At 46.1% G+C, this 143,433-nt stretch overlaps 2 protein-coding genes across 7 annotated transcripts; one reads left to right on the plus strand and one right to left on the minus strand.

Annotated features, from left to right (window-relative positions):
* The first annotated feature begins 17,914 nt into the window (after positions 1–17,914).
* On the plus strand, positions 17,915–27,119 carry HNRNPH1 (heterogeneous nuclear ribonucleoprotein H1). 5 transcript variants are annotated; one of them, XM_028092624.2, is made up of 14 exons: positions 17,915–17,991; positions 18,475–18,603; positions 19,904–20,059; positions 20,271–20,414; positions 21,967–22,105; positions 23,046–23,224; positions 23,309–23,380; positions 23,437–23,570; positions 23,724–23,859; positions 24,271–24,330; positions 24,422–24,511; positions 25,181–25,273; positions 25,735–25,784; positions 26,379–26,466. In XM_028092624.2, the coding sequence occupies exons 2-13, from the start codon at positions 18,507–18,509 to the stop codon at positions 25,782–25,784; spliced, it is 1,350 nt and encodes a 449-aa protein (XP_027948425.1). In that variant the 5' UTR covers positions 17,915–17,991; positions 18,475–18,506; the 3' UTR covers positions 26,379–26,466. The 5 variants fall into 5 exon arrangements, with proteins under 5 accessions (XP_027948425.1, XP_027948421.1, XP_027948427.1 ...); XM_028092620.1 differs by lacking the exon at positions 25,735–25,784 and having other exon boundaries at positions 26,379–27,119; XM_028092626.2 differs by lacking the exon at positions 24,422–24,511 and having other exon boundaries at positions 24,271–24,360.
* Positions 27,120–29,690: 2,571 nt separating this feature from the next.
* Positions 29,691–89,713, minus strand: RUFY1 (RUN and FYVE domain containing 1). 2 transcript variants are annotated; one of them, XM_028092617.2, is made up of 18 exons: positions 89,431–89,713; positions 79,696–79,869; positions 78,243–78,360; positions 74,509–74,610; positions 72,836–72,959; positions 65,665–65,726; positions 62,365–62,430; positions 59,256–59,325; positions 56,787–56,888; positions 55,711–55,827; positions 53,782–53,949; positions 38,476–38,573; positions 36,773–36,892; positions 36,070–36,199; positions 34,666–34,760; positions 32,485–32,533; positions 31,067–31,144; positions 29,691–30,085 (listed from the first exon to the last, which is right to left on the minus strand). In XM_028092617.2, the coding sequence occupies exons 1-18, from the start codon at positions 89,702–89,704 to the stop codon at positions 29,942–29,944; spliced, it is 2,091 nt and encodes a 696-aa protein (XP_027948418.1). In that variant the 5' UTR covers positions 89,705–89,713; the 3' UTR covers positions 29,691–29,941. The 2 variants fall into 2 exon arrangements, with proteins under 2 accessions (XP_027948418.1, XP_027948420.1); XM_028092619.2 differs by lacking the exon at positions 36,773–36,892.
* Positions 89,714–143,433: the final 53,720 nt, after the last annotated feature.

Below are 143,433 nucleotides of genomic sequence, written 5' to 3' on the forward strand. Positions count from 1 at the left end.
GGGGTTATAAGTTTGAGCCCCACGTTGGGTGTAAAGATTACTTAAAAATAAAATCTTAATGGGGTGCCTGGGTGGCGCAGTTGGTTAACTGTCTGACTCTTGGTTTCGGCTCAGGTCATGATCTCATGAGATCAAGCTCTGCATCAGGCTCTGCAATCAGCGTGGAGTCTGCTTGAGATTCTTTTTTTTTTTTTTTAAAGATTTTATTTATTTGACAGAGAGATACACAGCCAAAGAGGGAACACAAGCAGGGGGAGTGGGAGAGGGAGAAGCAGACTCCCTGCCGAGCAGGGAGCCCGATGCGGGGCTCGATCCCAGGATCATGAGATCATGACCTGAGCCGAAGGGAGACGCTTAACGACTGAGCCACCCAGGCGCCCGAGTCTGCCTGAGATTCTTGCTCCCTCTGCCCCTCCCCTCCCCTCCCTCTCTCTCTCAAATAAATAAATAAACCTTTAAAAAAAAAATCACTAGCCCTTCTAAGGCTATGCTTATGGAGATTGCAGAGAAATCAATCCAACAAACTCTATACTAATTAAAGTTTTCAAAAAATTGTGTACACATTTATACATTTCTGAATGCAGAAGTACGAAACAAGAGGTAGGGAGATGGGGCTCAGTGTGTTAAGCGTCGGCCTTCGGCTCAGATCATGATCCCCAGGTCCTGGGATTGAGCCCCACGTCACTGGGCTCCCTGCTCAGCAGGGAGTCTGCTTCTCCCTCTCCCTCTGCCTCTCCCCCCCGCTTGTGCGTGCTCTCTCTCTCTCTCTCAAATGAATAAATAAAATCTTAAAAAGAGAAGAAGGTAAGTATGGAGAGGTCCAGCTGCACCCTTGTCCCTTCTAGCCTGATCCTCCCCGCTAGGTAAATGTTTGCATTGATTTATTTATCCTTCCACTGTTTCTGTTTGAAAATACAAGCATCTATATCTGTATTTCCTCCTTTTCTTGGATGCTGTAGCATACTGTGAAATCTGTAAAACCCCTTGCTGTCTTCACTTAGCGACATATTCCAGAAGTCACACCTCAGCAGGACCTAGAGATGTCCCTCGTTCTTTATTTTTTATTACAGATTTTACTTATTTTTGCAAGAGAACCTGTGAACAAGCGGGGGCGGGGGGCGGGGGGGTAGGGAGGGACAGGGAGAAGCAGACTCCCCACTGAGTAGGGAGCCCTATGTGGGACTTAATCCCAGGACCCCAGGATCATGACCTGATTCGAAGGCAGACGCTTAACCGACTGAGCCACCCAGGCGCCCCTACACCACATTTTGTTTATCCACTCATCTGTCAATGGACATGTGAGTTGCTTCCATCTTTTGGTTGTTGTGAATGGTGTGGATAGGCACATGGGTGTACAATGACCCCTTTGAGACCCTGCTTCCAATTCTTCAGGGTATATACCCAATGGGATTGCTGGCTCAGATGGTACTTCCATGTCACACTATTTTAGGAATCCAAACCAAACTTTTCCAAGGTGGCGGCATCATTTTACATTCTCATCGACAGTGCACAAGGGTCCCAGTTTCTCCGCATATTTGCCAACACTTGTTATTTTCTGTTTGGGTTTTTTTTTTTTTTAAGATTTCATTTATTTATTTGACACACAGAGAGAGAAAGCACAAGCAGGGGGAGCAGGAGAGGGAGAGAGAGAAGCAGACTCCCCGCTGAGCAGGGAGCCTGATGCAGGACTCGATCCCAGGATCCTGGGTCACGACCCGAGCCGAAGGCAGACGGTTAACCGAGTGCCACCCAGGTGCCCTGTTTTGTTGTTGTTTTTTTTTTTAACAGCCATTCTGGTGGGCGTGAGGTGGTGATATCTCATTGTGCTTTTGTGTTTCCTGTCTTCTGCTCATATAATTAATACTGCAATAAAAAGCCTTGTGTATAAGGTAGGATGCTTAATCTTGCTCATGATAATAGAAATACAAAATAAAAACGCACTAAGATGTCATGTCTCACCTGTCAGATCAGCACAAACGCAAAGTTTGCAACTTCTCTGCTGGCAAGGCTATGGGGAAGCAGGCGCTCACTAAGTTGTTGGGAAATGCAAAATGGTACAACTGCTTCATACCAGGATCTTACAATATGTAGCAAAATTGCAGGTGCCTTTACCCTTTAACCAAGCAGTCCCACTTCCCAGAATCTATCTCAGACACACACCCTGGTAGAAACAACCCTGAGATGAAGAGTTTGGGTAGTTACTGTGGATGACTTCCTTAGGGTCCCCTTGTCCCCTTTGGGTCCCTTTCTCAGGCGGGGTTCTGAGATCACATGCGCCTCTTCAGCCTATTCATCCTGAGTCGAGCACCTGCAGGGAGAGCATCCTGAGGAGGCTTTGCACCCTTGCAACTGGACAGAATCTCCTGCAAGCCTGTGCTGGAGGAGGGGGGTCTCAGGAGGCAATGGGTAAATCCTTTTCTCCTCCTCGGGAGGATGGTTCTGAGACACAGTCCGTCTGTAAAGTGGCCCAGAATGTCCTGGGAGACGGAACCGGGAAGGACCACCTTGGTAATGCGGAGTGGTGTTAGCCTCTCTCTCCTCTCCTGGCCACACTCCTTACCCTGTCATCTCCTAAAGCCACTCCCCACAGGCTCTGCTTTCTGGGGAACCCAGGCCAAATCAGCTGTAGAACATGCACTCTCAATCAAATTAATACAAGCTTGCAGATGCGTCCAGCAGTATGTTTAGTGTTTAAAGAGCAGGGTTTAAAACGAAAAACAAATGTCCTTACCCCGCCCCAGTGCAATTCCACAGAGGGAACCGGTGAAAATAGTTTCCAAGCTCTTTTTCAACGCACAAGCCAGCAGAGGACCTCGGCCTGAATCACCTCCCCAGGTGCTGCCCGCCCGCCCGCGTTCTCCGGGTTTCGGGGGGGGAATCGGGCGCCCCCTGCTGGTCACGCGAAGCCGGAGCCGGTGGTGTCTCCTAGAAAGGGCAACACCTTCCTTGACAAGGCTGGGGCGCGGGCGTGCTTTGCACGTTTCCCGCTCGCGAGGCTGCCTTGAGGTTCTCGGCAGCCCCCTCCCTGGAGTGGCTCACCAGCCAGGACCCCAAGCCCTCCCCCCCCAGCTGCCCCCCGTCCGTGAAGTACGCCTTCCACTGCCTTCCCAGGAGCTTGCAACTCTAGCGTTCCGTTTGGCCAGGTGCCCTCGGCTTCCTGACCGGCTGGAGCGCTGGAAGCACTTGGCGCTGGATTTGGACGTGGCCCAGAGTCCAGGTCCGCTCTGCCCACTTGCTGGATCTCTGTGTATCTCTCTGCGCCTGTTCCTTGGAGATTTGGGACTGCTGAGGGTCCCCAGCGGACAGAGATGGTGAAGCAACCAGGAAGGGGAGGAAGGGGGTTCTGACTCGGAAACCGTCCTTGAACCCAGCTGCCTGAACTTGTGTGTGCTCCCCATTCTCTTCCCGAAACCCAGGCCCCCAGCTCCTGAGCGTCCCTCCCCACTGTGGTTCTTTCTAATCAGCTGGAAAGTTCCCCCAGTGCCCTCCCTCCCACTGAGAGAGCCTGTCCTGCCCTTGGGCTTGACCATGGCCCGGGCTTTATCTTCCATGCTAGCCCAGGGCCACAGCGATGTCTTACCTTACTCAGACTCATTTGACTCAGTAATCACGCAACTCTACAATAATTATCTGTCAAATGCCAGGACCCAACAACTACGTCTTTTTTTTTTTTTTTGAGAGAGCAGTTGGGGGGAGGAGGGGCAGAGGGAGAGGGAGAAGCAGACTCCCAGCTGAGCGTGGAGCATGGGGCTCCATCCCAGGACCCTGAGATCATGACCCGAGCTGAAATCAGATGCTTAACAGACTGAGCCACCCAGGCGCCCCGCCAACAACGATGTCTTATCAGTTGGCAGAGTCAGCCCTGACTGGGGAAAACCCAGAGGAAGGATGTGGAAGGCGAGAAGGAAAGGGCTTTGGTGCAGAGTAGGCATTACCAGTGGGGCCAGTCTTTCTGGGGATGCTGCTGCCAGTCCCCTGGCTGACCGATTGATTGATTGGGCAGGTCCTGACCGAGATGAAGCCTTCAAAGGCTAAGTAGAAGGTATCGATGCTACCAAGCAGGTGCCCTATTTTTACTGCAAGAGGCATTTCCTCTTCGATGTGTGTATATAAACACAGACACCCCCTCCCCCCATCTAGGGTGGTCATTCCTATCGTTCATGGCAATTTCCAGGTCTTTTTCCAGGATGTTGGGAAAGTTTCATTCCCTGGCCTCTTGAAGAAAGGTTTCTTTTCCTGGCCTCTTGACTTACTTGGTGAATGAGCTATGTGGTCTGAGCAGTGAGAAATCAACTTTGTGAAACCCCTGAGATGTGGGGTTGTTACTGTAGCATCACCTAGCCCATTCTGACTAATGGCATCCTAACTCCTTTCTGGAATAAAACAGAATACAAGCAAACTAGCAAACAGGCAGGCAGGTTATTTCCTTTGAGACCATGCGTCCTGAGAATCTAGAATTTATTCTTGAACAACGATTGGCAGGGCAAGGTGTCCTCAAACCGAGGCTGGTCCTCCATGCATTCAGATGGAGCTGACCATGGTGTGAGCTTGTCTGCTATGGCCTGGAGGCCAAGGTCACAACCCTGCCGTTAGGACTGGGCTGTTCATTGTGCACACCTGCACTGCAGCCCTGGGAGTGGTAGGCTGGAAATGGACTCTCTGAGCCTTCAGGGCATCTCACACCACTCCGGGGAGAGCCTGCCCCTCCCTGTGGAGCTCTCCCTGCCTCCAGCCCCGTTAGTCAGCCTCTTCCCTATCCTGCGTGGTCTTCTGTCTCCTTTTCCCAAGGGGATGGTCAAGAGTCATCTCAGCCTTCGTGAACACTGCCATCTGCACCAACATGTGTGTAAGGGGAGAGGGGTAATGGGATGTGGGGGTAATATGCACACACTTCATAGGACTCAAAAGGGAAGAAAGTAACTTGTGTTTTTGACCCCCTGCTCTGAGCCCTATTTCTATTTTTTTTAAAGATTTTATTTATTTGACAGGAGAGAGAGAGAGAGCAGCAGAGGCAGAGGGAGAAGCAGACTCCCCGCTGAGCAGGGAGCCCGACGTGGGGGGCTCCATCCCAGGACCTACGATCATGACCTGAGCCGATGAAGGCAGACGCTTAATTGACTGAGCCACCCAGGCGCCCCTGAGCCCTGTTTCTACTGATGGCAAATAGCAAACTTGCTCTGTAATGGTGATGATCTCTGGATTTATTTTAGTCTCTTCTGGGTCTTCCATCTTTCAAATGTCCTTCCTTTCCCCCTGCCTCATCCTGCATCATCCCTGTTCCCGGCTTCTCTGCCACCAGAACCCTGAGTGTTTGGGTCCCACCCTTGCGGAGGGAGCCCCTTGCCCAGGTTCAGGGATCAATCCCAACTTGTTTAAGCCAATCCCAGCAGAGCCATCTCCCTGCCCTTGGTTGGCTGGGACTGAGCCCGAGACACAAATTCTGACCTCGAGTCAGAGGGGCGCTGTGGCATGCTGGAAAAAAGAAGCATAGGCAAAGAAATGGAATTTGTTATCCAAACCTTCCCCGAAAGAAAAATCCAGGTCCAGACAATGTCTCATATGAACACAGAGAATAGAAGAGAGGGAGGAACACTGACCATTCAATTCCTTTTCTGAGGCCAGCATAACCCAGGACAGAAAGCTGGCAAAGAGATTACAAAAGAAAGTCCGAGACCACTAGGCCAGGTGAATATGGACTTAAGCATCCTTGTCAAGTATTATTAGCAAATCAAACCCAATGTTATATGAAAAGATAACACGTCGTGACAAAGCAGGATTGATTTATTCCGGGAATGCAAGTTTGTTTTAATATTTGAAAATCGGCCAATGCATGCTTCTCTCACTCCGCATCTCTGCAGATTATAGAGCTGTAAGCACTTACTCAAAATCCTTACATGTATTTCACAAGGCAGTACTTTTTGGACTTTAGGAAATTATATGACACCCCCAGCAGGCTCTGAGGCAGCCCCTCCTAATCAAATGCATTAGTTAATGCTTTGCAGAAGAATAATAAAAATATTCTCTCAAAAACTAATGGTGTGGGGCACCTGGGTGGTGTATGGTGATTAACATAACATAACATAATAATAATAATAATAATAAAACAATTTGAAAAAAAAATTCTCACCAAGCAAGATGAGCCAAGACTGCAAATAGCCTCGGGGCACCTGGGTGGCTCAGATGGTTGAGCATCTGCCTTCAGCTCAGGTCATGACCCCAGGGTCCTGGGATCGAGCCCTACATCGGGCTCTCTCTCCCTCTCCCTCTACTGTTCCCCCTGCTTGGGCTCTCTCGCTCTCTCTGTCAAATAAATAAATAAAATCTTAAAAAAAAAAGACTATAAATAGCCTCATATTAGCTCAGGCTAAAGTCCTACTGCTGAATGAATTGGCCTCAGATTTAACAAAGCCAAAACATCTGGTTTTCAAGACTTCGTGAAGTTGGGGTTGAAGATCAGGGATTCTGGATATGAACGGCTCTTTAATTTTAGCCAGCCCTTCTACTACTTTAATTTGCATTTCTCTGACTACTTGTGAGAGCTTTGGGCCGTTTATGTGTCTTGTTTTCTTACTGGTCTGTTAAAACTTACATGTTAGGGTTTTTGACTCTTTTTCTTTCACATTTTTTTTTTTTTAAGTAGGCTCCACACCCAGCATGGAGCCCAACATGGGGCTTGAAGTCATGACCCTGAGATCAAGACCTGTGCTGATGGGGAACCTGGGTGGCTCAGTCAGTTAAGCATCTTCTTTTGGCTCAGGTCATGATCCCAGGGTCCTGGGATCGAGTCCCACATGGAGCCCCATATGGAACCCTACATTGGGCTCCCTGCTCAGCATGGAGTCTGCTTCTCCCTCTGCCCCTCCCCCTGCTTGTGTGCCATCTCTCTGATAAATAAATAAAAGCTTTAAAAAAAATCTTTCTTTTTTGTTCATCTCTTTTTTTCTTTGTTTCTTCTTTGTTTCTTAAATTCCACGTATGAGTGAAATCATATGGTGTTTGTCTTCCTCTGTCTGGTTTATTTCACTTGGTGTTATGCCCTTTAGGTCCATCCATGTGTTCACAAGTGGCAAGATTTCATCACTTCATACAGCTGAGTAAAATTCCATTATATAGATATATATCTATATATCATGTATAGATAGATAAATAGGTAGGTAGGCATATCTATATATACATCACTCGTCTTTACCCATTTATCTATTGAGAGATGGCTGGGTTGCTTCCATATCTTGGGCTATTGCAAATAAAGCTGCACTAAACATAGAGGAGCACATACCTTATTGAACTAGTGTTTTCGTTTTCCTTGGGATAATACCAAGTAGTGGACTTACTGGGTCATAGGGCAGTTCTATTTTTAACTTTTTGAGGAACCTCCATACTCTCTTCCAGAGGGGCTGCACCAGCTTGCATTCCCACCGACTGTGCACGAGGGTTCCTTTTTCTTCACATCCTCACCAACACTTATTTGTTGTCCTTTTTATTCTGACGGGTGTGAGGTGATAGCTCACTGTGGTTTTGATTTGTATTTCCCTGATGATGAGTGATATTGAGTTCGTGTGTCTTTTGGCCATTTTTATGTCCTCTTTGGAAAAGTGTCTATTCAGGTCCTCTGCCCAGTTTTTAATTGGATGATGAGATGATGAGGATGATTATTATTACTGGTGTTGGGTTGTATAAATTCTTTATAAATTTTGGATATTGACCCTTTATTGGATATATCGTTTGCAAATATCTTCTTCCATTCAGTAGGTTGCCTTATCATTTTGTTGGTGGTTTCTCTCACTGTGCAGAAGCTTTTTTTTTAAGATCTTTATTTATTTATTTTAAGATTTTATTTTTTTAAAAGATTTTATTTATTTATTTGACAGAGAGAGACAGACACAGAGAGAGCACAAGCAGGGGGAGCTGCAGAGGGAGAGGAAGAAGCAGACTTCCCTCCCCCAGCAGGGAGCCCGACATGGGGTTCAATCCCAAGACCCTGGGATCATGACCTGAGCCGAGGGCACATGCTCAACGACTGAGCCACCCAGGCGCCCCTATTTTTTTTTTAAAGAAAACTCTACACCCAACATGGGGCTTGATCTCACAACCCCGAGATGAAGAGTCGCATGTGCCACCAACTGAGCCAGCCAGGCACCCCAGCAAAAGCTTTATATTTGGGTGTAGTTCCAATAATTTAATTTTGCTTTTGTTTCCCTTGCCTGAGGAGACATATCTAGAAAAATGTTTCTCTGGCCAATGTCAAAGAAATTATCATCTATGTTTTCTTGTAAGAATTTTATGGTTTCAGGTCATAATTGCATATTAGGGCTGTTGACTCTTGGTCTTTCACACATTTTATAAATATTTTCTAAGCTTATCATTTGCTTTATATATTTTCTTATTATCTTTTTTTTAGGAAAATTTAAAATTTGTGTGCAGTCAAATATATCTTTTCCTTTGGCTTTCTGGTTTCTGGACTTACTTAGCAGGTTTTTTTCCACCCTAAAGTAAGGGAAATATTATTTTTTTCTACTAATTTTTTTTTATTTAAATATTTATAATGAAATATTTAATGCATCAGAAAAGTATTTTGGTGTTTTGTGTTATTTTAAAGATTTTTATTTATGTATTTATTTTAGAGAGAGAGCACAAGCAGGGGGAGGAGCAGAGGGAGAGAGAGAATCTTAGGCAGACTCTGTGCTGAGCAGAGCTTGACGCGGGGCTTGATGCAGGGCTCGATCTCACGACCCCGAGATCATGACCTGAGCCGAAATCAAGAGTTGGACGCTTAACTGACTGAGCCACCTAAGTGCCCCAGGTATTTTGTGTTCTTTTATTTTATTATTTATTTATTTACTCTTATTTTTTTAAAGATTTTATTTATTCATTTGTGAGAGAGACAGAGAGAGAACAAGCAGAGGGAGAGGCAGAGGGAGAGGGAGAAGCAGACTCCCTGCTGAGCAAGGAGCCCGATGCGGGTCTCGATTCCAGGACCCCGGGATCATGACCTGAGCCGAAGGCAGACGCTTAACCATCTGAGCCACCCAGACGCCCACTTTTGTGTTATTTTAGAACATTGATTTCTCAACCACGGCCCAATTGACATTGGGGGACAGATAATTCTTTGCTGTGGGGGCTGTCTTGTGCATTGTTGGATGTTTAGTAGCAGTATCTCTGCCCCTATGCACTAGAGGCCAATAGCACCAACCCCAGTTGTGACAACCAAAATGTCACCAGATATTGCCAAATGTCTAATGGGAGCAAAGTCCCCCTAGTTGAGAACCACTGGGTTGGAGTCCAGCTTTTGGGTTTTTTTCCCCATAAGCATGGCCAATAATGTCAGTACCATCCATCAAATTAATCATCGGGGCTCCTGGGTGGCCTAGTAGGTTAAGCATCTGAGTCTTGGTTTCAGCTCAGGTCATGATCTTGGGGTCGTGAGATCAGGTCCTGCGTCCGGCTCCAAGCTTAGTGTGGAGCCTGCTTGAGTTTTTCTCTCCCTCTCCCTCTGCCCCTCCCACTCATGCTCTCCCTAAAATAGATAAATCTTTAAAAAGAATTAATCACCTCTTTTTTTCACCCAACAGATATGCCATCTTAGCCATATATTAATTTCCCATATATATTTGCAGGCTATTTCTGAGTTCTTGTCTATCTCGTGGCCTGTCCCACTCTACCACCATTCTTCCATTCTGAAAATTCTGGGATGTACCTAGGCATTTGTTCTTCCAGTTGAACTTTAAAATCACTTAAACCAGTTCTTTTTTTTTTTTTTCAAAGATTTCATTTAGTTATTTGACAGAGAGACAGCGAGAGAGGGAACACAAGCAGGGGGAGTGGGAGAGGGAGAAGCAGATTCCCGCGGAGCAGGGATCCCGACGCGGGCCTCGATCCCAGGACCCTGGGATCATGACCTGAGCCGAGGGCAGACGCTTAACGACTGAGCCACCCAGGCGCCCCTCATTTAAACCAGTTCTAGAGGTGCCTGGCCGGCTCAGACGGTAGAGCACGCAATTCTTGGTCTCAGGGTTGTGAGTTTGAGCCCCACATTGGGTGCAGAAACAACTTAAAAAAAAATCACTTAAGCCAATTCTTTTTTTTTTTTAAAGATTTTATTTATTTATTTGAGAGAGAGAGAGAAACAGCATGAGGGGGAGAAGGTCAGAGGGAGAAGCAGGCTCCCCGCTGAGCTGGGAGCCGGATGTGGGACTCAATCCCAGGACTCCGGGATCATGACCTGAGCCGAAGGCAGTCGCTTAACCAACTGAGCCACCCAGGGGCCCTCACTTAAGCCAGTTCTAACTGCATTGTCTAGCTACACCCTCCAACACAATCTTAAAGAGGAGTGGGAACTCCTGTCTTGATCCAGATTTCAGTAGAAACAGCTTGGATATATCCATTTAGTTTGCTTTATAATTTTGGGTTCCGGTAAATAGTCTTCATCATATTTAAGTATATTCTTCTATTCCTTTTTAGCTTAGGACTTTATTAAGAAGAGATAGAGGATTCTATCAAGTGCTTTTCTCTCTCTTTTTTTTTAAAGATTTTATTTATTTATTTGACAGAGAGAGACAGTGAGAGCAGGAACACAAGCAGGGGGAGTGGGAGAGGGAGAAGCAGGCTTCCCGCTGAGCAGGGAGCCCGATGCGGGACTCAATCCCAGGCCCTTGGGATCATGACCTGAGCCGAAGGCAGACGCCCAACAACCGAGCCACCCAGGCGCCCTTTTCTTTCTTTTTTTAATCAAGTGCTTTTCTGCGTATCCATGGATATAATCACAAGATTTTTCTCCTTGTTTTGCAAGAAAATGAATTATCCTTTTTATTTCCTGGAATACCACCCTGTATGGTTTTCCTGTTACTGCCATAACCGCAAGCAGCAAAATTACCACAAACATAGTGGCTCAAACCAACACACATTTATTATCTTGTGTTCGAAGAAGAGTGTGCCCTCCCTTACTCTCCTCTGCACCGTGCTCTGCTTTCCACCCCTTCTGCTCCACCTAACCTGCTCTTGCTAAAGGCACCCATGAAGTCCGTGTTGCCAAATTCCAGGGTCTCTGTTTCTCTATCTTCTGAGTCCTCTCACTAGAATTTGATGCTGCGGACCACACTCTTCCACCTGAAACCCTGTGCTTCCATCTCTCTGGCCACTCATTTTCAGCCTCCTTTGCTGTCTTCCTTCCGCCTTTCCTTTCCTTTCCTTCCTCCTTCCTTCCCTCCTTTTTCTTTCTTCTTTTCCTTTCATTGACACAACCACCCAATCTTTAGCTTGTGCAATGCCGGGTGTTGGAATGGAATACCATTCTCAAGGGTAAGTCCCTTTATCTATCCCTAAGGTTTTAAATATCATCTATATCCAGTGACATCCAGATTTTTATATCCAGCCTAGATTACTCTTGTTGGCTTTAAGCTCATAAAACTCCAGCTGTTCATATGATATCTCCCCTTGGATATCTGGGAGGCATCTCGTATTGAATGCGTTCAAAATGGAGCTCCTGACATGGCCGCTCCTTTCTGCCTGCCTCCAGGCCTCCTCATCTCTGCGAATGGCGCCTTCATCCACTCCCGGGCACTGACCTTCACATGTCCTTCTCCCTCTTCTTAACCTGTCTGTCCTGCAACACTGACTTGTTGATGCCTCTTACGGGCCAGGCACTCTGTCCCAGTGCTAGTGACGGAACCAACATTCTAGTGTGGGGAGCAGCCAAGGAAGAGTCATCACGTAAACAAACAAGATGATCACAGGGTGTAGAAGAATAGGAATGGTTCAAAGAGAGGAATTCGATGGAGAGAGTCCCAAAGAAGGAGCTGGTGATGGCGGTATCTGGGGGAGAGTGCTCTGGGCAGAGGAATCCCCGTGTGCAAAGGCCTGCCATGGAAAAGAGCAGAAAGGAGGTCAGTGCGGCTGGAGGGTAGGGAAGTGGGTGAAGAGGTCCTGCAAAGATGGGAGGTACGCAGGAGTCCCATCAAAGACACGACTTAACTTGAAAGGCGTGAGAACCCCTGAAGGATTCAAAGCAGGGGAAGTTCCGTGATCCGATTTGCAGTTTTGGGTGAAAGATGACTCTGGACTGATAATGGGTAAGGGGTTCCTTTTCATGGGCGAGGACAATGTTCTAAACTTAGAAGGTGGTGATGGGGGCAGAACTTTGTGACTACACTAAAAAAATTGTGTGGTATGTGAATTATATCTCAGTAAAGCTGTTAGCAGGGAAAAAAAAATCACTCTGCGTTGAGAGTGACTAAGCAAAGGACAGGAGAATAGCACAGGAGATCAACTGCCCTCATCAGATGACAGAGGGATGACAGAGACTGGGCCAGAGGGTGCCTGCCTATGGGTGCAAGGCAGGATGTGGTGAATGTCAGGTGGGGTGGGGGAGGAAGGAGGATTCCTTTATCAAACTATTGGCAGCCCAGCAGCAAGACAAATCTTTGAGGACATAAACTGGATCATGCTGCTGTGCAGCATGAGCCTTGAACCACGTCTGGCCTCAGGACTCTCAGGCTCAAAGCTGGGTTGTCTCTGCCAAATCACTCTGCCCTTAAGCAGACCCTCTCATCTGTCAAATCCCAATTTAAGTGCCACTCTCTCAGCAACTTGCTCTAACCCCAAATTACGTCGGGGACTCTTGCTGTCCTGCACAGCATGTGTCAGAATCTATCATCATGGACTGACTTGTGGACTTATTTTTTTTTAAATATTTTATTTATTTATTTGACAGAGAGAGACACAGCGAGAGAGGGAACGCAAACAGGGGGGAGAGCAAGAGGGAGAAGCAGGCTTCCCGCGGAGCAGGGAGCCCGATGTGGGACTCGATCCCAGGACCCTGGGATCATGACCTGAGCCGAAGGCAGATGCTTAACGACTGAGGCACCCAGGCGCTCCTTGTAGACTTATTTTTTTGTTCACCTCCCCCACTCAACTGCAAGCTCCTCCAGGGCAAGGATCTTTTCTCCTGTGATTATGCCTCCAGTGCTCAGCCTGGAGCATGGTGTATGGAATGCGCTGGAACATTTTTTGGGTGAATGAGTGTATGAAATGAATGCATATGTGAGAAGCTAGGGAGCAGTGGGTCAAAGAAACTTCTGAAAAGAGAACGAACATACAAAGACTCAAAAATGTAAGGGACTGGGGTACCCAGGTGGCTCAGTGGTTAAGTGTCTGCCTTCAGTTCAGGTCATGATCTCGGGGTGCTGGGATCGAGTCTCATGTCGGGTTCCCTGCTTGGCAGAGAGTCTGCTTTTCCCTCAACCCCTCTCCCCTCCTCATGCTCTCTCTCTCAAATAAATAAATAAAATCTTTTTTAAAAAATGTAAGAGATGAGGGGCGCCTGGGTGGCTCAGTCGGTGAAGCGACTGCCTTCGGCTCGGGCCATGATCCTGGAGCCCGGGGATCGAGCCCCGCGTCGGGCTCCCGTCTCAGCGGGGAGCTTGCTTCTCCCTCTGACCCTCTCCCCTCTCACGCTGTTTCTCTCTCGCTTGCTCTCTAATAAATAAATAAATAAAATCTTAAAAAAAAAGCGCTTAACATGGTCACTTTTTTGTTATGTATATTTTACCCCATTAAAAAATCTTTTTCAAAGATTTTATGTATTTATTCATTTTTATTTTTTTAAAAGATTTTATTTATTTATTAGAGAGAGAGCACACGAGAGGGGGGAGGGTCAGAGGGTGAAGCAGACTCCCCGCTGAGCGGAGAGCCCGAGGCGGGACTCGATCCCCGGGCTCCAGGATCATGGCCCGAGCCGAAGGCAGTCGCTTAACCAACTGAGCCACCCAGGCGCCCACACAATAAAACATTTTTAAATGTTAGGAAGGACATTAACCATCAGTGCATTTTGAACACCTGGCTTAAGGATTCAGCCACAATGAGTGGCCTTCGGCCTTAAATGAGATGCGCCGAAAGAGCCGAAGGGGGCGTATTAGGATCCCGTTTCCGAGTCAGCGTCCGCGGGGCACCCCTACTCCTCCGGGAGAGCCAGGCCCCTCCCCCGGGACGCTCCGCCTCCGCCTTTGTTTCTGCTGCACCAAATACCCGAATGCTGAGCGGCTGGAGAGGTTCCCGAGCCCTCACGGAGCGTGGGAAGAGCGATCTCATTTAACACAACCGTGATCCCGCGGCTGCAGGGGCCTCGCCACGCGGTGTGGGGCCGGGATGCGCTTGGGAGCCGAGGCCCGGGCTCTAACCATTGGGCCGCCGGGGCGTTCGGTCTCCAGCTCCAAAATGGGGTCCCCGCCCCGGAGCGCGTCCGGGAGGCCGCTGGTGCTGAGGTGCTCCGAGGATGGGGAGAAACTCCTGTCCTGACGTTCTGTCCTACCACTCAGAGGACTGTGAAGTTTTCCATCTACAAATAAGTGCTGAGCATTAAAACGATGGAAAATACCGAGAAACAAAACAAGTCAACTCACCCATATGCTCGCACCATCTAAAGTCCCTGTGAGCATTTTGGATTATACCTTACACACACATTCTTTCTTCCTTCCTTCCTTTTCCTTTCTTCTTTCTTTCTTTCTTTTCTTTCTTTCTTCCTTTCTTTTCTCTTTTCTAAGACTTTATTTGATAGAGAAAGCGAGAGAGCGAACACAAGCAGGGGGAGTGGCAGAGGGGGAGGCAGGCTTCCCGCTGAGCAGGGAGCCCGATGCGGGGCTGGTCCCAGTAGCCTGGGATCATGACCTGAGCAGAAGGCAGACACTCAACCGACTGAGCAACCCGGGCACCCCCACCCACCCACATTCTACACATGTGTGTAATTATACATATTTCAGAAAACTGAGCCATACTATTATTGTTTCATGAATTGGTTTTCACTCAACGAATATTGTAAACAGCTTTTCAAAACTATACCCCCAAATCACCATTTTTATTACTTTAAAAGAAAATTTAAAGATGATGGGGCGCCATTTCATGCTGCGATGAACATTCTTTTAATTTTTTTTTTTTTAAGGTAAAGCTCTATGGTAATGCCTGGGTGGCTCAGACGGTTGAGCGTCTGACTTGGGGTCAGGTCATGATCCCAGGGTTCTGGGATCGAGCCCCACATCGGGCTCCCTGCTCGGCGGGAAGCCTGCTTCTCCCTCTCCCGCTCCCCCTGCTTGTGTTACCTCTCTCACTGTGTCTCTCTCTGTCAAATAAATAAATAAAATCTTAAAAAAAACAAAACAAAAACATAAAATGTCATAAATTTTTAAAAAATATTTTATTTATTTATTTGAGAGCGAGCATGAGCAGGGGGGATGAGCAAGGGGGAGGAAGAAGCAGACTCCCCGCTGAGCAGGGAGCCGGAAGTGGGACTTGATCCCAGGACCCCAGGATCATGACTTGAGCCAAAGGCAGACACCCAACTGACAGAGCCACCCAGGCGCCCCAGGATGTCATCCATTTTAAGACACATTTAGGTACCATTAAGAAAATAAATGCTGCCAATTAAACTATAACATGCCACTGGTTTTTAAGACACGTCCCTATTTTAGAGAGGTTAAACTGTGAAGAAATGTTATTTTAGAATTGATGAAAGAGATAGATGATGAATAAATACAATACATTATAACTGTATAAAATTTATTCTACCTCGCTAGTAATCAAACAGATGCACAAATTAGAGATACGGTTTTTCTCAGCAAGACATTAGCAAAGATTAGTGGAAAGGAAATTTCCAGTGCCAGGAAAACAAAGGATATGGAACCCTCACTCACCACAGAGAGGGTTGTGAAGTGCTATAAACCTTTATTAGTGGCCTTCAAAAGACTCAGATCCTTTTGTTGAATAATTTTACTTCTAGAAATTTATCCTAAGGAGATGATCTAGTCTTTCTATGATGATCGTACAATTACATTTAGTTTTTTAAGGATTTTATTTTTGAGTAATCTCTACACCCAGTGTGAGGCTAGAACCAACAACCCCAAGATCAAGACTCACATGCTCCACCAACTGAGCCAGCCAGGTGCCCCCATTCTCATTATGGAAGAAAATCCCAGGAAACTATAGAAAAAAATTAGGAAAAATAAACATCTTAGGAGTGTGGCCATATTGTTAAAAGGTCAAAACATGATTTTTTAACGCACTATCAAGGAGATTAGGGTTTTTTCCTCATCCGATCATAAACCAGTGTTCCTTGGTCATTTAATAAGACCAGAACTCTCAAGTGCTGTAACCTATTTTATTTTTAAGGATTTTATTTATTTATTTGACAGAAATACAGCGAGTGAGGGAGCACAAGCAGGAGGAGTGGGGGAGGGAGAAGCAGGCTTCCCGCCGAGCAGGGCCCTGGGACCACGACCCGAGCCGAAGGCAGACGCTCAACGACTGAGCCACCCAGGCGCCCCTCAAGTGCTGTAACCTATTAAAAAGACACCTCTGAATGTTAATTATACCTCAATTAAAACAAAAAATTAGAAGAAGAAGAAGCCTCCTGGGAGGTGTCTGTGATATCCTGGAGAGAGCATCCAAAAGCAGTAAGTGTTCTCCTTACTTTTGAATCACCCAGAGATAGACCTACTGTCTGGAAGATTTGGGAGTCCCATATCTTGGTGACTCCAGCCAAAATGCCATTTCGTCTAGCTCTGTTTTCACCTGAGGGCAGGCAGCATTATTAACCCTGCCTGTTCCTTCTGTGTCCTTCTCTCCCTCCCAGCCACTGAATTTTCCTTTACAAAAACAGCTCCTAGCGCTTCCTGTTGAAGACCCGCTACTGTCTTCCCCTTGCACTTGGAGTTAACCCCCTTGCCAAGACCTAAATGGCAGGTCAAGAGCATTTCAAGATCGGGCCCTTCCCTACCTCTGGGATCCTATCTAGGATCACCGTTACTCTTTACTCCATCGGTGTCTTTCTCTAGTTTTCCCAACCCCGTCAAAACTGTTTTCGGACTCCAGACCATTGCACTTCGGCAGGGACACGCTGCGCCCGCATCTTTCCGTGGCTGCATTCGGAGAGGCCTGCACTCACTTTCCCACGCTCCCTTATTGTTAACGTGTTTATGGCCTGTGTCCGTCAGGCTGGAGCCAGAGAGGACAGGCGGGTCGGTTTTCCGCAGTGCTGGTGGGAATCACGAACCTCACTCATCTCGTGCCACAGGCGCACACGGGGAGACCCGGGGTCATTTTCCCAGTGTCTCCACCTGGGAAATGGGTACAACTTGGCTTTGGAAGAATTGAGCCGGTTCAGACGAGAGGAGTCTGGCGCTCACGAGGCTCAGCGGGACGCGGCATCGGGCCACCCCTTCTCGTGCGAGCGCCCCGTGGCGTTCAGGGCCCGCCTACCCCGGGGCGCCGCAGCTGGGGTCGCGCGGGGTGCGAGTTCGTTAGGGCAAAAGCGGGGTACAGGACTGAGGTACGGGCACGGGGACCCCTCGCGGGCCCGGGCCCCAGGCCCGACGGTGGCAGGTAAAGGGAGTGGAGGCATACACGCCTCGGACGTGCTCCTGGTGTTGCAGCCCCCAGGAGAGACCCAGGTGGTCATGGGCTGGCTCTAGAGAGAAAAGGGGTACAGGAGGCGCCAAGGAGGGAAGCGGCTGTCCCTTCAGGTCGGCCCGGGGCGCGGATAATAGGCTAGGGAAGGGGTAGGAACACGGCCACCTCACCACAACCCAGAGCTCGGGACTGCCTTACATACAGTCCCTACGGGGAATTGATTGCCGCCATTCCCCTCCCCCACTCTGGCGGGTAAGGCGACTGAACGGTTTGGAAGGAAGACGCATGCGCATGAAACTAAATCGTAAACCGCGGAGGCTCCAAGTTCAATAAACGCGGGATGGCGCAGGCGCAAAAAAGCCCAAAGGGTCTATAGAGGTGGGAGGGGGAAGGAGCCCCAAACGCATGCGCATAATAGTGCGCTGGCTAGAGTGGGGGCCGGCTCATGAAATTGCGCATGCGTCTGAGCTCTGTGTGACGCAAGGGGGCGGTGCGGGCACCTAGCTGCGCGTGCGCAGAGCTTGTTCAAAGGGCCTTATTTAGGTTGCGCAGGCGCCTGCTGGCCATTTCTTCTCAGCCACGCCGAAGTCGTGTGTTCAGGTGAGTGTTTGTGGCTCTGTGTTTGCCGCCTAGCGGCCCCCGAGGATGCCATTTTCGGGAGGATTGCTTGCCTCGAGACCTCTGTAGAGCCTGGGGGGCCCTGGCAAGGTGCGGGCTGCCACCTGGAGCCAGGAATAGTTCGCCGAGTAGCGGCGGGGCCGCCGAGGCCTGCAGGCCGCGTCGACTCTATTGTGTGAGATGTCGGAGGAGGCGGAGCGGAAGCGGCCGCCGCCATTTCCTTGCCTCCACGCTGGCGCTAGGCCAGGGCTCCCTCGGCTTGGGGCAATAGCACCTGGTGTCCAGAGCGGCTTCGGGGGCCTGGGTGCTGGCCGAAGGGGTGGTGAGTGTTGGAATCGCCGGGGTTCGGGCGTCCGCACGGGCTCGGCTCTTACTCGGGCCCCGCAGGCCGGCGGCCGCCTCGAGGGCGGAGGGCCGTTTAATTTGATCATTTCCTGGGTCTGACGCTCGTCCGCCGCCTTGCAGGCTGTCTCGACGCCAGGACCAACTAGGAGACGATGATGTTGGGCACCGAAGGCGGAGAGGGATTCGTGGTGAAGGTCCGGGGCTTGCCCTGGTCTTGCTCGGCAGACGAAGTGCAGCGTTTTTTTTCTGGTGAGTTTGAGGCGGAGGCGGGAGTTCGCCGTCGGGGACGGCCGGCCGGCCGGCCGAGCCGGGAGGCGGGCGTGCCGGGGCGGGGCGGGCCGGGCCCGGGGCGCCCCCTGGTGGGGCGCGGGCGGAAGCCGTTCCCGCTGGGCTGCTCGCGCCTGGCCGGCCGCTGTTACGCAATGGAAATTGCGAAAGCCCCGCCCGCCCTCCGAGCCCTCGAGAGGGGGAAGGGGGCAGTGCGGCCTCTGGAGGGTTGTTTTATCTTCATTTACTCTAAGCACTAGTCTTTCTAGGGCTGTCTTTTCGAAATGATAAATGGGATTTCGCTCATCTTGAGAAAATTGTCCAGTTAGCTGGGCAAACGATACGTTTTGCAAATCCTTAAAATAAACCGTTTATTTCCAATTTCGGTATGTCCTTGAAGCGGGGCTTTCCACTTCAGAAAGTTAAAATGTCACTTCTTAATTTCAGAAAATTTTCCTAATGAAGATTTGGTAATTGTGAAGAGTTCTTGCTCATCTAGTTCTTGATCTGGCTCACTTTACAGTTGAGGACACTGAAGCCCAGGGAAGTTCACTTGCCTATGTAGATTTTTTTCCAGTATGCAGGTTTCCTGAATAATTCCTACCAAAATGTCCTTGGTCTTAGTGTGAGTTCAGACTGATACAGATATATTTGGGAGAAATTTGCAGGTTTTGGAAGGACACTTGTAGGATTGACCTACTATCTGAATTTAGCATTGGTAACGGAAAACGACCTGTAAAACGAGAACCAAGTACACTGGAAGCCACCTTGCAGTGAGCAAGACTGGGTTTGGCTTCAGCTGTGCAACTTGGAGCATTTTAGCTTGCTAACATTGATCCCCTTTTAGGTGAGTATTGGCCCTGCAATTTGGATTCGCAGGAGAAATTGTATGTGGCTGCCAGTAAGGTAAAGCTATCAAGTGCCTCAGACCGAAACGTGAAACCAGACTCAGAAAATGGCATAAAATCAGAGTCCAGACTCAGTTTATGAGAGGTTACAAAGGATGTTCAATGGAGAGGACCTGGAGATAATTTTGTTAAGAAATTGCTTTGACTATTGGATTTTCTTGATGCAATGGGAAGGTGTCCAGAGAATAAGAAAGTTTGGGGGAAGATAAGTGCTTAAGTACTAGAAAGTGTCCCTGGGAATTGGTACTATGGGTCATTCTAGGCTTTGCAGAAGTTCTGCCTAGTAGTAGGGTAATACACAGGCGTTTCATCTGTATCACCCAGAGGTGGTTTTTTAGTTTTAAATTCTGTATTAACGGTTGTTTTCTTTCCAGACTGCAAAATTCAAAATGGGGCTCAAGGTATTCGTTTCATCTACACCAGAGAAGGCAGACCGAGTGGCGAGGCTTTTGTTGAACTTGAATCAGAAGATGAAGTCAAATTGGCCCTGAAAAAAGACAGAGAAACTATGGGACACAGATATGTTGAAGGTTTGATTTATGTTGCCCTAGTAACAGTAAATAAAATATTAAACACAGAGAGCTCTATCTTACCCCTTCTGAATTTTAGGTATTTGACCGCATGGAAATGGTCATCTAAGGGAGTTTATGGCAGCTCTTCCTAGATTATCTAAAGACCCAGGAAGTCTGAACTTTGTTCTCTAACTTTCCAAAATTGACTAATTCTAAGCACCTCTTTCAGTATTCAAGTCAAACAACGTTGAAATGGATTGGGTGTTGAAGCATACTGGTCCAAATAGTCCTGACACGGCCAATGATGGCTTTGTACGGCTTAGAGGACTCCCCTTTGGATGTAGCAAGGAAGAAATTGTTCAGTTCTTCTCAGGTATGTAGTTGTGTTTGATGCTGAGCAGTGAGTTCTGGCTAGCTTCTGGCAACATGGGATTTAATAGACCTTAAAGTCCAGTAGCTTAGATACTTAAACAGGTGTGAGTATGTGCAGATGAATTAAATGTTTTCTTCTTCCTGGAGACCTTCAAATAATTTAAGCCCATCTTAAAGGTGGAAATTCAGTCCTTCCAAAATGCTAAGTTTGCCTATATTTAGTTGTAGTTCTTCAGAGTAGATCTTTGAGGATTGTCCTCAACAGCTTAACTACTTTCCTCACAATGCTGTTCAGCAAAGTACCAAGTTAAAGGTAAGATTCTTTAATGTCAGATCAGTATCAGTTAGGTGGTTGTAATTGACGGCAAGTGCCTATGTGGTAAGACACCTTGGGTCATGGGCCCAGAAATGTCTCTAATGGTCTAATTCTCTTTGTGGAAAAAGAAAAAACACCACTTTTATGGTTGGTTTAGCCAGGGAATTATATAAACTTACTAAAAGTCGGTCTAATGTAGGAGTAGTTCGAATGTAGTCTCAGTATCTGAAATACAGAAAGTGTTTTGAAATTGTTTTGGGCCTAAAGTATTTGAATGTTTTTATGCTGAAGAGCTGATAAAATTGCATGTTTAGCAGAATGTTAGATAATATGTTTAAGTAACTTCTATAATTCATGATGCGATAAAGTGGAATTAAGAACAAGAAATCCTTTCATGGTTCAGTGTAGTATGTATTAAAATCTTGACTTAGATATGTTATCAAGTCCTAATATTTTGCCAGAATTTTTGAAATCAAGTCTGTTTTGATTGTTTTTGTCTAAATTGGTGAGAATTGAATGCTTTCTGTCAACGTTAAATATGAACATAATTTCATATCTTCTAGGAAAGTGCTTTAAGCCCTTTTTGTAAGCTTGGGAATGTATCCACGGAAAGGATTTTTCATAGACGGAATTTCCAGAAGTGAATCATACTACTGTTAGAGCATAAGAGTGCATGATTGTGCTGTGTAGATCAGTTGTTTGTTGAAAAGCTTAGATTGTATGTTTGTCAATTATATGACTTAAGCAATGTTTCAATTTGTATATAAAATGTTTAAATGTGTAATTTTTTTAAAAAGTTGAAGTTCCACTAACTTAAAACATTGAAATATAAAATGAGGTAAAAGGTGTGTTGTAAGTTTAGTAACTGTTGTATTTAATGCTTGAAACTTTATTAAATTCTTCTGTAATTCTCAACATTAATTTGCATAGATTAGAGTGTTAATTGTTGAATTCTTAATGCATCCTGTGTTCAAGTGTTTTTTGTTTTGTTTTTGTTTTTTTTGTTTTTTTTTTTCTTTTACATAGTATGCCATGGGGTGTGTTAAGAATTGAGTTATGCTTTATAATAATGGAACTTCATATTATTACAATGCATATGTAAAGAGTTACTTGTTGAAAGCATACCGTTCACCTAAAGTTAAAATTCTGGTTTATTTAAAGCTATAAGAAGAATCATTTTTGGGCTTGTGATGTTAATATTGCCCCCCTACTGGGGTTATTTGTCCTTGGGTTGAAGGGTTGGAAATCGTGCCAAATGGGATAACATTGCCGGTGGACTTCCAGGGGAGGAGTACGGGGGAGGCCTTCGTGCAGTTTGCTTCACAGGAAATAGCTGAAAAGGCTCTAAAGAAACACAAGGAAAGAATAGGGCACAGGTGGGGATGGATGGTTGGTTGGATTTGTCACTTTTCTTATGGTAAACAATTAAATCCATATTCTCTCTGCTTAGAAGGAAGAAATCTATTTTCTAGTCCCAATTGATTGATGTTTTGCCACAATTTTCAAATTTCCTGTGTTAAAGTCCCATAATGCATTGAGATGAAAGTTTAGGTTTTAAAATTGTCCCCAGTTAATTTGATCTCCCTGACAATATTGTAAGATTCCTAATTCTAATCACTAGAGTTGAGAGACTATGGCTTTAAAAAAATGTTAATGCAAACCTGGCTTTAGCTGTAATAACACCCACCTAGTAAATTAATATTACCATAAGAAAATGTGATACTTTCTGATCTTGTTTTTAAAGTTGAAATGCAACAAACTTTTTCTTGCTGTATAAATATTCTGCATATGTATTAATAAGCATAGCTTTCAAGAAATTGTCACAAAAGGTTTTATTCTCTTTGCTTGTGACTATTTTTCATTGAAGCATGCGCTTACCTATGCTGATTCCTACTAAAAGCATAGGCCTGGGGTATTATTGGCGAAAGGAAATGTGTAGTGTGGGCTAGACTGTTGGTGGAGGCTGGCTTTTTAGCCCACTTGCTATACATGCTGCCAACGGATTTAAGACATGAAATGTTGAAAGTTGAGTGGAATTCTTTCCCTCCTAAGACATTTATAGTACTCCTCTCTACCCCTAAGGTTGGGCTCTCTGCCTCAGAGGAGTGACTTTTACTCTATAAATTTTACATTAAATCTTACAATTGAGTGAATTTCTGGTCATTGCCTATGCAAATATAAGAAATCTGGCTTTAAATATTAGTCAGTTTCATGGCTATGACTACATTGTTTTCTTGTGTAACTAAATACCTGTATGAAATGGACTAATGTTTTCTCTCCCCTCCCCATCCCCTCCCCTCATGAACAATGCTTTAGGTATATTGAAATCTTTAAGAGCAGTCGTGCTGAAGTTAGAACTCACTATGATCCACCACGAAAGCTGATGGCCATGCAGCGGCCAGGTCCCTATGACAGACCTGGAGCTGGCAGAGGGTACAACAGCATTGGCAGGGGGGCTGGCTTTGAACGGATGAGGCGTGGTGCTTATGGTGGAGGTACGTGAGGCTGTGCAGGCGTCATAAGGTCTGTTCCTCCTGTAACTGTTTTCATTTGGTTGATTGTCCTTAACTGTCTTTCAGGTTACGGAGGCTATGATGATTATAATGGCTATAATGATGGCTATGGATTTGGGTCGGATAGATTTGGAAGAGGTAAGGTAAGAATTGAATTTCTCAGCTGAAGGATACTTACACTCTTGTAAATCTAGACCTCAATTACTGTTTTTCAGGAATGTCTGATCACAGATACGGGGATGGTGGCTCTACTTTCCAGAGCACAACAGGACATTGTGTACACATGCGGGGATTACCTTACAGAGCTACTGAGAATGACATTTATAATGTAAGTGTAGGATAAATTTACGAGTTGTCTGGTTCAGCATAGCAGTAAAAACTTGGTTCTTATTCTAATTAAGTGAAACCAGTGGGTTTAAATTGTGCTTTTTTTGGTAATGGTGGATCTTTGACTTCGTTCTCTGAAATACCTTGTATTTAGTTTTTTTCACCGCTCAATCCTGTGAGAGTACATATTGAAATTGGTCCTGATGGCAGAGTAACTGGTGAAGCAGATGTCGAGTTTGCAACTCATGAAGATGCTGTGGCAGCTATGTCAAAAGACAAAGCAAATATGCGTAAGTGTGGTCTTAAGTATTTTGGGGTCTCTGTAACATATTTTTGAATGACCACCGTTTGTGATAGAGAAATAGTAAGGATGTATGAGAAATTTGTTCTCCCGTAATGGGTTAGTTCCATGGTGTGTGTTTAGAAAGCGTGTGGGTTTTAAAAATTAGTATGATTGAAAAGGGGTTTGTGGTAACGTGGTCTTGAAGTATATCCTTAATTGACAAACTTAGAACAATTTGGATGAATGTTTAAATCAGAAGGCTGGTGGTTGAAACCAGAGTAATTAGCTGAGAAGCAGCTAGAATTTTTTTTACCAAAAGTATTTGAAGTTCACACATCTACTTGTTTAAGAACTTAAAGTGCTTATCTTTTTTCTTTCACCAACAAACACTTTCAAACCTTTTTTTCTCTCATTTCAGAACACAGATATGTAGAACTCTTCTTGAATTCTACAGCGGGAGCAAGCGGTGGTGCTTACGGTAGCCAAATGCTAGGAGGCATGGGTTTGTGTAAATATCACTTTAGTGTCTTTTTTTAAGCTAACCTTGTATGCCTTTTCTCTCATTTCAGAACACAGATATGTAGAACTCTTCTTGAATTCTACAGCAGGAGCAAGCGGTGGTGCTTATGGTAGCCAAATGATGGGAGGCATGGGCTTGTGTAAATATCGTTAGTTTTTTTAAAAACCAAAACATTTATACTTGTATAAGTCGATTATGTAAGTTAAGTTATATTTTAAGGAGTTTAGCATAATTAAGTTAGGCAAAGAGATTGTGATTTGAATTTTGTGTCTGGCTTATTTAAATCATTGTGAGTTAAAATTGTTTAGATAACTAGTTTTTAGTTTTGGGGGAGGGGACTGCAGAAACTAGTTGAATTGTCTTAAGTATGAAGTAGAACTCTAAAATTAATACCTAGTTAGAAGCACGAGGTCAAAGTTTTGGGCATGGTTAGTTGGGCATAATTAGGTGTTCAGTGATAATCTGTGTATGACATAACCTTACTATTTCAAATTATTGGGGGAAAACCCCACTAAATCCAGTTAAGCAATATCCTAAGGTCTTCTCAGAATGCCTCTACTTATGGAATCATGTGGATTTAGTCCTGCTGACGTGCATACTGTTGGCCTTCGGGTTTATAATTGTTTGTGTAGTTCTTAACGATGGATAGAAAGGTAGTTTGGTCACAGGCAATAGGTAGAAGGAGGCAGAGGGTTATAGTGATACGAGATCAAGACTGGAAAATCATAGATTTAGAATTACAAGCCCGGTACCACCAGGTACCACATTACATACGGAACAAGGTCCTAATGTTCTCTTAACTTAACAGCAAACCAGTCCAGTTATGGCGGCCCAGCCAGTCAGCAGCTGAGTGGTGGTTATGGAGGCGGCTATGGCGGCCAGAGCAGCATGAGTGGATATGGTAAGTGTGTTTTTTAATATACTTGAAATAAGTTTTGGGCAGGTTTCTTTAGATGGGGGAATATGCAGGCTCCTTTTTGGTGAAAGTGGGTTAATGTTTGCTTTTGATCCAAACGTAACTTGTTCTTGATAGTTTAATTTTTGGAACCAATCATTGGGAGGGGGAAGTGTTCTGTAAATTAAAACTAGTCATTGCAACTTGGACTAATGTCGAGCCAGAAAACATCTGCCTCCATTTATTAAACAATTAAACTGTTGATTTTTTTTTTTTTCTGTCTTTTGGTAGCATTAAATCCATTTTAGATGGAGGGAGGATTTAAATAGTAGAATGGTGGTTGGGTTTAGGACCGTATTTACTAGTCAGTTTTATCCTAGGATTGTTTTTATTTTTATTTTTTTTCAATTGGTCTAAAGAATGGTGATTTTGGTATTATAGTCTTACCCTACAAAATCCTTTTGCAGACCAAGTTTTACAGGAAAACTCCAGTGATTTTCAATCAAACATTGCATAGGTAAATATTTTCTCAAAAAATATAATTTAAATTCCCGATAGCAAATACTGATATGTTGTAATAACACTATTTCTATAGCAGTCAATGGCTCTGACTTAACTCCATGGAGGCTGCCATTTTGGGCACAGTGAGTTGCCTTTAGTCCCAACTTTTGTCGTCTCACTTCTTGCCCACCATGAATAGGAAAAGCAAGAGACTGCCCCCGTCCTCCCTATTCATACATGCCATTCGATGGACATATTGTGAATGTTTATGGTAAATTTTTTTTTAAAATGCCTTGCTTAGCTTTAAAAACAAGTAATTTTTGCAATTTTTGAAAAACACTAGTTTTCCTTTAAACTTAATTTTCTATGTTGATCCTGAAGCATCCAATTAAATGGTAGCGCAAGAGTCTGGCAAGTTGGTACTGCAGAGAAAAGGGGTTAATTGAGACTTGTTTGGAGTCGGGAGTCCCCTTTCCCAAACATGCTTCTCGCCACTTGGACAGCAGCCATTTGTACTCGTATACTTTTTAAACTTTTTCTTGGAATGCTCTGTTTTATTTGACTGATGATCTGATGATTCTGCTGACTTGTCACATTGCTCTCTCTGCAGGCAGCCAAGGCGCAGTGAACAGCAGCTACTACAGTAGTGGAAGCCGAGCATCTCTGGGCGTGAACGGAATGGGAGGGATGTCTAGCATGTCCAGTATGAGTGGTGGATGGGGGATGTAACTGATCCTGATCACTGACTCTTGGTCAACGTTTTTTTAAAAAAGTTTAACAGTTTTGCAATACAAGCTTGTGATTGATGCTTACTCTTAAGTGGAAATCAGGATTGTTTTAAAGACTTAAGGTTCAGTATTTTTTGAACACAAACATTCATCTAGGATGTAACAATGGAGTAAACTATAACTGTTAAACAATTTTCAGCTTTTCTCTAGTTCTATTGTAGGATGTACTTAAGCAGCAAGTGTATTTAGGTTAAAGCAGTTGAATTATGTTAAATGTTGCTCTTCTACCACATTACATTGAACACTGTTGCGATGCATGTTGAAAGACATGCTTTTTTGTAAAACTCAATATAGGAGCTGTGTCTACAATTAAAAGTGAACACATTTGGCATGTTTGTTAATTCTAGTTTCATTTAATAACCTAAGGCACGTAAGTTGAAGCTTTTTTTTTTTTAAGTTAATGGGGGACTTTGAGACGCAACACCATACGTTAGGATTTTGGTCTTGGTGTTTGTATGAAATTCTGAGGCCTTGATTTAAATCTTCCCTTGTATCGTGATTTCCTTTTAGGTGTATTGCGCTAAGTGAAACTTGTCAAATAAATCTTCCTTTTAAAAACTGCACTTTGTCTTGTCTGTGCTTCAGTGTCATGTGGACTGTTTCTTGGTGCTCTCTTCCTGCCTGGGGCGTAGGTGACAGTGGCCCACGTCTCTGGCTGTGGCAGAGAGGCTCGGCAGCCTCCTCTTCCCTCCGGTGCAACTGAAGGTAAACAGAGCTTTTGGGGGCCCTTCTGGAAGGGCTGCGTGTTTGGCCTGGCTGCACAGGACCTAACCCCAACTGCCCTTGACTTGCTAAGCGCTTGCACAAAACCCAGGGAGAGGTGGCAGTACTCTGCATGTTCTGCATGTCCCCAGAGGCCTGTGGCAGGCATGGCTGTGAAAAGGCAGTGCCGGAGGTGAGGCGCAAGGGGGTACCCACCAGGAGCTGCCCTTCCCACTCTGGTGGCCTCCCTGAAGTTTTGCTTCCATGGGACATGGGGTGGGGGGCTTGTAGAAGGAGCTAGCTTATAAATGGCTTTCAAAGGGAGTCTTTTGGTCTTTGATTCCTAAAGATCAGGTTCACTTAGGGGCAGAATTCATTCCTTAGAGTTTTGGAGGTAGAATTCCAAATTGCATTTCTGAGCAAAAAGGACTAGTTTAATTTGGTTAATTGGAATCCACCTGTCTTGGTAGAACTCAGACAACTCTTGAGTAGCTGGCATTAAGCACTTTTTAAAGGGATCATCTCCAAAGTCCCTTCAGTAGATCCTGATCTGAAGCCATTTTCACTCGCTGTGACCGTGCTGTGCTGAAGATTCTGGTCTTGGTTGAGGTTTGCTTAGACTCCCGATATCTAAGAGTCTATAGATGGCAGCATTGCACAAATGTGCACAGAAGACCCTGCAGACCCTACCCTGCTCCATGCCCTCCGTCAGGACTGGGTGCACGCACCCTGCGGGCCAGTGCTGTTGGCACGTGTGCAGTCGGGCTGGGGTACAGAAGTGTTAGACTTGGCATGTACCCTCTAGCTGGTCTTCTGGTTTAGAGAAAATTGTTTTCGGGGGAGGTCCTGAGCATTTGGTCTCCAGCTGTGTTCTAGACCTAGTCCTGCCCCTAGGATCTTAGCGGAGTCACTCTGGAAGCGACCCGTGTTGAGAAGGCCCCGGGAGGGTGCCTTCCCTGGGTCCTTCAGCTACCTTGTTTAATGTAGGGAACATCTGTGTTGAGAAAAAGCCCGTTGGAAGAAAAAAGACTATAGACATGCGGGGAGGAAGGCTAAGTGGGTGCAGAACCGTTTGCAAAAGCCAAAGCGAGGCCTGGGCCATTCTGGTGCTTTGGAACCTTGCATGAGAACCAGCTGGGCACTTGTTAGCCAGGACCAGAACGTCCAGATGCTGTTGGGAGTGGGCGTTCTAACGTGGGACCCTGCTGTGTCCCTGGGTAACGGACCTGTGCGTGTCAGCTTGAGAAGCACTGTCCTAAGCCATCCGTGGCCCCTGTCACCCAGGTCAGGAGGGTTTGCCAGACCACAGCCTGAGAGTTCCACAGGTTCAGGGGCATGTCTGATGCGTGAGGAGAGAAGTTCTGCCTCACGCAGCTAAATACTTGCTAAGTGGCACAGTGATCCTGTGTGAATAATGCCTGTCGAACATCTGTTGCTTGTGGGTGGGGAAGGGAGGTGGGGAAAAGAATCCGTTATGACACGGGGAAGAGCACTGAGGGCCGCGCGGTGGTGGGAGCTGTCAAAACGGTCTAGGATCAGGTATTCTGCTTCCTTTTGTGTGTGTGCAGATGAGCGCTAAGGCCCAGAGGTGAAGTGACCTGCCTCAGGCTCCCCAGCAAGTTGGAGTCCAAATTGGGTGCATTGAAAACAAGGTACCGATCTCTAATGCTAGACCAAGTTGGCCACGCAGCAGCATGTAAGCATTTTTGGAAAAACTGGGCCCTGGAGATGTAAAAAGCTGCTCAGAGGAGGTGACAGAAGGGGAGGCCCCCTGGCAGCCACTCTCGCTGCCACGTACTTCCTGGAAGGAACGTGGCTTTGGAGCTGGGCCCACAGATCCTGGGACTTAACCTCGCTGAGCCACCCAGGTTCCCGTTCGTAAAGGACGGATGTAAGGGCACGGCAGATGCAGGATCAGAGCCCACGAAGGAAAGGGCCAGGGACTGGACAATGAAGGGGCCGAGGGGCGGGGGACTAGGCAGTGAGCAAGGGGAGTCCACCGAGGGCTTCGCGGATGGACGGGCTAGTCTGGACAGTTACTTCACCTGGATATTCGAGACCACGGACCAGTCGGGTGGGGGTGAGCATGCGCGGAGTCCGTTTTCATAGCCGACAAACAGCACCTGTCCTGGCCCTGCTTGGAAAAGTAAAAACTGGTGGCCTGGCAGGTGCTTCCCACAGGTGTGTCCATCGGAGTGCACTAGATCAAGCTATCATCGTCTGTGTCAACTCCCTGGCATAGAGAACGCCTGAGCTTTGGTGACGGGGGTAAGGTCACTTCCCCCATTGCCCATCCGGGCAGGGCCAGCCTGCGCCCCGGGTCCCCCCTCCCTGAGGGTCGGTAGTCCTGGTCCAGACACGGGGACACGGGGGTGGCTCTGAGGCCTCCCTGAGAGGCTGTCCCTGTGATGCCGGCATTTTCTGCACCAGCCTGAAAAATAAAGGCTTTTATTGCGGGTCTAGAGACATATTCACAAGGGTGTGACACGGCCAATCTCTCGACTCTGAAGCAGGGAAGACAGTGCGGGGGGGAGAGGAACGGGGTGCTCGCGACACTAGTACAACTGTTGTAAAACCGCTTAATTTTGTGAAAAGTGAAAAGTGACAGTAGCAAAATGATGAAGTTCCGTCGGAACCAAAGCCGGTGATGTAGGGCAAGGCGGAAGGCAGCGCCTGGACCCGGTCAGTGGCCGGAGGACGAGCAGCGCTGCAGGAGCAGGGTGTGGCAGCTGTCGCACACGCGCACGGGCCTGGGGTAGGAGGGCAGGGCCAGCTCGTTGCTGGAGCACGTGCTGCAGAAGATGTGGCCGCAGTGGCGGCAGTGGTGCTGGGGGGCACGAGGGGGTGGTAAGGGCGGGCGCCTTCCGACCCGCCGCCCCCCCCCCCCCCGCCCCAGCAGCAGGGGTCCGTTCGGGGGTGGGGGGGGGGCGTGTGCACTTGTAGGACTGAGGCTCTGGAACGCACTGGGGCTGCTGGTCGGCTATGGAACATCCCCGCTTCGCTCCCTGGTGTCACGGCGTCTGTTTGCAGACGCGAGGTTTCCGAAGCCAGTGCCTCCTGCCTTTGCGCGGAGCTTTTGCCTGCCCGCCACCTCCATCACTCTGGGCCATGGCCAGGCTGGTTGGGGGCTGGGGACCGTGAGGCCCCAGCCTCCAGCAGGCCCTGTGCCCAAGCCTGATCTCAAAGGCAGCCTCAGGAGGGCCGTTTCTACCGCTGGACCTACGCGAGGCACTGGCCAGGATTTGGGATTTCTCCTTTCCCACAGGGCCTGATGATACCGGGACCGGGGAGAATGCACAGCCGCAAGGTGGGGGGTGGGGCACTGTTAGTGGGCTGGACAGGCTTCCAGTCTTGCTAGGGATCTGTGTCCCGCCCTTGTGCTGCCCAACTGCTCCATCAAAGCCCCAGCAACCCTGGACCAAAGGCTGGTTGCGGGGACCCCCCCCCCAGTCCTGGAAGCGGAAGGCAGAGTCCCTGGGGCACGGGCCCTGCTCAGCTTCTGGGGCTGTGTGGATGCCTGTCTAACCACGGGTTCCCTATAGATGGTTTTTGCCTAATTTAGCCAGATTTTGGTCCTGTTGCTGACCATGAACTTTGAATGATACACTCACCTAGTGTTCTGTACGTGAGCAGCCCTAACTCCCAAAGAAATCTGCCAATCCTTGAAAGGACAGGTGGGGACAAGCTGGGAAGCCATCTGCGGGGGTCAGCACACCAGCGAGCGCTGTTGCATACGGTGGCCCGGGTCCCACGGGAGTGGGTTGAAGGGGAGCCCCTGTGGGAGCTGCTGGAGGGCCACCCCACGTACCTTCCTCCGGGAGATGGAGAACTCCTTTTCACACTGCTTACAGTGCGTTGCCTCATCATCCTTCAGCCATGTATGGCCCTGAGGGGGAAAGACCACAACAGAACCCCATTTTGTGGCTTGGCTCCTGATGGACCTGTAGCTATGTTCCGACTGCCCAACATCAGGGCCTTTCGAGGGACTCCCTCCTTCCCCCCCGCCCCCAGATGCAGCCACGGCCGGAGCTCAGGTGCTGCTGCCCGCACGCCCTCTGGCTCGGGCCTCCCGGCCCCTGCAGGTCACCCCTGGGCCTCCAGCCAGGTTCCCCGGCTTCCTGTCATCCAGACTCAACTGCCCACTTTCAAAAATGCTCTTGGGCCAAGGTAGCCAGAGCCCGGATCTAGTGCTTCCAAACTGACCCTGGCGGAGACCTGCTCCAGATGGAGAGGGGCCAGTCCCGCCAGGGCGGGCCCTGCAGAGGGACAGAAGGCAATGTGCCGGGGCGGGGGGGGGGAGATGGGAGGCCCCTGTCCCCATGCTAAGCCCCCCAACCCGCAGCACGATGTGGTGAGGCAGGATCTGAGGCTTTAAAGCTGCCTTTCTGGAGATCGTTCTAAAGGAAAACAAGGATGTGCCATTTGTGCAGCCAGAGGAACTGAGCGCTCAGTGGGGCCAAACGCCTGAGGAACTGTTCTGGCTCCTTGGCATCTGGCGGTGACAGAGCCACTTCAGGAGCTGCAGCGCGACGCCCGACAGCCTGTCCCCGTGGTGCTGCTGGCCGTCGCTGGCCGGCACATCTGGGCAGGGCAGGGGTGCCCTTCAAGGAGCTTTCCAGGTACAAGGGAGGGAAGCCAGTGCCGCCAAGTTCACGTCCGGGTTGCTAAGATGGCTGGGACAGTTGGCCGCCCCTGACCTGCCAGGCGCCAGGGTCTCTGAACTGGTGGAGGGCTGACTCGCCTGTCCCAGCTGGGCTGTCCCTCTCTCAACTGCCGCCCTCTCCCCCGTCCGCACCCCAGCTGGCCAGCCTGGCGCCCAGACCAGGTCACCTGGGCCCATGCGTTCCCGCCCGCCCTAGGTGGCGGGCATCCTTCGGCCCTCCCGGAGATGCTCCAGAGACGCGGCCCGGCTCGGGGTGGCCTCGGGCCCCTCGCTTGCTCCCTATTTTAAGAAATCCCTGGATCTCTTTCTGCCACTTGTCGTTCCCTTCATCTGGGCTCCTGTGATCTAGGCCTGCTCTTGAACGTCCAGCTGAGGGGCCGGAATCAGGACGGAGGTTGCGGGCTGGGCCCCACTGCCTGCCAGTGTCTCACGTCCCCAGGTCACAGGCCTCTGGGGCACATCCCTCACCTGACTCGGGAGAACCTGAGTGCCCAGGGCAGGAGCGTGAGCTGACTAAGCCGGGGGCAATGATTCTGAGGCTAATAACGTTAACACTCCAGTACCTTCAGCGCCTTATTTACTTCTTTGATGTCTTCCATCTTTAGCTTTGACCTTAAAAAAGAAAAAAAGATGATTTATAGCTGTGCGAGGCTCTCAAACTCAGCAAGCCCACAGCTACTGTCTGGCTTCAGGAGGGTGACAGCTTAGGAGAGAGCAGCCTCATACAGGAGTTGTTCGAGAACACGCTTTCTGCCTTTTATCATCCCAGTCACCTCATCATGCTGGCTCATGTCTGCTGCGCTCTAGGAGCCTGTGGAACGAACGTGGTCCCAAAACAGACTGTTGAGCCTGCAAGGTTTAAAAAGACTTTGAAGTAGTTGCAACCATTTAAAAATTGGGAGGGCGCCTGGGTGGCCCAGTCGTTAAGTGTCTGCCTTCGGCTCAGGTCACAATCTCAGGGTCCTGGGATCGAGTCCCGCATCGGGCTCCCTGCTCAGTGGGAAGCCTGCTTCTCCCTCTGCTGCTCCCCCTGCTTGTGTTCCCTCTCTCGCTGTCAAATAAATAAAATCAAGAACTGGGAATAATTTCCTAGAAGTCAGGTTCCTGGCTTCTCCCGGCAACCATTCCTGCATGGGACATGCGCCTGAATGGGGGTGTGGGGCCCCCCCACGGTAGGCACCCAAATCCTCATGGCTCCTTTGGCCCCTTTCCTGCTGCCTGCTCCTTCTAGAACAGTCCTGCTCTGAGGACAGGTTCACTTGCTCCACCCTTGTTAGCAGAACAGTTCCTTAGTCGTCCACATAAGAGGACAGGCCTGAATGTGGTCTACACTGGCAGAATTCAACCAGATAAAATGAAACTGTGTATCTGTAATTGCAGGCTGGGGCAGTGGGGGGAGGTCTGAGCCCTTTCTGAAAAGCTGACATTAGCCTAAACTGTCAGTGGATCAACAGAAGGGTCAAAGTGGCAGGGCTCTGAGACATAGACGAGACTTCCAGGGGAGGACTGGGAACTGAGCATCGGGGCCTTCAGTCCCACCTGAGCAGCTCAGAGACAGGCCTGCAGTGTGACAGAACCAGAAGCTGCCCGGGGGGCAGGGGGAACCAGGTCAGGACGGCAGCCTGCACGTGCAAGCATGTCCCCGGGGAACACAACTTGGGAAGGACCTGGAAGTTGCCCAGAGAAAGAAACCGGGCAGCTGTGTCTAGCTGGTGGAGGATCTGAGGAGAACCCTGTCCTCTGTCACCTGGTGTCGGCTTGCAGGATGGAGGGAAGTGGGAGGGAGGGAGGGAGGGAGCACCAAGGATGTTCCTCGGGGATCCCTGCCCACGTCACACGTCCTCGACACAAGCCCAGCGCAGCCTGACTGACACACGTGCTACTACCGTGTGTTTCTAGCTGCTTCTCTGTCGGTCCCCATGTCTGGACCTCTGGTCACAGGCTCCCACGGGGCCCCCATCTCTCTGGTCACTGTGCTTGGGGAAGGAGCCAGAACAGGACCTGGTGGGGACCAGAGCCACTGGTGAGGGAGCAGACAGGACGGCAGACTAGGAGGGAGACACTGATTCCCGATGGCTTTTTGGGCTTGAGATAGTCTGAGCTGGGTTTCTGTCCCTCTGCAACCAGGAGCCCTGACTCCTAAGGAGAATAAAGCTCCCCAGCGGCTCTGCAAACACAATCATCTCACAAATGAACAAATCCTACAATCTGCAGTGTGACCTATCGGACGGGCCAGAGGAACCTGGCGGACGGGGACCCTGCGCGGGAGGGCTGTCAGGTCAAAGGAAGAGACCGAAGTACTAAGGTCTGTGCTCCTTTAGCAGTACCCAGCAGGACAGATAGACAGACAGAGGCTGGTAGATGTGAATGTCCAGAAAGGGAGGTGGTGGTTGGGCTATGCCACAGCAGGTGGAATCCTCAAACCACAGTAGCCCCCTGGTCTGACTGCGGGCCCAGCAAGCACCCCACCCACCGCCCCCGTGGCTTGCTTGGGACGTAGAGGCTGAGCTAGTGAACAGGAGGGCTCACTAGAAGGGATTTCCTAATGCATTAAACCGGCGCTGTGTCTCCAAGTGCTGACTTCCTGGGGGGTCGCCCTTAAACCCCTGGCTGGCCTCCTGCCCGGCCCTCCTCTCCCTGGTTTGGCGCCTGGTGGGCAGGCTGGTGTGACTCCGGAGGAAGGGGGGCAGGCCCAGTTGGGCCACGACACAGGTGGCAGGGGAGGGTGGGGGCGGGCTTCTTACTGGCTGAGGTGCAGGCCCATTTCCTGGAGGGCTTGTTCCTGCTCGTTGCAAACCTTCTGCAACTCCGCCTTCTCGTCTTGGAGCTCCCGCAGCTCCTAAAATGGACCAACCAGAGGCCTGACACACTCATGTAACTACAGCGACAAGCAGGTCAGAATGTTTTTCAAGAGCAAAAAGCAGTTTTGGTGTGTTAATCTCATTTGAGCTGCGGTTATTTCATGGATGACTTCTCACTAGCCCGTTTCTCCAGAACAGGCACCTGCAGTGGGGACAGTGATGCGGGACAGGAAAACAGCTACGTGAAAATCAGTCACCCACACAGGGCGAGCAAGGCCTTGCCCATCTGAGTTGCTATTAAAAGGCCGTTGAAACACAGAGAACTGCCTCAAAACACGCACAGATGAGCCTTATGCAGGAGCGGGGGACACCTGCACAGTGAAGGCTCATTTGAATAAAGTTTTTTGGAAAGGGCTGGTCTCAACTTCCTGAAAATGAATGACCAAGGCTGATGGAGGCCAGGATGTGGGATCTCACACCCAGCCCGAGATCATGTGCGTGTGCGGGGTGAAGCTCACACACTGATAACCACTGTCATCCAGGCCCAGGGCCTCTGGAGGACACAGGTTGGCAAGGGCCCTGACAAAGACCCAGGACAGTGATTTGGGGTTCAGGGCTGATGGAGAGCAGCAGGGCTTAGGCCTGAGTGGTGGGCATGTCCCTCCCAGCTGCCCCTGGGCCTTCTGCCCCAGAGCCTGGTGACACCTGCTCTGACATCAGACATGTTCTGTTTGTGTGTGTACGTAAGTGCAGGTGTGGGGCAAGAGGGTATGCAATTCAAATCTTAGACCAAAGGGAATCCAGGGGGGAAGATGCAGAACCTTCTAGGAGTCCTCTTCTGCGCTCTATTTCTTCCCATCCCCTCTTAGAGCCTGAGAGGCTCTTGCGGAACCTCTCCCTCCCCAGTGGTTCCCACCCCTGGCCCAGTGGGCTTCCCCGGGAGGGCTCTTAGACACTTTCCAACAGAGATCAGAGGACCTTTGTGGGCTCATTCAGACTGTGCAGCAGTACCCATGATCCTGTTCAACACAACGAAATCCCCAAGGATCCTCCGCCAGGGCTGGTGTGTGACCAGTGTGCCCGAGACATCCTTTGCCTGCCTCTGCATGGCTGGCCCTCACTTGTCTTTTGGGTCAGCCTCCCAGGCACACTTCCCGGATCCCGGACTACTGCCGCCACTGCGGGCCGTCTCCCTGTTTTATTTTCCCCACCGCACTGCTCCCCGAGTGGCTGGTGTATGCACCAGCCGCCTGGCGCAGAGGCGCGGCTCTGGCTGTACCAAGGGCTCCGTGGCAGGGGCTCCTGGAGACGGCAGCAGCTCTTCCCCTCCCGGGCCGGCAGCCTTACCTTTTTTAATCCTTCCACTTGCTGTAGCTCTGCTCGGAGTAGAGAGGAAGTGTCCTTCTCCTGTTGTAATTCTCGCTGAAGAGCCTGTCTCTGTTCTTTTTCTGATTTCAACTCTTTCTCTAGACTCGAGCTGTTTTCCCAAAATGAACTTGAGTTAGTCTCAGTGAGAGATGCATGGAAGATGCACAATCTCCAACCCAATTCTCCACAAAGGAAATGGGGAATTCACAGAAATCAGAAGTGCTGCACCTGCACCTAAACCGGTCACCAGAGCAGGGAAGCCGGGCTCCCTCTCCGGCAGGGCCACCTGCCCCTCCAGAGGGAAGACCAGGACCCCGCCGGGGGAAGCGGGCGCATGCACTGACAGCACTCGAGCGGGCAGAAAGGGAAAGAGCCCCGAGAGACACTTAGGACCGCACGAGTAGGATCTTCTACCCAGAGCCGGCTCCCACCGGAGGACACGGGGTCGAGGCGGGAGAAAGCTACCGCACTCCCCCTCTCACCAGCTGAGTGGCTCTGGGACGTTCCCGAACCCCCCGAGCCGGCGCTCTCGCTTGCGAAAGGGGGGACACCGGGCCTGACACACACCCTGATTCCCGCTCCGGGGGCGTAAACGCAGAAGGGACACTGCCTGCACCCCGTCGGGAGCTGCCCGGCCCCGCCCCCTGGCGGCTGGCCCCGCCCCGCCCCCGGCCCCGCCTACCACTGTTCGTGCAGCTGGGAGAGCTGCTGCTGCAGCGCGCACGTCCGGCCCCCCAGCTCCTGCTGCAGCTTGTGGCTCCGCTCCTCTGCCCCCTGCCGCGCCCTCTCCGAGACCTGTAACCTGCGCCCAAAGAACCAGGTCTCCGTGGGAAAGGAGCTATCCTCAAGGCTGAGGGCAGCGTCTTTCACAGTCTTGTGGCTGGGGTTTTAAATACACACCCAGTAAAACTGTTCCCAGAGTTCTCAGCACGCGTACAGACTCGTGTAACCACCGCGGCGACGAGGAGCTCCGTCACCCTGGAAAGCTCCCTAATGCTGCCCTCTGGAGTCACTCCTAAACCTGGCAACCACTGATGTGCTCTGATGCCATGGCTTTGGCTTTTCGAGAATGTCCTAGAAATGCAATTATTCCTCATATAACCTCTTGAAACTGGCTTCTTTCACTCAGCGCGGTATCTGAGATCATTCCAGGTTCGTGTATCAGTGGCTTGTTCCTTCTGATGGCCAAGTATTATTTCATGGTATAGGCAGTTTGTTTCCCCTTCATCAGATGAAAGACCTCTGAGCTGCTTCTAGTTTTGGCAATTATATGCACAGACCTGCTATAAACATTTGTGTACAGGTTTCTGTGTGAACATCAGTCTTCACTTCTCTTGGGCACATACCCAGGAGTGGGATTGTGGGGTCATATGATAAGAGGATGTTTAGCTTTATTTTAAGAGACTGTTCTCCACGGTGGCTGTACCATTTGGCATCCCCATTGGTAAGGCAGGGGAGTTCTAGTCACTTTGGAGTCTTGTCGGCACTCAGTGCTGTCACTAAAAAGATATTTAGCTGTTCTAATACATGCACAGTGACCCCCACTGTGATTGTAACACGCACGTCCCCGCTGGCTAATGATACTGAACGTCTTTTTGTGTGCTGCTCTGCCATCCATATGCCCTCTTTGGTCAAGTGTCTTCAAGCCTTTTGTCCATTTTTAAACTGGGTTGTTTGTTGAGTTTTGACAGTTCTTTATACATTCTGGATGCAAGTACTTTGTCAGTTATATGATCTGCAAATTTTGTCCCATTCTGTAACGTGTCTTTTTATTCTCTTGTGTCTTTCATAGAACAAAGGTTTTATATTTTGATAAAGTCCAATTTATCAAATTTTTCTCCCATGGACTCCAGGCTTTCATGTCACGTCTAAGATCTCTTTGACTAACCCAAAGCCACAAAGATTTTCTCCTATGTTTTCTTCTAAAAGTTAGAAATTTTAAGTTTTCCATTTAGATTTATCCATTTCTAGTCAATTTTTGAATAAGATATGAGATGTAGATTGCAATTCATTTTTCTGATTGTTCAAACATCATTAAAAAGACTCCTCGCTCCACTGAACTGCCTTTGCACCCTTGTAAGAAAATCAGTTGCCATATTCTTGTGAGTCTGTTTTCAGACTCTCTTGTGATCCACTACTGACTGATGTAAAAATGTGACCATGCTGCTGACCTCACTGTACCAGTCTGACCCCCTGGGAAGACAATGTGATACAGGAACCCAAAGGTTGATTAAGGGAATACACACTTAGGGCTGGGAATCGGCCCCCTTCAGCAAGACTAGGATCCCAAAGGCCCATCATCCCAAGTTGTCTGTACTTGTGAGAGAAACTCCAGGTCCAGAGAATGTCCCCATCTCCTAAGGAATATGGGGGGGTTGTGATTACCTTTCTTCCATCTGTTTCATGCTGGACATAACTTGGTTGTTTTTTTCTTCAAAAGATGTGATGGCTTCATTCTTCTGCTGTAAACAGCTCTCGGCATTCTGCCAAGGCAAGGAAAAGGGGTCACACTCTGCCACTCCCTCACTGCCGGGCCTGCTTGGGATTAAGAACAGGTTTGATTGCACCCTCTACTTTCACAGCACTTTCAGGAGCATTTTGTTAATTGCTGCTCTTCCCCACAGCCCTGGAAGACACGTTGGGTTGAAGCGCCCAGTGTTATCAACAGAAAGAAAGGCCCAGAAAGAAGTAAGGAAGTAATGAGCCTTTCCTCTATGAAAGGTCCATGTTCCTTTTCAAAAAGGAACTTCAGAGTGGGATCTGACAATGTTACTGAGCTGTTCCCACGTGCCCAGCACACCTGCGAACTCTCTGGCCCTGGCAAGGGTGGTTAGCCCCCCTTCTCTAGGCAAAGGGAGGCTCAGAGAGAGCGCCGGGGTGGAGACTAGTGCGCATGTGCCAGGACAGCAAGCTTACACCCGTGACTATGTGACTTCTGAATCCAGGCTCTGAACCAGAGCCTGGACCGAGGGCGGCGGGGGTGGGGCGTGGCAAAAACACCATGTTCCTGTGTGTCTACAAGAAACTCTTTTAAAATAAAAGGATACAGAAAGGCTGAAGACAGAAGGAAGTCCTAATAAATTCCCAAGAATAATATACAGACTATATTCTTGGACCTTAATGTGATACAATTAGACTTTAACAACACAAGAATGACTAAAAACGCCTCATATCTTGGAAACAAAACTAAATGGCATTATTACTAAAACTACTGAGCTAAAAATATAAACCAGAGGAAGAATTACGAAATACTCAGAGGTAAAAGCTAGTGAAAACACTATGCAATATTGTATAGTACTGAAGATGCACTGAGTGTAAAATGTGTCTTAATTTTACACGCCACTAAGAAAGAAAAACCTGCTACTTGGAACACTCAGGTCACTGACTGTAAGATGCATCTAGGTTTCAGAGATGCTAAGATGTGAAAAATGTGCCTCGTAGATGATATGCTTTTGTTAAATTTTGAGGGCCACAGCTAAAGCAGCACTTGCGGGTAATTTTTAACCTCAAATAGCATTTTTGTTATTTATTTTTATTTTTTTAAGTAAACTCTGCCCCCCAGCGTGGAGCTTGAACTCATGACCCTGAGATCAGGAGTCACACGCTCTACTGAGTCAGCCAGGCACCCCCAAATGACATTTTTTATGGAAAAAAAAAAAAAGATAAAACAGATAAGCTAAGCATGCATTTCAGCAGCTGAAAATGAACTACAGAGAAAACCCAAAGAAATCAGAAAGAATATAATAAAAGTAAGGGTAGATAGAAGTCAGTGAAAAACATGGGAAGAAAAGACAATGCAGAGTATTAGGGGGAAAAGATGGTTCTTTGAAAAGATTATTAAAGAAGATACACTTCTGTCAAGAAGGAATATAGAAAATAGAAAATGCAAGTAAGAAAATCCTGAATAAAAGAGAATTAAAAACTGTAAAAGAAAGAACATTATAAACAACTATGAGCTAAAACATTTGAGAACCTAAACAAGATACATTTTGGAAAAAATATACCAAAACTGTCCTGAGAAGAAACAGAAAGCACAAATAGGTCAGTAGCATTTAATAACTTGAAATGGTCATCAAAGTCACCCTGCTTCCAAAGCCTCAGACCCAGGTAAATCCTGTAACATAGGTGGATTCTCTAAATTTTCAGAATAGCCACTTGCTATCTTGTATGAATTATTCCAGAAAAAGAGAGCTTCAAGAGAGCAGGAAAGCATATAGTGCCAACCCAATCTTGATTCTGAAGGCAAATAAGGTCAGTAAGAGGAAAGATAACTAGAGGTCCATCTCAAATATAAACACATATATTATATATAAAATATTAGCTAATGGTATCAAGAGTATATATAAATATATCATAATTAAGTAGAATTCCAAGAATGTTAATCAGTATAAATTACAACACAAATAAAGGAAAAAAAAATATGATTATCAAAATAGATAAAACAGGGGGGCGCCTGGGTGGCTCAGTCGCTTAAGCATCTACCTTTGGTTCAGGTCAGAATCTCAGGGTCCTGGGATCCAGCCCTGCACCAGGCTCCCTGCTTAGCAGGGAGTCTGCTTCTCCCTCTCCCTCTGCCACAACTTGTGCTCTAATAAATAAATAAAATCTATAAAAAAAAAAACCAAAACCAACAAAATAGATAAAATATAGGGGAAAAAAGCATTTAATAAATTCAACACATATTCATGGTAAAACTAAGCAAACAAGAAACAGAAGTGAACTTCCTTAACTGAGGATCACATAGCAAACATCTAGCAAGATTATAGCTAATGGAGAAACTTTTAGATGCAATCCTTTTAAAGAGCAGGACCACAAGTTTGCTCACTGTTTCTGCTGTGTAATGTAGTATTGGAAAGCCTGGCCAATGCTCTAAAAAACAAAAATTGAGGGTAAAGAGATTAAACTCTCTCTATTTGCCAATGATGTGATCACTTACACATAAAGCCAACAGGATCAAGCGAGGAACTGTCTGCCCCCTGGCGGTGTGCAAGGCTGCTAACAGGATATCAGGCCTGCAAACACACGAGCTCTTTCCTGTACCAGTAAGACCTAACCAGATGATGTAGCCAAAGTAAGGCACCGGTCACATGGGCAACAAGAAATACAATCCAGGAACTCACCTGGAGAAAATGCAAGACTCTTACCCAGTAAAAAGGACAAAAAAAGAGAAAAAAGAATTATCTGACTAAATGAAAATCTACCCCATGCTCTTGGATGAAATGGCTTTATACACTACAGAGGTCAATTTTTTCTCAAGTTAACCTATAAATCCAATGTAATCCCCATTTATGAAATTCAGTTGGATTTTTTTTTTAAATAAATTTAGCCTGGGACCTCCAACCTCGATCCTGGCTCTGCTCCAGTCCTGCCTGCCCCCACAGCTCATACTGCCCCTGCCTGGCGCCCGATCCCAGCTCAGTTCACCTGGATTTTTATTAAAAAAAATTTTTTTAAAGATTTATTTTAGAGAACGAGAGCTCACGTGTGCAAGTGGGGGAGGAGTGAGGGAGAGAGAGAATCCCAAGCCGACTCCCCGCCCAGCGTGGGGCTTGATCCCACGACCCTGAGATCACAACCTGAGCCGAAACTAAAAGTCAGACGCTCAACCAACTGAGCCACCCAGGTGCCCCTCAGCTGGATTTCTAAAAGGAACTTTATAAATTGTTCTAAATTTTTGGTCAAGAATAAAGGTTTACAAATAGATATGTCAATCTTAAAAAGAGGGGAAAAATTAGGGGGCAAGGAGGGCAGGCTTGACCTCTGTAATGGGTTGCGTTCCATCCCTCCCAAATCCATAGGTGGAAGCCCTGGCCCCTAGTACCACATGATGTGACCTTATTTGGGAAGTGGGCCATTGCTGACATAATTAGTTAAGATGAGGTCAAAGTGGAGTAGGGGGGGCCCTTAATCCAGTATCACTTGTGTCCTTATCAAAGGGGGAAATCTGGACATAGTCATGCACACAGGGAGCACACCAAGTGATGGATCGCCAATGGTGGCCAATAGCCACCAGAAGCCCTTAGGACACAGGGACGCTACAATCTTCCTCACAGCCCTCAGAGGAAAGCAACTGTGCGGACTCCCAATCTCAGACTCCTGGCCTCCAGACTGTGAGACAATGAAGCTCTGTCAAGCCACTCTGTGGTCCTTTGTTACAGCCAACTTAGACATAAAACATACTACAAAGCTATGGTGATTAGGTAACTCAGATAGACACACAGAACAGAGACCTCAGGGACAGTTGCACCTTATGTATGAACTTGATCTATGATCAGGGTGGCACCACATATGGAGGGAGAAAAGACTGGACTAGTTTTTTTTTTTTTTTAAAGATTTTATTTATTTGACAAAGAGAAACATAGCGAGAGAGGGAACACAAGCAGGGGGAGTGGGAGAGGGAGAAGCAGGCTTCCCGCGGAGCAGGGAGCCCGATGTGGGACTCGATCCCAGGACCCCAGGATCATGACCTGAGCCGAAGGCAGACGCCCAATGACTGAGCCACCCAGGCGCCCAAGACTGGACTAGTTTTAAAGTGGCTAACGATATGGAGAAAACCACACCTGGATCCCTCAGTAAGGCTGTAAATGAAAGTCAACTCTAGACATTAAAAACCTGTGTCAGGTTTATAAAACTAGTGTAGAATGTCTTTGACACCTAGGCTTGAGAAAGGGCTTCTTAAAATCCCCAAACTGGGCGCCTGGGTGGCTCAGTTGGTTGGGCGACTGCCTTTGGCTCAGGTCATGATCCTGGAGTCCCGGGATCGAGTCCTGCATCGGGCTCCCTGCTCAGCAGGGAGTCTGCTTCTCCCTCTGACCCTCCCCCCTCTCATGTGCTCTCTCTCCATTCTCTCTCAAATAAATAAAATCTTAAAAAAAAAAAATAAAATCTCCAAACTGCAGCCTATAACGTGAAAAATCAGCACATTTGACTACACCAAAAATAAGGACTTAAGGATACCAGAGAAGAGAGTAGAGGAGATCTACCACAGGTGAACCAATAAAGGACTAATATTCAGACTACACAGAATGACCGCTAATCAACAAGGACAAGACAAGGGGAAGGTCTAAGATGGTGACGTAGGAAGACCCTGAATTCTCCCCCTCCAGACACACCAAACCTATACCTACACCTACGGTGATTCCCCCTAAGAACGGAAGGCAGTTTCCACCCCAACAGAGGGACCACACGGAGAAGGGCAGGAGAGGTGGAGACATAGTTAGGACGGGAACCCACCCCTGATGCTGCCTGTGCAGTGGGGTGGGCTAGCAACTGTGGGTGATCTAAACCCAGAGTGTCTGCCAGGCGCTGGAGGAGTTGCTGGAATGCTCCCCAAGTGGGGAGGTGCCGGTGAGGACCACTGCTGATGGTCCCCCTCCACCCTGACAGCACAGACAGGAGCGTGGCCATTCTAGCCAGCCCGACACCTCAGTGAGCCCCAGTTCCCTCGCTTAGTAGCCCCAGGCAAGCCCCCGAGGCGGCCCTCCCATCTGAGCTCACCCAAGCTCCAGCTGTCCCACCAAGGTGGACCCAGTGCAGCACAACAGGGATACCCTGGATGGTGCCCGCTCCAGCTCCAGCTGTCTTGCCAACACAGTATAGGTGCAAAGCACCTTGGGACACCCCAGGCCCACGCCGGCTTCAGCTCTACACGACTTGCTAGGACACCCACTGCCCAGAGCACCCTAGGACCCCCCCACCCCGAGTCTGTGCCCACTTCAGGTATCCCATCAGGCCCTCTACCCCATGTGGAGCACCTTGGGACCTCCTGGCCTATACCCACGTAAGCTCCGGCCATCCCACCAGGGCCTCGGCTATGCAGAACATCCTGGGACCCCCTAGTCTGCACCTACTTCTCCAGTTGCCCTGCCAGGAACCCCCTGCTTCATGGAGTACATTGGGATCCCCTGGCCCCTGCCCCGCCTCAGCTCCAGACTTCCATGGAGTGCCCTGGGAACTTCAGCGCATGCCTGCCACAGCTCCAGCCAAAGACAACAGGCATATGCAGACTACACAGTCCTACACTCCTTTAAGACTGGCAGACGTAGCTGTTCTGCCTAATACAAGAAACAAGCACAGAAAGTCAAGCAAAATGAGGAAACAAAGGAATATGCTCCAAATGAAAGAACAAGACAAAACATTAGAAAAAGAACTAAATGAAACGAAGGTACGTGATCCACCCCAGAAAGAGTTCAAAGTAATGGTCATAAAGATGTTCACCAGACTTGACAGAAGAGTGGATGAACTCAGTAAGAACTTCAACAAAGAGAAATTATAGAAAAGAAACAATGAGAGTTGAGGAACACAAGAATTGAAATGAAAAATACACTAGAGAGAGTCAACAGCAGATTAGAGGATGCAGAAGATCTGGATCAGCGATCTGGAAAACAGATGGAAAATGGAAAGCACCCAAGCAGAATAGCAAAAAGAAAAAAGAATTGGGCGCCTGGGTGGCTCAGTTGGTTAAGCAACTGCCTTCGGCTCAGGTCATGATCCTGGAGTCCTGGGATCGAGTCCCACATCGGGCTCCCTGCTCAACAGGGAGTCTGCTTCTCCCTCTGACCCTCTTCCCTCTCGTGCTCTGTGTCTCTCATTCTCTCTCTAATAAGTAAATAAAATCTTAAAAAAAAAAAAAAAGAAAAAAGAAAAAAAAAAGAGGCTAGTTTAAGGAACATTTGGGACAGCATTAAGCATGCTAACATCTGCATTGTAGGTATCCCAGAGGGAGAAGAGAGACAGAAGGGGGCAGAAAACTTATTTGAAGAAATAATAGCTGAAAACTTCCCTAACCTAACCTGGGGGAAGGGCACACAGAGAGCCTCAAACACGGTGAAACCATGACACATAATAATTAAAATGGCAAAGATAAAAGAGAAGGAGAGAATCTATTTTTTTTTTTTTGAAGATTTTATTTATTTATTTGACAGAGAGAGAGATAGCAAAAGAGGAAACACAAGCCGGGGGAGTGGGAGAGGGAGAAGCAGACTTAGCGCAGAGCAGGGACCCCGATGCGGGGCTCGATCCCAGGACCCTGGGATCATGACCTGAGCCAAAGGCAGATGCTTAACGACTGAGCCACCCAGGTGCCCTGAGAAAGAATCTTAAAAGCAGCAAGAGAAAGGCAAATAGTTACATACAAGGGAAACCCTGTAAGGCCATCAGCAGATTTTTCAGCAGAAACTTTGCAGGCCAGAAGGGAGTGGTATGATGCATCCAAAGCACTGAAAATTAGAATCCTATGACCAAGAGTACTCTACCTGGCAGGAGAGATAAGGAGTTTCCCAGACAAACAAAAGTGAAAGGAGTTCACATCCCTAAACCAGCCTTACAAGAAATATTAAAGGGGCTTCTTTAGTGGAAAAGCGGAGGCCATAACTATAGTAAGATACTTATGAAAGGGAAAAACTTCACTGGTAAAAGCAAACATAAAATAAAGGTAGGAGATCAATCACTTACAATGCTAGTAAGAAGGGTAAAAGACAAAAACAGTAAAATTAATTCTATCAAAAAGTAGTTAAGGAGTACACAAAATAAAAACATATATGACATTATATACATAAAAAGGGAGTAAAAACCTAGTGCCTTTATTTACTTATTTTTAAATATTTTATTTATTTATTTGACAGAGAAAGAGAGTGAGAGAGAGGGCGCAAGCAGGGGGAGCTGTAGGCAGAGGGAGAGGGAGAAGCAGGCTTCCCACAGAGCAGGGAACCCAAAGTGGGGCTCAATTCCAGGACCCTGGGATCATGACCTGAGCCGAAGGCAGATCCTTAACTGACTGAGCCACCCAGGTGCCCCAAAATGTAGTGTTTTTAGAATGTGTTCAAACTTAAGAGACCCTCAACTTAATATAAACTGTTATATACTCAGAATGTTATATATGAACCTCATGGTAACCATAAATCAAAAACCTACAATGGATACACAAAAAGTAAAGAGAAAGGAACCTAAGCACAACACTACAGAAAGCCATCAATCACAAGGGAAGAGAGCAAGAGAAGGAACAGAGAAGAACTACAAAAACAACCACACAACAATGAACAAAAAGGCAGTAAGTACATACCTGTCAGTAATAGCTTTATTCTTTCTTTCTTTCTTTCTTTCTTTATTTATTTTTAAAAGATTTTATTTGACAGAGAGACAGCGAGAGAGGGAACACAAGCAGGGGGAGTGGGAGAGGGAGAAGCAGGCTTCCTGCTGAGCAGGGAGCCCGATGAGGGGCTCGATCCCAGGACCCTGGGATCATGACCTGAGCCGAAGGCAGACGCTTAACAACTGAGCCACCCAGGCGCCCCTTTTATTTTTAAGTTTTATTTATTTATTAATTTATTTATTAAATAAAAGAGAGCACACACGTGTGCAAGTGTGCAAGTGAGAGGAGGGGCAGAGGGAGAGAAGACTCTGTGCTGAGCAGGGAGAGTGACTTGGGGCTCATTCTCACAACTCTGAGATCATGACCTGAGCTGAAACCAAGAGTCGGATGCTCCACTGACTGAACCACCCAGGCACCCCGTCAGTAGTAACTTTAAATGTAAATGGTCTAAACGTTCCAATCAAAAGACACAGGGTGACAGATAAAAAAACAAGACCCATCTATATGCTGCCTCCAAGAGACTCACTTCAGACCTAAAAACATATAGACTGAAAGTGAAGGAAGGGATAGAAAAACATATTGCATGCAAATGGAGGCAAACAAACAAACAAAAAAAACTGGGGTAGTAGTACCTATGTCAGACAAAATAGCATTATATAATGATAAAGGGATCAATCCAGCAAGAAGATGTAGCAATTGTAAATATCTGTGCAACTGACACCAGAGCACCTGAATACATAAAGAAACTACTAACAAACATTAAGATAGAAACTGACAGTAATACAATAGTAGGGGACTTTAATACCCCACTTACATCAATGGGTAGATCATCCAAGCAGAAAATCTATAAGGAAACAGAGGCTTTGAGTGATACACTGGAGCAGATGGACTTATCCATACAGAACATTCCTTCCTAAAGCAGCAGAATACACATTCTCTTCATGTGCACATGAAACATTCTCTAGCATAGATCACGGTAGGCCATAAAAGGAATCTCAATAAATTTAAGAAGACTCAATAAATTTAAGAAGACGAAAAATCGTATCAAGCATCTTTACCCACCACAACAGTATGTAACTTGAAATCAACTACAGGGAAGAAAAACAATAAAACACAGAAGAAACACAAACACGTGGAAGCTAAACAACATGCTACTAAACAACAAAATGGTCAAACCAAGAAATCAAAGGAGAAATTTAAAAAAGTACCTGGAGACAAATGAAAATGGAAACACAATGGTCCAAAATCTTTGGGATACAGCAAATGCAGTTCTAAGAAGGAAGTTTAAAGTGATACAGGCCTCCCTCCAGAACAAGAAAAATCTCAAAGGAACAATCTAACCTTAAACCTAAAGCAGCTAGAAAAAGAAGAGCAAAAGCCCAAAATCAGTCCTAGGAATGAAATAATAGAGATAAGAGTAGATTAAGGGAAACAGAGACTTAAAAAACAATAGAAAAGATCACATGAAACCAAGAGCTGGTTGTTTGAAAAGATAAACAAAACTTTGATAAACTTTTACCCAAACTCATCAAGAAAGGACTCAAATAAATCAATTCAGAAATGAAAGAGGAAAAGTAATAATTGACACCACAGAAATATGAAGGACTATAAGATACAACTATGAAAAATCATATGCCAACACATTGGACAACCTAAAAGAAATGAGAAACCTATGAAATTCCAAAACTGAATCAGGAAGAAATAACCAGTTCCTAGTGGTGAAACTAAATTTGTAATAAAAAAAACTCCCAATGAACAAAAGTCCAGGACCAGATGGCTTCACAGGGGAATTCTACCAAATATTTATTTAAACAGAGTTAATAATTAATCTTCTCAAACTATTCCAAAAAAAAACTGAAGAGGAAGGAAAACTTCCAAATTCATTCTGTGAGGCCAGCAGTGCCCTGATACCAAAACCAGAACAAAGGCACTACAGAGAAAACTACAGGTGAACATCTCTGATGAAGACCGATGCAAGAATCCTTAATAAAATATTGGTGAACTGAATGCAATGATCCATTAGAAGGATCATTCACCACAGTCAAACAGGATTTATTCCAGGATGCAGAGCTGGCCTAATATCTGCGAATCAATCAACGTGATACAACATATTAACAAAATGAAGGGTAAAAACCATATGATCATCTTAATAGATGCAGAAAAAATATTTGACAAAATATAACATCCATTTGTGATAAGAACTCTCAACAAAGTGGGTTCAGGGCGCCTGGGTGGCTCAGTTGGTTGGGCGACTGCCTTCGGCTCAGGTCATGATCCTGGAGTCCCTGGATCGAGTCCCACATCGGGCTCCCTGCTCAGCAGGGAGTCTGCTTCTCCCTCTGACCCTCCCTCCTCTCATGTGCTCTCTCTCTCTCATTCTCTCCTCAAATAAATAAATAAAATCTTTAAAAAAAAAACAAAACAAAACAAAGTGGGTTCAGAGGGAACATACTTCAACATCATAAAGGCCATATATGATAAACCCACAGCTAGCATCAGACTTGATGGGGAGACACTGAGAGCTTTTCCTCTAAGGTCAGGAACAAGACAAGGATGTCCACTCTCCCCACTTTTATTCAACATAGAACTGGACGTCCTAGCCACAGTAATTAGACAACAAAAGGAAATAAAAGGAATCCAGGTTGGTAAGAATGGTAAAAAGAAGTAAAACTGTCACTATGTGCAAATACATGATACTCTATACAGAAAACCTGAAAGACTCTACCAAAAAAATTTTAGAACAGATAAATGAATTCAGTAAGTTTGCAGATACAAAATTAATATACAGAAGTCTGTCGTATTTCTATACACTAATAAAGTAGCACAAAGAAATTAAGAAAAAAAACCCCATTTATCATTGCATCAAAAATAATAAAATATCTAAGAATAAACTTCACCAAGGGGGTCAAAGACCTATACTATGAAGACTGTAAGACATGGATTGAAAAAAACTGAAGATGATAGAAAGCCAGACCACGCTCACAGGTTGCAAGAATTAATACGGTACTTGTACAGGAACAGATGCCTAGATTGATGGAACAGGACGAGAGAGCCCAGAAGTAAACCCAAGCTCATACTGTCAATCTGCCATAAAGGTGGCAAGAATATACGAATATACGATGTCTTCAACAAATGGTGTTGAGAAAACTGGACAGCTACATAGAAAGGAATGAAACTGGACCACTTTCATACACCACACACAAAAATAAACTCAAAATGGATTAAGGACCTAAATGTGAGAACTGAAACCATAAAAATCCAAAAAGAAAGCATAGTGCAATCTCCTGGGATATTTGGCCTTAGCAACATTTTTCTGGCAAGGGAAACAAAAGTAAAAATAAACTATCGGGACAACATCAAACTAAAAAGTTTTTGCATACTGAAGGAAACCATCAACAAAATGAAATGGTAACCTCCTGAATGGGAGAAGACATTTGTAAATGAGATGTCCGATAAGGGGCTGGTATCCGAAATATACAAAGAACTCCTACAATAAACCACGGCTAAAAATAATCTGATTAAAAATGGAGAGGACCCATATACGTGTTTTCCTACAGAAGACATCCAGATGGCCAACAGACAGGTGACTGGTGCAGCCACTGTGGAAAGCAGACTGGAGGTTCCTCAAAAAAGTAAAAACAGAAGTATTATATGATCCAGTAATTTCACCGAAGAAAATGAAAATACAAATTTGAAAAGATACTTGCACCCGTTTACTGCAGCATTATTTCCAAAGGGCCAAGATATGGAAGCAGCCCAAGTGTCCATCAACGGATGAATGGATAAAGAAGATGTGGTGTGTACACACAATGGAGTATTACTCAGCCATAGAAAAGAATGGGATCTTGCCATTTGCAACAACATGGATGGATCTAGAGGGCATCATGCTAAGTGAAATAAGTCAGAAAGTGAAAGACAAAAACTATATGATTTCACTTATATGTGGAATCCAGAAAACAAACCAGAAAAAGACAAGAAAATACAGAGAACAAACTGGTGGCTTCTAGAGGGGTGGGGGATGAAAGAAATAGGTAAAGGAGATTAAGAGGTAAAATTTCCACTTACAAATTAAAGAAGTCATGGGGATGAAAATATAGGACAGGCAATACAGTCAATAACACTGTAATGATATTGTGTGGTGATAGATGGGGACGGCACTTTTCACGATGAGCTCTGTGTAACAACTTGATTCACTATGTTGTACACCTGCAACTAATGTCAACTAAATTTCAATTTAAAGAAGAAAACAAGGACTGGGGGCCTAGGTGGCTTAGTTGGTGAAGCGTCTGCCTTCAGCTCAGGTCATGATCCCAGGGTCCTGGGATCAGGCCCAGCGTCAGGCTCCTTGCTCAGCGGGGAGTCTCCCTCTCCCCTCCTGCTTGTGCTGTCTCTCTCTAATAAATAAAAATAAATAAAATAAATAAATAAAATAAATAAAATAAATAAAATAAAATAAAATAAAATAAAAAAAGAAAGAAAACCAGGACAAAAAGTATGAACAGACAAGAACGGGAAACAAAAGGCTAAAAAACATACAAAGGGATGCTGCTGACACTCACTAGGCGAACAAATGCATATAAAACAAGCACACAGAATACAGATGTCAGCAGAGCGCGCTGGAGGGGGCGGCGCGTGCTCGTGCAGCCCTTCTGGAAAGCGATGCAGCTGGGCTTCCACAAACCAAGGACCCAAAGCATGGGCCTGAGAGACGCCCCCCCTGCACCCCTCCAGAGCCCCTGGGGGGGACGTATAGACCAGCCACTACAGGGGTGTTCGTGCCGGCGGAGTGGCAGGAAGTGTCCACCACCGCGGGGATGGGCAAGAAGCAGTGACCGCATACACCAGGACTAACCCCTTCAAAGCCCAAACCAGGTGCACCCCCAGCTGCATGTAGCTCTGAGGGGGGAAAAGGAAGAGAGCCATGCACAATATCACCCATGTAAATTAAAATTCACATCCTCAAGATGATGTGCATTTTAGAATGACAACTATCCATACAAAAATAAACACTCTAGAACGTAGGCCCAGAGGAACAAGGATGGGAGTGGGCATGAGGAGAAAAGAAAACAAGGGATGTTTTATGACAGCGGACCCCACACCGAGGGACACTCACGAAGCCCCTGAGCCAGGAAATGTACAGTACGCAGCACTGACTCAGCAGACCAGGGCCGGGCGCTGTCAAAGCAGGGGTGACAAGCCGGGGAGCTGGTGACCCTTGTTAATTGTGGCAAACAATGAGCAAAACTGCCACTTGCCCCAGCCCGGGCGTGGAAGCCATGCCAACCACGCCAGGGCTCCAGAGGCTGTGGCTGTGAAGAGCCGGAGGGCAGCCACGGGGGCCGTGAGCGAGGGGGCTGCGGAGACAGGAGCGGAGTCCAAGGGTAGGGGACGGACGTGTTAGAAAAGCTACCCACTTCTGCGCCTGAAGGAAGTGAGAGAAACTGGCAAGTGAGGCCCGGAGGCCCCACGGCATCCTGCAGCAGGTCAGGGGTGCGGGCTGCTGAGGGGAGGAAGGGAGCGAGGGAGGGAGAGACTGAGGCAGGCACGAGAACTGCGCTTAATAAATGGGCCACTAAACTGTGGGCACTGACACAGGGACTGAGGAGAAACACACACACACAATGACCGAGGGGACTGCACTGTCAAAAACCCATAGTCAGGCCCGAAGAACATCTGTGACTGTTTGATCCTTCAGACAACCTCCAGGCCAGCAAACTGATGCCAGGAACAAGCCGGCTGCAACAGGTGCGCAGCCACTGGGAAGGCCCCGCGCCCCTTGGGAGCCCGCTTCCCATGGGCCATGGAGACGGTGGACGTCTCAGGGACCACGGCGGTCCGCGGACAAGTTCTTCAGCTGACAGAGGGAGGGGAGCCTTCACAGTTCCTGCCCAGAAACACAGCGAGGGCTGCGGCCGGCCGGGGTCTGCTCTGTGTGTCCCTAATTTCCCTTGGCAAATAGGCATTTGGCAATCGTGTTTTGGCCCCACCATTCTATGCTGGGTGGGATGGGTCAACGTGAAAGACAGTTGGTCTTGTGGTTCAAACACAGGCCTGGTGGGATCCGTGCAGAGTGCTGCCCGACACCCAGGGTTTGCGGACAGTGAGGACTCTGGGACTGGACGGGACTTCCAGGAGCTCGTGGGGCCGATGGGGGAGAGCGACAACACATCAATTAATCCCTGTGCTCCCCTTCATCGGGCTGGCAGCCCAGGCACGCCGGCCCCAGGCTCCGCTCGCAGCCATGCCTGGCCGTGCTGCCTCGCCCTTTGCTGTGGAATCCAGTGGAATGACGTGTGCAACTTCTCTCTGTCTGTGAGGAAATCCTGCCTCTGGACTTCTGCTTTTCTCTCCCCTTCTGCCGGCAAGCATGGCAGCTGGAGCCTGGGTCCCTGAGGGACCACTGGTCTGGAATGCTATTTTAGGGTCTGCTAAGTTATTATGGCAGGATGGCTTCCCCTAACGTGCATTAAGATTACCTTTACAGCCGGACCCAAAGCAGAAGAAAACACAAACAAATTAAAACAGAGCATGTACAGGAGGGAAAACAGCAAAACTACTTTCCATTTTCTCCCTATACTTTAATTTCCAACTGCTGCTACTATGTATAATGTCAGTTACATAAGAGTTTAAAAAAGGCAGGACAAAAGAACATACGTGTCTGCCCTCACGCCATCTCTCACACAGATGCATGACAGGGAAGAGGAAGTGGGGCAGTGTGGGCATTAAAAACAGAAAACAGAACTTCAAAAAAAAGTTTTGAGAAGGACAGAGGATGGTCCTAGGCACTGCCGTAGCTTCTGGACAAGAAAGATTTGCAATTTTATTTTTTATTTTAAAGATTTTTTATTTGAGAAAGAGCGAGCGTGAGCAGGGGGAGGGGAAGAGGGAGAAGCAGGCTTCCTGCAGAGAGCCCCACGCAGGGCTCGATCCCAGGACCCTGGATCATGACCTGAGCCAAAGGCAGACACTTAACGACTGAGCCACCCAGGCGCCCAAGCTGTGTGATTTTCGATGCTAGCTTTCAAACCGTGGCACAATCGCCCCTTTCTGGGCCAGCTCCCCTGGACCTCCAGCACGACAGGAGAGACGGGCCGCTAGCTGTGTGGTGGGAAACTCGGCAAGATAAGCGTCTCGGCAAAGCTTGAAAAGACCATCCTAACTTATATTGCTCCTTACTCTGCTTCTCCATCTCCTGGGGGCAGACAACTAGTCACTGAAGCAGAAGGGAACAGACACTAGGGAGACAGTGGAGGGAACAACAGGCTGAGTGCGGGTTTGGATGCAGAAGACACAGCTGCGTTGTCAGCTCTACTTAGGTGCTGGGCCAGCCCAGGCATGTGATGCAGTCACTGGGTTCTGCCCTGTCACTTACGTTCCCCCCACATTATAAACTTTTCTTGGGGACTGCTGGGAGGCCCAAATAAAATAAGCACAGGAACGCGTGATAGGGCCTAAGGACCGGGCCCACCGCATGCGAACGCCTCACAGATGTGTCCTCCCTCTCCTGCAGGAAGAGTGGAGACAGAACAAGAGGCAGTGTGCAACAAGCAGCAGGAAGCCAGGCTGTGGGGCTGTGGGACGGACACAAAGCCAACTCCCACCTGAACTTTGTGGAACATCTGTAAATTAATTGCTTTGACTTCTTCCAGCTGCTGGCGGAGGGCGACCAGGGTGTCCTGCTTCTCGTGGGTGTCCTTTTCTAGAAGCTTCATGGCAATTTCCATTTCTGTCTTCATTCCAATCTGTAACTCCAGTTCTTTTTCTAGTTCCTTAAGAGAGTATTGATAACAAAAGTGTTACTGAAGTAGACACAGAGGTGTGTTTACCTGAGGCTGTATTCTGGGAACTGCCAGAAATAAAAAACCCAAAGTCAGAATAGGTTAGGGAGATTTATGAGAGTCTGTCTGGAGCACTACTAGATTAAGTTTTTCCCTTTTTCTCTTTGTATAACGAATACTGGCTCTGTATGCGGACAACAGAAAGCTGGTAGGTGGCACTCAGCCTCGGGTTCTAGCAACCACGTTCTTTAATTTTTTTTTAAGATTTTATTTATTTGAGAGAGAGAATGAGAGATGGGGAGCACGAGAGGGAAGAGGGTCAGAGGGAGAAGCAGACTCCCTGCTGAGCAGGGAGCCCGATGCGGGACTCGATCCCAGGACTCCAGGATCATGACCTGAGCCGAAGGCAGTCGCTTAACCAACTGAGCCACCCAGGCGCCCGCAACCATGTTCTTTAAACCTGAAGACTAGAATGCACAGCCTGAAAAAATGTCTGCTCAGCAATGTGATGTTGCCATGTCAGAGTTTTTGGAATGGGTTGCTAGATTAAGGCCAACAAGGGTGCAACCATGCTGAACTAGTTCTGTCCTGGGTAACTCAGGACACATGTCTCTACATCGGTGCAAAGAAACAAAGCAGATCCAACAGCTGGGTCTAATAAAAAACACTGGCTGGGGGGCGCCTGGGTGGCTCAGTCGTTAAGTGACTCAGGTCATGAAACCAGGGTCCTGGGACTGAGCCCAGCATCGGGCTCCCCACTCAGCGGGAAGCCTGTTTCTCCCTCTCCCTCTGCCTGCTACTCCCTCTGCTTGTGTGCTCTGTGTCAAATAAATAAATAAAAATCTTAAAAAAAAAAAACAAAAACAAAATAAACACTGGCTGGGGCGCCTGGCTGGCTCAGTTGGTAGCACCTGCAACTCCTGATCAGGGTTGTGAGTTCAAGCCCCATGATGGGTGTGGAGCCTACTAAAATAACATAAAAAACAAAATACTGGTCGCTGGCATGGAGATTAGGTGGAAAGAAACAGACTAGAGGCTGTGACTGAGGGAGCTGTACTGGCAAAGCAACCATGAATCTGGTCTCACGGTAATCCCTGACAAAGGTTTATAAAATTGGAAAAAATGCAGAACTTAGTGGTAAACTAAGTAACCCCTTAAAAAAAATTTTTTTTTAAAAGGGACAATTTCTGCTTCCCCATGAATATATTTTTTCATACTTTAAAAACTTTATATAGGGCGTCTGGGTGGCTCAGATGGTTAAGCGTCTGCTTTTGCCTCAGGTCATGATCCCAGGGTTCTGGGATCGAATCCCGAATCGGGCTCCCTGCTCAGCAGGAAGCCTGCTTCTTCCTCTCCCTCTGCTGCTCCCCCTGCTTGTGCTTTTTCGTTCTCTCTCAAATAAATAGAGTTTTTAAAGAAAAATTAAAAAACAAACTTTATATGAAAAATTATTATTTTTTTAAAGATTTTATTTATTTGAGAGAGTGAGAGAAAGGAGAGCATGAGTTGGGGAGAGGCAGAGGGAGGAGACTGTCCTCTGAGCAGGTAGTCCGACTCCCGGCTGGATCCCACCACCCTGAGATCATGACCCCAGCCAAAGGCAGATGCTTAATGGACTGAACCACCAAGGTGTCCCAAAAAACTCATTTGTTTTTAAAAGCAGATCTAACCACGTGTGTGAAACGTGCATACGAAGAACCTGGCGGGCTACTGGGGAATACCTTCTAAAGACACTCAGTCCTGCACACTCACCAAACGGACTTTCTTCTCTTCTTTTAGCTGCTTCCACACATCACTATACATTTCATCCAGACCTTGCCGAGTTTGCTTGTAAGTCTCCAGCTCAACTTTTGTGTCTTGTTTTGTTATCTGTATCAAACAAGAACACCCAGAGGAATGGTTTGCTTATGGAAACGAACTACAAGTATTTTAAAATATGCCATAGGGATGCCCGGCTGGCTGAGTCGGTAAAGCATGTGACCCTTCATCTCAGGGTCATGAGTTCAAAGCCCCGCCTTGGGCATGGAGCCAATTTAAACTAAGAGAAAAAAAAATTAAAAAAAAAAGCCATAATTTTTAAAGATGTAGGATAATTCCTATTTTTTAAGCATACTAGAGAAAGGTTAAAAGACATCTCAAAAAATTCTTTGAACTTGAAGGATGAAAGCAAGCCAACAGACTTTTGAAAAGTTAGGTTCGGAAAATGATTTGTATTTAGTTTTCTTTAGAGCAGAGCAGTTGTTCCTAGTGGGAAAGGCCCTCATTCAGCGCGGATTCATTCATCCGGCATGTTCTCCAGCACTGGGTGGGTTTCGAGATGAACCAGCTACGGCCTCTCTGTTCTCCGGTCATCAGGTAAGACGGTGCCAGCCAGCAGCTCTGCAGCACAGCAAAGCGGGTCTCTCACGTCGGGAGGCGCAAAGAGCTGGGACAGCAGGGCGGAGGGGAGGGCCCACCGAAGGGCGCCGGGGGTGGCATCACAGAGCCCCCCGGCACCAGAGCCAAGGCTCCGAGTGCGAGGGCCCACAGGTGGGGGAGCAGCGGGCCATGCGGCCCGCGAGCCGGGTAGGATGGCGCAGGGGCACCAAACACGGCAGCCGGGCACTGCGTGCGGCCTGCGTCACCGCCTCACAGGGAGCTTGAGGTCGGCCGGGAACGCGCGCGTGTGTGACGTGTACGTGCGTGCGGCCTGCGTCACCGCCGCACAGGGAGCTTGAGGTCGGCCGGGAACGCGCGCGTGCGTGACGTGCATGTGGGTGCGGCAGGCGCGTGTGTATGACGTGTGCGTCCGTGCGGCGCACCACCCTGCCGTGGGGCCAGCGTCTCACCTCCACGCTCTTCTCACTTCTTTCGCGAATTAACTCGTTTTGTTCTCTTAATTGTTGCTGCTCTTCTTGAAGCGAACAAATCCGGTCTGTTGCAGCTGAAAGCTGATAAAGAAAGATTTTTATGTTTCTTAACGTCAAAATTAATCTTACTGTTCCAAATTTAAAAGCTGACGTCTGGCACCTTCGCAAGTGACGATGGATTTCCACGTATTTGATATTTTGTTTTTTATTTTATTTCTTGGTTTTGAATAGGTAATATATTGACACAGTTTTAAAAAAATGAGAGCCAACTAGTTAATGTAAAAAATTTACGGACACAAATTATGACAGACACTTGAATGTCCAATACTAGAATAAAGGTTTAACGAATGGCAGTGGGAGCATCAGACAAACATGTAGTTATGAGAATGTCTGCAAAGGCTTTTAATGACTTGAGAACATACTTAGGGTGGAATATCAATACGGAAAAAAGGCAGGTTTATAAAGGATGTTCTCATCTCTAATCAAAAAAAAAAATCACCTAGGTTAAAAATGGGTGGGAAAAGTTGGGGACTATGTAAACACCAATGATAACAGTAGCTCTTACTTAGTAAAGGGATTATGGGCTTTTGTTCTGATTCTTCATTCTTTTCAGTTTTTCCAGCCAAGAAGCAAAAGGATATTTTATCCCTAGAGGGAGAGTGAAAGCCTTCTGGGGGAGGAATCACAACCAAACCACTGAAGACAGGCCCTGGAGAGCATCTTCCTGTCCTTGAGTTACCACAGTTTAGGGCAAAATGTATACAAACAGGACACCTTCACAGACCTGCTGAGGGGAGGCTCTCAGGAGAGGCAGGCAGAGGCGTGAGCACACCCACCAACCTCTCCTTATCCAGCCTCCGAACACAGCCTGGAGAGAGAAGCGAAGGCTGGGGAAGGGGAAAGAAGACCGGAACTTGGCTGTGCTCTTGGCGTCACTCACTGAGGGGGGCCCTGAACCACTGAACTCCTTGCTCCTCTTCATCAACAGCATCTAAGTCCAAGGGGACTCAGAACTCACGACTAACCATAAACTGCTGCACCTAAATAAGAAACTTTAAGGCTCTAGGAGGTGCTAGTTGCTACAAGGGAAGAAGCAGGCAAAAGCTGGACGCTAATTCCCATCCGCTCTCTGAAGACGGAGAGAGCACACCCTGAAGAGAGGGACTTTTCTCTAAAGCATGTTTTCTATTACAATTGTTGGCCTTTAAAGGAAAAAATAACCCAGCTGTTTAGTTCCAAAAGCTAAAATTAGACCGTCACTGAAAGTATGCCACCTCGCCAGGGAGAACAAAAGATCAATCTGTTTGATCTAAAATCAGCTAATGTCTCCACGTGCCAAGTGTTGTATTAGGCACATTTATATAACACTTACCTAATTTCTACAACAACATTGTAAGGTATGGGTTATCATCTAATCTGGGGATGAGAACATGAAGCCCAAAGACCTGCCTACCTAAACTGAGGCTCAGAGGCTCAGACCCACCCAAGGGAAACAGGGTCCTCCAATTCTAAGTGTGGTGAAGCTGCTCCCGGGGAGCCCATCTATGAATGCCACCTTTGAATTTCCTTCTCCTCACACAAATCTGAGCTCCTCTCCTTAAAGCTTTTCAGGGCTGGCCCCGTGGGAGAGAGCGGTCAGTTTAAAGGATGCCTTAAACTGGGCCCTCCATACAGAGGCATGCTCTGCGTCTCTCCTTTGGCCATAACCTGCCTCCACACCGAGGTGGGGGTCACGCCCTGGCCCCTGTCACAGCCCTCTTTCTCCCCAGGGAGACCTGGTGGGGAGGCCCGAGTAGCCAGGGACCGCTACCTGTGGAAAGCCTCAGAAAGGCTGAGCAACCCCCCTCCTGCTAACAGGAGACAAGATGTGTCCACCAAGGAGACTGCCGGGCAGCTGGCAGCAAGCTTTCTTCCTCGGCCTCAGCCCTCCTTCTTCCTGTCCTTTCATTCTCTCTCTTCCTAGTGAGAAAGCAGAGAAAGACCACACTGTGGGGAGACTGGTTCCATGCTCCTGAGAGGCCGAAACACGGAAGGGGTGGGCGAGGGTTACTTTTACCTCATAACAGAGTCTGTGCCTTCTGGGCAGCAAGGGGACAGACTACATCAGAGGAAGGTGGGTAAAGAGGAAGAGAGAAGCACATTCACCACAGGAGCTGGGCTTTCCCAAGGACGCCTGGTCTTCCCCGGGTGCACTGTGAGGTGGTAAAACCTAAGTCCCTTAGAACTGGCTCATGATCAGCTGCACTGGCTCACAGGAAGCCCCAGACAGCGCTGAACACGGACATTCTGAGGATGCAGAACTCTGAGAACGCCTGACCCCCCCATGCAGTTTAATCCAAACTTAGCAATTCCCATTCCGACCAGCGAGAAGCTCTGGTCGGATACACCAACCATACCGTCTCTTCACCTTGGGCCATTCTGTTCTAAGAACTTCAGTAAGTTACAAACCTCTTCTTGAAGTTTTGAATTCGTCTTTTCCAAGCCATCTATCTTGCTTTGAAGATCCCCAACTGTGCAGCTAGAGAAAACAACACATTAAGTAACAGTGAGCTTATAAAGGCTGTTTCCCCAGGCTGTGAACAATGAGAACAGATTCCTAGGTTTCCTGTGGGATGGATGGAGAGCCAAGGGTCTCCAACGAACTCAGAGATGAGAATTCTAAATATGTATGTATGGGTGCGTGTGTATACATTTACTACAAAGATTTCAATGTCTTTCCCCCAAAATATGCTATCCATTTCTTTTTTAGCCAACTGGAAAGGAAATAGTTTTTTTCTCCCTAACACGATACATGGGAACCAAAATGTGCTGGCGGCCACGTATACAGATCAATATCTGTAAGAAGATATTGGTACTTTGGGGTTGTAGGAGCAAAGGTGGTTTTTTAATTTTTTTTTTTATACTTTGCCTCATTTTTCAAATACTCTTTAATCCGTACTACTTTTCTACTGAAAAACATGTCAAACGAATGTAAATTTGATAAACAAAAATACAGCAACATTAACAAGCAATAACTTCCTTTTTGGATGATGTGCCAGGCCCTGTTTGTTCTAAGCACTTTCAATGCATCAGCTCATGTGACCCTCCCCACGACACTGTGGGCAAATCTTACTGTTACCTATTTCACAGATGAGGAAACCGTAACTTTACACTAGAAAACTCACTCACGTTCATCCCCCTCTGGAGGGGCGCCAGGATCTGAACCCAGGTGGTCTGGCTCCAGAACCTGTACTTTTAGGCAACAGGCCCTACTGCCGCAAACTGGTGCGTTTTGCCAGTGAGGGGAGGACAAAGAAACAAACCTGGCGAGGCTAATGAATCAAGGTTCGAGCATTGAAGCGGGGAGAAAAATTAAAACACAGTGACACAAAATGAGAAAGGGAACACAAAAGATGTGGAGGGAATTACAGGGTTTTTGCTTTTGTTTTTTTAAGTAGGTGCCAAACTCAGGGTGAAGCCCAACGGGGGGTGGGGTGGGGCCTTGAAGTCATGACTGAGATCGAGCCCTGATCCAAAATCAAGCATCAGATGCTTAACTGACTGAACCACCCAGGCTCCCTGGGAATTACAGATTTTAAAAGTATACAATTTTCAGTTTTTTTTTTTTAAGGATTTTATTTATTTATTTGACAGAGAGAGGCACAGCAAGAGAGGGAACACAAGCAGGGGGAGTGGGAGGAGAAGCAGGCTTCCTGCTGAGCAGGGAGCCCAATGCAGGGCTTGATCCCAGGACCCTGAGATCATGACCTGAGCTGAAGGCAGACGCTTAACGACTGAGCCACCCAGGCGCCCCACAATTTTCAGTTCTATCCCAACTATATAACTTAGAAAATGTCACTAAAATTTATGCTTTTCTTAGAAAATCTAAATGACCAAAAGAGACATATCCTCAGAAGGAAAAAATCCAGATAACCAAACTTAGGAAAAACTGAGAAGTTGACAAAGTACTGCCTCAATAAAGGCTTTGAGCTTCACATTTTCTGTTTTAAGAAAAAATTTTTTAAAGTCATTTCTACACCCAATATGGGGCTCAAACTCACAACCTTGGGATCAAGAGTCGCATGCTCCACCCACTAAGCCAGCCAGGCTCCCCGAGCTTTGTGTTTTCAAGGAGCAAATAATGCTCATGAACCAGAAACTCTTCCTAATTCATTTTGTGAAGCTGCATAAACCTGACACCATGCCAGAGAGGAAAAACTACAGAATAATTAGGTCAGTTTACATATTAAAAATGATTATTAAAACTACTCTAAAGGCATGCCTGAGTGGCTCAGTTGGTTAAGCGTCTGCCTCCCCGTCAGGTCATGATCCCAAGGAGGGTCCTGGGATCGGGCTCTGAGGTAGGCGCCCAGCTCAGAAGGGTATCTGCTTCTCCCTCTCCCTCTGGCTCTCCCCCCACTCATGCTATCTCACAAATGAATAAAATCTTTAAAAAATAAAACTACAATCAAGTAGAATTTATCCCTGTGATACAGAAATGGCTCAGTATGAAGACGTCTACTAATCAAATACAGATTAAGGGATAAAAGTCATGATTATCTTAATGATACGAAAGAGCATTTGCTAAAATCTGACATCTGTTCCTTATAAAAACGCTCCATAAATGAGGGACCTATCAAGAATCTCTCACAATAGCAGCCAACATCATACCTAAGGAGACCGTGGAGCAGCTTTCCCCATTCTGCAACGACGTGCCAGCTCCCTGAGTGGTCTCACGGGTGCTTGGGGCAGCCGGGCTGCTCCTGTGGAGCGGAGCTACCGTGCACCGCACACTCTCGGAGGGGATTCAGAGACATAGTGACAACAGGTCTCCCCACCAATCAGACTGAGCATCTCTGCCCGCTCGCTACCAACACCGCCATCAGCTAGTGCTTCATGAAAGAGAGCAGCAGCTTTCCAATAAAATGAAAAATCAAGGTACAGACGCCTGCTATTTGCTACTGAACTGTTGTCAAAGGTCTAGCCTGGTGGTTTTCCAACCCTTTTATCATCCTGCCCCGGCACCCCAGAGGGATGTGTGCTGATTCCCATCAGGAACAGTGAGTGCTTCCCAACTTCCAACTGGGTGGCTGAGGGGCGAGGGGTGGAGATTCAAGGTGTAATCTGTTTGCTTTCTACATTGTCTCACTGCACAAAACAAAAAACCCAAGAATTCCCAAAGCTCCTTATCAAGAAATCATACTTCTCCAGGGCGCCTGGGTGGCTCAGTTGGTTAAGCGACTGCCTTCGGCTCAGGTCATGATCCTGGAGTCCCAGGATCGAGTCCCGCATCGGGCTCCCTGCTCAGCAGGGAGTCTGCTTCTCCCTCTGACCCTCTTCCCTCTCATGCTCTCTATCTCTCATTCTCTCTCAAATAAATAAATAAAATCTTTAAAAAAAAAAAAAAAAAAAAAGAAATCATACTTCTCCAGTCTGTACACACAAGCATGATAACCTTCTTTCTTGGATTGGGAAAAAAGTCAGTTATGAATATATATGGCGATTCAAAAATGTTCCATGAAACGATTATCAGGTATTGAGAAGGAACTGTAACCCTGGAAAAAGGACCGAGTCCTACCTTAAGTGCCGGTTAAGTTCTTCCACATAATTTTTTTGATCAAGGACATCAGTAATTCTTTCGTGCCTTTTAAAAAGAGCATAAAAAGAGAGAAATTCCATTAATTCGTGGCTAATACTTTGTAACCATCCCCCAATGTGCCGATCACCTTGAAGAAGTACCAGTATCATCAGGAAACCAAGGGACAGTCAGACCTCAGTAATAATGTCTGCCTGGTCCCGGTCCCAGAGTGAACAGAGAGCAAAGCTGGCCAAGGGGTGGGGTGTGGTGGAGACAGCAGCCAGGGCTTTGGGAGATGCAGAAACGTGAGCAGGCCTCGGGCAGACACCCTCCTGCCCTGGCAGGCCAGGCATTTGGGAAGAGGAGAGAAAGCCATCTGGCACGCAAGATGCAAACACCAATGGCCATGGCAAATGGACCTCCCTCGAGGTGGCAAATGGCCCTCCCTTGAGGTGGCAAATGAAGTAGCCCTTGTCGTGCTGAGGGAAAGAGGGTGGCTCAGAAAAGGAGACCAGAGGCTTTCAAAACATAAAGCTGACCGGTCTGGCTAAAAAAAAAGAAAAGGCTTGAACATTTTAAAGTTAGACTCCCCCCCAGCCCCCAATTTCTTTACATACATACATACATACGTATGTTCACACAGGTGCTGCGTTATTCAGCATGGTCGATTTTTTTCTTTTACCTGTTCTGCCCTTCACATAGCTCTGCAGGTAACCCACATGAATAGTCTGTTGAGCCTATATGCATATGATCATAATATCCATCTGTTTTATATAGATAGGATATGTAATTGAAACACAAAAAATATATTAGGGATTTCTTAGGTTTGTTTACAAAAATGATATATGGTTGACCCTTGAATAATGCAAGGGTAGGGGTGCCAACCCCCGCATATAGCTTTTGACTCCTCAAAAACTTTACTAATAGCCTACTATTGACTGGAGGCCTTACCAATTACATAATCAATTAACATGCATTTTGTGTGTTATTGTGCATTATATACTGCAGTCTTACAATGAAATAAGTTAAAGAAAATGTTATTAAGAATATCATAAGGTGGAGGGGGGGTGCCTGGATGGTGCAGTTGGTTAAGTGGCTGACTTTTTTTTTTTTTTTAAGATTTTTATTTATTTATTTGAGGGAGAGAGAGAGAACGAGAGAGAGAGAAAGCACATGGGAGGGGGGAGGGTCAGAGGGAGAAGCAGACTTTCCGCCGAGCAGGGAGCCCGATGCAGGACTCGATCCCGGGACTCCAGGATCATGACCTGAGCCGAAGGCAGTCGCTTAACCGACTGAGCCACCCAGGCGCCCCTAAGTGGCTGACTCTTGATTTCAGCTTAGGTCTGATCTCAGGTTTGCGAGATCGAGTCCCGAGCCAGGCTCCACACTCAGCGCAGCGTCTGCTTGGGATTCTCTGTCCCTCTCCTTCTGCCCCTCCCTCCCCTTCTCTAAAATAAATAAATCTAAAAAAAAAAAATCGTAAGGAAAACACATTTACAGTGCTGTAGTATTTATTGAAAAAAAAATCTGTGTATCTTGCCATTTGCAACGACGTGGATGGAACTGGAGGGTGTTATGCTGAGTGAAATAAGTCAATCAGAGAAAGACATGTATCACATGACCTCACTGATATGAGGAATTCTTAATCTCAGGAAACAAACTGAGTGTTACTGGAGTGGTAGGGGGTGGGAGGGATGGGGTGGCTGGGTGATAGACATTGGGGAGGGTATGTGCTACGGTGAGCACTGTGAATTGTGCAAGACTGTTGAATCACAGTTCTGTACTTCTGAAACAAATAACGCAACACATTTTAAGAAAAAGGAAAAAGAAGAAGATAACAGGAGAGGAAGAAAAGGGGAGTATGTCAGAGGGGGAGACGAACCATGAGAGATGATGGACTCTGAAAAACAAACTGAGGGTTCTAGAGGGGAGGGGGGGTAGGTGGATGGGTTAGCCTGGTGATGGGTATTGAGGAGGGCACGTTCTGCATGGAGCACTGGGTGTTATGAACAAACAATGAATCATGGAACACTGCACCAAAAACTAGTGATGTAATATATGGTGATTAACATAACAATAAAAAAATTAAAAAAAAAATCTGTGTATAAGTAGACTTGTGCAGTTTGCACCTGTGTTGTTCAGGGGGCAACTGTATACACTTCTCAGTATCATACTTTCCTCACTCGATAATACCTTGTGGAAATCCCTGTAAGTCTACCCTACCCTGTCGGTCAAATTTGTTATGTCTGCATAATATATCACAGAGTGGAATATTTTGAATGTTCCATAATTTATTCAATTATCTCCTTATTGATAATCAGTTTATTTCCATTTCTTTACATTAACTATATATAAATTTTATTTTTAAGTAATCTTTACACCCAACATGGGGCTCAAACTTGCAATCCCAAGATCAAGAGTTGCATGCTCTACCGACTGAGCCTGCCAGGCACCCCAAGCATGTATTTTTGTTTAAGTCTCAAGTGGGTGAATCCTTGTACTCAAGATGCCTGAAGCATTAATGGGGTTCCCACTGCCAGATAAGGTGTGCTGCTGGGACAGAGACTGTGAAAATCCTTATGGGAACATGTTGGAAAGACAGGTGGTAAAAGTGTCAAACACAACCCAAGGGTTTACAGTGAAACTACCCCCCATGCCGGCCTCCCGGCCAATTCCTCTCCACGCAGCCAGTGTGAGCAGGTCTATCTGCTCCTCTAGAAGTGGGCCATGCGCATGGAAGTGCAACATATGAATACGGATGTATATTCTTTATCATAATTCAAATGGTAGCATGTTATACACACTGTTTGCTTTGTTTCTCTTTTTTCCCAGAATAGCTCCTTTAAAAGAATGCTCTTGTTAGCAGCATGAAGGAGAGCTACACGTGGCATGAAGAGACACCCAAGACACACCAGGGTCAAAGAACAAGTCAGTCCAAGGGCAACTTATGTCTACATAATAGTACCGTCCCATTTATATTCAAACAAACCACAAGGCAAATTATACTACCAACAAATATATCCCCGCAAGGCATTTAGAAAAGCCGTGGGAGGAGACACGAGCAGCTTCCTCTGAGGGGACTGAGCTGGAGATGGGGGGGCAGTGTGAATGGGGACGTTTCACTTGTCCTCTCTATTCTGCAGAGCTCAATTCCTTGCACATGGGAATATTAATGTATTACTTCTGTAACTAAAAACGCCCAATGAAAATGAAAATGGCCCACAAAGCAAACACAAATGTAGCATTCTTTGCCGAGAATTTCATGAAACATGTGAGCGCAGCATGCAGCATGGTACTTACTCTTTGCCACCATCAAGATCCTGCACATCCTTAAGGTAGAGGGAGAAATCAATCACTCCAACCTGATTGACATAAAATGTACAAGTTTAAGTAAGAGAAACTTGTCCCGTTTTCCACAAACCTTACATCTTTAAAATTCAGGGTATTTACATTCCTGTCTCTTTCCTACAAACATCTAGTTGGGCTAAATAGCTCTATAAAATAGCAATCAACTGAACAAACAAACCAAGAGAAAAATAACCCTACCACCTTCTAGAAGAAAAACGTATTAAAAATCAGAAATTAGGGGGGAGTGCCTGGGTGGCTCAGTCGGTTAAGCAACTGACTCTTGATTTCGGCTCAGGTCATGATCTCAGGGGCGTGAGATCAAGCCCCGCATCGGGCGCCATGTTCAGCAGGGAGTCTGCTTGAGATTCTCTCTCTCTAAATAAATAAATACATCTTAAACAAAAATCAGAATTTAAAGGACTATTCCGAAATTTTACTCCCTTGTCAAGGTTAGTTTTGTGTATTTATTCAACAATCAAGTTGCTGACAAAGATCAACAAAGTTCTTCAGGTACAAAGTATTAAAAAAAAAAAAAAAAGAGGCCTGGATCACTAGACCAAGATGGTACGTAACCTTAACTGACATCTCTGCCTCCTTCCTTCCCTAAATTGTGGGTGAAATGGTCCCATCCCATTTTCCAGGGGACATTCTCTGCTGCTGTGGAGAACGAGGGAGGACCCAAACCTCTCCCATCTGAATGTCAAGGGCTTTGTCCAGAAATAAAGCACTCGGGAGAGAATGAGGGGCTGGTCTGCCACTGTCTACTCCAGTGTGAGTAAATGAAGCCACTCCTATTTGAAAAAAGGGAAAACTGCGTCCATCAATAGAGAGATATTTATCACTCATTTAACAGGTGAATCACAGATACCTATGCAACTGTAACAAAGAATGCTGTGGATGGATGTATAATGACATGAAGAAAGCTCCAGGAGAAAATGTTAAATCCCAGGACGATAGGTATAGCATTAACTCTTTATAGTATCACCATTTTTTTTAAAAAAGATTTATTTATTTGAGAGAGAGAGCATGAGCACGGGGCGGGGGGGGGGGAAGGAGCAGAGCAAGAAGGAGAAAGAGAAATCTCAAGCCGACTCTGTGCTGAGCCCAAGCGGGGCTTGATCCCACGACCCTGATATCATGACTGGAGCTGAAACCAAGGGTCGGATGTTCAACCGACTCAGCCACCCAGGTGTCCCTATAGTAACACCATTTATGTTAAAGCCAGAGCCACGTGTGATGGTTTCTATAACTTCCCTGTCGCACCTCCCACCAATCTACATTCCCGACCCTTGAACCTGGGCAGCCTCACGGTCTGTCTTGAGTAAAAAGCAGCAGAAATGTTGCTGTGATTTCTGCAGCAGCCACGTTAATAAAGGCAACAAAAGCTTTTTCCTGGCTCTCCCTAGAGGCGCATATACCTTTGAAGTTCTGAGCTTCCACGGAGGAATTCTGGCTACCCTGGAGCCAAGAACACGAGGACAGAGGTGCCTAAGAAGCCTTTGCTGTTCCAGTCCCAACTCACTGAGTCCCTTCTCAGCCCCAAGACAGACAAGCAAGACAGGAAGCCTCAGTGATTGCTGCCCCTGCCACCAACCTGCCTGCAATCACAGGGCCCTTAGTCAAGAAGTGCCTGCCTCTCTCAGCCCAGTCAACCCCCAACCGTGAGATACAGTGATGACTACCGGTTACCTGGCTGGTGATTCCTTACCCAGAAATAGGAGTGAGAAAGGATTTAATCTGAAACAAAACCTATGTATACATAAATGCATAGAAAAAGTAGAACTGGTTCTAGAAAGACTTTCCCCTCAGGTTTTACCGTCATCCATGGGGATGAGTGGGATTGACGGGGGAGGGGAGAAGGGGAGTTTCAATTTTACTTTTCACTTGATATGCTTCTGTATAAACTTTTTTCAACAAGGATGCATTTCTTTTGCAATAAATAATAAAAATAAATAAAGGGCGCCTGGCTGGCTCAGTGGGTGGAGCATGAGACTCATGATCTCGAGGTTGTGAGTTCAAGCCCCACGATGGATGTAGAGATTACTCAAAAATAAGATCTTAAAAAAAAAATTAAATAGGGGCGCCTGGGTGGCTCAGTCATTAAGCGTCTGCCTTCAGCTCAGGTCATGATCCCAGGGTCCTGGGATCGAGTCCCACATCAGGCTCTCTGCTCTGCGGGAAGCCTGCTTCTCCCTCTCCCACTCCCCCTGCTTGTGTTCCCTCTCTCGCTGTATCTCTCTCTGTCGAATAAATAAATAAAATCTTTTAAAAAAATTTAAATAATAAAATTTAAAAAAATTAAGTAAAAAAGAAATACATTTTCAACTGCGAAAAAACCCAACAATAGAAAGAAGGAGAGAGGGACGCCTGGGCGGCTCAGTCGGTGGAACATCTGCCTTCGGCTCAGGTCATGGTCCCGGGGTCCTGCGATCTAGTCCCACATCAGGCTCCCTGCTCTGCGGGGAGCCTGTTTCTTGCTCTCTCCTTGCTCCTCCCCCTCACTCATGCTCTGTCAAATAAAATCTTTCAAAAAAAAAAGAAAGAAAAAAGGAGCGTTAGCACTCAAAGTAGACATTAATGGATCAGGAAGCAAATAAAGCCCTTCTCCCAAGGCAGAACTGGTCCGTAAAAGTAAGAACTGGTTCTTCAAATTCAACACAGTAGACAAATTCTATCCAGTACGATCAGTATTTAGTAGCAAGTGCACAGTATGCAAATGTGAAGAGTGAGATTTTAAGAAGCTGTGAGGGAACACTCTCATGTAACTAATAGATCTGAATGAAATAAATGACTTCTGGAAAAATACAAATGACTAAAAAATTGTCCCAAGACAAAGGAAACCCACAAACCGACCAAAAGCTAAGTAAAAAATTAAAGTGGTCAAAAAACTAGGACCAAAAAAAAAAAGCATAAAGCCGAAGAGATCACACCAGGAAGAAACCTTCAGATAGAAAAATAATTCCTGCTCTTATAAACAGTTCCGGAAAACAAGAAAAAAACATTATCCAGCTTATTTTATGAGATTAACACAATTCTGACACCACAAAGGGACAAAGACCTATTAAATCTAGGCACACACTAGAAGAATCACACACGATGGCCACTTTGGGTTTATTTTAGGAATGCAGGGGTGATGATATCACAACAGGAAACCTCTGAATGAATTCACTTAAATTTATGGGTTAAAAGATATGACATTTCAAAAGATGCCAAAAAAGGGTATGTGATGGCCCTGCACGCTCATTTTTAATAAAAACGTAAAATAAATTAGACTGGAATAGTACTTTCTGAACATGAGGAAGAAGACCCCTGAGACATCAGCAGCAAGCATTCACGCATCATGGTGGCATATGAGAGGCACTGAGCTGAAGAACAGACCAGGGAAATGTACAGAGGCCTGGAATCACTATACTGTACACCTGCAACTCATATGATGCTATATGTTTACTAGAATTAAAAAAAAAAATTCTACCGTGAGCACAGACACACATACAGAAATTCTATTTAAAACTAAAAACGAATGAAACAGCTGACTACTGTCATTTCAGAGGACTCTTCAAGGGTTCCCTCAGACTGTCTCTTAAATAATGGTAATAACGATAAATAACAGTACAGGGACGCCTAGGTGGCTCAGTCAAGCTCTGCCTTCGGCTCGGGTCATGATCTCAGGGTCCTGGGATCCAGCCCCGCGTCGGGCTCCCTGCTCTGTGGGGAGCCCTCTCCCTCTCCCTCTGCCCCTCCACCCCCACTTGTGCTCACTCTAATAAATAAAATCTTAAAAAAAAAAAAAAAAGACTGTTGCTGACATAGGATAAAGAGATTCAGAGACTAGGCTTCTGAGTCCAGAAATAAACCTCATTGGATTATGGATATTTCACACATAAAGGTGTGAAATAAAGGTGAAATTTCAAATTAGTAGAAAAATGTACTCGATACATGATATTGAGAAATCGGTTTACTGTTTGTAAATGAAACCTAGACTCCCATTTCACACTATGTCAAAAGAAATGACAGGCATTATTTAAATGTAAAAAATACAGTTGACTTAAAAAATCAGGTTAATTTTTAGATGGGAAAGGACTTTCTAAGCATAATACCTTAGATGGTATAAAGAAAAAGTCCATTAAGCGTGACTGCTGGGGCGCCTGGTTGGCTCAGATCATAGAGCATGTGACTCTTGATCTCAGGGTTGTGAGTTCAAGCCCCACACTGGGCATGGAGCCTACTTTAAAAAATAAATAGGGGTGCCTGGGTGGCTCAGTTAAGTGACTTTTTTTTTAAATTAAATATTTATTTATTTACTTATTTAAAGATTTTTATTTATTCATTTGAGACAGAGAGATACAGAGAGAGAGAAAGCATGAGCAGGGGGAGCGGCAGAGGGAGAAGGAGAAGCACACTTCCTGCTGAGCAGGGAGCCCGACATAGAACTTGGTCCCAGGACCCTGGGATCCTGACCTGAGCCGAAAGCAGACGCTTAACCATCTGAGCCACCCAGGCGCCCTAAAAAAATTTTTTTTTTAAAGATTTTATTTGTCAGAGAGAGAGAGAGAGACAGCGAGAGAGGGAACACAAGCAGGGGGAGTGGGAGAGGGAGAAGCAGGCTTCCCGGTGAGCAGGGAGCCTGACGTGGGGCTTGATCCCAGGACTCTGGGATCATGACCTGAGCCGAAGGCAGTCGCCCAACGGACTGAGCCACCCAGGCATCCCTAATTAAACTTTAAGAAGATTTTATTTATTTATTTGAGAGAGCACACTCGTATGAACAGGGGGAGGGGCAGAGAGAGAAGGAGAAGCAGACTCCCCACTGAGCGGAGAGCCCAACTCAGGGCTCAATCCCAGGACCCTAAGATCATGATTGAAAGAAGATGCTTAAAGCGACTGAGCCACTCAGGCATCCTTCGACTGATTCTTGATTTTGGCTCAAGTCATGATCTCAAGGTTGTGAGATCAAGTCCTGCCTCGGGCTCTGCGCTCAGCGGGGAACCTACTTGAGATTCTCTCCCTCTCCTTTGGTGGTGCATGCTCTAAGATAAATCTTTAAAAAAAACCACATTAAACATGCTTTTAAAAAAATGTAAATCTGAGGAGTTGTTTTGGTCTATGAGATTGAAAAAGATCAAGAATGCACATCATGATGTCGTAATACTAATGTAGAATGTTTACTTTAACACAGAAATCCCAAAATTTATTCTAAGGAAGTCAATGGACAACAGTACGAAGACATATGAGGATGTGGTAATACAGTACTGTGGTAATACAGAATCAACCTTAGTTAAGTAAGGTACTGGTTAAATAAATTACAGTATGCTCATAAAATGAATACAGGCATACATCGTTTTATTGCCCTTTGCTTTACTGCACTTCCCAGATACTGCATTTTTACAAGTTGAAGGTATGTGGCAGCTCCATGTTGGACAAGTCTATCAGCACCGTTTTCCCAACAGCATTTGCTCCCCTCATGTCTCTGTGTCACATTTTGGTAATCACGTATTTCAAACTTTTCCTGTTTCTACCTTTGTTATGATGATCTGTGATCAGTGATTATGACTCACTGAAAGCTCAGAGGATGGTTAGAATTTTTTAGCAAGAAAGTATTTTAAAATTAAGGTATGGGGGCGCCTGGGGGCTCAGTCGGTTAAGCATCTGCCTTCGGCTCCGGTCATGGTCCCAGGGTCCTGGGATCGAGCCCCACATCGGGCTCCCTGCCCTGCGGGAGGCCTTCTTCTCCCTCTCTCTCTGACATTCTACCCTTGCTCGTGCTCGCTCTCTCTAATAAGTAAAATCTTAAAAAAACACAAAACTTTATATTGACTTTTTAATTTACTTAGCTTAATTTTTATTTTTATTATTTATTTACACATTGTTTTTTTAAAGATGTGGTGCTATCCCACACTTGACAGGCTACAGGACAGTGTAAACATAACTTTTACATGCACCGGGAAACCAAAGAGTCATGACTCACTTTATTGAGATATTTGCTTAATTGCAGTGGTCTGGGACCAAATCCACAGTCTCTCTGAGGTAATGTTTCTGCTGTGCAGCCGTTTAAATGGCTCATATCTCTACTGACATTGAGAGCCATGTGGGACATAGTGTCAAATAAAAAAAAAATTACAAAATGGTGTGTGCCTGGAATAATTATATTTTGGTTTGAAAAAAAAAGTCCAAATACCTCTAAAATATAAAAACACACACACACCCTTATTCATGTGTTGAAAGGACAGATATCAAAATGTAGGATTAAATTAATTAGCTCTCTCTGAGTAATGGGATTCAGTGTGAGGTTTTGGTTCTTTTCAAAAATACTTCTCTTTATTTTTTGAAACATCTTCAACATGCAAAAACAACAAAACTATCAGGGGGAAAAAGTGAGGAGAGATTATAACCAAAAGAAAAAAAGAAAAAAGAAAAACCGCTGCCTTGGGTAGGGAGGGACTAGGGGAAGCTTTAGATTCTTTGTACCCAAACTTGCGGTGGGAAGCAGGCCAGGCAGTCGCTCAGCCACAGCCACTCGTGCCCTGACGGGGGTGGAGGTGGGGAGGTGTCTCTCCCCCTCACTCACTTACCGTCCCCACCACCAGGAATTTAGGCCTCAGCCCTGGTCACCTGCTCCCGGGCAGGAAGAAAGGAGGGTGGTCCTGCCCCCCTCAGGGTGCTCTGCTCCTGGCCGCCCGCTTTCATTTCATGCCCCCTGCATCATCTCCCTTCCCCAATCTCTCCCAACTCTTATCTTCCAGTCCCCACCCAACCTTTGGGACTTGTCTGCTCCATGTTTCTGCGGTCTCCACTCTTGGCCGCGTCTAACTCATAACCTCGATGGTTGCTAGATTGATCTTTCTCAAACCCGGGCCTGATTATGCCAGCACACTGCTTAAAAACCTCCAATGGCTTCTCGAAGCTCCACGGACAAAAGCATGGCCGTTAGCATGGTACAGATGGCCTGCAAACTGAGCCCAGCGTCCACCACAGTGTGCCTCCGTGCCCTGGCCCGGACTTCCCTTCCCCAGCATAGCACCTGGCACAGCCCTGGAGCAGATACCCTCTGCCCTTTGCCCATAAGAAGGCCCGGCACATGTCCACAGCCCTGTGCAAAATCCCGGGCCCAAGATTCCCATCCTACCTGAGAATCCAAGTCTTCTCCTTTTAAGCAGAGATTGGCATCAAGAACATTGAGTCCCACCAGCAGACCGACAATCACCATCCCTTCTTCCTCCATCATTAATGCTTCGGGCTCATAGAACTCACTGGAAGAGATTGACACAACAGGTGGCCGGCTGCTCAGGAAGGGATGTTCACCACCTTCTCCCCAACCTGCCCTGTCCTTTCACCTCTCAACAGATGGGCCAGGCTGCCAGCTTCCCCAGGTGCCCAGAAACCCCCTGGTGCCAGTTTCCTTCTGCCTTTCATTTCCCGCCCCCACTTCAAGTGCTGCTGCCTCTTCTCTTCCCGTGGTTGAGGACAGGCTCCTCCTGCCTCCAATCTGAGGCTGACTCCTCTGTGGACCCTGGACCCCAGTCCTTCCCGTCTCCTCTTGGCTTCTGTGTTCCCGACCATCAGTCTGCCCCTCCTGTCCCCATTGGCGCCTTCTTCCGCACTGCTATGCGCTATTTCTACACTCATGCCAACAGGAAGCAGGACCCCATAGCCCCCCACATCCAAGAATAAACCCCCCCTTCCACACTGGCTGCTTTTACTTCCTCACCTCCCAGTCACCTCAGCCATTCACAGGGGGCTCCATCTACTACAGCTCCTGGGCACCAATGATGTGCTCGTTTACGAACTGTGTGTATGTGTGAGTGTGCGTGAGACCTCAGTGTCTTAAGAATTAGGTCATGAGGTCATGGGGATGAAAGGTACAGCACAGGGAACACAGTCAATGGTACTGTCATCACTTTGTATGGCGACAGATAGTAGCTACACTTGTGAACACAACATAATAGTGTAGACTTGTGGAATCACTCTGTTGCATGCCTGAAACTGATGTAACATTATGTATCAACTATATTTCAATTAAAAAAAGAATTAGTTCATTAGAACAAAATCCACACCTCAAAGTTACTCAGTGTGATTGTACTGAAAACACAAAGTAGGTGAAGTATTTGAAAAAGTATTTTGAAATCCCTATTTATCATATAAAGATATGCTCAATAATAAGCCATAACTTGAAAACAATGAAAAATTTTGAGTGGCAGGCCATACTATAAAAGATATTTTTAACTCAATCAGACAAATTAACTCTAGAGAGATTCTTCCCTTATAAATTCCCATGTTCTAGAGAAAATTCCTTTTGTGAGGATTATTTTTGCTTATATGTAAGTATCAAAAATGAACCAGTCATAAATTTCAGGGACAGCTAGTCAGTCATTACGGATGCTAAGAAATATAAACTTTTACAAGATGGATATGGAATCCTAAAATAGGCAATATAGCTATGTTCTCTTATAAAAGGTAGGTTTTTATACTTTAAAATTGTTCACTGCATCTAGTTTTAAAGTCATTTTTTTCCTGTTATCAAGAAATCTAATAAGTGCTATTTTGTTGAAGCCTAATCGAGTAGGTTGTCAGTTACTTAATCTTAGGTATTTTTGAAGAATTATCTTTGAAAGGACTTTTCAAAATGAAAAGCAATATGAATCTTCATTCATAATGACTTTCAGATACCCGTGCTCGAAAAATGAAATACTCTTTAAAGCTGTGTACATCGCACACTCTTGTTTTAATTCCAAACCATCTCTAGAACGATGTTCCAAGTATTTTAGGAGCAAAAGACAGCAAAGATAGGAGGTAAAATACCTTAAGAGATGTTTATTGTCTATGAGCACTTTCAGATAATCTGCCAGTTTCTTTTGCATGAGTGCAAGATACAGCCAGGCTCTGCCTCTTCCCACAGCTGTCCTGGAATTCAGAGAACCAAACTGTTAAGGCATAACACCAAAACCCCCCAAGCCCCCAATTTAGCTAAAGAGATACACATCTTCCTGAACGTACGTGCATGTGAACACAGGGAATGGCAGCTTTGGAGCTTGGGTGGGAAGGCCCAGAAAACCACTCTCTGCAAACCTTTGGGTACTATTTGAATTTTGTATCAAGGACATGTATTTTTTTTTTTAATTTTTTTTTAAGATTTTATTTATTTATTTGAGAGAGAGAGACAGCGAGAGAGGGAACACAGTGGGGGGCGGGGGTTGGAGAGGGAGAAGCAGGCTCCCCGCAGAGCAGGGAGCCCGATGCAGGGCTCGATCCCAGGACCCTGGGACCATGACCTGAGCCGAAGGCAGAAGCCTAACTGACTGAGTCACCCAGGGTCCCCTGGTTTGTTTGTTTTGACAAGAGAAAAAAACTCTTAGGGATGCCTGGGTGGCTTGGTCAGTGAAAGCATCTGCCTTCAGCTCAGGTCATAATCCCAGGGTCCTGGGATCGAGTCCCCCATCGGGCTACTTCCTCAGCGGGGAGTCTCCTTTTCTCTCTCCTTCTGTGTGTGCTCTCTCTCTCTCTAGCTCTCACTCTCTCTCAAATAAATAAAATCTTTTTAAAAAAACAAAAAAAACCTCTTAAGCCACAAAAAAAATCTGATTTCTGGAACAAATACAATTAGATAAAACTTTGCATATATTCATAAAATTTCACAGGGGGCCAGGAAATATCAGGTTAGGTTTGTATACTGGATAAACATTTCTTCAACGGATTAATGTATCTCATTAATAAATCTATTATATATCTAATATATCTATTATATATCTAATATATCTCTATTTCTATTAATATATCCAACACGTTTTGAGGCATTAGCTCAAAGGTGCAATTTTATTTTTAATTGTCGCAAAACACACAGAACATAAAATTTACCTTTTTACGTGTACACTTCGTTAGCGTTTAGTACATTCGTGCTGTTGTGGAACCAATCTCAAAGAGGCAATTTTGAAAAGGCCTGCTCTAAACATCAGAAGAAAACAGAAAGCCTCCCAACTGTAGACCTAACAGTGCTTGAAGAGAAAGATTCTGTTCTAGGCAGAGTGACGGCATTTGTGATCTCTACGAAAGTAGTCGAGGTGCTCCTGCAATCAGTATCGGCACCAAAGGGAGCTGTGGGGGCTGAGTGCTTCCAAGAGCCAGGCCCGTAGGGGTTAATCCAACCCATCAGTACAAAAGGCTTTGAAACCCTCCCTCCCCTAAATAAATGAGGTTAAACCAGAGCACAAAGGAAAGGAAATAAAGTAGAAAAAAAAAATACTGAATACTGGCATGATGTGGCAAAGGGACACGGACATGTGTGGCCTGTCAGGCACATAAACCCGCACTACACTTCCAGCCAGTGATTTGATCGGGTTATCAAAGCTCTAATAATGTGTGGTAAGGAAGTAATTTAGGATGCACATAAAAACATATGTGTGGAGATGGTCTGCCGCACTCTTCGGATAATGAAAAACCGAAGACAAGCACAAAGTCCAAAGGGGAGTTATTTTTTCTGAATGCTCTGTGGCCATTGCAAAAATGATGTTGTGGGGAAGCTTGGGTGGCTCAGTCGGCAAGTGTCTGCCTTCAGCTCAGGTCATGATCTCAGGATCCTGGATTCGAGTCTGGTTCTTCCTCTCCCTCTGCCTTCCCCCTCACCCCCGCAACTTGTGCCCTCTCAAATAAATAAATAAAAATCTTAAAACAACAACAAACAAGCGAACAAAGAAACCCACCAGTGACCTGAGAACAATGAAAAATTTTGGGTGACAGGGTCATACTGCAAAAGGTATTTTCATTTCAATTAGATAGGGGAACTAAACTCAAGACTCCTCAGGATACAAAATGCATCCTGCAAAAGTTTCAAACTACCCTTCCACCCCCCAAAACAGTAGTCACAAACCTCCAAAATGTGAAAATTTTAGAACTTTTATAACAATTTAATGAAATAGTAAAAAAAAAGGTCCTCTCCCACACGGCCCCCAGTGAGGCTACTCCTCTGGAGCCATCAAGAGAAGGGAACTATTGTGTCTTTCCTTTTCAGGAGACAGGGGAGGATTTCGACAGGCCAAGCCTGTCACTTGTTCACAGCCACAAACTAAGAAGGGAAGGAGGTGGTGGGTTTAGCGGACATTGAGCTCTTTGTTAGCACAAGACTTCAAAACTGCCTCCCATGCACAACTGGAAACAGAGGTCTGAGTGTTGGAGGAGGGACAGCCCCAGTCTGCTCCGATCTGAACGCACCAGGCCTCCGTCTCGCGTCTTCCCTCATGAGGGAGTGAGCTGGTCGGAAGGGATGGGCAGCAGGACCACAAAAGGAACTGCTGAAACAAAGCAGACATGGGAAGCTCCTGAGAGCTCACTAAATACGTATTTGAAAGTTGTCACAGTGCAAAAGGATTTGCCTTCTGTGGGACAGGCCCAAGGGCTGAACTAGCGACAGGGACCGAGGCTTCAGTTTCATCTTGAGAAGACCGCACAGGGCTCCACAGCAAGGAACGTAGTGGGACTTAGAGGGTTCTAGAATCCCTTAGACCTGTGTTCCCTTCCTGGCTGCACCACTCACTTGCTAAGGGCCCTCGGGCAGGTTACTTAGCTGCTCTGTCTCAGTTTCTGTACTTAATCATGCGTGGATCCCAACAGCTCTCCTGGAGGCTTCGTTGTGGGGAATTAAATGAGATCCTGAAATGTCCTTAGCAGAATGCCTGGCACACGGCAGGCCCTTGGTAAATGCTGGCGATTATTATCTGAAAATGGAACAGGCTGGTTCCTCAGAAGTGTGTAAGGCTGGAAAGTGGTGTCCCCCTGTGGGAGAGGCAGGGTGTTTTGCATGGGCCCAAGGCTCTCTAGGTCCCCTTCTAAATGCAGATTTCATGATGACCCCTTGTTTGTATTATTTTAATTTTTTTATTGTAAGGTTACTCACCCTACATTACATCATTAGTTTTTGATGCCTTGTTTGTATTCTGTCCAGTTTTTTTATTTTGAGCCAATGCATGGATATCCCAAGGTGCCAACCCAGACATGGTAAATGATATGTCTCACCTTTTCACAAATGTCCCATGTCCTACAATCTAAAATCTGGCCCGAACTATATTATTCTGAAAACTGCCCAGATGCATCCAAAGCATGGATTCCAGGAGCATAACAATGACCCCCTTTACTCTTGTAACTGCTCCTCAGGTAACAACATCTTTTCTCTCTCTCTCTTTTTAAAATCTCTATGCCCAACATGGGGCCGGAACTCACGACCTGAGATCAAGAGTCAAGTGCCCTACTGACTGAGCCAGCCAGGTCCCCACAACACCTTTTCAAACTACATGACCTCGTGTGACCTATAGGAATCGCTGTCCCCATCTTAAAGATAAGGAAACAGGCTCAGGGAGGGGCAAATCTTGCTCAAGATTTTGAGTATAATGAGCAGCAGAGCTGAGACTAAAGTTTAAGTGGAGTGTCCCTCATGTTACAATTTGTTCTAAATTAGAAAAAGTTTATCAGCAAGGAATTGAGAAATGGGTAAATACGAGGGAGTTTTTTTTCAAACATTAAATCAGTGTTAGCTACTTCTCACTCACTTTAATTCTGGCAGATTTCTGACACTAGTGGCTATATCTGATGCTTCTGGACAAAGTTTCTCCACCAGCTCCAAAGGACCAAAGAAAGATTTATTTTGGCCAATAAAACTCTTCTTAACTAAAAGGGAAAACAAAAGTGTTATTCATAAGAACAGGTTGCAAAATGTCCTCAGGCGCCCACAGTCTCTCTCCCCAAAAGCCAAATGGACAATGCACAGCTCTACTGCTTAATCCTGATTTAGTCTTGGGGACTCGGAGACGTCAGGTAACAAACGAGCTCTCCCTTCCTCTGGTGACAGGGCTTCTGTGACACCCGACTATGCTCTTACTCCAAGTATTTACTGCCCGTGAAATAAAACAAGTGTGTGCGTGTACATATGTACATATATACGTATATATGGCTTGTAGAAATCCTTCCCCTTTCTCCCTCCTACCTGATGCCAACATCAACGCCAGATTTCAAATTGTCACCACCATCCCTCATCTAAATTGCTGCCAGTAACATTCTCATGGGTCTCCTTGCTCCTAATATGGCCACCTCCTCACCACCCCCCCCCCCGCCCTTACAATCTCTTCACACACATGGAAGTTCTTTTAAAAACGTTAAGTCAGGTCATGTTTTCCCCTTTGCTTAAAATCCTCCAGATACACCTACAATACAATCCAACTCTTCACATGACCTGTAAAGGCCTACATGATCCAGCCTTCCCCCACCCCCCAATCCATTTCCCTGACTTCATCTCCTCCCACTCTCCCTCGGAGCCCACTGGCATCTTCCTCAAACCAAGCCTGGTCTCACCCAGGACTTCTGCCCACCTGTTTCTTCCCCCACTAAGGAATGCTCTTGTCCCAAATCTTGGCACAGCTAACTTTTTCTCCTTTAGGTCTCAGCTCACAGTTCACCTCCCCAGCAAGACCTCCCCTCTCATCTAGCTGAAACCCTTGCTGCTTCCTTGAATTTGTAGCATTTTGTAATTAAGTCTGTTTCTGCATTTATTGTCTGGTCCCTAGAACTGTGCTCCAAGCACGTGAAATGTAGCTGGTGCAATTGAGATGTGGTATAAAACACACAGTGGGTTTTTAAGCCTTAGTAGAATGAAGAATGTAAAATACCTCATCAATAAGGCTTTTAAATACTGATTATGTGTCAAAATCGTAATATTTAGGATATACTGGGGTCAATAAAATGTGTTCTTAAAATTAATTTCACCTGTTTCTTTTTACTTTTTTTTTTTTTAACGTGGCTACCAAAACACTAAAAATTGCACAAGTAGCTTGCCTGGCATTTCCCCTGACAGTGCTGCTCTCGATGTGGGGTCTGGCGTGCAGGGACCGCGTCTGTTTTGTACCCTGCTGTTATCCCAGCACCCAGAACAATGCTCAGCACTGATGAATACATACTGAGCAAACAGCTGGCCCGACTTCCCGCCCCCGAACGCCCCCTCCAGCTCACCTTTAAGCCCGTGTTTGAGGCAGTGCTCCATCACTACAAAGAACTGCTGCAAGGGGGCATGGTCCGCATCCAGGCTGCGGCCCAGGCTCAGGGCAGACTGGAGCAAGACTTTGACGCTGAGTTTCATCATGTGCATCAAGTTGGCACGCTCCTCCATCATCTGGCACCTGGAAGCTGTTGGGGCGGAAACAGGGACAGCCTCGTTAGTGGACTGAGGGTGGTCCGGGGTGAGGAGGATGGAAGATCGGCCTGGCGGGGGGCCAGGCGATCAGTTCCGAGCGCGGACGTGCGGCTGGACGGATAACTGGGCTTCGGAGTCAACCGGCCTCTGATCCCTGGAGGTCACGGCTGCACCTGGGCAGCCTGAGCCGCGCGGGTCAGTCTCGAGAGACCTCTCCCAGGCGGCTCCGCGCGTTGCTAAGGCGACGGCTCTACTAAGGCTTGCCGCGATTGGCCTTTCCCACAGCCAGTAATTCCACTTTTGACCAATGGAAGGGGACAAACTCCAGGAAGCCCCGCCCCAAGCTGGAGGACGAGCTGGGCAAAGTGTTCCGCCCTTGGACATTCCGATTGGACGGGCCCAGCCGGAGGCCACGCCCACGAAGCTAAAGGGCGCCATTTTGTATTCTCCGCGCGGGTGGCCCTGTCCTCGGCCTCCTCAGATGACTCTCTGAGCCTGTTCTTTTGTCCGACGGTGTCAACCCAAGTGCCTTTAGAAAAGTCTCTGCTCCTGAGTTCCAGACTCAAATTCTCGTTGTCCATCTTCAGTCTACAGTTAGTGGGCAGTACGAGTCTTACCCTTTTGTATGGAAAACCGCTAGAATCAGAAAAACTCAGCTCCGTTTCCATTTCCAACTCCCATTAACGCTTTCGCTTTGTTTTAAGAGTAAAAAAAAAGTCTGTGGGCCGTCAGTATCAGATACCCATGACAAATGTTTACCAAGTGTCCCCCTCATACCCAGTAAGCAGGCAGCCTAGAAATTAAAAATGCAGACTCCACGCGATTAACCGAGTCCTGGCGGGAAAAAATAAGCCCGCGTGCGCCCCTCTGAACTCCCGCCAACGTTTAGTCCGAAACATTTGCCGACCGGACCGTGGTGGTGGTGGTGGTGGTGGGGGGTCGTATTGTTTCAGTTGGCAGCTGTCTGATCACTACTGAGGTTAAGTAGCTTTTCACGTTTATCGTCTCCTAGGATTCTGTAAATAGCATGTTAAATCAACTTCCTTGCTGAATTGTCTAGTGATCTGTATATTCTGTATAAATTAATATTGATATTAATCCTTTATGGATGTTTGATTTCATGGTCATTAATTAATATGAACATAGAGATAGTTAAAAGAGCGAACACATGGATAGCTAAATGGAAAAGAAATGAATTATGACTGAATTTATAATAAAGGTATTAAGTCAAGATTATTGAGACTTAAGACAGCCTGGGACTAAAAATTCTAAAGTCTCAGACACCCACGAAGACAGCTGCTGGCAAAGAAAAATCGGTCTAAACATTTGACCAGAGAAAAATGGGTTGATTAAATGGGTGGGGGTGGTATAATTATTTTTAAATTTCGAGAGAATCCTATATATTGTATTTATAATTTGAAAGCGTTAATGAGCTGGATGATTGGCAAAGAAAATAAAAATTGTAAAGCTTCATCAAGAGAGGGAGAAACTCTGAATGGACCAATAAACACAGAAGCAATTTGCAAAGATTTACTGCTGACGAAGACACCACGCCCAGGTCTGTAAACCAGCTCTTCTCAGGAGAACGCAGAGCCAGGATTCTGGCGCAGCGCCAGGCAAGCCCAGATGTTTGCAGATCCGTTTCCAGCCCCTCGAGTTTCACAGCTCCACAGGACAGCCCCATGTGAAGCGGAGGGCTTCAACCACCTCCATTTTCACCTCAATCTGTACTTTTCTAATTGATTAAGTTCTTTCCAGCTTATGCGGGCGAGGCATCCCCTGATGGGAACCCAAACTTACAGTAAGGACTGCCCTGAACCAGCGAAGACTCCGTGTGACCAACTGCAAGACGAGGGACGAGGCCTTTACTGCCCACCTGCCTGTACCCACCAACTGTCCCACGTTTTCCTTATACAAATCTAGGGTATTTTCAACACTGGTAGACCGCCTTTGAGATGCTACTCCCGTCTTCCCAGTACTGGCCTCACTGCAATAAATTCCTTTCTTGGTTCACCACCACTCATCTCTCTGCCATTGGATCCTATCAGTGGCAAGTGGCTGAACCTGGTCTGTTTGGGAGCCTGGGAGCCAGGTGCCCTTGCACTCCTGCCGCCTGGTTATAGATTTACTCCCTATCCCACATCTGGATAGGTGCATCTGGATGCACCTGATGAGGGAGCAGAGAGCAAGCTGAGGACAAAGCACAAGCTGACACCTGCACCCCCCCCCAACAGGTGGGCTATGTGTGACATTCCTCAGGCACTCCTGGCTGCTCTAAAACTAAAGAAAGGGAAAAACAAATGGTTAACTGACAAAGATCACAGTCCCATAGGACAGGAGTCTCCATCAGTTTACCAATGTCCTAGAGATTTACAAGGCAAAAGCATCCTGTTACCAAGTTACCAATCTGTTACCAACAGCCTGACGTCTAGAGACCCACAGACTCAATTTCCTGGAGCCCTAACATCACCCACCCCTCCACAGTGATATGGGAAACAAAGGCAAAAGGGAATGTAAATAAAATTAAATTTCCTTCTATCCTGTAGCCCCACTGACAAATACTTGAGGCAGGCAGAGTATAACACTCCTCCCAACTGTCTTAACGCTAATGCTTTCCCAGAGGGAAAAGCAACCTTAGTTTGACAATAGCAAGGCCTGCAGTATCCAGAGACTTTAGCGTATGGACGTCCTTTTGGACACCTCCCTTTGTCCTTACCTCCCCCAACTCCCACACATATAATCAGCCATTCCTCACAGCCCCAGTGCAGCAGCTCTTTCTGCCCACTGGTCCTATCCCATTAAAAATCACCTTTTTGCACCACAGACGTCTCAGGAATTCTTTCCTGGCTATTGACTCCGGACCTCACCAACAATGCTAGTCAAAACTACACTACACCGACCTGGGGTCCAGAGAGTCCCACACACCAAGTGGAGGTGAAGCCTCCTTTGATGATTCAAGTTACCCAAAGCATGAAGGGCTTTCAACCTCTCATTGCTTTATTGTACTTAGTTAAGGAAACTGGTCTTGGGGGAGGGGGACGGTCTCTAGTTCTCTGCCGGCTAGCCTGAATTCAGAAAATTAAACATTTTTTTCTCCCACAGATATATGTAATTATTCTCAGCCTGTCTCAATACTCCTTCCTAGGATGTACCATTAATTTGAGGAACATGTTCCATACATTAGATGGGCCAATACTATAGCTCCATGTTTTTGAAGAAAATGGATTTGAAGTACACATAAACTAAGTCTTTTTGTGTTGGCAAATAATACTGTGTTGACAAAGGTGTAATGAAATAAGCAACATTCAGGTGTCCCCAACTATTCTGAGTGTTCTGGGTTAAGTAACTATTGAAAGAATTACAGGTATAATTTTCATTTAATAAGTCTGGGTAAAGGCTTTTTTGGGGGAACCTTCTGAGGCTGGGAAATTTAAGATGATTGGGTTGCATCCTTTTGCAAGTCAGGTGATTTTCATTTTTATTAAACAAAAATAAAGAAAAAATAAATTTTGACAAAAGATCAATGCGACTTGGGGCATATAATTGGAAGGAATTCAAAAGTATGACCTTACTATAACAAAACTGTCCATTTCTATTTCCTGTTTATATGAACCAGGTTTCTCAAGGCTCGCATCTATTAAAAAACCAAAAAATGGGAATAAAATTGATGCTGAGTCCCATCATATTTTATGAGTAAACCATATATTTTCATTTGTGGATACATGCTAATAAAAAAACCAAACAAGCCCATTAAGAGAAACAATAACAAGAAAAGTTTATAGTAATTATGTATAAAAATAAACCCTTTTGTCAACTTAGCATTTCTTATTATTTTAATGGTAATTCATTCCACAAGAAAAATATTTTATACACTTAGAGCTTTAGTCACAAAAAAGTTTATTGAATTTTAATTTACTTTTTTTCCCTGAGATGTATGACAGGATGATAAATAAAATTTTTTAAAATAATAATTTTTGGGGCGCCTGGGGGCTCAGACGGTTAAGTGCCTGCCTTCGGCTCGGGTTGTGATCCTGGGGTCCTGGGATCGAGCCCCACGTCAGGCTCCCTGCTGAGCAGGGCGCCTACGTCTCCCTCTCCCTCTGCCTGCCACTCCCCCTGCTTGCACTCTAATAAAAAATAAAAAAAACTTAAAAAAAATAATTTTTTAAAAATAATAAAAAAATTTAAAACATATGGAAATGGAATAGAAATTCAAGTTCAAGGAATAAAAGGGAAAATATACAGTTTTCAGGGGCGCCTGGTTGGCTCAGTTGGTAGAGCATGCGACTCTTGATCTTGGGGTTGGTTCGAGCCACACGTTGGGTGTAGAGATTACTCAAAAAGAAGTATCTTTAAAAAAATGGTAAAGTTTTCAAATAACTTAAAAGATGAATGGTAGTGCTTATCAAATCATTTAGGTATTTACATACCACTTAAAGAATAATGTAACACTTTTATTTTAAAAAGTTAATATTTGGGGCACCTGGGTGGCTCAGTCTGTTGAGCGTCTGCCTTCAGCTCAGGTCTATGGTCCCAAGGTCCTGGGATCGAGCCCCGAGTTAGGCTCCCTGCTCAGCGGGAAGCCTGCTTCTCCCTCTCCCACTCCCCCTGCTTGTGTTCCCTCTCTTGCTGTCTCTGTCAAATAAATAAATAAAATCTTTAAAAAAAAAAAAACTAATGTTTACAATATGCCAGAAAACATGTCAACCTTAAAAGCTGAAGATTTTTTTTAGGGGGTCATGTGAGCAAAACAACATGAAGACTAGTGTTTTAGGTGATTAGCGATGGGTGGCAGTGGCTTCTATTGATGTAGGAAAGATGTTGGGGTTCAGAGCCGACAGCCAAGAAAGAATTCCTGATCCGTTTTTGGTGCAAAAAGGTGGTTTTATTAAAGCATGGGACAGGACCTGTGGGCACTGGTGTCGTAAGGAGTGGCCCATTATGTACTTTCAAGTTGGGAGGGGGTCAGGGATAGTGTAAGTCTCTAAGGAATTTGGAAACAAGGTTTCCAGGACCTTGAAGGGGCTCCTGTTGTTGGGAAAAGGCCATTTTTACCATCTAATAAAAACTTAGTAATGAGACCCTTCAGATGTATATCGGTAGGGATGATTGCCAACATCTATCTTGGCGGGGAGGTTTAGAGATAAAGTAAGTTTCCAAATGAAGTTTTGTATGTTAAAGTAGATTTACAGGACCTGGGGGTTGGGGTAAGATTTCCTTTTGCCCTTAGCAAAGTATCAACATGGAGACAGCAGAGTTCCTAGAAGAATGTCACTTGGCCTGTTTCAAGGACTTGCCAATGGGCTGCAGGTAGTATAGATGTTTAATTTTTCTTTGGCCTTTGTTTCCCACATCACTATCACCCTTTCTGGGTACATGGCTGTGCTCTGCAGCCATCCCATCCATCCTTCTGCTCCATGACTCACCTGTTCCCATTCATGCTCAATTTACAGCTTCGGAAAATGTGAAGTGGATTTTTAAGCCATTCCATCTCTCAAATTTACTGGCTTTGTGACTTTGGCCAAGCTATTCACATCTCTAAGCTTCATTAATAAGAGTTCAGCACAGGGCGCCTGGGTGGCTCGTTAAGCATCTGCCTTTGGCTTAGGTCATGATCCCAAGTTCCTGGGATCGATTCCCACATCGGGCTCCTTGCTCAGCAGGGAGTCTGCTTCTCCCTCTCCTACCCACTTGTGCTCTCTCTCATCTCTCTCAAATAAATAAAATCTTAAAAAAAAAAAAAGTTCAGCACATCAGCAAAACACAGAGGATGTCACCAAGTTCTATACTTCCTGAATTGCCAAATAAATGGTCTGTTCAGGGATCTCCATCTTGACTGTTGCGCAGGGGCCAGGCTGGGACAGAAATGAGTGCTGCTATGGGAGGATGAGCTGGAGGGGACCTGGGGCCCCATGGACATCCAGGGGGCAACCCCGCTGAGCACCACCCTCTGGCGGGAAGAATGCTGGTCAACAGGATCAGACGCAGAGTTTTCAGAAGCTGGACATCTGGATTTTTATGTAAAGCCAGCTCACTGGCTAAAAAAAAAAAAAAAAAAATTGCTTTATTTTTTATTTTATTTTTAAAAAATATTTCATTTATTTATTTGTCAGAGAGAGAGCACAAGCAAGGGGAGCGGTAGGCAGAGGGAGAAGTAGGCTCCATGTGGGACTTGATCCCAGGACTGAGATCATGACCTGAGCCAAAAGCAGACGCTTCACTGACTGAGCCACCCAGGTGTCCCAGAACTTTTTTAATTCTTTTATACTATGCAGCATATAAAATGCAACTACCAGACACAAACAGCTCACAGCTGGTTGTCACCTTTGGTATAGAGAGTGAGTATGCAGGATGGGGAGTGGGCCCTATGGGTTTTTTTTGTTGTTGTTGTCGTTGGGTTCTCAGTTATAGAGGAGTAAGTAGATTCTTGATAAATTTGAGTTTTAGTTGTGAGTAGCCCTTTGGTGTCTTGAAGGATCTTATAACACAGTACAGTGTTGCCCTCTATTGACAAGGAGGAAAACTTTAACACTTTCCCAGCTGTCAAGAATTTTCACTTAGCATCTTGGGGCTAACTCGAGTTCAGCAACGTAACTAGGAAAACGTTACTGTGATTCATTGTGAAAGGAGCTGCACCAGCTGTGGAGGGCCACTTGGACATTTCCCATGGAAGAAGAATAGAGAAAAGCATAATACATACCACATGTCTGATGGCAAATATGTACCTAAATAATTCTAAAATGTAAGAATGCCCTTGGGACGCCTGGGTGGCTCAGTCAGTTAAAGTCTCTGCCTTCCGCTCAGGTCATGATCCCAGAGTCCTCGGACGAAGTCCCACATGGGGCTCCCTGCTCAGCGGGGATTCTGCTTCTCCCTCTGCCTGCTGCTCCCCCTGCTTGTGCTTTCTCTCTCCCTCTCTCTGGCAGAGAGAGACAGCGAGAGAGGGAACACAAGCAGGGGGAGTGGAAGAGGGAGAAGCAGGCTTCCTGCTGAGCAGGGAGCCCGATGTGGGGCTCGATCCCAGGACCCCGGGATCATGACCTGAGCGGAAGGCAGACGCTTAACTACTGAGCCACCCAGGCGTCCCAAATAAATAAAATCTTCAAGCGAGCAAGCAAGCAAGCCCTCTTTAGTGAGCACCCGAGTGCAAGCCATTGTGCTGAGCACGTTAACGCTTAGGAACACACGCTTGGTCACCCATCCTTTAGGAGAAGACACATGAACAAGCAAGATGTACAGCCTGCTGTGTGTGTTGTGGTTTGTGTGAAAACTGCGTGGGGGAGATGATGGCTCTCTGAAAGATACGATAGGACTGGGGGCAGTTTCTGCACAGGAGGACATACTCTACACTGAATGATCTTTTGTACGGTTTGGTTTCTTCTCTTTTTTACCACCTGCCTTTATTACTTAAAACAACAAGAAAAAAACAAGAGAGTTAACTATAGAGTACAGGATCACTGTGGCACGCTGTGCTAACAGGGCCCACGTGAAATAGCATTTTAAAACAAGTATTCAGGGGCGCCTGGGTGGCTCAGTTGGTTAAGCATCTGCCTTCGGCTCAGGTTATGATCCCAGGGTCCTGGCTCGCCCCGAGTCGGGCTCTCTGCTCAGCGGGGAGCCTGCTTCTCCCTCTGCCTGCCGCTCCCCCTGCTTGTGTTCTCTGTCAAATGAATAAATAAAATCTTAAAAAACAAAAAAATAACAAAGATAATAAGGATTTAAAGTGTGGGCACCTCTGAGTACCCGGGTGACCACAGGGATCAAAGCCTGCACTGATGCACACCAGGAAGACTGCTATCACCTGGGGTTATTTTGAGGGTTAAATGAATTAACATAGGTACAAATCTAAGACTAATACCTGGCACCTAGTAAGTAAGCAAATATTTATTATTATTATTTTAAAGATTTCATTTATTTGACAGAGAGAGACACAGCGAGAGAGGGAACACAAGCAGGGGGAGTGGCAGAAGGAGAGGGAGAAGCGGGCTTCCCACGGAGCAGGGAGCCCGATGCGGGGTTCGATTCCAGGACCCTGGTTTCATGACCTGAGCTGAAGGCAGACGCTTAATGATTGAGCCACCCAGGCGCCCCAGCAAATATTTACTATTAAGTATTCTGTGCTAGGTGCTATTTTAGGCACTGGCACATGGCATTTATCAGCGAACAGCTAACATTTATTATTTGCTTGCTACATGATCTCAGAGGCCTCCAGAACGCCTCATATGCCTTGACTTTTGGGACTCACCGCCAACGGCTGGCTCACAATCAAACACCCAGAGGTGTGTGCAAAGGCTGTGCACAGGCTTCTTCGTTACCTTCCAGTCCTACTTGCCACAGCCAGAATCTCAAAACAAGTCTGTTGGTAAACTTTTCTCTACTCGTTACTCTTTTTTTTTTTAAGATTTTATTTATTTATTTGACACACAGAGAGAGAGCGAGAGATAGCAAGAGAGTGAGAGAGAACGAGCACAAGCAGGGGGAGTGGCAGGCAGAGGGAGAAGCAGGCTTCCCGCTGAGCAGGGAGCCCGATGTGGGGCTCGATCCCAGGACCCTGGGATCACGACCTGAGCTGAAGGCAGCGGTTTAACCAACTGAGCCACCCAGGCGCCCCTCGTTACTCTTTCTTAACCACTGGAATTCTCACAATTCACTCTGCTGGGTCAGCGATGACTTCTAAGCAGCAACTTTACCGGTGGGTAGAAGGGAATCAAGAAACCTCAAAGGCATATTATGATTCTTAGCACTACGGTCTTCCATCAACTCTGCCCCACAACACTTTCTATGAAGACAGAACTGAATTTTTAATTTTAACATTTAAACATCACACGTGTGTCGTGGCTACTCTATTGGTGAACACAGCTCTCAATATCTGGCTTTATAGGGCTTTCCAAGTCACACCCTTTTTATCATCACCATTTAGTATTCCCATTATTTCCATTCTTCTAACATGCTGAAACTCTATTCCAGATAACAAGGGCTGAAGAGGACTAGAAGAGCTCACTGTGTGAATCAAAAAACCCCTACTGCACAGCCTGGGAAACGCGGTGACTTGCGCGCGTCACACAACGGAGTTGGCCTCGGCGCAGCACGGCCTGCCTGGAACCATCGCCTCCCGAATTCCACCTCGCAGCTCGCACTCCTAGGTGCGTCGGTACAGCCGAGGCGTGAGCCGGGTTGGCATTTGGGAGATTCGCGGCACACAGCGGAACCGGATTCAGTTCTTGAGTACTTTTAAGCTTAATACCGACTACCTAAGCTTAAACTCGTACATTTTCTTCAAGTCTGCCACGGGGGTCAGGATGTTGTCTAGGGCACACAATTAGAAGGGTTTGCTAGGGGAGTCGCCCAATCTCAGGCCGTCCAAACCCACGCATTTATCTTGGCTTGCACGGCATCAAGAAAAACAGACGAGGAGTTATGCGTGCTAACAGGTTGGTTCTGAACAACCCGTCTGACAGGCTGCGGAGGTTCGGCACCCTCGCCAGCTCGGTTCCGACCGCCAAACGGCCCCCTGTCCCGCGGGCGCGCGCGGGGCGTGCCCGGCCGCAGCCTACCTGTGCGCGCCGCGCCGTCCGCGCCGCCGTCCGCGCCGCCCAGCCCCGCGGCCGCGCGCAGCGCGCTCCCGCAGCTCGCCGACAGGTTGCCCGTGGCCTTTCGCGCCAGGGTCAGGATGGGCGCCGACCAGCCCTCCGGCCCGGTCCGCGACTTGGCCGCGCTCCGCAGTTCGCCAGGGCTAGGCAGCTGGCTCCGGTCCACGATCTCGAACTCTTCTCCCGACTCCGGTTCCGGCTCCCGCCCCGCCAGGGAACCGTCTTCCCCGTCGGCCATCTTGGCCGTGTCACGTGGCCGCGACGGGCGGAGGACGCGGCGCGGGCGGGCGCGCGGGCGGGCGCGCGGGCGGGCGCGCGGGCGGGCGCGCGGGCGGGCGCGCGGGCGGGCGCGCGGGCGGGCGCGCGGGCGGGCGCGCGGGCGGGCGCGCGGGTGGGCGGCGGGCTAGGCGAGGGCGGGCAGAGATTTTTTTTTTTCCCGTTCGCTAAGTTCTCCTTCCTCTTCACCCGCCTTCCCTCTCCTTTAACCTCAGAAAGGTTCAGCAAAGTACTATTCATAACCTAAGCACCCATATTCCCACCAGTCGGGAGGACTCGTCCGGAAAATTACTCTTGGGCTTGCCGCCCCAACCGGAGGTGCCCCCAGCTTGGCTTAGAACACAGCCCCCAGGGCTTTAGTTTCGTCGTGACTCTATTTCCTCTTTCTGATTTTCATTTCATGATTTACTTTTCCTACTTCGCCACTTTTCTGCAGCACTCTTCAGAACAAGCCCCCAGAAGGGCGGGTAAGGAAACTGGGACAGGTGAGGCAGGAAATCAGGATTTTTTTATTGAAAAGAAAACCCTACATACGACAGATTGGCAGGACTGGGAATCAGAAGGTCCGGATTCTCTTAATTAGTTAAATGGGGATAATAAGAGAACCTGCCTCATCAAGAAAGAAGATTTTGCAGTAAGGAGGCATGGCAGACGTTAGCAATGTGAGGACTGTTAGCCCCACTGTGTGGCTTCCACAAGGCATGATCCACTTGCACTGAATCACTCCCTGTCTGTTTCCTCACTTGGAAGAGAAGGGAATTTGACTAAATGGAAACTCACATTGCATTAGCATTGGATACTTTGTTTGCAAAGTGCCACACAGGGGCCTCGTCAAACTAGGAGAACGTTTGTATTTGGCTCCCAGAGCATTTCAATCTTAAAAAAAAAAAAAAAGGTTGTTGCAGATATTTAGAAATCAAAAGATTTGGCATTAAAATCTGGATTTTGGGGGCGCCTGGGTGACTCAGTCGTTAAGCGTCTGCCTTCGGCTCAGGTCATGATCCCAGGGTCCTGGGATCAAGCCCCGCATCCGGCTCCCTGCTCAGCGGAAGCCTGCTTCTCCCTCTCTCACTTCCCCTGCTTGTGCTCTCTCTCTTTTTCTCTCTCTCACTCTCTCAAATAAATAAATATAATCTTGAGGCGCCTGGGTGGCTCAGTCGTTGGGTGTCTGCCTTCGGCTCAGGTCATGATCCCAGGGACCTGGGATGGAGCCCCGCATCCGGCTCCCTGCTCAGCGGGAAGCCTGCTTCTTCCTCTCCCACTCCCCCTGCTGTGTTCCTTCTCTCGCTGTGTCTCTCTCTGTCAAATAAATATATAAAATCTTAAAAAAGAAATCTGGATTTTGGCCCTCTCGAAAGATCAGAAGCTTTGGCAGCTCCGAGTCTATTCCATGGTGTCAACAAATTGGTAAAGCAGGCGATGGCTGTCCCTTTAGAAGCCCCATGGTTCTCCTGGCATTTTGGTCCAGCTATCTCCATTGGGTGTTTATGATCTGTCTGGGCGCTGAAGGCCAGCTCTTTTCTATGGGGAGAGTGGGGTGCAGAGATAGTGGGGAAGCTGTGGGGATGGTGTTTGAGCTGTCACGGTGATGGAGGGGTTTGCTGCTAGTCTTTGCTGGAGTGCGGTGAACAGGGGAGTTAGATGCTCTGCAATTACCAAGCAGTAGACCCAGATCCTTCATGACCTTTCAATACCAGTGGACTTTCATGTAAGGTGAAGAGCTTGTTTATAATGCCCAGAGCCTGGACCAAATTCCACTTTGCAAAGAAACATAAATTCCTTTTAGAAAAATAGTTTTTATTTATTTATTTTTAAAAGATTTTATTTGACAGAGAGTGAGAGAGCAGGAGAGAGTGAGCATGAGCAGGGGGAACAGCAGAGGGAGAGGGAGAAGCAGACTCCCTGCTGAGCAGGGAGCCTGATGCGGGGCTTGATCCTAGGACCCTGGGATCATGACCTGAGCTGAAGGCAGATGCTTAACAGACTGAGACACCCAGGCGCCCCAAAATTTGTGTTTTTTTTTAAAGATTTTATTTGAGAGAGAGAGAACACAAGCAGGGGAGCGGCAGAGGGAGAGAGAAAAGCAGGCTCACCGCTGAGCAGGGAGCCCAATGCGGGACTCGATTCCAGGACCCTGAGATTGTGACCTGAGCCGAAGGCAGATGTTTAACCAACTGAGCCAATCAGGAGTCCCCACTTATATACATTTCATTGACCAAAGCAAGTATATGCCACCTCTAACTTCAAGGGAGTTCAAAAGTTCAATCCTACCAGTGTCCCGGGAAAGGGGAGCAGGGAATACTGGTGAGCAATATGACTACCATAAATGTACTCTGAATCTTCCCAGAATGCAGCTAAATTGATTTGTTCAGAACCGAAGAGCTATTAACCATTTCAGAAGATCACATCACCTACAACAATGTTGCTTTTGGTATTAAGATGAAACCTGTGCTGTTTGTCACAATCATGGGGATTTTAGGCTACCTTATTTTAGTGTTAGTGATGACTTATTTACATATTGAAATACATTGTATAGATTTATTTCTCTTTTATATGATAGGACTTTATATTAATTTTTTTGAAATTTTGAGTGTTGGTAGGTTTATTATGAATTGCATTTCATAATAGACAGTGAGGCATTGTAAAATAGGTATTATCTAAAGGGTGTGATGGGCCCAATAGGGTAGGCAACTGAGTTTGCATGTAACTCAAGTCTAGCTACAGACATGATAGTTCTGAATTCTTTCCAATTTTACTGTATATGAGGCCAACTTTGGAGAAAACTTGGTAAGAATTATCTGTGATTTGGAGCACACTTGGTGAAGAGAATGTGTATGATTAGCTTCTGTACAAATAGTAAAATTTAAAAGACATCTTAACATTTTGTTATTTTCTGTAGTTTTTCATATGCTTGAAATGTTCTATAATGATTAGAAAGTCCCACTCCCAAACATGCAGCCCAATCCGCCCTCCCCGTGTTCTTCCCTACTCCCCCACATCCTGCCTGTCCTTTTCTTCAATCTTCTCCCGACCTGTTGTTGTTGTTTCTATGCCTTGAGTTCCAGCTGCCTGCTCCCTCCTCCTGAGCATGATTCTACTCTCTGCCCATTGCCTGCCTCATTTTCCTTTCTAATCGTCTGAAGGCTTCTCCCTACATTTCTCAGACTCTGTGTCTGACATCTGGCCTTGCCCTTCTTTGCCCGCTTGGTGCCCCTGCCTGGATGGCCCCTCGCCTTGTTTTGCAGACACTCTCCAGGACAGCTTGTATCTTGGGACGTTCCTTCCTCCCTTCTGTTCTAGAAGGGAGGACTTCCCAAGGCCCAGCGCTGATCCCTTCATCTTCCTGCTTGCAGATCTCTCCTTGCTTCCCCCTGCAGGACACTTTGTCTTGTCTGCATGCCATGGTTGCAGATGGATCATTTTCTCCTTGATGTGCACTTTAAATTGAGTTAAGCAGCATCCCGGGGTGGGTTCAGTGAACTGCCTGATCCCAAAGTGGTATCCAAAGAGGTGGAACCTCAAGGTTTCATGGGTTTTGTGTGTTGGCCCATCAGCCGACACATTTCCCATCACAAGTACACATTTCCCACTTTTGTTGGAATTTTATAATCTTTAGTATTTGGACATAGTTGGTACTCTGCTGCCAGGAATGGCCAGTTAAAGCCAAATTACTCGAGATGCCTGGGTGGCTCAGTTGGTTAAGCATCTGCCTTGGGCTCAGGTCATGATCCCAGAGTCCTGGGATCAAGTCCCACACTGGGCTCCTTGCTCAGCGGGGATCCTGCTTCTGCCTCTGCTTGCCGCTCCCCCTGCTGGTGCTCTCTCTCTCTCTCTCTTTCTCTAACAAATAAATAAAATCTTAAAAAAAAAAAAAAATCCAGATCACTCTCTTGAATGATGCAATGTGAAGCACACAACATTCTCTAAGGCTGCACCTCCTAACTTTTTTTTACATCATGACCCGCCTAGAACATGATAATGTTTGCTGTATAACACAGCATTGTGAATGGACAGAGGTAACACTTGGGGAATCTGGCTTCCTTAGACTTTACTAGGTCACTCCAGGGCCAAGGGCATCCGTATCTCTGCACAGCTAACAGCCCAGTAGCCTCACTAGTCGAGAAGCTCTCCTGTGCTCTAAGGAGATTTGAAGCCTGTCAGCTTCCCAGGGAGGAATATCATGTTAGACAGAAATATTAATTTCTGCAAAAGACGGGAACAACTAAGTAACAAATATCAATGTTTGGCTCCATCTAGTGGTATAAAGTGGATTTGGGTTTCTAACCCTCCAGGATTTGACAATTTCCATCCATCCAACCACCCATCCACCCATCCTCCCAGCCTCTTCTGACCCTATTTCGTATCATTATCTGTAGCTTTCTTCCTTTTTTTTTTTTAAGATTTTATTTATTTATTTGACAGAGAGAGAGAGAGGGGGAGGGAGGCAGGGAGAGGGAGAAGCAGGCTTCCCGCACGAGCAGGGAGTCCTGCATGGGGTTTGATCCCAGGACCCTGAGAACATGACCTGAGCTGAAGGCAGACGTTTAACCGACTGAGCCATCCAGGCAAATCTGTAGATTTGTTAAGTCCCACATGATTTCTTTCTGTTTCTTAAACACTCCACACTTATTCTTTGCATATGCTTTCCCATCTTTGCTTGGAATAATTTTCTCCTAGTCTTAGTCTGATCAACCTTTTTTTTTTTTAAGAGTTTTATTTATTTATTTGACAGAGAGAGAGAGAGAACAAGCAGGAGGAGCGGCAGAGGGAGAGGGAGAAGCAGACTCCCCGCTGAGCAGGAAGCCTGCGGGACTCAATCCCAGGACCCTGGGATCCGAAGGCAGATGCTTAACCAACTGAGCCACCCAGGTGCCCCCTGATGGACATTTTGATCAACATCTTTCATATTCAAGCTCAATTCGACTTTCCAGAGACACAGTCCCAACTGCTCTAAAATACACACCCCTCCCAGCCTCCAGTCCTTCTTGGTCGCTTCACCCAGTTTAATTTCCTCCATGGTACTTATCAGTTCCTGACGTTTTCCTGTTGCAGTTTTATTTAGTACGGTTGCCTCCCCTCCCTGGAATGGAGCTCAGAGGGAAACTTGTCCCTGTGGTTCACTGCTGTGTTCCCAGGGCTCAGAACCGCATCCACGTGTCAGTGACTTGAAACAACAAAAGTTTATTTCGTGATCACACCGCATAGCTGCCTTCATTGCCAGAGTTCCTCCCCATTCTTCCCAGTTAGAGCCTGGGCTAGCAGAGCCCCCATCCTGTGGACCTTCTTCATCATCCCAGCAGAGGGAAGGAGCGTTGAGGGGGGGTTGCATAGTGATCTCTGCTCCTAAAGGCTTCCTCATAGAGGTGACCCAGGTTCTTCTGCTCACGTTTTGTTGACCAGAGTGGACACGTGGTCATGCCTCACTTCATGGGGATGGCATGCAATCCCCACCATGTGCCTAGGAGAAGAACCAGAACTGCTTTAAGAGCTGATAATTCCAACACCTGGGTCATCATGAAGTCGGTGTGTTATTTGTCATTTCTCTTGAAAATTGATCACAATGGCCTGGTTCTTTGTATATTAAAGATCCACGAGTCCCAGTTGCTTGGCTAACGTGTCATTCAGTCCTCAAAGCCTTTGGGGTCAGATCCATGCATGTGCATGTTGGGGGTGAGGCCAGGAGTCCAAAGATTTTATTTATTTGTCAGAGAGAGAGAGAGCACGAGCAGGGGGAGTGGCTGGCAGAGGGAGAAGCAGGATCCCAGCTGAGGAAGGAGCCCGAAGCAGCACTGGATCCCAGGACCCTGGAATCATGACCTGAGCCGAAGGCAGACACTTAACAACTGAGCCCACCCAGGTGTCCCCTTTCATGTTCTTTAAACGTGTTGACGTTTTCTCTGTAGTGGCCTTGTACAAATGGGTTAACCTATAAATAATTTTTATATTTGCATATTTATATTTGCCATTGTGTCCGGTATCTTATTTAAATTAATTTTGTGTTGGTTCACGCCAGTGTGCACCAATGTCATTAATTTTGATATTTTCATAGGAAATACATGGTGTGTATTTAGATTTCATAAATTTACAGTTGAAAAAGTAGATCTGCATCCCCGAGTCGTTTCAAACATCTGGAAAAGTTTTTGCATAGGTACATCCATAGAGTGCACCCTTAGGATTCTGTTTACAATGACATTCTGGAAAAAGCAAAACTATGTGGACAGATAATAGATTGGTGGTTGATGGGGTGAGGGGTGGAGGAAATGTTTTGCTAAAAAGGAGAAGTATGAAGGACAGTTGTGGGGCTAGGGCACTGTTTTGCCTCCCAAGTGTCCCAAGCATGATGTTGGTCACATGGTCCTATGCATTTCATCAAAACTCACAGAACTGCACACCAAAAGTAGTGAATTACAATTTACTTCATGCAAATTAAAAAAAAATTAAAAGATTTCATGACTGAATAAGTTTAGGAAGTACTGAACCGAACAGCATTAAAAAAGTTTTCCAGGGGCATCTGGGTGGCTCAGGTCATGGTCCCAGGTCGGGGTTGGGCTCTCTGCTCAGCGGGGAATCTACTTCTGCCTCTTCCTCTGCCCCTCCCCCTTTCTCGTGCGCTCTTTCTCTCTCTCTGTCAAATAAATAAAATCTTGGGGCACCTGGGTGGCTCAGTCGTTAGGTGTCTGCCTTCGGCTCAGGTCATGATCCCAGGGTCCTGGGATCGAGACCTGCATCAGGCTCCCTGCTCAGTGGGAAGCCTGCTTCTCCCTCTCCCACTCCCCCTGCTTGTGTTCCCTCTCTCGCTGTGTCTCTCTCTGTCAAATAAATAAATACAATCTTTAAAAAAAAAAAATCTTAAAATTTTTTTCCAATAATGGAATTCAGTATGGATTGTTCAGTTAAACTTAAAATTAATGAAGGTGAACTAAAAATAAGCATTTGCTTTCCCATTCTTTTTGACCGCATTTCAAGGGCTGCTAGCTGCTGGGGGCTAGTGGGTATTGTATTAGATGGTGCAGTTCCAGAGAAGAGCTAGTATAGGAGAACTAATTCTTGCTTGTAAGTCTGGAAGGATTCACGTGTAAAATAACTGGGCCAGAGCCAGGCTTTTTTCTTTTCGTCTAGTTGTGGGTGGGAGTTGACTACATTTCAACGAAGACACAATTATTAATCTAGTCAAATTATCTTTCCTTCTTGTGCAATTTTGGTCTTTTATGTTTTGTCTGTGAGTGTATCCATTTTGTCTAGGTTTAAAAGTTATTAGCATTTTATGATTTATGAGTATCTGTCATCTTTACTAGTCTTTCCTATTATGTTTTTATCTGTAATTCTCTTCATTCTGTTTCCCTTTCTTGTTTCCTTGGATTTGGTCTGTTGTTCTTCTTCCAGTTTTTTTTTTTTTTGAGTTGAATGCTTATTTCATTTATTTTTAATATTTCTTGTTTCCCAATAAATGCCTAGAGAGATATAGATTTTCTTTCAAATACTGTTAGTTGCATCCACAAATTTTGACATCTCTCAGTTTTAAATATTTCTTAATTTGCTTTCTGCTAAGGGTTATTGAGTAATACATTATTTACTTTCTAAACTTTCGTAGTTCCTCCCCTCCCTCTCCTGTTCCTTTTTTTTTTTTAAAGATTTTATTTATTTGTCAGAGAGAGAGAGAGCACAAGCAGGGGAAGCAACAAGGGGAGAGGGAGAAGCAGGCTCCCCGCTGGGTGGGGCTCGATCCCAGGACCCTGAGATCATGACCTGAGCCGAAATCAAGAGTCTGACACCTTTTTTTTTTTTTTTAAATTATGTTCAGTTAAGTAGTAAGGCTCTTAATCGACTGAGCCACACAGGTGCCCCTCTACTATTATATTTTTGACACCTAATATTTCCACTTACCTTTAAAAATTGTTGTTGTTGTTCTTATTTCCGGTGTGGCTGTCCACTGCAGGCTGGTGCTGGCAAGTTGTGCTTTTCCCCTCTTCATTTCGTGGTCCTAGGGAATCCTCCTGAGGCCATGGGGGGATGGCAGCCAAGTGGTATGGGCTGGTCATATAAAATCTGATCCCAAGTCATTTATTTGGACTTTCTGGACCTGCTCAGGCCCATCTCCTATATCCCATCTCCATGTTATAATGGCAAGCTGCGAATTTCCTGATTTGGTGGAGAGGTAGCATCCAGCTCCTAACGCACAGTTTGATGTAGTTAATTCATAAAGCAGGTTACATTTTTATTAGATTTATCATTCACCAGTATTTCCTGTACACTTTGATTTCCTATCTCGAGGTCATTGTTCTTATTTAATTTTCATGTTGATGAGAATATCCTTGAATAATTTCTTCAGAAAGGATATCTTTATGGTGGACTTTCTGAGAAATATATTGGAAATGTGATTTTCTTTGGTGAGGATCTTGTTCTTTCTTTCTGGAAGGCTGTAGGATTTTCTTTTGATTACTGTATTTTTTTTAAAGATTTATTTATTTATTTTAGAGAGAGAGAGAGCGCGCAAGGGGGAGGCACAGAGGGAGAGAAAGAGAGAATCTCAAGCAGACTCCCCGCGGAGCACGGAGCCCGACATGGGGCTCAATCTCAGGACCCTGAGATCATGACCTGGGCCGAAATCAAGAGTGGGACACTTAACTGACTGAGCCACCCAGGCGCCCCAAAAATTAAATCTTTAAAAAATAAATAAATAGGGGCGCCTGGGTGGCTCAGTTGTTAAGCGTCTGCCTTCGGTTCAGGTCATGATCTCAGGGTCCTGGGATCCGGCCCCACATCGGGCTCCCTGCTCCGCAGGAAGCCTGCTTCTCCCTCTCCCACTCCCCCTGCTTGTGTTCCCTCTCTCGCTGTGTCTCTCTCTGTCAAATAAATAAATAAAATCTTAAAAAAAATAAATAAAATGAACTCTTCCTGGTACTTAGCTTGACATTTTCAGTTGGAAAATTAAATTTTTTTTTTCAGATAGGGGAAGTTTTCATGGGTTGTATCTTGCATTATTCCTTTTCTTTGCTTATTTCTTTCATTTTGGGGCTACTATTCACTGTTTGTTGTCCAAGTTGCTTTTCTTCTCATGAATGATTTCTTTATCTTTTATGGTGTTTGGGGAGTTCTTTATTTACATATTTATTTGACAAACACGTGAGGACCCCTTCTGTGCCTGAATATAAGCACTTGGGTTATATCAATGAGCGATACAAAGAACCCTACCTTCATGGAACTTATATTTTAGCATGAGGAGACATAATAAATAAAGAAGTAGATTTTTAAATATAAATGAAAGTGATAAATATTAAGGAAGAAAAAGACAAGTAGATGGGGCACCTGGGTGGCTCAGTCAGTTGGGCGTCTGACTCTTGGTTTTGGTTCAGGTCCTCTTGGGATCGTGGGGTCGAGCCCTTCATCAGGCTCCTTGCTCAGTGGGAAGTCTACTGGAGATTCTCCTTCTTCTCCTCCCTCTGCACCTCCCCTGACATGCTCGCTCACTCTCTCTCAAATAAATGAATAAATCTTAAAAAAAGAAATAAAAAATGTTAAGAAAAAAGAAAAAGACAAGTAGAGTAGGGTCAGAAGGATTGGGAGTGTTGAGATGGGAACCTTCTTTAATTTTAAGGAGATGTTCAGGGTAGGCTTCTTGGGAAGGTGAGATTTAAGAAAATAAGGCGAGGGAGTGACATTTTCAGGACCCGAAGGAGGAATGTTCTAGGCAGCAGCTATTACAAAGGTCCTCAGAAAGGAGTGTGCCCTACATGTTGGAGGAAGAGCAAGGAAGCTGGTGTGACTGGCCCAGAGTGGTTGTGGGGATTCTGACGGCTAACAGATCTAGACCCTGTAGGGTCTTTTTTTTTTTTTTTTTTTTAAGATTGTATTTATTTATTTGAGAGAGAAAGAATGAGACAGAGAGAGCATGAGATGGGGGAGGGTCAGAGGGAGAAGCAGACTCCCCACCGAGCAGGGAGTCCAATGGGGGACTCAATCCCGGGACTCCAGGATCATGACCTGAGCCGAAGGCAGTCACTTAACCAACTGAGCCATCCAGGCGCCCCTAGACCCTGTAGGGTCTTGCAGGCACAGTAAAGACTTTGGTTTTACTCTACCTACAATGGGAGGCCATTATAGGGTTTTGAGAAAGAAGAATGACTTGATTTGACTTAGGTTGTAAAGGCTCTTTCTTACTAAGCTGCTAGGAAGAGATCGTACAGGTGTAGAGTGTGTAGAAATAGATCGTAAAGGTAGAGGCGGGATCAGGGTGGTAGCAGTGGAGGTTGGTCCCTATAGACTATGGTGGTTGGTAGAGTTGCCGCCAGCTGAAATGAGAAATGCTCTGGGGGTAAAATCAAGAATTTGGTTCTGGATCTGTTACGTGTGAGATGTTTCACAACTCAGGTGGAGTGTTGAGTAAGCAGTTGTATATTTGAGTCTGGAGTCTAGGAGACAAATTTGGCTGGATCTATAAACCTGTGAGTTATGGGCATATGCATCGTACTGAAAGCTGTAATAATGGATAAGGTGACTGTATTGGTCAGGATAGGTTAGCGTTCTGCCTCGGTAACAAATAGCCCCCAAATCCCAGTGGCAGGACACACAGAAGCCTATTGCTCAATCATATGAAGCCTGACGCAGGTCTGGGCTCATTTCCAGGACATCTGTCTTTCATAGAGTGACTCAGCAATCAGGCGGCTTTGGTGTTTCGGTTCCACACGTCAACATGAGGATTCTTCCAAAGACCTGCAGCAGAAGAAAAGACAGCTGGAGAGTCATGTGGCAGGCTTTGCTGGGAAGTGACCTGTGTCTTCTGCTCACAGCTCATCGGCAAGAGTCAGTCACATATGGTCTTCCACTTGCCAGAAGGACTTGGGAGGAGCTCTGGATGAGCAGTCACCAAGGGAGCCAGGGTAGGTAGAGGGGAAAAGAAGGTCATGGAGAAGAGGAGTAGCCAGCAAGGTGCCAGAGAAGGAACCTTTAGGTAGGCAGAATGAGGACCAGGAGATAGTATGAAACTTCGGAGGAAAATGTTACAAGGAGAAAAGGGTGGCCAAGATGGGGCGGTGGGTGGTGACTGAGGACTGGCCATGGGATCTAGGTGGAAATGATCTGTAACCTTGAGAAGAGCCATCAGTCAGATCCATGTGCAAAAAGCCTGGCTGAAGTAAGCTAAAGAGAGATGGTGAATGGGGAAGAATGAGAGACAAGTATAGACCAGAAATGGGGGCAGATTCTGGCAGGGGAAGTAGGTGCAAGCCAAGGGTGTTTTCATTTGTTCTTCTTGGCTGGGAGAGATAACAACCTTTTTATATGCTGTTGAAGAAGATCTTGTAGAGTGAGAACTGATGATGTAGGAGAGAGGGGAGAGAGCTGTCGGAGCTGAACCTCGAGGAGGTGAGGAGGGACCACTCGGGATCTCCGGTAGCAGGTGGGTCTCCTGTAGCAGGTAGGAGGTAGAGAAGGCAGGGCAGATTCTGGGGGAGGGTGGAGGAAGTGTGAAATGGCCTTCTGCACACGGGGTAGCGGACAGAAGAGGGAAGCACAGTGTGGCCTGGGCAGGAATTGCTCCTCGAGGTTCACAGTCAGGGACAGAAGTGGGGCCCCTCAGGTCCATGTGGCTTGTGATTTTCCCAGCCCCCTTCTGCAGGTGAGTTGGATTTAACCAAGTTGCGGTTTCATCAAGAGAGTTCAAGGAAGCGAGGGGGCAGGAATTTGGAGTTGTGGGCAGGGGGTGGTAATAGGGATAATGTTAGCTCTTCTTTTTGACCTTTTGGATCATGAATTACGTTACCAGCAACATCCAATTTATTTTTTTTTACCACCTCTACTGAATTTTATTACCTGAATGTATGTTTGTGTATGTAACATATGGATGGGTGTGTATGAAATAAATAACCATAATAAAAATAAATACAAATAGAATATAAGTATAAAATAGAGAGATACATAAAAATGTATAGGTAAATGACAAAGTTAAAATTGTTTCTTTTAAAGATTTTATTTATTTGTTTGAGAGAGAATGAGAGATAGAGAGCACGAGAGGGAAGAAGGTCAGAGGGAGAAGCAGACACCCCGCTGAGCAGGGAGCCCGATGCGGGACTCGATCCCGGGACTCCAGGATCATGGCCTGAGCCGAAGGCAGTCGCTTAAGCAACTGAGCCACCCAGGCGCCCCAAAGTTAAAATTGTAATAAAAATTTAGAAGTAATTGTAATGAGAACTCTTTTTTTAAGGATTTTATTTATTTGAGAGAGTGAGCACGCATACGCCTGCGCGTGAGTTGGGGGAAGGGGCAGAAGGAGAGGGAGAAACAGATGTCTCCCCCACCTGCACTGAGCAGGGAGCCCACCACGGCAGGGCTCAATCCTCGAGATTGAGAATGACCTGAGCCAAAGGCAGATTCTTAACCAACTGAGCCACGCAGGTGCTCCCGTAATGAGAACTCTTAAGGAGAGTCAAGAAGATATTACCAAGAACCAATAAGAAAAAACAAAGATTTTTGGAATGTATCTATATCCACATCTATAACTCTATCTAATCTGTCTCTAAAATCTATACGTGTATCTATTCCATGTGTGTATGTCAATGTGTATCTATCCGTCCATATCCATCTATATTGGTACCTCTATCTCGTTCAAGGTTCTCATTACAATTGCTTCTCTCAATGCTATCTTTTCTTTCTTCTCTGAAGTCGGCCCCTCCAGGAGTCTCTGTCCCCCTCCCTCAAGCCACTGGGTCCTTTGCACCAATGTGGTCCTGGGCCAGTGGCAATGGAGTTTTTTGGAAATGCAGATTTTCAGGCTTTGCCCCAGACCTCCTGAACACAGAGCTCTGGGGTAGGGCCCAGGAATGTGCATATACCCTAGCTTCCCAGGGATTCTGTTGAGAACCTCTGCTTATATCTCCTGTGACCTTTGCTTTCCTATTCATGTCAGGGATGTGGGTCCCTCCAGACCCGCACTGGTCAGGATCTCAGGAGCTGGCATGAGGCATGGAAGAAGTCCTTCCTTCCTTCAGGGCTGGGGGAGGACAGGGGTGAGCAAGCTGGCCAGCAAGGATCTGGCTCCCTGTTTCTTGGGCTCTCCAAATATACATTTTGGGTCATATTGGCATCCAGTTGGTCCCACGCATGTTAATTACTGGTCTTACCTTCACGGTGGACCCTGTGGACTTTCTCAGGGCCCTTCCTGGGCCCAGATAAGGGAGGACACTGAGATCTCAGACCCAGAGAGAATAAAAAGCCAGCAAGTTTCTGAATGGATTTTAGGGACTCACCACAGAGGGAACATTAGTTTGAAAATCAAGATCTTTTTAACTTGGTTTGACTCTCAAGAGACAAATCCTGAAGGACTCTGTGTAAATGATTTTTTTTAAAGATTTTATCTATTTATCTGAGAGAGAGAGAATGTACGGGGGGGGGGAGGGGCAGAGGGAGAAGCAGACTCCCTGCTCAGCGGGAGTGGGACTCGATCCCAGGACCCTGAGATCATGACCTGAGCTGAAGACAGATGCTTAACTGCCTGAGCCACCCAGGCGTGCCTGCCTAAATGTTTTTCTGCATGAAGAACAGAGTGGGGAGGAATGGAGGTTGATGTAGGAACTGGGAGAGGTGTCTGCTGGCTGGAGGAACCCCCAGGGCTGGGCAGTGAATATGTTGAGAAGGGCCCTTGGCCCAGAGAGCAGGCTGGCCACAAGGTTGAAGGACTCCAGAGGCTGAGAAGGGGAGAGCAGTTGCGTGTCCCTGGATCTCTCTCTCTCTCTGGAGAACCTCGGGAGTCCTCAGCATTGACAAAAGCATGCAGAGTGCTTTCCCTTCCAGCAGGTGGCCGTGGCTGGGGTGGGCTGGATTTCAGTGGATGATGGTGGGCACAGGTGCAGGAGGATGCTGCGGACTGGGAGCAGGCATCCCTCTCTCGGAAGCCTGACTCCACCCGAGGAAAAGGGCGAGGACAGGGTAGGATGACTCTGCTCGAATTGCTGAGTGACCATAGACGGGGCTGAGTGTTCCTGGGAAGGACTAGATTATGCTTACAGAAATTGGAATCCGACATTAAAAGTGAGTGATGAAAAATAGAGTTGCATTTTGTGCACCTGCCTTTTGAGATTGAGAACGTGTACGTGTTCAGTTTATACTTGAATGTGAAAGTATCTTGCACAGTGCCGGGCATCTCGTCAGTGCCCCATGGGTGACAGTTCATGTCTTTCCAAATCTGCACATAGCCTAAGCATATGCACACACACCAAGTGTAATGGAGCAGAGAGGATGCCAAGGTGATGCTGTCTTATTATTTTTATTCAGAAGTTTGTCTGCCTTTTAACACATTGTTTGATCATAACATATCAACGACTTTTCTAATTTAGAGGTAATCCTCAGTATAATATAGTGACTGAATGCCACAGTGATCAGAAGAGCCAGGTCTGAGTCCTGGGCCCACCACTTTCAAGTTGTGAAACCTTGAACGAGGTACTGCACCTCCAAAAGTCTTCCTTGTCGAGGGAGGTTAAGCCCGATTCACGAGGCTGGTGGAGAAGTGTGAGCGTCTCCTGAGGATGGACTTACACCTGCCTGGCCCCGTGCTGGGCTGTGTCATAGATGTTTCACTAACAGTAAAACACTTGGTGCAGGCCAGGCACGTGCGCAAAAGGTGGTGAAGCAATAATTCCATTCTCCTAGGTACAAGTCCTGAGCCCACGCACACCCACACCACCCACAGACGCACGTATCACATGTACACATCACACTACGTTGCACACATGACTCACATGACCACACACACCACAAACACACTACACCACAAACATACAAACACTATACCACAAACGCACACATACACTACATCACAAACGCGCGCGCACACACACACGTTGGTAACCACAATTGCAATAACCAGAGATACCACTAGGGGGCATCGTGACACTTTTATTCAGAAATTTTTATGGCTGTTTTTGCATAGCTGTGATTTACTCTATACTAGCAGTTCTCAAAGTGTGGCCAAAACTATTTTCATAATAACGTGAAGATGTCATTTGCCTTTTTCATTCTTTCTCCCTTGAGCGTGCAGTGGAATTTTCCAGAGACCACATTCCGTGTGATATTGCAGCAGGTTGAAAGCTGGAGCTGATCCTGAGAATCCAGCTGTCTCACTAAAGCCCAACATTAAAGAGATGCACAAGTGTGAGCAGAATGCCACCTTTCTCACTACGATGTTCAAAGATATCATTATTTTTCACAGAAGTGTTATTTGTGTTAATATGCAGTGGGTTTTTAAGTTGCCATTTTAAAATAAATAAATATTTGGAAATCGCCTCTGTTTTAATATCTAATACAATTAAAACTGATAGATATAACTCACATAAACAAAAGTTCTTTAGGGGATTTGCAATCATTTTTTTAAGAGCATAAGGCAAACGTATATGTACATGAGTACATGCGTCCAGGATGTATACGTAAATATATGTATAAGAGTATACGAAGCAAAATGTTTGACCATCATCGTTCTATATGTAATCACATGTCTGCAGATACATTTCAATGTTTTTATTTATTTATTTTTAAAATTAAGGATTACTTATTTATTTATTTGAGAGAGAGTGTGAAAGCATGAGCAGGGGGAGGGGCAGAGGCAGAGGGAGAAGCAGGCTGAGCTGAGCAGGGAGCCCGATGCAGGGCTCGATCCCGGGACTGCGGGATCATGACCCGAGCGGAAGGCAGATGATTAACTGACTGAGCCCCCCAGGCGTCCCACATTACACTTTTTTTTTTAATTATAAAGTTATAAAGAACCAAGAGGTACAGAGAAGGGAAACACCGCTTGTAATCTTATTGCTAAGAGATTAAACACAGTTGCTATTGACATTTTGTTATGTTTTCTCTCAGTCTGTGTTGCTGCATACATTTCTTCACCATGGATGCCTTTGGAACATAAGCCTGGAGCCCCAGGTTGCCCCTGCCTGCAGGTCCAAATGCGGTCTTGTGCAGCCCACACGTGAACTTGGCCGCTCCAAGGTGCCATGCATGCACCTGCTCACGCTGCAGCCCAAGCTCCTGGGGTGGGGCCCTGTCTCTCCCCATCTCTCCAAGGCTTTCAAGGAGCCTTACCTGAGTAATGATTACCTGAGTAATTTCATTACCTGAGTAATCCCAGTTGCCTCTGGGTTGTTACCTCATGGGCTCTGGCTAAGGTACATCTCCAGGTGCCCCTCCCTGCCGCGCGGCAGCCCTCAGGCCTCCCCACTTGGTCCCTCCTGGCCTCCGTGGGGTGTAGAGGGCGCCTCTCGTCCGCTGAGAGGTGGCCATGGCCTTGCGGTGCTCTGCCTCTGCTCCCCTGACCTCAGCTCGCCCTGCCTCCCTGGGTCAAGGCCCCAGGCCCCACCTGCTACCCAGCTGACACTATTCGTAGGCTCCGTGTGGGCCCCCATGGTGTCTACTTCTTTAATGCCTGTGGCAAGGCCAGCCCTGTCGCAGTGACCCAAGACCTGCCCGTGCCTCTCTGTCCTGTGAGAGCGCTGGGGAAGCCTGCCTGGTCCACCGTCAGCTCTCAGAACCCCCCCCCACGTAGCCACAGAGTTGCCTAAGAGCCTTGGCGAGCCAAGGTGGGAAGGGGGTCCTTGCGCAGGGCACCCAGTGTGGGGGTTCTCTGCCCTGGCCCCCCAGGGCCCACGGGGCTCCAGGCGGGGCTGCCCAGGGGGGTTCGGGCCAGCCTTCTGCCGCCCCAGCTGCCTAGTCGGTGCCTCGTTGTTCCTGCTGCTCACCTGCCTTCCTTGGTCTCCGTGCCCACCATCCGGCGGACAGGTTTGACAGTGACCATGAGCCCAGCTAAAGTTCTTCTGCAGGGTGTGGCTGGGCCCCCAGAAAATCTAGAGATGTGACTAGACCCCACATCCCATGAAAAACATTCCAGACTGTCCATGAGAGCACTGAGCTTGGTCTGCCCAGAGCCCACTGGGTCTTGGGGGTTGTCCAACTCCACAGATTGGCTCACCTGCCCCTCAGCTTAGTGGGACGCTGTATCCAACTCCACTGATATGCATTTAACAATTGGGGTACCGGGGCGCCTGGGTGGCTCAGTCTGTTAAGTGTCTGCCTTCAGCTCAGGTCATGATCCCAGGGTCCTGGAATCGAGTTCTGCATCGGGCTCCCTGCTCAGGAGGGAGCCTGCTTCTCCCTCCCTCTCGCTCCTTCCTCCCTGCTCCTGCTCTCTTTAGTTCTGTCAAATACATAAATAAAAATCTTTCTTTATTTATGTTTATTTATGTGTTTGACAGAGAGACAGTGAGAGAGAGAACACAAGCAAGGGGAGTGGGAGAGGGAGAAGCAGGCTTCCCAACCAGCAGGGAGCCCGAAGTGGGGCTCGATCCCAGGACCCTGGGATCGTGACCTGAGCCAAAGGCAGACGCTTAACCGATTGAGCCACCCAGGTGCCCCTACATAAATAAAATCTTAAAAAAATTGAGGTACAGTTCAGTGAAATGCACAGATCTTCAGTGTAGGGGTCAGTGATTTTTGACAAATATTTATATATCTGTAACCCATACCACAATCTAGATACAGAACATTGTCATCCCTGCCAGAAAATTCATCTTTTCTCTTTCCATTCTATCGGCTCTCCCACTCCAAGCAACCACTATGCTGATTTCTATTCCAGAATATTAGGTTTTTGTGGGATTTTTTTTCTTTCCAGTTTTCAACTTCATATTAATGTATCATGAACTATATACTCTTTTGAATCTGGCTTGTTTGGCTAAAAAACACTTTTTGGAGGTTCTTCCTTGATTTTGCACCTATCAGCAAACCATTCCTTTTTAAATTGTTGAGTGGTGTTCCACTGAGCTAATACATCATGCTTTGTTTATCCCTTTCCTTGCCGAGCATTCCGGTTGTTTCAATCCGCAATCAACTTTCTTGTCCAAGGATTTGTGTGGATACATGTTTTCATTTCTCTTGGGTCAATACCGAGTCATAAGGAATTGCTGGGTCATAAGGAATGTTTAACATTATGAGAAAACTGCCGAAGAATCGTTCACAAGGCTTGCATCAATTTACACTCCCAATAACAATGTATGAGTTCCACAGCCTTATTATTTTATTTTTAAAAGATTTTATCTATTTATTTGACAGAGAGAGAGAGAGCACAAGCAGGGGGAGTGGCAGGCAGAGCAAGAGGGAGAAGCAGACTCCCCGCTGAGCCAGGAGCCCACCCACAAGGGGGGGCGGGGGAGGGGAAGCCCTTGACCCCGGGACCCTGGGACCATGACCCCAGCTGAAGGCAGATGCTTAACCAACTGAGCCACCCGGGTGCCCCTTGTCAAGTCATTTAAATTTGAGAGTCTTAGTGGGTGTGTAGTAATACCTTGTAGTTTTAATTTGCACATGTGCGTGATTGTATACATTTATTTTGTTTTTACTTATTAATGTATTTCTACTCTGCCTTATTCCGAGAAAGATTTTAGATGGTTAATTTGTGTTCTACTTTTTTTTCTGTATAGCTTTATATCATCATCTATTTTTGAAGCATTTAAAAAATGATTGTGTACTTTATTTTTAAATGGCTGCATGACATTCCAGAATGTGAATGAATCACGTATCTTCTTTTGGCCATTTTAGGTAGTAGAGTATGGAGGTTAAGACCGTGGGCCCTGGAGCCAGAGGTCTGTGTTTGAAGGGTCTGGGGAAGGTGACTCAATCTCTCAATTCTTGTCTCCAAAACCTCACAGAGGTTGTGAGCAGTGAATGAGAAATGCATGTGAAAACCGTAAAAGGGTAAGTGTGCTGTCAATGCTTCTTTCTATTAGAAACCACATTGCCGTTGTGCATAAAGCTTCTCCCCTTTTTAGGATCACTCCCTTAGGATCAATATTCAGAAATGAACTGGGTCAGTAGACATGAGCATTTTTTAGAATCTTTTTTCTTTTTTCTTTTTGTAAGTAGGCTCCACGCTGTGGTGTGGAGCCCCACGCGGGGCTTGAACTCACAACCCTGAGATCGAGACCTGAGCTGAAATCAGGAATCGGCCGCTTAACTGACTGAGCCACCCAGGTGCCTGACATTTTTTTAGAATCTTGATAGCGGTCCCTTTGGTAGCAGGGGCCTGAGAGAGGGCACCCCTGACCACACAAACACATTTCAAATTTTTGCTTGTATCGTATCTGCTAACATTCTATTGGTTGAGTCAAGGGGTGGGAAAGTGCATCCCGCCCACAATGAGGTTGTGGCAAGGATGTGGGTGCAGGGAGGGTTGAAGACTTGGGGCCAATAATTCAGATTACTACTCCTGCTTTCCATTGTTATAATTAAAAGAAGTTTCCTTTTCCCTCTTTTTTTTAAAAAACTGAGGTATAGTTGACACATCACATTATTAGTTCCAAGTCTACAACATAATCATTTGACATTTGCATATACTGCAAAATAATCACCACGGTGAGTCTAAGTTAACACCCTTCACCACCCATAGTTACACAGTTTTCCTCTTGTGATGAGAACTTTTAAGAAAAGAAAAAAAGATGTACTCTCTGAGCAACTTTCAAATACACAATTCGGTATTTTTAACTAGAGTCAGCATGCTGTACCTTACGTCCCAGAACTTACTTATTTTTGTAACCACAAGTTTGTATCTTTGGACCCCCTTCAACCATTTGGCCAACTGCCCCAGACGGGCCCTGCCTCTGACAACCACCAATCTGTTCTCTGTACCTGTGAACTCAGTTTTAATTATTTTCATTTTTAGATTCCACATATAAGTGAGATCATATGGTATTTATCTTTCTCTGACTTATTTCACTTAGCATAATGCCCTCAAGGTCCACCCATGTTGTCACAAACGGCAGGATTTCATTCTTTTTTTATGGCTGAGTAATATTCCATTGTGTATGTACACACCACCTCGTCTTTATTCATTCATCCACTGATGGACACTTAGGTTGTTTCCGCATCTTGTTTATTGGAAATAATGCTGCAATGAACACAGGGGTGCATATGTCTTTTCAAATTAGTGTTTTTGTTTTCTTCAGATAAACACCCAGAAGCGTAATGGCTGGAGCATATGGTATTTCTATTTCTAATTTTTTGAGGAGCCTCCAAACTGTTTTCCACAGTGGCTGCACCAATTTGCATTCTCCCCAACAGTGCACGAGGGTTCTCTTTTCTCTACATCCTCACCAACACTTGTTATTTCTTGTCTAAAAGAAATTTCTTTATTGGATTTGAAAGGATGAAAGAGATTGCTGTTTAACTCAATATGTTGATGTGTGAGGAATTCTTATTTTTCATATTGCATCAACTCAGTACTCTCTTTAAGAGAACCCATCAGGATTCAGCTTTTTCTGCACAGTTCCTAATCATATGTGTTCTCTCTTCTAGCCCAGGGGGCTCTCCACGTAGCATGACCTGACATACCGCAGCTTAGAGGGTACTGAAGATGATATGTGATAATTGAAATGAATCTCTTAAATGTGCTCCCACCTTACCCCTGCCCTTGAGTCAATTCAAAGGCAAAAATTTATACCTTCATTAACTAGAATTGGCTTTCTAGTCCAATTATTTAGCGAATCAGTGCAGTTTAGTAAAAATCCCAAATTAAGTTATTTTCAGAAGTATGGCACTTCTAATGGGGTAATTTGCAAAAAAGATCTGTTCTTGCAGTAGGACAGTAGCGTGTGGACCTTGAGCGTGATTTTTCTTCTTTCCCTCCCTGCTGCTCCCATTATCCGTACCACATTGAGCACGTTTAAGATTTTAATTTCAGATTGAAATTTAACTTTTTAAAAAACCTTATGCGTCAACTCTAAGTTTCTACTTTGTTTTCCCCTCTGTTATTTATTGGATTCTTGGGGGGCACTTTACAGGTGGTATGAACCAATACATGCTCAAAAATGTCTTTATTTTAATCCCCACTTGAATGCTAGTTTGGCTGGGTATTGGATTCCAGGTTAAACATGTTTTTTTGTTTTGTTTTGTTTTGTTTTTGCCTTTCAGAGCATTAAAGGACTTGCTTTACTACCTTCCAGCATTCAGGGTTGATGATAGAGATGTCCAATGTCAAGCTGATTTTCATTCTATTGTGATAACCTATTTCCTCTCTTTGGAAGCTAGTAGGAGTTTCCTCTTATCTTTGGTATTCCAAACTCTTTTTTTTTTTTAAGATTTTATTTATTCATTTGAGAGAGAAAGAGAGAGAGCACGAGCAGAAGGGAGAGGCAGAGGGAGAAGCAGACTCCCCACTGAGCAGGGAGCCCTACCTGGGCCTGGATCCCGGGACTCTGAGATCATGACCTGAGCTGAAGGCAGATGCTTAACCAAATGAGCCACCTAGGCGCTCCTGGTATTCCAAACTCTTACTACGATGTGTCTAGATTTCTGAAATTCTATTTCACTTTTCAGTCACTCCACCTGGTATTCAGTGGACCCTATCGGTCTGAAGGCTGGTGCCTTTCTTCAGCTCTGAATCCCCACTTACCATCCCATTCTTTCTTTGGGAACTTCTTCACCGACGTGTGGATGAATGGATAAAGAAGAGGTGGTGTATACATACACAATGGAATATTACTCAGCCATAAAAAAAAAAGAATGAAATCCTGCTGTTTGTGACAACATGGGTGGATCTTGAGGGCATTATGCTAATGCTATCTGTATGACTTGGGTCATACAGATATTGGAATTTCTGGGCCTACTCTCCACATCTCATGACTTTTAACTCACATTTTTCTATTTCTTTGTCGTTTCACACTACGCCTCAGGGGAATTCTTTGGTTTGATTTTCCATGTTACGAATTTCCCCTTACCTGCGTTGGTGTTGACATTCACCCCATCTATTGGGTGTTGGAAGTTAATCTTCGGTTTTGATTAATTGCAATTAATTATTTATGGAAGAAATATACTCTATTATCTCTCTGGAGATAAAAATTATAGTTATTAGAATGTCTTTATTTTCTCTGTCGATTTCCTTTGGTTGTAATTCTTCTAGGTTACGTTTGATGTTACTCTATCGTGGTGCTGGTTTTCTCAAATGTTTGGTGATTCTTGGCCATCTGCCATCCTTATATCTAAAAATCCCTACTAGTTTGCTTATTCTGTTGATCATACCTGCTTCTGATGACTATTGGGGTGGGCTCTACTCTTTCGAGAGTGTAGAGGTGACCTGTCCTTCCTGGAGGGTCCGTAGTCACGGGGATAGTCACTGCCTTGCCTCTCTGGACCAAGTATTCACACCCTCAGATTTAGCTTGGGGACAAATGCTATGTTCCAATGATGGTGATCTTTCTTATTTTCCCATGCCATGATGACTTTTTTTCCTTTCCTTTTCTTTCTCTTTTTTGCCTTTTCTAATTAAGCAAGAATTTTCTGTTATTTAATGGGATTTTGGTTAGGAGGGAGGTCAAATGGGGGTGCTTAGTCCTCCATCTGGCTCTGATCTGCATTTTTAGCAAAACAACTAAGTTTGGAAGTTTGAAACTAACGACATTAGGGCTGAGAGATTTCTTAATGTAAATATATTTCAGCAGAGTTAATGAAAACTTGGAGTGCTTACAAAGTTGGATATATTACATGTGTGACAAATTATATATAAACCAGATTTCATTTCCTGTTTTTTTTTTCAATCAGCAAAGAAAAAAATGGCAAGAAAACCAAGTCTCCTGTATTTTAGCTACGCATTTTAAGGGATAATGCATATTTAAACATTTTCAGCATTTGCTGTTAAAAGGAATAAAACTTTACAATAAAATCCCCCCAAAGCCTAAAGTTCCAGCCAGCAACGAGCCCCTCGTTCGGATATGGTCCAGGCTTTGCCTCAGAGGGCCCGTCGGCCTGGGGCTGCTCTTGTTAGCAACCACACCGCCACTCTCACTTCTCTCTCATCACTATGGTGATTCTTGTTAAATAAAGTGAACAGTCCCGATCATGTGCACCGGCGCCTTGTCATTTTTTTTCCTGTGGCTGTCAGTTTCCACAAAACAGAGCCATCTAGTCAGTAACTATTTGCTGAATGCCTACTATGTGCTCGCTCCTAGAGGCACAAAGATCAAAAGGACAAAATGCTTTCCCTCAAGGACGCTGTCCACGGGGAAGAAAAGGCAAACGACGTAGATTCCATGGATCAGAGTGGACCCCCAACTTTATGCATTTTGGTAGTTACTGAACTTAAAAGTGTTTTATGTTTGTGTAGGTATAATCCTTTTCCAACCGTTTTTAATTTTTGAATGGGAGATAAGTTACAGGGCTCAAGAATCAGGTGGTATGAGAAGTTATTCTCATCTACTGTTTCACCTCTGTTCACACCCTCTCTGGCTGACCATTTTTATTAGATTCTTGTTTCTACTTCTAATGTTTCCTTATGCAATTGTATATGAATATGTATTTTAATTCTCCTGTCCTAAAAAGGGTGCCATGCTATGTACGCACCAATATATCCTGGAGATCTTTTCGTATGGGTCCACAGGGACCTCCCTTGTTGTCTCTCACAGGTCCTTAGAGTCCCCTAGGTGGGATGCCATAGGACATTAACCAGCCCCTTATTGAGGGCCTCTTGGGATGTTTCCAATCTTTTGCTATTACAATGAATGCCCCAGTGAATAATCTTGTACGTCTGCCATTTGTATGCATGCTGGGGTGTTTGCAGAATCGATTTCCAGAAGCAAGATTGCTGCCTCAAAGGGTACTTGCATCTATAATTTTGGCAGGTTTTGCCTGCTGTCCCCTTTCAGGGGTTAAACCATCTTACTCTCTTCCAGCAGTGTCTGGGAGCACCCCTTTCTCCCCTGTGAGGGAATTTCTAATCCTTCCTTGTCTTCGGGGACCAAGGAACCCTGCTTGCACCTTCTTCGAAGCGTTGCATTTGTTCCTGGGTATTATCCAGGTTTCCATTAGCACAAGGAGAGCTGCTCCTAAGTAGACAGTGTGTTCTTCTTGCTTCGTGGTGCACCAGATGAGGAATGGTTGAAGGGAACCCAGAATGTTTAAGGGATGCTGTTGGAGCCCCGGGTGGCTGGGGGCCAGGTCCAAGCTGCTGAGCAGTGGGAGGGAAGATCAGGAACAGATTGTGGAGAACTTGGGCTGCTCTACACCAAGAGCTTTGGATTTTTCCTGCAGGCCACGGGCAGCCACTGAAGGTTTCACGGTGGAGGGAGGAGTTGGTGAGAGCCACGTCCAAGGAGATGTTAATTCCAGTGGCCTGTGCAGGATGCGGAAGAGACTAGTGGCTGTACTTCTTGATTCTGAGCACGGACCTGTTATGGTTTGCCGTCGTAATAAATGTGTAATATCGCCATTTAGCAGTTGTCTGTCACATCACATGGAGGGGTTCCGGGAGAGAATCCCTGTGCCGGGAGGGGTCATGTCTCTATTACATGTTCTGACTGGAAGCAGTGAGGGGCCACTTTCCCACTTGGCTTCGTAAAAGCTGGCCTCATCATTGCCCTTCAACGCACGGTAATTGATACACTGAGGCACTTCAAGCTCACCGAGTGGCCGGAGCCTTTGAATCAAGGTTTCTTATCCCCTAATCTTGTGAAATTATTTCCCACCTTCGAGGGAGAGGCCATCCCCGGTCCCAGGCAGTCGTGAAGAGCAGGTGTCAGACCCGAGACAGGAAGGCCAGCCTCCTGAGGTTTTGCTTAGCTGTTTTCTACCCACAGAGTGGCCTTGCCAAACCCCTCCGTCGCCTGCCTCCTTGAGGGTGCTGGGAGCCGCGGTGCTGTGTGCGGTTTCCATGGCAGTGGGCCGTGGGGACAGGCAGCCAGGTGGCTCGCTGGCTCTGCTCGGTGCTGGCTCACCTGCTTTGCTGTTGGCAGCCACCCCCTTCGCTCCTCTTTGGCTCCTGGAGCTTTAGACTGTCTTTTGTTACCCCCCTTTATGAGCCTGATCTCTGTGTGAGAAGACCTTCACATTCTGAGCCTATAAAAAGTGTGATTTTGTCTCCAAGCGGATTGAAGAGCAGGAATTCATAATGCCAGGGTGGAAAAGTACTGGGGGACGGCCCGTCTCTCTCTCTCTCTCTCTCTCTCTCTCTCTCTCTCTGTCTCTGAAGCGAGCCTAGAACTCAGGGATAAGGCCAACCCTGAGGACCGAGCTTCTGGCAAAGGGCAGCTCGAGGAGCCCTCCCTGGTGGAAAGAGAGGCTCGCTCCCCAGAGGACCCCAGGATCGTCCTCACCGAGGCGATTGGCACCAGGCTGTTAGAATTCAGGGTCTGCCCATCTTTGTTTGTCTGATCTCTTTATTTAATTAACTGCAGGCGACTGTGCCTTGCTGTTAGCCCAGAGATGCCGATTTTCCAGGGAGGACACGTTATCCCAGGATCCCAGGAAACTGAGAGCCAGGGGAGGGAAGGGAGGGCTCTCCAGTGGAGAAGGATGTCAAAGTCGGGTACAAGTTCAGCTGTGTTTTCTCAGCCAGTGCTGCTTGATTCAGCAGGCTGGGGCTGATGTGTTTGCCGTCCCGTGTTGGGACCAGCCAGCTCCGCAGGCAAGGGACCCCGTTGGCCCTGCCCAGCAGGGAAGACGCCAGGCTCCGGGCTCTGCCCTCTGGGGGATTGTGACTGGACAAGAGCTTTCTCTAACAAGTTAATGCTTAGAAGAATCCCACGACAGGGACGGAGACAAAGGCTCAAGGTCAGGGACAAGGACTCTGTCTTGGGAAGGGGAAGACGCTCTGAGCAAATTCCATCTGATCCAGTCATGGAGGCCCCAGTGATGGGGGCCGTTGGAACCTGGAGCCTGAAGTCACGTGTTCTTCTTGGACACACTGAAGAATCACCAAACAGAGTGGAGTATCCAGTGTCACTGGGAAACAAAGAAAAACTCCACTTAAGTCTGCACAGGAGTCAAAGCAGATTTATTTGTTTTCTTAAGGGGCAAAATAGCCTTTGTCGTAATCATCTGCAGTTAAGTCATGAACAGAGGCAAGGAAATTCCCTTTGGTAAACCCCCAAACTAATTAAACACATTGCTCCGGTTTGTATTCTGACCAGGAAAAAGAAAAGGGAAGACAGAAAGTGGGTAAATCAGTCCGTCCTATTATTCCTTGAGCAAATGTTTTTTGGGCACTTATTGACTTTTGTGGCCTGGGAGTAGGCTCCGAGTGAAGCTGAGTTTGCGGGGGATTCGGGATGGGATGCGGAGGAGGAAGCTGTCATGGGGACAGGGAACCCAGTGAGATGCTTGTGCCGAAGCCAGAAGGAGAAGAGGTAGGGGCAACGGGGTGGAGGGCTGGGTGCAGATGGAGAGACCCCCAGGATGGGCCAGCTGACCGGGAGCGGGCGGGGCGGGGGGAGACTCCTAGGTTTCCGGTGTGGACAGACACAAGGCAGGCCATGCAGTGCCCCAGGAGGAGGAGCTGGTGGGAGAGCCCCTGGGCGGGCATTGATGGTGGGGGCAGAGGGAAGGAGAATCGTGAGTCTGAGTCTCATGGATGGTGTGAGGTATTATATCAGTCAGGGCCTACCAGGGAAACAGAATCAGCCTATACATGAAAACAGAGAGAGAGAGGAGATTGGTGTATTTATTGCAAGGCTTACATAATTGTAGGCTGCCCAGGCCTGTCTGAAATCTGCAGGAGAAGCCGTGAGGACGGACAGGCCGGGAGCATCAGGGAAGAGCTGACACTGCAGGCCACGGGCTGGATTTCTTCTCACTCAGGGAAAGTTGTGCTCTTGAGACCCGTCCAGATTATGGAGGATAATCTCCCTTACTTAAAGTTAACTGGTGGTAGGGATGAATCACGTCTGTGGAATACCCTCGCAGCAACATCTAAACCGGTGGGGGGGGGGTGGAACGAACGGATACCACAGCCTAGCCAACTTGACGCATAAAACTAACCCTCATAGGGGCGCCTGGGTGGCTCAGGCGGTTGGGCGTCTGCCTTCGGCTCGGGTCATGATCCCAGGGTCCTGGGATGGAGCCCCGCATCGGGCTCCCTGCTCGGCGGGGCATCTGCTTCTCCTTCTCCCCACGCCCCTCCCTCTGCTCATCCTCTCTCTCAAATAAATAAATAAAATCTTAAAAAAAACCCCACAAACGAAAAACTAACCATCATAGTTGGCAGGCCACAGAATTGTGAAATATTCAAGAAGTCGGGGATGGATACAGTGAAAAACGTGTTCCTCCTGTCCCAAATTCAACCACGGTTAGGAGTGTGGGAGGAGGACTTGGGCAGGAAATAGGCACTGGGGGTCCCTAGCATTTGGGTGGGATGGGAAGCCATGGGTCTTGGGAGTACCTAAGGAGAGTGTGAAAGTCATGGCACAGGAGGAAGGGCAGCTTCTGGGAACGCCATGCATGGGGGGCCGGACAGGCGGCGAATGAGGAGAGGGGATTTCATGGAGCCCTGCTCTGGAGAAGCCCAGCCAGCTCGTGCAGGGCGAGTCCAAAGAAATTGCCCGGGAGGACAGACGGGGCGAGCACAGAGGGAACGATGGCAGGCTTGGTCTGGCTGGTAAAGCAGGAGGACTCACCTCACCCCAGCCCACCTTTCTGGTGAGGGCTCTGCTAACAGCATGTTGAGGAAGGAGAGGTCAAAGCTTTGGCTCTGGGCCCTGGAGAACAGAGGCCCGGGGTACCCGGCGCTTTGCTTAACATTCGCCTCACTGAGTTTCTGGCTAAGCAGGAATGTCCTGGAGTCTCACTGGGGGGTTGCCTATAGGAGTTTGAGGATAAGCGGCTGGTGCTATGGGAAAAGAGCTGAGTAGACCCAGCCCATGGCAAGAGGAGACGTGAGGAGGAAAGATGACCAGTGTGAGCCCTTCCCAGAGGGCCTTTTGCAGACTATGTCTATGACTCGATTTGATGCTGCATCCTGTTGTATACGATGGTACCCCCCCCCACCCCGCCACCCCGGGTTCTCCTCCATCCCCCCCAAAATCTGCCAAAACCTGGCGGGGCAGTGACACAGACTGACTCCATGTTAACTGAGTGTGTGTCGAGGTCTGGGCACTGTGCTGGGCCTTTGTGATTTGCAGGGACCCTTGGGGGGGTCACCTGGTCCCTTTCCTGGAGCAGGGTCTTTCTTTCAGAGCTTCCCATTATGTGGGAGCCCAGGGCACTTGCAGCCAAATGGGAAGAACATTTTTTCCCCAATGAGTAACTTGTCTCTTGGACCCGGAATTGCCCGTTTCTGGCTTGTCTTCTGAGGCCAGAGGAACAAGTCTCAAGACAGCTCTTTATGGAGCTCTTTATGGGAACAGATCTCCTGTCTGACATCCTTTCTTCTTTTCTTCCTGGGGCCTTTCTTTCTTGGTCTCTTTGGCTGCTCCGATGATAGGTTTTGGCCTCCCACTGTTATGGGCACACTTACCCGGAAGGCCTTATGTGCTATAATAGGCTTTGTCTGCTTTTGGTCTTGGGTTCCTGGGATGAAGCTTCTAAGCACTGGGAATTTTCTTTTTTTTTTTTTTTAAGATTTTATTTATTTATTTGAGAGAGAGAGAATGAGAGATAGAGAGCACAAGAGGGAAGAGGGTCAGAGGGAGAAGCAGACTCCCTGCCGAGCAGGGAGCCCGATGTGGGACTCGATCCCAGGACTCCAGGATCATGACCTGAGCCGAAGGCAGTCACTTAACCAATTGAGCCACCCAGGCACCCAGCACTGGGAATTTTCTGAGTGACAGGAGAGCTGTCGTTATTCACGGTGGCCCTTGGACCACACCTGAGTTTATGCTAAGGCCACGACTCAGGAAGATCAACCATGTGATTAGAGGCTTAGGGCTTTGAGCCAGGGGATGTCAGCCCAACCGCCCGACCTTGGGATAGAAGAAGGGCTGGAGATTAAGTTTAATCAACCATGTCTATGTCGTGAAACCCCCAAAAAAGTCTGGACATTGAGGCTCAGGTCAGCTTCTTGGTTGGTGAATGCCTCTACGTGCAGGGAGGGTGTTTTGTTCTGATGCTGGGGGAGAAGACATAGAAGCTCTGTGTTTGGGTCTTTCAGAGACCTTGCCTTATGTGTCTCTTCATTCAGTTGGATCTTTTCATATCTTTTTTTTTAAGATTTTAATTATTTATTTGAGAGAGAGAGAGAGCACAAGCAGGAAGCAGAGGCAGAGGGACAAGCAGACTCCCCACTGAGCAGGGAGCCCGATGCAGGACTCGATCCCAGGACCCCAAGATCATGACCTGAGCCGAAGGCAGACACTTAACCGGGTGAGCCACCTAGGCGCCCCCTGGTTTATATCCTTTATAATAAAACTGTAAGCCTGGTACTTTCCTGAGTCCCGTGAGCCACTTGAATGAATTACTGAAACCGAGGGGATCGTGGGAGCCCCCAAATTTGTAACCAGCTGGCCAGAAGTGCAGGTGGCCTGGGGACCCCTGAACTTGCAGGTTGTGTCTGAAGCCAGAGAAGCTTGTTGGGGTCTGTACTTTCACTTGTGGAGTCTGATGCTAGTTCTCGATGGTTAGCATCAGAACTGGACTTCAGTATCGCATCCTGGTTCAATAATCTCAGAAAAAAATGTGGTACTGAGCATGCAAGGGGGCAGTGTCCTCTGCTCCTTGGTGAGAAAGCCACATCAGTGCGGCCTAGGCGCGCCCCCGCCCCCGCCAGTCCCATGTGCTGGGACAGCTTCCTGTGCCCTCACACGAGCTGTGGTCAAGACTGAGTTCCTTGGTGATAAAGCTCCCCAGAGCACCAGGCAGGAGCTTAATTCTAGGCCTCCCTGCGTCTGCCTGACACCTCCCTCCCCAAGACAAAACAAAAGTGAACCTTTAGGGAATCTAGGAGACAGGAAAGCTCCAAGACTCAAATTACATTTAACTGTAGCCCAGAGCTGTCACAGTGGGGCGGCAGGACCAGAGGGGGAGTGGGGAGGAGTCTAATGGGCAGGTCCTGCAAGGTGAGGGCCCCTCCCTGAGGAGGCACTGCTGTGAAAAGGACTGAAAATCAGTGGGAGGAGCGGAAGTGGGAAGAAGGAGTGGGTGGACCTGGAGGGGGCTCAGAAGTGGCCAACCTAGAAAGAACCCCTATGGGAAGAAAATGCATCCCTGGAAGGCAGGCCCAGCATCCACAGGGGGCACCAGCTGCTGGTGGGGTTGGTGCTGAAGGGGCTCAGGGCTTGGGAAGGGACCGTCTCCTAGTCTTACTTTGCTCTTTTTTTCTAGTGTCTTAAGGTAGAATGTTAGGTTATTGATCTGAGATCTTTCTTCTTTCTGAATATAGGCAGTTACAGCTATAGATCTCCCTCTAAGCACTGTTTTAGCTGCCCTCCCATAAGTGTTGGTACATCGTATCTTCATCATCAGTCATCTCAAAGTATTTCCTGATTTCCCTTTTGATTCGTTCTTGGACCCGTTGGTCATCTAGGAGTGTGTTGTTTAATTTCCATGCATTTGTGAGCTCGGGAGGAGCCCTTTCAGACTGGTGGCTGGGCTCGGCAGGGCCATAGGTGGAGAAAACTGCCCTTCATAGCTGCAGAAGAGGGAGCCCTGGAGGCATGTCCCCCAACCCCACCAACATCCGAGATTCCCCTGCTAACAGCTGGTTCAAGAACATAGAACACACTTAAACTATCAGTAACATAATAGGTATAACTGCAGGTACATACAGAACACCAGAGGAAAAATTCTGAAAAGAAATAACAGAATTTTTCTGCAGATGAAGAAAATACATCAGAAAAATGTTTTCAAAGGTGGGGGAAAATTGTGCCCTAATCTTCCAACATATAATAATAATAATAATAAATACCTTAGTTAAGTAATTGAATCTATGATTAAGACCATAAAGCAGAAATTTAGGACCTTGGGATAGAAATAGCCAGACAAGAGGAAGAGATGGGCAGATAGTCGGTGGACATTAGGGACTCGTAGAAGTTAGGAAATAGAAGAAAAAAACAAAACAATTCTGGAAATGAACAGGAGTGCCTGGGTGGCTCAGTCAGTTAAGCATCTGACTCTTGATTTCAGCTCAGATTATGATCCCTGAGATTGAGCCCCATGTTGGACTCTGTGCTCAGCGGGGAATCTGCTTGAGATTCTCTCTCCCTCAGCCCCTCCCCCTGCTCTCATGCACTCTCTCTCTAAAATAAATAAATTAAAAAAAGAAATGAATACTAAATTAAAAGGATCTCAAGAGAGAATGGAGCAGGAAGCATAATAAGACATATGAAGTTAGAAATGAAAAAAGAACATGACAGAAATAATTAACATAACAATAAAAATTTAAAAAAAAGGAAATAAAGGGATGAAATGGATTAAAGATACCAGGATGAACTGTGAAAGACTTTGAAATGGGCCAAAAAGATTATTGGGTGTCTTCAATGGAAAACTCTGGAGTGTAATGAAAAACTAAGCACCACCTTCTGGATTGTTCTCTCCTGGGTCTGCTCCTTTCATTGTCTTTGTGCTATTGCATAATCTTGTAAAGTGCAGAAAACCCATAGCAATGAAAGTGATTTTTCTATGCAAATTAATTCTTTCTGATCGAGGGAACCACTGCTTCCCCATAGTGGTGGGGGTCCTCCCAAGATGTCCAGTCCTTATCCCTGTAATCTGTGAATACATTACTTCCCATGGCAAAAGAGATTGTGCAGATGTGATTAAGTTAAGGCTCCTGAGACGAGGAGATTATCGTGAATTATCTAGGAGGGACCAACGTAGTCATGAGGGTCCCTTCCACCAGGAAGGTCAGAGTTAGAAAAGGAGCTATGGCCATGGAAGTGAGGTTGGAGAGATGCTCAGTCACAGGCAAAAGAACAAGGGCAGCCTCTAGAAATTGAAAAAGGCAAGACATGGATTCTCCCCTAGCAGCTCCAAAAGGAACACACAGCTCTGCCAACACATTTCAGACTTCTGACTTTTAGAGCTGTGAGGTGATCAATTTGCTGTTTTAGGCCAGTAAAGTTGTGGTAACTTGTTATAGCAGCAATAAGAAACTAATACATACCCCACCAAAAAAAGTCAATTTTGTATCCCTGTAAATTCATTTTATGTTCTATATAGGTATCTATTCTTTGAATTCTTCTTTGAACTGGTTGTAATGTCTTATTCATTTTATCATTAGTCAATGAGTTAAATAAAATATTTTAAATGTGCTTATTTTGTATTTTTATGAATTCATAATTTCACTCTTAGAAATTATTTTTGACAGTGTTGCCATTCAATGGGGAAAGGACAGTCTTTGCAATGGTGTTATGAAATGGTGCTGGGAAAACTGGATATTCACATGCAAAAGAATGGAGGTGGACTCTTCTCTAACACGATATGCAAAAATTAAGTCAAAATGGGTAATAGACCTAAATGTAAGAGTTAAACTATAAAACCCTTAGATGAAATCACAAGGGGAAATTATCATGACATTGGATTTAGCAATGATTTTTTGGATATGACACCAAAGGAACAGAGAACAAAAGAAAAAAAATGGACAAATTAGATTCCATCAAAATTAAAAACTTCTCTGCCTCAAAGGATACTATCAAGAAAATGAAAAGGTAGTCCATGGAATGTGAGGAAATATTTGCAAATCCCCTCTCTGATTACAGAATACTCAATAATAGAAAAACCAAACAACTCAATTCAAAATTAGACAAAGGATTTGAATAGATATTTCTCCAAAGAACATAGATAAATGATCAGGAAGCACATGAAAAGATGCTTAATATCAGTAATCATAAGGCATATGCAAATAAAATCACAATGAGGTACCACTTCACATCCATTAGGATGGCTATGATCAAAAGACCAGAAAAGAGTGTGTTGAAATGGACAGAACCCTTGTGCATTGCTGGTGGGAATGTAAAATGGTGCATCCACCTTGGAACACAGCAGGACAGTTCTTCCAAAAATTAAACATAGAATTATCACTTGATGCAGCTATTTCACTTCTGAGTATATACACAAAGAATCGAAAACAAGAACTTGAACAGATATTTGCACATCCATGTTCATAGCAGCATTACTCACAATAGCCAAGAGGTGGGAGCAACCCAAGTGTTCATCAATGGATGAACGGATCAATGAAACATGGGTATATTCATACAATGGAATATTACCAGCTTTAAAAAGGAAGGAAATTCTGACACTTGCTACAAAATAGATAAACTTTGAAGGCATTTTGCTCAAAGAAGCTAGACACAAAAGGATAAATACTGTATGATTCTGCTTATATGAGGTGCCCAGAGTAGTCAATTTCATAGAGACAGCAAGTAGAAGAACAGTGGTTCCAAGGGGCCAGGAGCAGGAGGAAGTGGGGAGTTAGTGTTTAATGATAGAGTTTCAGTTTGGAATGATGAAAATGTTCTGTAGATGGGTAGTAGTGCTGGTTACAACAAAATAAATGTGCTTGATGTCACTGAACTGTGCACTTAAAAAATGGTCACAACAGGGGTGTGCCTGGGTGGCTCAGTCGGTTAAGTGTCTGACTCTTGATTTCAACTCAGGTCATGATCTCAGGGTCGTGAGATCGAGCCCTGCATGGGGCTCCATGCTCAGCAGGGAGTCTGCTTGAGATTCTCTCTTTCTCCCTCTGCCCTGACCTCTGTGCTCTCCTGAGCTCTCTCTCACTCTCTCTCTCTAACATAAACAAATAAACAAACAAACAAAATCTTTAAAAAAATTTAAAAATTTGTTACAATGGTAAATATTATTTTATATATATTTTACCACAATAAAATAAATCAGTCATCTTTAAGATTTTATTTATTTATTTGACAGATAGAGACACAGTCAGAAAGGGAACACAAGCAGGGGGAGTGGGAGAGGGAGACGCAGGCTTCCCTCTGAGCAGGGAGCCAGATGCGGGACTTGATCCCAGGACCCCGGGATCATGACCTGAGCCCAAGGCGGACGCTCAATGACTGAGCCCCCCAGGCACCCCAATTAATTATCTTTTAATAGAAAGTGATAGGTGGAGGAGACAGGTAAGAGAGACCCAATAGATGCATAATTGGAATCTATAAGGAAGAAACCAAAAGAGTGAAATTGGAACAAACATTTAAAAAACTACTTAAGAAAGCCCCCCCAAACACAGATTTTAATCTATACATTGAGAAAACACAATGCCTTCCGGGGAGAATTGACACAGAATGCCAATGCTCATACCTATCTTAGACAAATGATTGGACTTTTTAAAGATAAAGACTCCTGTACAGTCAGGCAAAAATGTTACTTGAGGGAAAGGAAATCAGTTGGCATCACACTTCTCCATCGCTCAGAGTCAACACAAAGTCAGAAGACAGTGGAATAACAGCCACAAGATTGCCAATAAGAGAAAATGTGAGCCAAGGCTTATCTAGCCAAGTTAAACCGTATGAGGCTAGAGACAAGCGTTAAAACATTCAGTAACCAGCCACAGGGTTCCCTTGAGCACTTGCCTAAGAATCTATTAGAGCAGGAGGTTCACTAAGCATGAGACGACAGGAAACTTTGGCTCGAGTTCTGATGGCGAGCACTGGATAGGAATAATTGCAAACTAATACTAAAGTCGTATGTCCTGACAACTTACAAGAAATGGGAGGAAAAGGGAAAGTAGAATAAAAAAAATGTAGAATGAATAAAAAAAAGAAAGTAGAAAAAATTGGCGGGTTGCCTTGTATGCAACAGAGTTAAAGGTGTTTAAACCTTATTTATTTATTTTTATTTTTATTTATTTATTATTATTTTTAAAGATTTTATTTATTCATGTGAGACACAGAGCTAGAGAGAGAGAGAGAGAGAGCATGAACATGGGGAGAGGCAGAGGGAGAGGGAGAAGCAGGCTCCCTGCTGAGCCAGAAGCCCGATGTGGGGCTCAATCCCAGGACCCTGGGATCATGACCTGAGCCGAAGGCAGTCACTTAACCGACTGAGCCACCCAGGCGCCCCAACAGTTAAAGATATCCTTAAAACGAACAAACCAAGTGGTAGGATTTTAAGCACACTTAAGTCAAAGGTAAACAAAGATAAAGAAAGCATTAGGCACACAACGGTAAAGAAAAATAAAACGAATGTCCTAAATTGGGGTGTAGAGGACAGGGAGGGAATGGGGAAGAAGGAGCTAGAACCTACCACTGTACCCCTCCGCTCCCCACCCCGCCCCTGCACTGTTCATAGTGGGGAGATAATGAACATCTGAAAAAGGAGGGGGCAAGAGTTGTTATTATAAAGATTTAACATATGAGCACTTCCATGGCCTGTTAGTCAGGCTGTGGCTACCGAGCTCCATTCCAGTGCTCCAACGACATGTGACTGACTGCCTCAGTTTCAGGTCCTGGGGACACAGAGCCAGGGGAAAAAAAGATTTAACATATAATATCTTATGCATAATTTTAGTTTATTTATTATTATTTTTTTAAATTTAGGTAATCTCTACACCCAGCATGGGGTTTGAACTCACCACCCCAAGATCAAGGATCAGAGGCTTCTCCAACTGAGCCAGCCAGGTGCTCCTCATGCATAATTTTAGTAATCAGTGAAATAAAAATACAAACTTTGCCAAAATTAGAACAATAATAAAATCATTTAATAACAAAAATACCTATATGTAATAGGTAAGTACATTATATAATAGAATTAAGGAGACATATATTTCATATCAATAAGTATAAATGTGCTAACCTCGTCTTTTAAAAGAGATTTTCAGATTAGATCACAAAGTAAAATCGAAGTCTGTGTCATACTAGAGACAAACCTAAAACGAAGGTTCAGGAAAGTTAAAAATAAAAGAATAAGCAAGGCGTCATAGCTTTTAGCAAAAAAAAAAAAAAAAAAGAGGTGTACTCTGAATATAGAAAAGATAGAGCTTAGATAAAAAGTATTAAATGAGCCAAAGAAGAATATTTTATGGTGCTGACGTTTACAAGTCTCAACAAAGATATATCTATACATCAAATAGTAGCAACTATTGGAAAACCTGGGTCACTATTTGGAAAAATATAAAGTTGGATTCATACCTCACAATGCTCATGATGATAAGTCTCAAATGGATCAAAGATTTGAATTAAAAAAATGAAATGATAAAAGTACTAGAAGATCCCATGGCAAATTTCTTTATGACTTTGAAATGGGGATATCTTTTCTATCACTCAAACTGAAGAGCCCTAAAATAGGTCTGATAAATTTCATTATATTAAGAGTGAAAACATTCTGCTTTTAGAAAGTTGGAGTAGATCCACTTTTCCCCATTCTTTCTAAGTACCACTGAAACTCCTGGAAAACAAATATAAGGTGGAGAGATAGGGCAGAGTGACAAAAGGCCTCAACAAAGCCAACTGTCTGTGGCCAAAGGACCAGGGGAGAGACAGCCTACCAAGACAGAAACTTTTAGACAATAACCACTTGATGTCAGCCAGACTCCACAGGAAAAATGACCCCCCCCCATCATCAGAGCCTGTGTGAAGAGCCTAGATTTCCATACTTGCTAATGAGGCACCCCAATCTATGGCCTCATCATCGGGTGGTGTCAGAGAAGGCCAAGTGAGGAGCCAGGATTTGTATTCCTCCTTGGTGAAAACAAAGCAATACCACCCCAGCACCCTGCTGTGTTAGTGGAGACTGTGTGGGGAGCCCAGACCTCCACCTGCACTCAGCAATAATAGAGTACCCCTTTGCCTCCTTGTTGGGTGTTGTTGGGGGAGACTTAGGGAGAGTCAGGAATTTAACCACTGCTCAGCAGTACCAAGGAGCCCCTTCCCCACCAGGAAGACATATTAAGCTTAAATGTGTATGCATCAAATAACAGAACCATAAAATATGCACAGCAGAAACTGGAAAAAAATTGAAAGAAGAGACAGACAACTTCACAATTCTAGTGGGAGACTTCAACGCTCCTCCTCAACAATTAATAAGACAAATTAGACAGAAAATCATCAATACCAAGATCAAAAAAATCAATACCAAGATCGAGTTGACATTTGCACAATGTCCCACCCAACACAGCAGAGCACACATTCTTCTCAAGCCCCAACAGATCATACACGAAGGTAGACCATATCTGGTGCCACAAAACAAACCTCAACAAATGAAAAAGAACTGAAATCATACAGAATATGTTCTCCAAATACACTGGAATCAAACTAGAAATCACTAACAGAAATAAAACAGGAAATCTCCAAACACTTGGAAACTAAGCAGCACACTTCTAAACAATCCATGGATGAAAGAAGAAATCTTTACTTTTTTAAAAGAAAGAGTGTGTGAGCGGGGAGGAGCAGAAGGAGAGGGAGAGAGAGAATCTTAAGCAGGCTCACTGCCCCGTGCAGAGCCCCACATGGGGGCTCGATCTCACAACCCTGAGATCACGACTTGAGCCGAAATCGAGTCGGTTGCTTAACTGATGGATCCACCCAGGCACCCCAAGAAATCTTAAGGGAAATAAAAAAATACATTGAAAATGAAAATATAGCATGATGGCCGCCTGGGTGACTCAGTCATTAAGCGTCTGCCTTCGGCTCAGGTCATGATCCCAGGGTCCTGGGATCGAGCCCCGCATCGAGCTCCCTGCTCCGCGGGAAGCCTGCTTCTCCCTCTCCCACTCCCCCTGCTGGTGTTCCCTCTCTCGCTGTGTCTCTCTCTCTCAAATAAATAAATAAAATCTTAAAAAAAAAAAGAAAATATAGCATGAAAATTTATGGAATGCAGTTAAAGCCATGCTGAAAAGAAAACTTATAGCACCAAATGTTTACATTAAAAGGGGGGAAATGTCTTAAATTCATAATCAAGTTATCACTCAAGACCTTAGAAAAAGAAGAGAAAACTAAATGGAAAGCAAGCAGAAGGAAGGAAATAATAAAGATAAGATCTGAAATGAATGAAATTGAAAACAAAATGATAGAGAAAATCAATGAAACAAAAACCTAGTTCTTTGAAACGTATGGATAAAATTGACAAAGAATTGGCAAAGCTGACAAAGAAAAAAGAGAGCAGACACAGATTACTAAGGTCAGGAATAAGACAGACCAGGCAGACACATCTGAAAGAACAAAACAGAAATACTGTGAACTACTCTATATAGGAACATTTGACAACTTAAATGAAATGGACCAATTCCTCAAAAACACAAATTCTATAACTCACCCAATATGAAACAGTTAATGTAAATAGCTCTATTGCTATTAAGGAAATTAGATCCATAATTTAAAAATTCCCCCAAAAGTAATTTCCAGGGCTAGATGATTTCACTGGTGAATGCTAACCAAACATTTAAAGAAGAATTGGGGCGCCTGGGTGGCTCAGTCGTTAAGCGTCTGCCTTTGGCTCAGGTCATGATCTCAGGGTCCTGGGATGGAGCCCCGCATTGGGCTCCCTGCTGTGGGAAGCCTGCTTCTCCCTCTCCCACTCCCCCTGCTTGTGTTCCCTCTTTCGTGTTCTCTTTCTCTGTCAAATAAATAAAATAAAATCTGTAAAAAAAAAAAGAAGAATTAACATCAATTTTACACAATCTCTTCCAGAAAATAGAAGAGAACACTTCTTAACTCATTTAATCAAGCCACTATTACCCTGATACCAAAACAAGACAAAGACAGTCCCAGACAAGTGATAAAAGGTTAAAAAAACTACAGACTAATTTATATATATATAATATACATAATGTATCATATCATGTATTTAGATATAATGTAGATATCCCACATGTATATAGATGCAAAATTCTTTACTCCCTGCTAATTTAATTTATTTTTATTTCTTAATTTCAACTTTATTGAGGTATAATTAACATGTAAAATTATAAGGTATTTTTTAAATTATTAAAAAAATAAGCAAATAAAATTTGTCAATATATGGAAACAATTAGATACCATGACCACGTGGGGTTTGTTCCAGGATGCAGGGTTGCTTCAACATTCAAAAATCAATGTGGGGTGCCTGGGTGGTTCAATCAGTTAAGCGGCTGTTTTCGGCTCAGGTCATGATCTGGGATGGAGTCCTGCATTGGGCTCCCCACTCAGCGGGGAATCGGCTTCTCCCTCTCCCTCTGCTGCTCCCCCTGCTGGTGCTCTCTCTCTCTCTCTCTCTCTCTGTCAAGTAAATAAATAAATAAAATCTTAAAAAAATCAATTAATGCAATGTGCCATATTAACAAACTAAAGAAGAAAAATCACATGATCCTATCAGTCAATACAGAAAAAGTATTTGACAAATTTGAACATCTACTCATGATAAAAACTCCCAGGTAACTAGAAATAAGAGGAGAATTTCTTCAACTTGATAAAGATCATCTTCAAAAACTCTACAGCTAACATCATACTTAATGGTGAAAGATTAGATGCTTTCCCCCTAAGATCAGGAACAAGGGAAGGATGTCTGTTTTCACCATTGCTATTCAACATAGTTCTAGAAGTTCTAGCTAGTGCAAGTCAAGAAAATTAAAGAAAATCTGTACCATTAGAAAGGAAGAAATAAGACTGTTTCTACTGGGGCGCCTGGGTGGCTCATTCAGTTGAGCATCTGCCTTTCACTCCAGTTGTGATTCTGGGGTCCTGGGATCGAGCCCCAGGGAGCCCACTTCTCCCTCCCACTCTGTCTACTTGTGCTCTCTCTCTCTGTCAAATAAATAAATAAAATCTTAAAAAAAAGACTGTATTTGTAGACAACATGTAGGGTTTACATAGAAAATCCCAAGTAATCTACAAAAACCTATAAGTAAAAGTGATTTCAGCAAGGTTACAGGATACAAAATCAATTGTATTTCTATATACTAGCAGTGAACACATGGGCACTGAAATTAAAATTTAATGCCACTTATAATTGCTTGAAAAAAGAAATACTGGGGCGCCTGGGTGGCTCAGCTGGTTGAGCGACTGCCTTCGGCTCCGGTCATGATCCTGGAGTCCAGGGATCGAGTCCCGCATCGGGCTCCCTGCGCAGCGGGGAGTCTGCTTCTCCCTCTGACCCTCCCCCCTCTTGTGTGCTCTCTCTCTCTCATTCTCTCTCTTAAAAAAAAAAAAAGGAAAAAGAAATACTTAAGAGTAAATCTAACAAAACGTGTAGGATTTATATGCTGAAAACTACACAGTGCTAATGAAAGACATCAAAGAAGATCTAAATAAATGGAAAGACATACCGTGTTGGTGGATTAGAAGACTCAACATAGTAAAGATATTAGTTCTCCCCAAATTGATATATAGGTTTGACATAATTGCTATCAAAATCTTAGCAGATTTTTTAAATTTTTATTTATTTATTTTAAATTTTAATTAAAAAAAAGATTTTATTTATTTGAAAGAGAGAGAGAGAGAGAGCAGGAGTGGGGGGTTGGGGAGGGCAGAGGCAGAGAGAGACGCAGACTCCCCACTGAGCAGGGAGCCTGATGCGGGGCTCGATCCCAGGACCCCAAGATCATGACCTGAGCCGAAGGCAGCTGCTTAACTGACTGAGCCGCCCAGGCGCCCCTCAATTTTATTTTTCTGAAGTAATCTCTACACGCATCGTGGGACTTGAACTCGCAACTCTGACTGACACCCAGAATTGCACACTCTACTGACTGACCCACCCAGGCGCCCCAGATTTTTTTTTTAATATAGACAAGATTATCCTTAAATTTACATGGAAAGGAAAAGGAACTATAGTAGCTAAAACAATTCTGAAAAAGAAGAATAAAGTATTCGGCGCCTGGGTGGAGGCGATCAATGGTGAGGGATCAATGGAACAGAATCCAGAAATAGCCCCAAACAAGTAGGGCCAACTGATTTCTGATAAAGGTGCAAAAACAATTAAAGGAAGAATAGTTTTTTCAACACATGTCACTAGAATAATTGGACATACCTACGTTGAGAAATGTTCTTTGACCTAAATCTTACACTTTACACAAAAATTAACTCAAGATGGCATGAAGACTTAAGTGTTAAATGTAAAACCATACATTTTTTAGAAGATAATGTGAGAAAATCTTCAGGACATAGTTCTTGGTAAAGATTTCTTGAACATGCACTAAAAGCACAATCTGTTAAAAAAAAACAAACGGATAAATTGGACTTCACCCAAGTTGAAAACTTTGCTTTCTGAAAGATTCTGTTAAGAAAATGAAAGGACAAGCTATAGACTGGGAGAAAATATTTGTAAAAACCATGTATTTGACAGAGGATTTGTATCTAGAATATATACTCTCAAAATGCAGTGGTGAACAATTCAGTTAGAAAATGGGCAAAAGACATGGGGAGACATTCATTAAAGAGGGTACACAGGTGGCAGGTAAGCACAAGAAAAGATGTATTTCCATAGACAATATGGAAAAGCAAATGAGGAACATGATGAGATATCACTATATGTCTACCAGAGCAGATAAAATAAAACATAGTGACAAGTCCAGAGACATATCCACAAAAAGTTTGCTAACACCAATGTCCAGGAGATTACTATGCATGTTTTCTTTTAGGAGTTTTACGGTTTCAGGTCTCACATTTAGGTCTTTAATTCATTTTAAGTTTATTTTTCTGTATGACATAAGAAAGTGGTCCAATTTCATTCTTTTGCATGTGGCTGTCCAGTTTCCCCAACAACATTTGTCGAAGAGACTTTTTCCCATTGCATATTCTTACCTCTTTTTGTCCAAGATTAATTGACCATAGAATCATGGGTTTATTCTGTTCCATTGATCTATGTGTCTATTTTTGTGCCAGTGGGTGAAATATATATATATATATATATATATATATATTTTAAAAAAGGACACTGTCATTGGATTTAGGGCTAACCTTAACTCCCGAATGACCTCATCTTGACATCTTTTTTTTAAATTTTATTTATTTATTTGAGAGAGAGAGAGCACGAGTGAGCAAGCATGAGTGGGGGGAGGGGAGAGGGAGAAGCAGACTCCCTACTGAGCAGGGAGCCCCATGCGGGGCTTGATCCCAGGACTCTGGGATCATGACCTGAGCCAAAGGCCGATGATTAACCGACTGAGCCACCCAGGTGCCTGAGATCTTTAAGTATAATTGCAAAAGCCCAGATTCTGGGGATTAGGAATTGGACCTAGCTTTTTGGAGGCTACCCCTCTGCAGAGATGAAAACGGATTTGTGGTTACCAGGGGTCAGTATGGTGGGGAGAAGGCAGCAGGTATGACTATGAAGGAGGAGCTCTAGAGGGAGATGTCTGGGGTGATGGATGAGTTCTGATTTGCAGCGGTGGTTACATGAATTTCTACATGTGATAAAATGACTCGCATTGTACCAACGCCAATTTTCCTGGTGCTGATGTTGTTCTGTGGTGACATAAGAGGCTATCCTTGGGAGAAGCTGGGTGATGGGCATAAGAGGACCTCTCTCTACATTCCTTGCAACTTCTTGTGATTCCATAACTATTTCAAAATAAAAAGCTAAAAACCATTACACACATACACACAAACATAAGCAAAGTCAAAAGGCAAATGATACACTGGCAAAAATATTTCTAACTAATTTCACAAAGGGATAAATTGCCTAAAATAGATTAGATGGCAGATGGTCTTGAGAGAGGGCCACCGCTAGTTTTTTCCTTCCTTGTACCCCACACCCCTTCTCCCATCCAGGGTTAGAGTCTACTTCCCATCCATTGAGTCTGGGCTGGCCTGTGATTCTCTATGACTGATAGAATGTAGAAAAGATGTCCTATGACTTCTGAATCTAGGCTTTAAGGGGACTGGCAGCTTCTTGTGTCCTCCTTCTTGACAGGTAGCCACCATGCACGAAAACTGACTGCTCCAGGACCACCATACTGTGAAGAAGCCCAAGCCAGCCCCTTGAAGAGGACACACAGGGAGCACCAAGACACAACGTTCAAGGAAGTGAAGTCTTCTTGGACTATCCAGCCCAGCCGGGCAGCCAGCTGAATGCAGCCAGGTGAGTAAGCCCAGCTGATTGCAGTCTGAGAAGAACCACCCAGCTGAGTCCATTCGACCCCAGAATCCTGAGGAACAATAAATCATTGTTCTTTTAAGCCACTAAGTTTTGGAATGGATTGTTACAGAATCAAGGGTTCTGATCCCTAATTCCAACACGAAGGGTTTTCCCACACCATCAAGCAAACAATTCTCTGACAGCAGCTGAGTGCTCTACAGTTCAACTCAATCGTGATGCTGTTTCCCTGGAGAGTGCGTCATATCCCACAGGTTAAGGGCCTTGTCCTGCAAGACTGCTCTCCCCCCCCCCCCCGCCATATGCCAGTAACAAATCCAGGTTATCACCTGTGCTTCTGATCTACCAACTATTCATTGGAGGTGCCAACGATCCCCTCCGTGGATTTGTTTAATTTGCTAGAGCGGCTTACAAAACCCAGATGAAACACTTTACTTACTACAACACTGGCTTGTTAGGAAGGACAGAACTCAGGAACAGCCAGATGGAAGAGATGCAGCGGGTAAGGTATAGGGAGGGGCACGGAGCGTCCCCATTCCTTTTGAGTTTTTATGGGGGCTTCATTCCATAGGCGTGAGTGATTAAATCATTGGCCACTGGTGAGATTGATTCAACCTCCAGCCTCCCTCCCCTCCTCTCCCCTCCACCAGGGGTGGGACTGAAAGTTCCAACCTTCTAATCTCTGGCTTGTTCTCTCTGCAGCCCGCCCCCATCCTTAGGTGGGGTCCAAAAAGTCACCTCATTAACATAACAAAAGACACCTTTGTTACGCTCGCTGGTCTCTTAAGAAATTCTGGGGGATTTTGGGAGCTCCGTGTGCCAGAAATGGGACAGAGACCAAACACATATTTCTTTTTTTTTTTTTAAGATTTTATTTATTTATTCATGAAAGACAAAGAGAGTGAGAGAGATAGAGAGAGGCAGAGGGAGAAGCAGGCTCCCAAGGAGCAGGGAACCTGATGCGGGACTTGATCCCAGGACCCTGGGATCATGATCTGAGCCGAAGGCAGACGCTTAACCATCTGAGCCACCCAGGCGCCCCAAACACATATTTCTTATTATAAATCACAACATCATACATAGAAATAGATAATTTAAATAGAGCTTTTTCTTTTGTATGAAAAAGACCAAGAGCCCAATAGAAAAATGGGCAGAGGAAATAATTCATAGAGAAAGGAATGCAAATGGTCCTTAAACATCAAGAGATGCTCCACCTCACTCCTAAGAAAGATCCACATTAAACTACCCAGACACCATTTCTCATAAACCAGTTGGCAACAACCCAACATTTGAAAGGACATGGTTGGTGTCGTGGTAAGGAATTAGCTCTGGTCGTGGAGAGTGCAGAATTGTACAGCCCTTATGGAGAGCAGCGTGGTATTGTCTATAAAAAATTCAAATGCATTTATATTTTGACCCAGCCGTCCCCCCGCTGGGACTTGGTTGTACAGATAGTTATGCACAGGTGTGACATGGCCCGTGGATGAGGTCTTACACCACGGCATCGTGCCTGTAATGGCAAAAAGACTAGAAAGGAGCCAAGGGCCTCTCATGAGGGAACCGCTTACAGAAACATGAACCATCCCTGTAAAAAGGAAGGGGGATGTGCTGTAGGATATAAGTGGAAAAGAAGGTGCAGAATAGTGTGCAAATTATATCATCTTTCTGTAAGGAAGGGGTGGAAAACAGGAATAAATATATTTGCATTTCCTGGTATTTGCAGAAAGAAATACAGAAAAAATACACAGAAAATGATTACGGATGAGGGGGGTAGGAGTTAGACTTTTCTGTATATATTTTGATGCCTATTTTATATTTGTTAATGTCATTTTGACTCTTTTTTTTTTTTTTTTAAGTAGGCTCCACACCCAGCACGGAGCCCAATGCAGGGCTTGAACTCAAGACCCTGAGATCAAGACCTGAGCTGAGATCAAAGTCGGATGCTTAAGTAAGGGGCAGGGGGAACGGGGAATGACTTGATGGGGATGGGGTTTCTTCTAAGGATGTTGAACTTGTTCTAAAGTTGGTTGGTGGTGATAGTTGCATGACTGTGAGAATATGCTGAAAACCACTGAACTGTACACGGTAAATGGTGAATTTTATGCAATGTGAAGTATGTCTCAATAAAGCTGGAGAAAGGGAAGGTGCCCACAAAAGTTCAGGAATGAGAAGAAGATATATGCAACATGCAGCAAAGATGAAAATGATTGCAGGAAAATAATATGGATGACTCGATGCCCTTCTATCCAAAACATCCTAAAAACATCTAGAAAATACAATTAAGCAGATTGCCTCAAGAAGAAATAGAAAACCTGAACGAATAGTCCAGTAACATTTAAAGGAACTAAATCATGAGCAGACAATCTTTCATACAGGAAACAATAGACTGAGGTAAGTTTCAAAAACCTTAAGGATATTCATCTTAGTCTTTTCTTTTTTTTTCTTCCAGATTTTATTTTTTAAGTAATCTCTATGCCCAGTGTGGGGCTTGAACTCATAACACTGAGATCAAGGGTTTCATGCTCCACAGACTGAGCCAGTCAGGTGCCGCTAGATCATCTTAGTCTTAAACTGTTCTGCTCATAAAAGAGGAAATACTCTCTAGCACATCTCATAGTACTTAAAATAACCGAGATACTAAAACTAGAAAAGAAAATGAGGAGAAACGTCAATTATGGGCCAATATACTTCTGAACACGGATGCCAAAACCTTGTAAGTAAAGTATCAGCACAGTGAATCCAAGCAATAGAGATAAGAATATCAACAGTTCATGTCAAGGTTGTGACATTCCAGAAACTCAATGTTGATTTAACAGTGGAAAGTCTACTAGTGAATCCAACACATTAACGGGCAGAGGGAGAAAACTGCAGATGATATTCTCAGTAGATGCAGAAAAATAATTTGATAAAATTCAAAAGTCACTCATGATTAAAACACACACACACACACACACACACACACACACAGGGACGCCCGGGTGGCTCAGTTGGTTAAGCATCTGCCTTCGGCTCAGGTCATGATTCCAGGGTCCTGGGACCGAGCCCCATATTGGGCTCCCTGCCGAGCAGGGAGCCTGCTTCTCCCTCTGCCTGCTGCTCCCCCAGTTTGTGCTCTCTCTCTCTGACAAATAAATAAATAAAATATTAAAAAAAAAGAAAAGAAAAAGGGCAACCAAATAGTAATGATTGTCTGATATCTGATACTGTTTGATATATGATATCATTATATAAATAGAATCCCCCCTCCCAATTTACAAACAGAGAACTGGAATTAATTAGGTGGTTTAATGAGTTGCTGGATATATAATCAATACACAAAAAATCGATTGTGTTTCTGTGCTCCAAAAAATGATAGAAAATCAATTTACCAACACAACAAAACATATGGGGTGCCTAGCGATCAAGCCAGCAAATATCTTGCCAGGGACTTGTACATGTCATGGTTCCAACAGCCTTGGGTGGCCCCCAAATACAGCAAGAGGAGGAGAGTAAAGGTGGAGTCTGGGGCTGTGGGATTTTCCTGTATCAGGCTCCAGGACACAGTCAGAATGTCCTGAGCTAAGGAGAATATTAAACAGAGAACGTAGGAAGCTCCTGGAGCAGCGAGCACCCTAAAAGCCGGACCACTTCCTCCTGCCGTCCCTGAGGTATACAGCTGGCGGCACTGACCCACCCGGGGTGTCTCTGACCACTCCTGCCCACGTCCCCGCACCACACATGAGGCCCGTGGTGGGTCTTCCTAACCTCCAGGGCAGACGTCCCCTTACGCTCCCCGTCCCAGCCCCACCCCTGAGCCGACACTACCTTCCCTGCATGTGGGGACAGGCAATGGCAGACCCATCACGGCTGTCTGCACTAGAGACATGGGGGGATCCCAGAAGGGAGGCGGTTGATCTTCCTTGGTTGGTGGGGTACAGGTGAAGGGAGACACCATGAGGGGGGTGGTCCTGGCTTAGGGGCGGCTGGGGAGGGGCATTCTGGTTGAACCGTAGTGCCTGCAAAGGCATGACGGGGAAGTATGTTTGGGGCTCACATTACACATGCTTCAAAGCCACCCTGGGCAGGAATGCACGGCCTGGGCCCCCACAGACAGAAAAACCCTGCTGCACTTACAGAGCTGTGTGGGTGTTCCCTCCTGGGGGCCTGGGAGGGAAGGCGGAGGAGGCCTTTGGAGCTTTCTCCTGTGTGGGTGGATGAAAGGTCAGGGTCCCAGGAGAGAGATGCCTGGGAGCAGAGGTTTGGCAGTAGCCCAGGTGCCTCTCCACTCCCCCCCCCCCCGCCCCCCCGCCCCAGCTCTTGGATCCTGTTCAGGGACCCCCAGACCCAGGGCAGAGAGGGTGGCCGGATGCCACTGCAGGCTTGGGGTTGGAGGCTCTGCTCACCCAGCTTCCTGACCTTGTGTGGCCCGGAGAATTTCTGAGCTGTATGCTGTGCAGATGCCAACTGGCCCATAACAGCATCCCAAATTGTCCAGAGCAATAAAGGTGGTTTCTTGTTGTCATGGCCTCAGATTTCAGGAGCAGGCAGGAGGGCTTGGGTTACAATGGCCTTGTCATCCCAAGGACAGGGAGAGGGGCTGTTCTTTTGGATGTTGATGGATTAATGACAAACCTTAGGAGTTTGGATGTCCTTGCCCTTCAAACCAAGCCTCAACACAGAATCTAGCATTTTCATTCTGATTGGAATTTGTGGCTTATTACTGCTACTAGCACCATCCCAGCTAGTATGGCTTAAATGTCAAGATATATTTTTCAGGTACATAAGACACCAAAGATCACAGCTGTCTGGGAGAGTGAATTTTAATTAGCACAGGGATCCCATAAAACCTCCTGAGCCCTGACAAGGCAGCCCTGCTAGGCTTTGTTCAGCCCTGGGTGTTTATTACAGACTCCGATGGCTGGTGATAGTGTCCAAAGGACCCTGGGAGAGCGTTAGTGGGAACTGGTTTTAACTTTCAAACCTTATCTGTTAAGGCCCTCCTGCCAAATACCTCTGTAGAAAGAAAGAGGGCTACATAAAGGCACTTTATGAGTAGCTAATAGGGTGGTGTTGCCTTTAGAGCCAACCACGCACTGTGTTTCCTTAGCAGCTAATTTACAGGGTGTAGGGAGCCTGTATTACCCCATTGGAAGGCTTAGGGGCATCATGCCAGGTGGAAAGGTGCCCCCTTACCAGTTCTTACCTTCATGTCTGCTTTCTCCACACCCACTCTCTGCCTCCCAGGCACCACCCGAAAAAGCAAGGACACTCTTCTTTGAGGTCAACACAGACTCATCCAGTTCAGTGACCGGTGACTGTCCAACCAGCCCCACCCTGGCGGCGGGGCACTCAGACAGGAGTGGTGAGGCCTTGACCTTTGGAAAGCTCACAGCCTGACACGGAAGCACTCAGGCTGTGACAGAGAGTGACAAGGTGCCCCAGTGATGGCGTAGTTGAGGTCGCTGTGAACACAGAAGAACATGGCAAAGAAGCTGTGCGCACTCGAGTGTGTGTGTGTGTGTGTGTGTGTGTGTGTGTGTGTGTGTGTGTGTGATGGGAAGGTGGCGAGCTGGTTAAGTAATATCTGGATCTTAGGAGAGAAATGCAATTTGGCTAGGCCAAAGGGGCAAAAAAAAATTGCTATTGATATTGCAGAAATGAAATATTGTAAAGGAATACCTATTTTTAATTTTAATCTTTATTTTTAAAGATTTTGGTTGTTTATTTGACAGAGAGAGAGAGTATGAGCAGGAGGGAGGGGCAGAAGGAGAGGGAGAAGCCAATTTCCCGCTGAGCAGAGAGCCCAACGCGGGACTCATTCCCAGGACCCTGAGATCATGACCTGAGCCAAAGGCAGACACTGAACTGACGGAGCCACCCAGGCGCCCCAAATGTGGCATATTTGTATGATAGAATATCACTTGGCAAGATAAAGGAATAAAGTCCGAGTACATGAGACAGTGTGGATAAGACTTGAAACATGTTCAGTGACATAAGCCAGTCATAAATGACCAGCTATGTGATTCCATTTATGTGAAATGTCCGGAAGAGGCAAACCTGTAGACACAGAAAGTAAATTAGTGATTGCCTTGGGCTGGGAGGGGGAAGGGAGTGGAGGCTAATGGATATGGGGTTTTTTTGTGGTGGGGGGAGGGTAATGAAGATGTTCTAAGATTGATTAGGATGGGGGTCGTGCAGCTCTGTGAATATACTAAAAAACCATGGAACTGTATGCTGAATTTTATGGTATGTGAGTTATATCTCAATAAAGCCATTTTTTGTTTATTTTTTTTTAGAGAGATGGGTGGGATGGGGGCAGAGGGAAAGGGGGAGAGAGAATCCCAAGCAGGCTCCACACCCAGCATGCGAGCCCTGAGACCATGACCTGAGCTGAGATCAAGAGTCGGATGCTTAACAGACTGAGCCACCCAGGCATCCCCAGGCCATTATTTAAAAAAAAACAGAATTCCCAGGGCCCCTGCGTGGCTCAGTTGGTTAAACGCCTGCCTTCGGCTCAGGTCATGATCCCAGGGTCCTCGGATTGAGTCCCGCGTCGGGCTCCCTGCTCAGCGGGGAGTCTGCTTCTCCCTCTGCCCCTCCCCTAACTTGTACTCTCTCTGCCTCTCTCAAACAAGTGAATAAAATCTTTAGACAAAACAGAATTCCCTAGCCAGTGGGAAGGGCATGCTGGGCTGAGGAACAGCATTGCAAAAGGGCGTGTTTGGGAACGTGGAACTTTTGGATTTCCTTTGAAGGCCACTGTGGGCCAGAGAGAAATGGGACTAGGGGAGTTGCAAGCAGAAGAAAGAGTGTTTCAGAACGGAGAACAGGTGACTGACGCCAGGGCTGAACCCGGGCAGTGGGGGCCAGGTTTGGGGAAGAGCACATAGATTTGAGATCCAGGGAGAATGCCTAATCAGTGTAGGGGAGTGGGGGGAAGGGCCAAGGAGAGACCCCTGGGGGGCCCTGGGGACAGAGGGAGGTCCTACAGTGAGAATCCCTCTGTGCCCCTTGCCCCTGCTGTTGCTAATTACCTCATCAGTGCATCCACCACGGCCTGGCCTCGTGCACGGACGACGAGGGACTCCCAGCCACAGCCGTGTCCCGAAGAGGACAGGAGACGGAGTGGTGAGGCCAGACGTGGCGGGAGGGATCGGGGTCGGTTTCCTAGACAGGGAGCTTGGTGCTAATCCTTCCACAGATTTCTCATTGATTTTATTTTCATTACAAAAGATGGCAGAAAAATCCAAAATGGAATCTGAAAACAAGCCAGCAAATGAAAAGCCCCTGAATTGCCCCCACTTCCTTCAGGGACCGCTTTACCCTTGAGAGCTGAGGCTCGGGGTCATGGTCCAGCTACTTAAATTCTTGACTCCGTGTTGTCTTCATTTGCAAAACGTACCTCCCTCGGAGCCACAGTGAGCATGAATGGTGACCGTGGACGCAGGTCGTTTGGCATCGAGGTCGGGGTGCAGAGCGAGGGTTGCGTGAAGGCCAGCCAGAGGCCCCATTCTGGCCCCATCACAGGTGGCCACTGCTTATCCATTGGAAGGATGAACTAGGTCTCGTTCTGGGTTCTTCCTTTCCTTAGCCGGTGTCATGAGTGGTTATCATATTGCTACTGTGTGTGTGTGAATATCTTGAGGAGGCTTTTTTTTTTTTTCAATTGCTCGCGAGAGTGAGCAAGCACAAGCAGGGGGAGCGACAGGCAGAGGTAGAAGCAGGCTCCCCGTCGAGCAAGGAGCCCGATGCAGGGCTGGATCCCAGGACCCTGGGATCATGACCTGAGCCGAAGGCAGACGCTTAACGACTGAGCCACCCAGGCACCCTAAGAATTATTTTCTTATTGAAATGTAATCGAGAGGTAATATTATATTAGTTTTGGGTGTACAACATAATGATTTGATATACATGCTTAGTCTTTCTTTTTTAAAAAAATATTTTATTTATTTGAGAGAGAGAGAGTATGCATGAGGTAGGAGAGGGGCAGAGGGAGAGGGAGAAGCAGGCTCCCCACTGAGCAGGGAGCCCAATGCAGGGCTCGATCCCAGGACCCTGACATCATGACCTGAGCCAAAATCAGACACTTAACCGACTGAGCCACCCAGGCGCCCCTAGTCTTTCTATCATTTTAAGGCCCCATCCCTTTCTGTTGTACTGATATGTCATTATTAGTATTATTATCAGTATGTTTAGTAAACCCTGTGTGATAAGCTAAGGCTGTCTCTAATTTTGTAAGGATGTGCGAAACATCTCTGTGTTGGGTCCCCGTTGCAGTCAGGCCTCTGGTTGCAAGCGACAGAGATTACCTGAGTAGCCGAGGGAAATGGGGAGGCCCTGGGGAGGGTCAAGCTTGGTAGGCCCGTGTGTGGGAGTGGGCCCCGCTCATCACATTCTTGCTGGTATCCGGGCCTGTCACGTAACCTTCCTTCCCTTTGCAACTTAGTGGGTGTGAAATGAAACTTCAATGTTGCTTTAGTTTTAACAACAAGGGGTGAGGATGTCTCCGGGTTTGTCTGGTGTGGCTGCTTCCTTGGTGGCGACCGGCTGTGTGTGTTCCTTAGCCTGCTGCCCGTGGGGTGAGGATCGGGAAGCGGAGCCTGGCCTCCCATTTCTCAAGAACACGCAGAGCCCGTCTCCAACAGCGCAGCAAAGACCAGTGTGTTGCGCTCCCCCCATGAGGCCAGCTCTGTTTCTGCAGGCTGCCCGAAAGGGGCCGAGGAAGTGCTAAGTGAAAATCCATCACAGCCTTCTGGAACCAACTCGAAGCACGCCCCAGGCTGCTGGAACATCAGCAGGACTTGGCCAAACTCAGCGATGTTGTCAGGAGGATGATTCTATTTCAGCAGATGCAGTCCTTGCGGGGCAAGATCTGGGAGGAGAGCTAATCGAAAGCTTACGAACTCTCGGAAAAGTGTGTGTGTGTGTGTGTGTGTGTGTGTGTGTAGGAAGAGAGAAGGAGAAGGGGATTTGGGCTTTGTCTGAAGCCAGCGTCCTTGGTGTCTCTCTTTTGTGGGGTGTCTGTGTAACCCTGCATCCCCGATTGTTTCTTTCCCTCTTGGAAAGAGCTGTGAGCAAAACATGGCCAGTGGTGTTTGGTGGGGCTGGGGTAACCTCAGGGAGCGCTCCGGTGGTTTACACGGTCTCCTGTACAATATCAGCTCCCAGCTCTGTCTTCTACATTAGTTTATTTGGACAAAAGCCTTTGGATTTCAGGAATTCCTGAGTGTGCTGAAGTTTTGTAAAATCTTCTCAAATGGAAGATGGCTTATAAGATGGAAAGAAAATTAATAATATATTTTTTCTTACTAGAGTGCTGGATTTTATCTCTGAGACTCTTTTTTTTTTTTTTTTTTTAAAGTAAGCTCCCGATGTAGGGCTTGATCTCACGACCCTGAGATCAGGACCCGAGCTGAGATCAAGAGTCGGATGCTTAACTGACTTGAGCCACCCAGGCGCCCCCTTTGAGAATCCTTGGCCCTGGGTCTCCTGCCAATTTGGGTGTCGGGTCCCTTTGCAAGAAGGACCACAGAGGTTTGGTGAGGAAACAAATTCTCACCTCACCATGACATTGCTCTGTTTTGGTTTCTCTTGTCAGTTGGACCTCACTTGCCTTCTTCTTTTCCAGAAATTCCTCAACCTACAGGGTCCACGGGGAGCATCATTCTCCCCTTCCCTGCACTGTTGGGGGAGGGGGACTTATACATTTGAAAATGCTGTTTTCTCCTCCATTTCTTAGCTATTTGGGGAATAGGAGGTATGATATGAATATGGCTCACCTTTTTTATTTTTAAAGATTTTATTTATTTATTTGACAGAGAGAGACACAGCGAGAGAGGGAAGCAAGCAGGGGGAGTGGGAGAGGGAGAAGCAGGCCTCCCGCTGAGCAGGGAGCCTGATGTGGGACTCGATCCCAGGACCCTGGGGTCATGACCTGAGCTGAAGGCAGATGCTTAACGACTGAGCCACCCAGGCGCCCCTGATATTTTATTTTTATAATGGAAGTATAGTTGACACACAGAGTTACATTAGCTTCAGGTGTACGATATAGTGATTTGACAAGTGTCTATGTTGTGCTGTGTTCATTACAAGGGTGTCACCGGATTGGGGTCCTTGGACCCAGCAACCATAGAAACCAGGCTGGACCCCAAATTTGGAAGCTCAGGCAAGGCTTTATTGGAGCAACAGGTGCCGCTGAAGGGAGACACAGTCCCGACAGAGGCGCCGGGAACATTCTAAAGGCACTGAGGCGGGAAAGGAGTGACGTATAGCATGCGGGGGGCGGGGAATCCCAGGAAAGTGGGCACACAGGCGCAGCTGACAGAACCTGCTTCATACATCGTGTTTCATTTGCATGTTAAGTCTCCACCTCTGGGTGTGATTTTTAGTATTACAATGAGGGGAAAGTCGGTGAAAGTTCAGCCCTGGGGTCCCTCTTGGCGCAGACCGGTTTGGTCCAGTCTTTGCCAGTCTTTGTAGAAAGCATCCTCCTCTCAGTAAGCACCTTCCCTCCGCATTCCTGCAAGATGTGCTACTCAAGAGGCATGAGCTATACAACTTTTGTTGTTGCTGTTCTTAATGGAGGTAGCCAAAGAATGCTGGATCTTGCGGTAAGGGTTAAGGGGACCTGAGTCCAGTCCCTGCTCGGTTTCAAGTGTCGCTGCCATCTGTCACCATAAAACGCTCTTACATTGACGATGTTCCCTGTGCTGTACCTTTCATCCCTGTGACTGATTCATTCCCTAACTGGAAGCCTGCACCTCCCACCTACTTTTCCCATCCCCCACTCCCCTCCCCTCTGACAACCATCAATTTATTCTTTGTATTTGTGAGTCTGTTTCTGTGGACTTTTATTTATTTAATTTTATTATTATTTTTTAGATTTCATTTATTTATTTGAGGGGAGAGATTGAGAGCGCCTGAGCAGGGGAGGAGCAGAGACAGAGGGAGATCCAGGCTGTCTGGAGCAGGGAGCCGGACGTGGGACTCCATCCCAGGACCCTGGCCAGGATCATGACCTGAGCC

This window comes from Eumetopias jubatus, unplaced genomic scaffold, assembly GCF_037043125.1.
Source record: "Eumetopias jubatus isolate StellerSeaLion01/CBP00866 unplaced genomic scaffold, mEumJub1_p1.0 scaffold_5, whole genome shotgun sequence".
Taxonomy (NCBI): domain Eukaryota; kingdom Metazoa; phylum Chordata; class Mammalia; order Carnivora; family Otariidae; genus Eumetopias; species Eumetopias jubatus.

Bases quoted from the DNA above. Each gene is read 5' to 3' on its own strand.
- RUFY1 (XM_028092617.2), bottom strand. From the start codon at position 89,704: ATGGCCGACGGGGAAGACGGTTCCCTGGCGGGGCGGGAGCCGGAACCG. The intron at 79,870-89,430 runs GTAGGCTGCGGC...CCGCCCCAACAG, and splicing joins GGACGGCGCGGCGCGCACAG to CTTCCAGGTGCCAGATGATG. The intron at 38,574-53,781 runs GTGGGAGTTGGC...TTGCCTTGGCAG, and splicing joins AGATGTTCCACAAAGTTCAG to AATGCCGAGAGCTGTTTACA.
- HNRNPH1 (XM_028092620.1), top strand. From the start codon at position 18,507: ATGATGTTGGGCACCGAAGGCGGAGAGGGATTCGTGGTGAAGGTCCGG. The intron at 23,381-23,436 runs GTAAGGTAAGAA...TTGTAAATCTAG, and splicing joins GTCGGATAGATTTGGAAGAG to ACCTCAATTACTGTTTTTCA. The intron at 24,331-24,421 runs GTAGCCAAATGC...CTCTCATTTCAG, and splicing joins AGCAAGCGGTGGTGCTTACG to AACACAGATATGTAGAACTC.